Here is a 144,179-nt window from a genome sequence, read left to right on the forward strand (position 1 = left end):
AAGATAGAGTGGTATGTTGGGAAATCATTTAGCTGGAATCAACTGTCTCATTAGGGGGGGCCCAGTATTATCGGTTACTATGAAATGAAGTGGAGTAAATGTTTGTGTGACCTCGTTGAAATACTAACAAAACACGACTAATGCGAGGAAATAAACAGAGGAGAGAAAATAAGCGGCAGAAAAAACCTGAAGGACAAGGATGAAGATGAAGAGTAGGAAAGAGAAGGAGGGAAAGGGTTTCAGGAGGAGAGAAAAAGGAGGGAGAGCTGTGGAGAGAAAGGGCTGTGGGAGAGGCTAGTGTCACGGCAAGAGTACAAGCTCCCCCTGTTGGTGGAGTCGACACTGACAACACAGCTGTACATCAGAGAACGGAAGCTTCCCCTTCATTGTTCCATCAATGCTGACAGACCTTTAAAAATTGTTTTACCACACACACTTTCAAACAAAGACATTTTCTAATCTCACGATGTCACTACAATCTAGCTATAGGTAAATTACACATCTTTCTTATTGGTTCCCAGAAATTAAGAGATTAACACCAAATTAAGAGATAAGAATGACGGAATAGGATTTTATAACACATGTATAAACTCTGCAGTTTTCAGTGTGGTCAATGAATAAGTACGAGTGAACCAAGTATTGATTAGGACAACAAAAAAAAGGATAACTGCTGGGTGACTGACTGCATGGTTGAACTAATCTGAGGCGCGGGAGCCATTTCAGTCTCTGAGCAGGGTGACGAATCTAAAGAGTGCTCATTTATTGCGTCGTTTGCTGATTAGCTATTCATAGTGCAGGCTTGTTAAAGCATATCAGTTCAGTCGACTGTTTAGCCATTGATTGTGCTGCCATAGAGAGAACCAAACCAGAGAGCAGCGTCTACACAGAGTGTAGGAGCAGCAGGGAGACTAACATGTTCACGCATACCACAGTGTTCACGCATACCACAAAGACCTCTTTCAAACAGGTAGAATTTTTAAAAACATTATTCAATGTGTCACCCTTTTGCCCCAGCTAACACACCTGACTCCAATAATCAACTAATCAGTTTAGAATACAATTAGTTTCATCAGCTGTGTTTGCTAGGGATGGGGAAAAAGTGTGACACACCACTCTGGCCCCAGAGGAGTTGCCCATTCCTGTTCTACAAGGACATGTGATTGTGTTCTGAGGTGGGAATCTTTGTAAATACTAGTCAAAAGGTTAATTAAAACACTTAAGGTGGAGTTGAATTAACCCTCTCTCTTCCACCCTATTCCATCCTCCTTTTCCTGCACCCCCTCCCTTCTTTCCCTCTAGCTCTCTCTCTGTTGTGACTCAATTTTTCTGGCCCTGAGTGCTGTGTGCAGAAATGCTACGCTTTGTTAGAAATTCCAAGGCTGTTGTGAGCAGGTGCACGGCCATTGTGACAAGCGCAATTTATGGGCTGCTCCCAAGCAGGAGAACGCATTCAATAATGTGCCGGGAAGATTAATCCGTCCCCCACACAGGGCTGGGCAGGCGGTGCGGGGTGGGGAACAGGGACAGAGGTAATTTACACAAGCAGGTAGCCTTCAGGGCAGTAAAATGCCTCTGTATTAGTAGTTCATTTAATTACAGTTTAAACTTTCCAGTCTGACACTGTCATAAATTAAAGCAAGGGGTTGGCAATTTTAAGGCTGGGAGTAGGATGCTGGCTGGCTGGCTGGCTGGCTGTTAGTTTGCTCTGGGACTTTCTACAGATCACAAACAGTGACTTTTGGGAGTGAAACACACACCCATGTCACTTTCTATCTCTGTCTGCTGCACTGTTCATGGTTCAGTGATGGAGTTCTTAGTGACGCACAAAAGTGCACGGTCAATGACACATAACATGCAGGGTCAGTAACACAGAGTCCCCGTTCCCAGCACACCTGAGTACATCCAGATGATATCACCCAAACAAAATGATGTACTCAACCCCATAGGTGTTTATATGTTTTCAAGATACATTCCCCTTCAATGTCCATGCCTGCACTGAGAAAAAAAGGTGCTGTCTAGACTCTAAAAGGGTTCTTCGGCTGTCGCAATAGGAGAACCCTTGAATAACCCTTTTTGGTTCCAGGTAGAACCCTTTTGGTTCCAGGTAAAAACCATTTTGGGTTCCCCTTTTCACAGAGGGTTCTAAATGGAACCAAAAAGGGTTCTACCTGAACCCAAAAAGGGTTATCCTATGGGCACAGCCAAATAACCCTTTTGGAACCCTTTTTTCTAAGAGGGTACTAGGCTACCAACCATAACAACCACATAGTACACAGTAAATAACTTTTAAAAGCTTTACCCTAAAATCCACTCCGCATTCTAAACCCAGTCCTCTCACTGAGCACGGGCCTATGGGCAGACCCAGGCAGACCCAAACACTGATCCCCTGTGTGTCCCAGCCTCTGTGTCAGCTCAAATCAGTGCTACATGGGCACCCTGGTCTCTGGATCTACTACAGAGGGCCCTGCTAGATTTATGAGGTTTGGGCCTGTGTTGACAGATGAGACACTAATACAAGCTTCAAACAGCACTGAAACCAAAACAAAGCCCTGGCTGACAGAAGAGAGCAGCCAGTCAGCTTCTCCCCAGTCAGACAACAATGCTGGTGTCTCTGTAAGAGACACAGTGTATGTCTCTATAGCACAGTATTCTGAACTATGGAGGAGGGAAGCAGGAGGAGACATTTGACAAACGAGGCCGTAGTGTTTGATCTGTTTTCACACCTTTACATTCCCCAATTCCTGAGGGGCCTCCACCTTTTGCTTAACCAAATGTCCTTTCATAGACAGGTTGTCTGACAACGTCACGAAAATGATGCCCTGAATCGCAGGGGCAGAAGGCCGTGTATTATGATTCTGAACGGTCATAGCTCGCAACAATGACAAGAAGCTGCCATGTGGGGAATCATAGGTGGCTTATTTCTTTTTGCTATTTGTATCTTGTTCTTGATAACATGTATTGTTTTAAGGTGATTTGACTTATACCACGTCTATGATAATTAGACTAGAATTCACTAGCTAGCTAAATAACAACTGTAACAATGTATTTGAGACAACAAGTGCTTATTGTGCAAATGTATGTTTTCAATAAACATTTGGAGACAAAATACAGTTGAAGTCGGAAGTTTACATACACCTTAGCCAAATACATTTAAACTCAGTTTTTCACAATTCCTGACATTTAATCCTAGTAAGAATTCCCTGTCTTAGGTCAGTTAGGATCCCCACTTTATTTTAAGAATGTAAAATGTCAGAATAATAGTAGAGAGAATGATTTATTTCAGCTTTTATTTCTTTCATCACATTCCCAGTGGGTCAGAAGTTTACATACACTCAATTAGTATTTGGTAGCATTGCCTTTAAATTGTTTAACTTGGATCAAATGTTTCGGGTAGCCTTCCACAAGCATCCCACAATAAGTTGGGTGAATTTTGGCCCATTCCTCCTGACACAGCTGGTGTAACTGAGTCAGGTTTGTAGGCCTCCTTGCTTGCACACGCTTTTTCAGTTCTGCCAACAAATTTTCTAAAGGATTGAGGTCAGGGCTTTGTGATGGCCACTCCAATACCTTGACTTTGTTGTCCTTAAGCCATTTTGCCACAACTTTGGAAGTATTCTTGGGGTCATTGTCCATTTGGAAGACCCATTTGCGACCAAGCTTCAATATATCCACATAATTTTCCTTCCTCATGATGCCATCTATTTTGTGAAGTGCACCAGTCCCTCCTGCAGCAAAGCACCCCCACAGCATGATGCAGCCACCCCCGTGCTTAACGGTTGGGATGGTGTTCTTCAGCTTGCAAGCCTTACCCTTTTTCCTCCAAACATAATGATGGTCATTATGGTCAAACAGTTCTATTTTTGTTTAATCAGACCAGAGGACATTTCTCCAAAAACTACGATCTTTGTCCCCATGTGCAGTTGCAAACCGTAGTCTGGCTTTTTTAATGGCGGTTTTGGAGCTGTGGCTTCTTCCTTGCTGAGCGGCCTTTCAGGTTATGTCGATATAGGACTTGTTTTACTGTGTATATAGATACATTTGTACCTGTTTCCTCCAGCATCTTCACAAGGTCCTTTGCTGTTGTTCTGGGATTGATTTGCACTTTTCGCACCAAAGTACGTTCATCTCTAGGAGACAGAACGCGTCTCCTTCCTGAGCGGTATGACGGCTGCGTGGTCCCATGGTGTTTATACTTGCATACTATTGTTTGTACAGATGAACGTGGTACTTTCAGGCGTTTGGAAATTGCTCCCAAGGATGAACCAGACTTGTGGAGGTCTACAATTTTTTTCTGAGGTCTTGGCTGATTTCTTTTGATTTTCCCATGATGTCAAGCAAGAGGCACCGAGTTTGAAGGTAGGCTTGAAATACATCCACAGGTACACATCCAATTGACTCAAATGATGTCAATTAGCCTATCAGAAGCTTCTAAAGCAATGACATCATTTTCTGGAATTTTCCAAGCTGTTTAAAGGCACAGTCAACTAGTGTATGTAAACTTCTGACCCACTGGAATTGTGATACAGTGAATTATAAGTGAAATAATCTGTCTGTAAACAATTGTTGGAAAAATTACTTGTGTCATGCACAAAGTAGATGTCCTAACCAACTTGCCAAAACTATAGTTTGTTAACAAGAAATGTGTGTAGTGGTTGAAAAACGAGTTTTAACGACTCCAACCTAAGCTTATGTAAACTTCCGACTTCAACTGTATATACGTCATTTTAAAGAATTTGGCAATACGTCTACACTGCAGACCAACTGTAACCACGCCAGCCCAGGACCTCCACATCTGGCTTCTTCACCTGCTGGATTGTCTGAGACCAGCCAGCTGGACAGCTGACGAAACTGAGGAGTATTTCTGTCTGTAATAAAGCCCTTTTGTGTGGAAAAACTCATGCTGATTGGCTGGGCCTTGCTCCCCAGTGGGTGGGCCTATGCCCTCCCAGGCCACCCATGGCTGCGCCCCTGCCAGGTCATGTGAAATCCATAGATTAGGGCCTAATGAATTTATTCCAATTGACTGATTTTAATATATGAACTGTAACTTTAAAAAAATATATATATATTGCATGGTATGTTAATATTTTTGTTATAGTTTACATGCTGTCAATAATCCTATGATTCTAATCCTGTCTGTTTTGCCCCGAAGATGCGCATGCATTGGTTTTGTTGCTAAATAACACACTTGTCTATAAAGGTGAGAAGTGAAGGGTGTAGGGGACAGTGCATTGACTCTTCTTGGTGAGTTATATGGTACAAAGGATCTGGGAGGGACGAGGTATGGGATGGGAGGCTGGGTGGAGTATTGACAGTAGACAGGCAGGAGGACCAGGGCATGGGATGGGAGGCTGGGTGGAGTATTGGTAGACAGGCAGGAGGACCAGGGAATGGGATGGGAGGCTGGGTGGAGTATTGGTAGACAGGCAGGAGGACCAGGGAATGGGATGGGAGGCTGGGTGGAGTATTGGTAGACAGGCAGGAGGACCAGGGAATGGGATGGGAGGCTGGGTGGAGTATTGGTAGACAGGCAGGAGGACCAGGGAATGGGATGGGAGGCTGGGTGGAGTATTGGTAGACAGGCAGGAGGACCAGGGTATGGGATGGGAGGCTGGGTGGAGTATTGGTAGACAGGCAGGAGGACCAGGGAATGGGATGGGAGGCTGGGTGGAGTATTGACAGTAGACAGGCAGGAGGACCAGGGAATGGGATGGGAGGCTGGGTGGAGTATTGGTAGACAGGCAGGAGGACCAGGGAATGGGATGGGAGGCTGGGTGGAGTATTGGTAGACAGGCAGGAGGACCAGGGAATGGGATGGGAGGCTGGGTGGAGTATTGGTAGACAGGCAGGAGGACCAGGGCATGGGATGGGAGGCTGGGTGGAGTATTGGCAGACAGCAGGCTGCCAGACAGACATGTCCAGCCCTGCATAACCAGCTGCCAGGCCCATTAATCTAAGGCCACACTGACTGTGATCTGGTGGAAAGTTACTCTGCTCAAATGTCACCCTGAAGAAGAACTCTCTCGCTGCCTTAACTGCAGGAGGAGGACACACCCATACAGATGACACCCTACCACCCGCCAATAGACACTCCCACTCAATACAGCCACAATAATGATGAGCCAGCAGCACAGACAGACTCCTCTGTCCACTCAACACCACTATCTGCTGGCCGGACAGATTCCTCTGCCCTCTCAACACCTCTATCTGCTGGCCGGACAGATTCCTCTGCCCTCTCAACACCACTATCTGCTGGGCGGACAGACTCCTTATGGTAGAGAAATGAAAATGAAATTTTCTGGCAACAGCTCTGGTGGACATTCCTGCAGTCAGCATGCCAATTGCACACTCCCTCAAAACTTGAAACGTCTGTGGTATTGTGTTGTGTGACAAAACTGCACATTTTACAGTGGCCTTTTATTGCCCCCAGTACCAGGTGCACCTGTGTAATGATCATGCTGTTTAATCAGCTTCTTGATATGCCACACCTGTCAGGTGGATGGATTATCTAGGCAAAGGAAAAAATTGTAAACAAATCTGTGCCCAAACTGAGAGAAATAACCTTTTTGTGCGTATGGAACATTTCGGGGATATTTTATTTCAGCTCATGAAACATGGGACCAACACTTACATGTTGTTTTTATATTTGTGTTCAGTGTACTTTGGATCTATAGCACCAAATACAGCCTTTAAGAAATGTGCCTTGAAAAATAATGAAAAATGGTTTATTGTGCCTTGATATCAAGTCAGGTTGGTTTAGTGCAAATGCAAAAATAACCAAGACAATCTGCTATTTCAACAATAAACAATTGGCAATATAATATTTACAATGGTCCCATCTATAAAAACAGTGGCATCTGCAATACATAATATTTCCCATTCATCTGGTCTCTCCAGTTCATCAGGAGAAACACATTGCAGAGGACACAACCTCATAATATTCACTTATGAGTCTCTCTATGCAGCATCTCGGGCCAGTTTCCTCATTTAAATGGAAATAAAGATCATCATCAATTCTATTAAAAAGAGGCGGTGGTAGAGCTGCAAGTGAGGAGCTACGGTGTTCGAGTTAATGGACCTCGCCTTGTGTTGGGAGTCAGTGTAGCGCTATGAGGCTGTATGGGGATGTGGATGTGGTCCACTGGGGCATCTCTCCCCCTGCCTCGTCCGTGCTAGGCCATGTAAGAGCCATGCTGTTTATGGCCCTCCATAATGTTTCATGAGCCCATCTATGGCCACACTAGCTGAAGCTAGAGAAGCTATAGTGGAACACCCCATAACACCACAACCACAAAAGTCTTACCAGAGAAGCATGCAATCACACACCGTCTCTTGGCTCAATGACACCAAGTTCATCTAAATAAAGCAACCAGGCAAACCAAATGAACTGTCTAAATAGTGGTTCTCATAAAATGCCTCTGAATTAATTAATGGCTGAGCGGCGCTGCATCCCGCTGTGTTGTGTCCTTATTGCTTTTGACTACAACAGCCCAGCCATGCACGGCCCAACAGCCCAGCCATGCACGGCCCAACAGCCCAGCCATGCACGGCCCAACAGCCCAGCCATGCACGGCCTTGATAGATCTTAGATGACTCTCTAGTAGCTTTTAGACTGGGAGAGGAAGGAGAGCACGGCCTCCTGCGGCCCCACAGGACTGACTGGAGTCACACAAACAACAGGCAAACAAGAGCTAAACAAACATGCCAATTTTCATCAAGATGTCTACAGTCCATTTCACAGAAATAGCAACGTATCATAACAAGAAATCATGACCCTATTATTTAGTATCATAACAGTCATGTCCACAAGGATCTTAAAACAGGGCTTTGTTCTTACTCTTGGCAATATGAGATGACGTCCAACACAAAGCAATAGCGCCATCTAGTGCAGGGTTTGTGTTACTCCCCCATGTGCATGTATTTATGCTCTTCCATGGGTTTCAGAACCCTCCCATTATCAAAAGAAAAAGGAACCATGCAGTCATTCTGATCCCAGTCTGTATCTTAACATGGACATCCTGGGGTTTAGAGCAAAGATCTCTAGGAAGTCTCAATGAGTTTCATCCGGCAATAAAATCCATGGGATTTCTTAATGACTAGTAAATCTACTGATCTGATACATATAATAGGCCAGATGTGATCTGTGGTCACACTCAGTTTAATCTCCTATGATGACTAGTGATGTATCCCATCACTATGTTGGGTTCGTAACACTGAGCACTCTAAAACCTGTCACTTATACTAGTCAATGATCAGAAGACTGAGTTGTTTTATCATCATGATCCCACAAGGGGGCCTCAGTCACAAGCATTTCTCCTGTCAAACTCACCTACCTGTAGGTCGGTAGATTTAACCTAAATTGATCTTCATCTCACTAAGGACTCATAATACAGACTTCTATATTGCTTCAGTGTGTAAGATACATTTTTTAATATTTATAACTACATGAGTGAAACCTTTGAAATACATTTAGAAGCTCCAGGTGATCACACTACAATATATGGTAAAGGAAAAGGAGATGTGTTGTGATGTATTTAGTCCACTGCCAATAATAATGACTCTCAATGTCAGAGCTAGTAGTCTGACGCCCTCCATTGAGTGAGTTTAAAAGACTGCCCCTAATAGAATCAGTTTGGCCGTCAAATTGCACTCTCCGACACAGGGCTTGAAAACATTAGAGTCTTCATTGCAATGCCACTCCGTTACTCATATTAAATATCCATTTATTTTTGGTAATAAAAATATATATTATGGTGGTTAGCAGGCTTCCACGGCATCTGATAAGGTGGACTTGGTCTTGGCACATCTTGAAGGGCTGGACGTGCCCTCACTGTAGGTCCTGGGGCTGTACTATGTGTAAAGGTTGTATGTGTCTTCAGGTTCAAGGGAACCAGAGATAAACAGTGTCCCTCTCACCTCTAATGGAGTGTACCCAGCACCAACCTGGAAAGTCCGTAAGGAAACCTCAACCCAGTGGGGATTGTGATGCCAAAGGCCTGAACCCAGTGGGGACTGTAACGCCAAAGGTCTGAACCCAGTGGGGATTGTGATGCCAAAGGTCTGAATCCAGTGGGGACTGTGATGCCAAAGGCCTGAACCCAGTGGGGACTGTGATGCCAAAGGCCTGAACCCAGTGGGGATTGTGATGCCAAAGGCCTGAACCCAGTGGAGACTGTGATGCCAAAGGTCTGAACCCAGTGGGGAGTGTGATGCCAAAGGCCTGAACCCAGTGGGGATTGTGATGCCAAAGTTCTGAACCCAGTGGGGACTGTGATGCCAAAGGCCTGAACCCAGTGGGGATTGTGATGCCAAAGACCTGAACCCAGTGGGGACTGTGATGCCAAAGGCCTGAAACCAGTGGGGATTGTGATGCCAAAGGCCTGAACCCAGTGGAGACTGTGATGCCAAAGGTCTGAACCCAGTGGGGATTGTGACGCCAAAGGCCTGAACCCAGTGGGGATTGTGATGCCAGAGTTCTGAACCCAGTGGGGACTGTGATGCCAAAGGCCTGAACCCAGTGGGGACTGTGATGCCAAAGGCCTGAACCCAGTGGGGATTGTGATGGTAAAGGCCTGAACCCAGTGGGGATTGTGATGGCAAAGGCCTGAACCCAGTGGGGACTGTGATGCAAAAGGTCTGAACCCAGTGGGGAATGTGATGCCAGAGACCTGAACCCTTTGGGGACTGTGATGCCAAAGGCCTGAACCCAGTGGGGATTGTGATGGCAAAGGCCTGAACCCAGTGGGGACTGTGATGCCAAAGACCTGAACTCAGTGGGGACTGTGATGCCAAAGCCCTGAGCCCAGTGGGGACTGTGATGTCAAAGGCCTGAACCCAGTTGGGACTGTGATGCCAAAGGCCTGAACCCAGTGGGGACTGTGATGCCAAAGACCTGAACCCAGTGGGGATTGTGATGCCAAAGGACTGAACCCAGTGGGGACTATGATGCCAAAGGCCTGAACCCAGTCGGGAATGTGATGCCAAAGGCCTGAACCCAGTGGAGACTGTGATGCCAAAGGCTCAATAATGTTTGGATGTATCCAGAGAATTCATCATCTTCTATTGAGTTAATATGACTCATGGCTCAAACAGAGGTCTGGGAGAGGGGTGGGTGTAATTTTGCCATTTGTCATGATAACTAGTCCTGACCCCTACCCCTTCTAAAGAGAAAAACATTTATGGTTAGCTGTATGAGTCTATGAAGCCACCCGGGACACAAACACCTTGAAGAATGTCTCTGTGACATTCATTTCTCAAAAGCACTACTCCTTACAAATTGACCCGTGCCGTCTATTAGATGTTGGTTCCTGTATTTTCACTCATTTTTTGTTCTGAAATGCCATCGCTCAGCAGTTTCTCTCTGTAATATCAATCAGTCGTCCATTTTGTTTTCACAGAGAGGAAAAAGAAAAAACACCTAATGGCCAATTCTGATGATGAATTCTGGAACTCATCTGGAGATGAGTTAGCGCAGGGAATGACAGACTGAGGCTCAGTCAGCCAACAATAGATACACAGCGGCCAGGGGAATAAAACACATCCACTCACAGAGGACGACTTCCCCTATAAAGACTCTCGGAGCCATTACGGAATCACAATCTCAATTGTTTTCAGGTTGGGAATAACTGTCGCTGAAGCCTGCAATTCTTGCTGTCAAAGATTAAAGCCATGTCTAAGAAAACATCCACAATAAATGTCAGCATCAATGCAATGACCACTATACACTGAGTGTGCAAAACATTAGGAACACCTTCCTTTGGGTGGTGGACCATTCTTGATACACACGGGAAATTGCTGAGCATGAAAAACCCAGCAGCGTTGCAGTTCTTGACACACTCAAACCGGTGCGCCTGGCACCTACAGTGAGGGAAAAAAGTATTTGATCCCCTGCTGATTTTGTACGTTTGCCCACTGACAAAGACATGATCAGTCACCTACTACCATACCCTGTTCAAAGGCACTTACATCTTTTGTCTTGCCCATTCACCCTCTGAATTGTCTCAAGGCAAAAAAATCCTTCTTGAACCTGTCTCCTCCCCTTCATCTACACTGATTGAAGTGGATTTAACAAGTGATATCAATAAGGGATCATTGCTTTCAGCTGGATTCACCTGGTCAATCTATGTCATGGAAAGAGTTTTGTACACTCAGTGTATGTGATGCTATTTACCTGTTAACTCACACTGTTAGTGTAATAACAACTCATGCCCTTCTACCAGTCATGTAACAGGTCATAACTCCAGAGCGCCTTGCTCCTCTGGCCTAGCATCACGTCAGTCTTCGTCTCCCTGCCCAACAGCAGCCAGTTCACCTTGACATTGTGCCATACCCCAGGCGGGCGGCTGGGCGGAAGGAAGGAAGGAAGGTGGACACAGTTGCTTAAGGGAAGCAGAGGAGCTAATAACCAGACGGAACTGCAGCCAGGAGCCACAGAGAATCCCCAGCGACTGTCTGTCTGCACAGGAATAACACCACTACGCAGTACAGGAATAACACCACTGCACAGTATAGGAATAACACCACTGCACAGTACAGGAATAACACCACTACACAGTACAGGAATAACACCACTACACAGTACAGGAATAACACCACCACACAGTACAGGAATAACACCACTACACAGTACAGGAATAACACCACTACACAGTACAGGAATAACACCACTACACAGTACAGGAATAACACCACTACACAGTACAGGAATAACACAACTACACAGCACAGGAATAACACCACTACACAGTACAGGAATAACACCACTACACAGTACAGGAATAACACCACCACACAGTACAGGAATAACACCACTACACAGTACAGGACTAACACCACTACATAGTACAGGACTAACACCACTACACAGTACAGGAATAACACCACTACACAGTACAGGCATAACACCACTACACAGCACAGGAATAACACCACTACACAGTACGGGAATAACAACACTACACAGCACAGGAATAACACCACTACACAGTACAGGAATAACACCACTATACAGTACAGGACTAACACCACTACACAGTACAGGAATAACACCACTACACAGTACAGGACTAACACCACTACACAGTACAGGAATAACACCACTACACAGTACAGGAATAACACCACTGCACAGTATATGACTAATACCACTACACAGTACAGGAATAACACCACTGCACTACACCGTACAGGAATAACACCACTACACAGTACGGGAATAACACCACTGCACAGTACAGGAATAACACCACTGCACTACACAGTACAGGAATAACACCACTACACAGTACAGGAATAACACCACTGCACAGTATATGACTAACACCACTACACAGTACAGGAATAACACCACTGCACTACACCGTACAGGAATAACACCACTACACAGTACGGGAATAACACCACTGCACAGTACAGGAATAACACCACTGCACTACACCGTACAGGAATAACACCACTACACAGTACAGGAATAACACCACTGCACAGTACAGGAATAACACCACTGCACTACACCATACAGGAATAACACCACTACACAGTACATGAATAACACCACTGCACAGTACAGGAATAACACCACTGCACTACACCATTACACAGTACAGGAATAACACCACTGCACAGTACAGGAATAACACCACTACACAGTACAGGACTAACACCACTACACAGTACAGGAATAACACCACTACACAGTACAGGAATAACACCACTACACAGTACAGGAATAACACCACTACACAGTACAGGAATAACACCACTGCACTACACCGTACAGGAATAACACCACTACACAGTACGGGAACAACACCACTGCACAGTACAGGAATAACACCACTGCACTACACCGTACAGGAATAACACCACTACACAGTACAGGAATAACACCACTGCACAGTACAGGAATAACACCACTGCACTACACCATACAGGAATAACACCACTACACAGTACATGAATAACACCACTGCACAGTACAGGAATAACACCACTGCACTACACCATTACACAGTACAGGAATAACACCACTGCACAGTACAGGAATAACACCACTACACAGTACAGGACTAACACCACTACACAGTACAGGAATAACACCACTACACAGTACAGGAATAACACCACTACACAGTACAGGAATAACACCACTACACAGTACAGGAATAACACCACTACACAGTACAGGACTAACACCACTACACAGTACAGGACTAACACCACTACACAGTACAGGACTAACACCACTACACAGTACAGGAATAACACCACTACACAGCACAGGAATAACACCACTACACAGTACAGGAATAACACCACTACACAGCACAGGAATAACACCACTGCACAGCACAGGAATAACACCACTACACAGCACAGGAATAACACCACTACACAGTACAGGAATAACACCACCACACAGTACAGGACTAACACCACTACACAGTACAGGAATAACACCACTACACAGTACAGGAATAACACCACTACACAGTACAGGAATAACACCACCACACAGTACAGGAATAACACCACTGCACAGTACAGGACTAACACCACTACACAGTACAGGAATAACACCACTGCACTACACCATACAGGAATAACACCACTACACAGTACATGAATAACACCACTGCACAGTACAGGAATAACACCACTGCACTACACCATTACACAGTACAGGAATAACACCACTGCACAGTACAGGAATAACACCACTAAACAGTACAGGACTAACACCACTACACAGTACAGGAATAACACCACTACACAGTACAGGAATAACACCACTACACAGTACAGGAATAACACCACTACACAGTACAGGAATAACACCACTACACAGTACAGGAATAACACCACTACACAGTACAGGAATAACACCACCACATAGTACAGGAATAACACCACTACACAGTACAGGACTAACACCACTACACAGTACAGGACTAACACCACTACACAGTACAGGACTAACACCACTACACAGTACAGGAATAACACCACTACACAGCACAGGAATAACACCACTACACAGTACAGGAATAACACCACTACACAGCACAGGAATAACACCACTGCACAGCACAGGAATAACACCACTACACAGCACAGGAATAACACCACTACACAGTACAGGAATAACACCACCACACAGTACAGGACTAACACCACTACACAGTACAGGAATAACACCACTACACAGTACAGGAATAACACCACTACACAGTACAGGAATAACACCACCACACAGTACAGGAATAACACCACTACACAGTACAGGACTAACACCACTACACAGTACAGGAATAACACCACTACACAGTACAGGACTAACACCACTACACAGTACAGTAATAACACCACTACACAGTACAGGAATAACACCACTACACAGCACAGGAATAACACCACTACACAGTACAGGAATAACACCACTATACAGTACAGGAATAACACCACTACACAGTACAGGAATAACACCACTGCACAGTATTTAACTAACACCACTACACAGTACATGAATAACACCACTGCACTACACCGTACAGGAATAACACCACTACACAGTACGGGAATAACACCACTGCACAGTACAGGAATAACACCACTGCACTACACCGTACAGGAATAACACCACTACACAGTACAGGAATAACACCACTGCACAGCACAGGAATAACACCACTGCACTACACCGTACAGGAATAACACCACTACACAGTACATGAATAACACCACTGCACAGTACAGGAATAACACCACTGCACTACACCGTACAGGAATAACACCACTACACAGTACATGAATAACACCACTGCACAGTACAGGAATAACACCACTGCACTACACAGTACAGGAATAACACCACTACACAGTACACAACTCAGAACACAGCACATCTCTCAAAAAAAGGAGATGATAAACACAAACAGGTAATACATATGCACTGCACGTCTTTATCAACTGTGAGTTGTTAACGAGTTGAAAGGAGTATCAACGAGTTGAAATAGGTGTTGAAGTAAGTAGGATTGAGAGGTTGAAAATATATAATTTAATGACCTCTAGTGGTTTTCTCAAGTCATATCTAGTCTGTCATCATGACAGACTTTAAAATCCTCATCAAAATCCATCTGTTTAAGCTAGAGATATCTCAATGTCTCAATCCACCGCATCAGTCGATATCGCCCTTCAGCATCTGCGGTGAAAGGTGGCAGAGCTATAGCGGTGTTTGTCAGACCATGAGACATCTCACGAAAACGTCTGTAGCGTCCGAACGGTTTGACGAGGGTGTTCTCCGTTCTACTCTATGACCCCCACAAACGTCACGGGACTCGTCTAAAGTCAGTACTTCTGACAACTTCTGTCTGCAGCGTCCGGACACTAATATGACCCCTCTGTGGAAAGGTGAGTCTCTCACGAACACATACATGTCAGTTGTTTTGCTCTAGGATGCCCATAAGCCTCAAAAGACTAATCTGAAGGTCCCCAGTACGACCTTAAAAAAATAATGGAAGTGCATATGGAGATAGTTTACTGCCTAAAAACAAATTTCTTGATCTTTCTTATATCCCTCAGATATAGGATAGACACTTCAGAACAAACTTCCTTTAGATTTTTTGGGGGGACTATCTGTTGTTCCATGTAGTGAATATGTTATACAATGTGTTTCTATGGGCTAATACCAGCAATGCCAAATTCAATGTTTCATTCCAAAATAAACCCGCTTAGACAGGGCTTAGACTCTAGAGGGTTTTAAGAGCCAACTTTTAACCAATCGCGTTTTGTCCTCTATACATGTTTTAAAGATGACCTCCAGACCACATTCACAGTAAATCCTGCATACAGTGGCTTGCGAAAGTATTCACCCCCCTTGGCATTTTTACTATTTTGTTGCCATACAACCTGCAATGGAGTTTTGGGGGGTTTGTATCATTTGATTTACACAATATGCCTACCACTTTGAAGATGCAAAATATTTTTTTATTGTGAAACAAACAAGTATTAAGACATAAAAAAACAGAAAACTTGAGCGTGCATAACTATTCACCCCCCCCCCCAAAGTCAATACTTTGTAGAGACACCTTTTGCAGCAATTACAGATGCAAGTCTCTTGGGGTATGTCTCTTTAAGCTTGGCACATCTAGCCACTGGGATTTTTGCCCATTCTTCAAGGCAAAACTGCTCCAGCTCCTTCAAGTTGGATGGGTTCCACTGGTGTACAGCAATCTTTAAGTCATACCACAGATTCTCAATTGGATTCCCATTCCAAGACATTTAAATGTTTCCCCTTAAACCACTCGAGTGTTGCTTTAGCAGTATGCTTAGGGTCAATGTCCTGCTGGAAGGTGAACCTCCATCCCAGTCTCAAATCGCTGGAAGACTGAAACAGGTTTCCCTCAAAAATGTCCCTGTATTTAGCGCCATCCATCATTCCTTCAATTCTGACCAGTTTCCCAGTCCCTGCCGATGAAAAACATCCCCACAGCATGATGCTGCCACCACCATGCTTCACTGTGGGGATGGTGTTCTCGGGGTGATGAGAGGTGTTGGGTTTGCGCCAGACATAGCGTTTTTCTTGATGGCCAAAAAGCTCAATTTTAGTCTCATCTGACCAGAGTACCTTCTTCCATATGTTTAGGGAGTCTCCCACATGCCTTTTGGCGAACACCAAACGTGTTTGCATATTTTTTTCTTTAAGCAATGGCTTTTTTCTGGCCACTCTTCATAAAAGCCCAGCTCTGTGGAGTGTACAGTTTAAAGTGGTCCTATGGACAGATACCCCAATCTCCGCTGTGGAGCTTTACAGCTCCTTCAGGGTTATCTTTGGTCTCTTTGTTGCCTCTCTGATTAATGCCCTCCTTGCCTGATCCGTGAGTTTTGGTGGGCGGCCCTCTCTTGGCAGGTTTGTTGTGGTGCCATATTCTTTCACATTTTTAATAATGGATTTAATGGTGCTCTGTGGGATGCTCAAAGTTTCAGATATTTTTTTATAACCCAACCCTGATCTGTACTTCTCCACAACTTTGTCCCTGACCTGTTTGGAGAGCTCCTTGGTCTTCATGGTGCCGCTTGCTTGGTGGTGCCCATTGCTTAGTGGTGTTGCAGACTCTGGCGACTTTCAGAACAGGTGTATATATACTGAGATCATGTGACAGATCATGTGACACTTAGATTGCACACAGGTGGACTTTATTTAACTAATTATGTGACTTCTGAAGGTAATTGGTTGCACCAGATCTTATTTAGGGGCTTCATAGCAAAGGGGGTGAATACATAGGCACGCACCACTTTTCCGTTATTTCGTATAATTTTCTCTTTTCATTTCACGTCACCAAATTGGACTATTTTGTGTATGTCCATTACATGAAATCCCAATAAAAATCAATTTAAAAAACAGGTTGTAATGCAACAAAATAGGAAAAACGCCAAGGGGGAGGAATACTTTTGCAAGGCACTGTATGTCAGCTCAATTACATTTCAATGGTGCTATAATGCGAATCTTCCGCAGTCCAGATTTAATCTAGGCCTAAGAAATATTACAGAATGCAGAGATGTAATGTTCTAATCTTTTTCAACTAAGACCTTTGCAAACAGGGCACTCTGAAACAGGAACAAAGATTCTGGGCAAGTACTGTTGCTGACATGGACCTTCCAACCTGTGTCCTGAATGTGATGAGTTCTGACTTAGTCATCAGCAGCCCCCTGTCTAGGGACCACCAGCTCACCCAGGCAGTAAAACCAGCCTGACAGCAGATGTAGATGTCATGGTGAAATACAGAAGGCAGCCCTGCCTTGGAAGGGGGCGTAAATAAGATTCAGATGTTGCCTGCTGCACATCTGAGATGTGTGTGTGTGTGTGTGTGTGTGTGTGTGTCAACATGTCAGCATGGCACAGGGGGGAGAGAGCACATCTGCCAGGGCAGCTGTCTGCAGGGCAGTGAGTTGCCTGATAGTGTGACAGAGAGATACATAACAGAACATACAGAGCAAGGAGACCCACATTTAAGACACTTACAAACTGTGCAACATCCTTATAATGAACACAGCATCCTTATAATGAACACAGCATCCTTATAATGAACACAACATCCTTATAATGAACACAGCATCCTTATAATGAACACAACATCCTTATCATGAACAGAACATCCTTATAATGAACACAACATCCTTATAATGAACACAACATCCTTATAATGAACACAACGCCCATCCTACCTGTTTTTACTGTACCTTATAGCTGGATCTTATTGGTTTATGTAAATGATATGATTACAGTTTTTTTTGATTGCTTACACACTAAAATTTAAAGTAGTACACTATTAGCAAAACCTTACACTCAAGAAGCAAAACATCAGCCCATATTTGCACAACTATAAGCACATTGTCAACCTTACACTTGTTGCAAAACTCTACACACAGTGATTTGCAAAACACTAAACACACTTAACATACATTACACACAAAAATCTATCATGAAGTCACGTCCTTGCAATACCAAAGCACTGACTGTCAAATTACCACACCGTCCAACCAATTGGTTCAACACAGTCATCAGGTGTGCAAACACTCGTTTGCTTAATTGTAGACACACCAATCAGGTGTATAAGCACTATAAAAAGCAGCAGGTGAGTTCATCGGTCTTCAAGCACAATGGAAAGAGTCAGAGAAAGAGTAAGACGAGGAGGAGGAGGAGGACGAGGAGGACGAGGAGAACGAGGAGGAGGACGAGGAGAACGAGGAGAACGAGGAGGACGAGGAGGACGAGGAGAACGAGGAGGAGGACGAGGAGAATGAGGAGAACGAGGAGGACGAGGAGGACGAGGAGAACGAGGAGGACGAGGAGGACGAGGAGGAGAACGAGGAGGAGGAGGAAGAGGAGGGGAGGAAGAGGAAGAGGAAGAGGAAGACAAGAAGGTGCTCAAAGAGGACCGAATCTGACAAATGAGATCCGCGCAACACTGGTTGACCACATTGTCAACCACGGCCTGACGCTGAGGAGGCTGGACTGCGAGTACAGCCAAATCTAAGCCGATATACAGTGGCAAGTGTGATGAGAACATTTCGACTGGAAAATAGGTATTGTAAAAATATCATCATATCAAAAACATCTGCACGGTTTCAGTAACTGCTTACAGTACTATATTCTATGCACTATCAGCACTTCTGTTACCTTTTCCTGTGAAATTACTGTACTATTGTATACTGTTTTTTTTTCTACATAGGATTGAGGGTCAGGGACGACAAGGGGAAGGCCTCCTATGTTCACAGAACAGCAAGAGAGGGAGATAGTAAACATGGTTTTGGCCAACAATGCTATAACACTCAAGCAGCTCCAAGCTAACATTGTCAATAACCACGCCATTTTCAACGATATCCATCAGGTCTCAACATCAACACTGTGCACGCATCCTAAAAAAAAACCATATTCAAATGAAGCAAATTTATCGAAGTGCCTTTCGAGCGCAATTCCGAAAGGGTGAAACGACTCGGCATGATTATGCAGAGGTATGTATTCACTTTAGCAGTGTGATCTTGCATACTGTCTCATAATCTTTTACTGTACTGTCAATATGTATACTAGATCTACACTGAACTACACAATTTTGCCTGACACTGTTTTTCAGAGAGTTTTACGAATGGATGGAGAGGAGATCCAGCATGAGTTCATTTACGTAGATGAGGCTGGGTTCAACCTGACGAGAACACGAAGGAGGGGAAGAAACATCATTGGCCACAGGGCTATAGTCAATGTCCCAGGGCAACGTGGGGTAATATAACACTCTGTGCAGCCATTACACAGAATGGGGTCCTCCACCGCCATGCCCATATGGGCCCTTACAACACAGCACTCATACTTACATTCTTGGACCAATTGCACAACATAACAGCAGCAAATCAAATCGATCATATGCAATACATTGTTGTCTGGGACAATGTGTCTTTCCACCGCTCTGCTCTGGTTCAGAACTGGTTTCAGCAACATCCACATTTCACCGTCCTATATCTTCCACCATACTCTCCATTCCTCAACCCTATAGAAGAGTTTTTCTCGGCATGGCAGTGGAAGGTATATGATCTCCGTCTCCAGGCTGAGGTACCCCTCATCCAAGCCATGGAGGAGGCCTGTGACCAGATGGAGGTAGCAGCAATGCAAGGATGGATTCGTCATTCAAGACGTTTCTTTCCAAGGTGTCTTGCTAATGACAACATTGCCTGTGATGTTGATGAAATTCTCTGGCCAGATCCAGCTAGGCGAAGAGACAATGTCTAGTTATTTATTTTTATTTTTTTGAACTTACAATACGTAAAGTGACGTTTGGTTACAGTATTATGAATCTCCATGTCAACATTTTGGGCGTGTTGAGAAATAAATGAGTTTCTTCAGTCTGCAACATTGGTCTTGTGTAGTGTTTGGTGAATTTACATTATATTTGTACTTTGTTGAGAGTAGCCTACTCTAATCATAGGGAAGTAGAAGTGCTAAAAGTGTTTTAGGTTTATCACAGCAGAGTGTAACTCGTGCAAACAGAGTATAGTAATGTGAAACGTGTGTGTTTCATATGGTAACAAAGTGTGGTTTTTAAAAAGAAGTGTATAGTTTTTACAAGAGTGTTTAATTTTGCAAAGGATCTGTAGTGTTTTGCTAATTGGGTGTGTGGTTGTGCTAATTGTGTGTAGTGTTTTGAAAACACGGGCCCTGTTTTGAAAATCGTGCTTAAGCAATCAAAAAAAACTGTAAGCACGATTTTCAAAACAGGGCCCGTTTTCTCTGAAAACTCTCTGAAAAACAGTGTCAGGCAAAATTGTGTAGTTCAGTGTAGATCTAGTATACATATTACAGTACAGTAAAAGATTATGAGACAGTATGCAAGATCACACTGCTAAAGTGAATACATACCTCTGCATAATCATGCCGCAGTCGTTTCACCCTTTCGGAATTGCGCTCGAAAGGCACTCGATAAATTTGCTTCATTTGAATATGGTTTTTTTTTAGGATGCGTGCCAGTGTTGATGTTGAGACCTGATGGATATCGTTGAAAATGGCGTGGTTATTGACAATGTTAGCTTGGAGCTGCTTGAGTGTTATAGCATTGTTGGCCAAAACCATGTTTACTATCTCCCTCTCTTGCTGTTCTGTGAACATAGGAGGCCTTCCCCCTTGTCGTCCCTGACCCTCAATCCTATGTAGAAAACAAAACAGTATACAATAGTACAGTAATTTCACAGGAAAAGGTAACAGAAGTGCTGATAGTGCATAGAATATAGTACTGTAAGCAGTTACTGAAACCGTGCAGATGTTTTTGATATGATGATATTTTTACAATACCTATTTTCCAGTCGAAATGTTCTCATCACACTTGCCACTGTATATCGGCTTAGATTTGGCTGTACTCGCAGTCCAGCCTCCCTCAGCGTCAGGCCGTGGTTGACAATGTGGTCAACCAGTGTTGCGCGGATCTCATTTGTCAGATTCGGTCCTCTTTGAGCACCTTCTTGTCTTCCTCTTCCTCTTCCTCTTCCTCCCCCTCCTCTTCCTCCTCCTCCTCGTTCTCCTCCTCGTCCTCCTCGTCCTCCTCGTCCTCCTCGTTCTCCTCGTCCTCCTCGTCCTCCTCGTTCTCCTCATTCTCCTCGTCCTCCTCCTCGTTCTCCTCGTCCTCCTCGTCCTCCTCGTTCTCCTCGTTCTCCTCGTCCTCCTCCTCGTTCTCCTCGTCGTCGTCCTCCTCCTCCTCCTCGTCTTACTCTTTCTCTGACTCTTTCCATTGTGCTTGAAGACCGATGAACTCACCTGCTGCTTTTTATAGTGCTTATACACCTGATTGGTGTGTCTACAATTAAGCAAGCGAGTGTTTGCACACCTGATGACTGTGTTGAACCAATTGGTTGGACGGTGTGGTAATTTGACAGTCAGTGCTTTGGTATTGCAAGGACGTGACTTCATGATAGATTTTTGTGTGTAATGTATGTTAAGTGTGTTTAGTGTTTTGCAAATCACTGTGTGTAGAGTTTTGCAACAAGTGTAAGGTTGACAATGTGCTTATAGTTGTGCAAATATGGGCTGATGTTTTGCTTCTTGAGTGTAAGGTTTTGCTAATAGTGTACTCCTTTTACTTTTAGTGTGTAAGCAATCCAAAAAAACTGTAAACGTCTCCAACACTGAGGGACATGAAGTTGTCTATGTCATTCTTAAAAGGCACAGCTTCAATTTCTACTTCAAAGACTGCTTGATTGGTAGCCCAAATTAGTTTATAATACTCTAGCAAATTAATCCCACCCCTGCAACTAAAACTTAGTCCATAGAGGTTGATCCTCAGTAATGTGTTCCATGTACTGTGCTCTCAGCTCCTCAGTGTAGTAGAGCAGAAGCAGAAAGTACCCACCAGCACAGTACTGTAGGTTACACTATGCTGAACTACTACATTGAATGTACCTACAACACATCTGTACATTTCTAGCAGTTGCTGGGCAAAATGCACAATTTGAGTGCATCGATAAGTAGACAGACTGGTCACCATGTCCCGACGGTCCCTCTAGGAACAATGTGATGAAGTGAAGCCGAGTGAGAAAGCAGCGTTTTTTTTAGTGGTAGTGGGACTGTAGTGTCTTTCCCAAGGCAAGAGGAAGAGCTTTTATCACTTATCAGATTAATGTACGTTTGAAAGGTTTTAATCCCTAAAAGCTTTGGAGGAGGATAGTTACCACTATGAAGGATAAAACTCATATTCTGAAGGGCTCTCTCTCCAAGAGGACTATACTTTAGCAATGACATAGGTTGATGTCCAAAATGGCCATTGAACCCATTGCCAAGGAGCAGGGGGTTGAACAGAGCCACAGGAACCAAACCAGATGAGGTAAGGAAGATGGATCTCAGTAATGTGGTTAGTCCACCAGGCAGCTGCTCCAGCCACTGCAGACGGTGGGATCCATGACACAATGGTCTCATGGGCACACTCAGACTTCCTCAAACATTCAAAGTGGGATAGATCCTCAGGTTTATGTCATACTGCGTCTTCAGATATGACAAACCATATTATTTCTGATTATTCATATATGACATCCACAAAGGTCAGAGGATTGAATGAGGGGGGTTTTGGCTAATGGAGCATAATATATTACAGGTCAGGACAATAAAGGCCTTTTACATTCTGTAGCTTTTGCCCTCCCTCCTGCTGCCTTTTTCAATACAATTTACTTCTCTTGTAGAAGACGAACTACATAGGAACTTGTCTAAGATTTGATGGTCTTGTCTCTGCCGCCCAGACTCAAGCCTTCACAGCAATCAATCATAGCTTTTGACGCAACAAGAGCCAAAAGAAAGACAGCAATTACCTCTCTGACAAAGTTTCATGTTTGAAGGTTATTGTGGGATCTTAATCTCATCCACCAGGGGAGTGTGGGGTAAATTGAGCCAAGGATTAGTTGGGCCTCCCCTTGTTTCTAGGTAACCATAAACAAAATAAATCACGTGACCATATATTTAGGAAGAGGTCATCATTTCATGGAGTCTGTGAAGGACTGTATGGCCAGGCACGACTCCAACACCATCATTAAGTTTGCCGACGACACAACAGCGGTAGGCCTGATCACCGACAACGATGAGACAGCCTATAGGGAGGAGGTCAGAAACCTGGCCGTGTGGTGCCAGGATAACAACTTCTCCCTCAACATGATCAGGACAAAGGAGATGATTGTGAACTACAGGGGGAAAAAAGAGGACTGAGCACGCCCCCATTCTCATCGACAGGGCTGTAGTGGAGCAGGTTGAGAGCTACAGAGGGTAGTGCGTATGGCCCAGTACATCACTGGGGCCAAGCTTCCTGCCATCCAGGACCTCTATACCAGGCGGTGTCAGAGGAAGGTCCTAAAAATTGTCAAAGACTTCAGCCACCCTAGTCATAGACTGTTCTCTCCAATACTGCACGGAAAGCGGTACCAGAGTGCCAAGTCTAGGTCCAAAAGGCTTCTTAACAGCTTCTCCCCCCAAGCCATAAGACTCCTGAACAGCTAATCATGGCTACCCGGACTATTTGCATTGTCCCCCCCCCACCCCACCCCACCCCCTCTTTTACACTGCTGCTACTCTCTGTTTATTATCTATGCATAGTCACTTTAACTCTACCCACATGTACATATTACCTCAATTACCTCGACTAACCTGTGCCCCCGCACATTGACTCTGTACCGGTACCCCCTGTATAAAGCCTCCCTACTGTTATTTTATTTTACTGCTGCTCTTTATTTATTTTATTTTTTTCCCTCTTCTATTTTTTACTTAACACTTATTTTTCTTAAAACTGCATTGTTGGTTAAGGGCTTGTAAGTAAGCATTTCACTGTGAGGTCTACACCTGTTGTATTCGCCGCATGTGGCAAATACAATTTGATTGGATTTTATTGGAAAAATTGGTAAGCAAGTTAGGTAAAAAAAAAATAGATTTTCACAAAGCCAAATGAATGTATGGTATTATCAGTTTCATGATGCTTGTATCTAAACCAAAGTAGATCATTTTCAGATTGTTTTATACATCAGTTGGGGTCTCTATAAGCTACAATATGGGGTCCTAAACCTAGCATGAAAGTGCATCCTTGTAGCTGTGTAGGCTAATAGTCCAAATGTTTGCCTTGGGGTACGTTGAGCCAATGGCCATGGGGTAAGTTGAGCCAATGGCCATGGGGTAAGTTGAGCCAATGGCCATGGGGTAAGTTGAGCCAATGGCCTTGTGGTAAGTTGAGCCAATGGCCTTGGGGTAAGTTGAGCCAATGGCCATGGGGTAAGTTGAGCCAATGGCCATGGGGTAAGTTGAGCCAATGGCCATGGGGTAAGTTGAGCCAATGGCCTTGTGGTAAGTTGAGCCAATGGCCTTGGGGTAAGTTGAGCCAATGGCCTTGGGGTAAGTTGAGCCAATGGCCATGGGGTACGTTGAGCCAATGGCCATGGGGTACGTTGAGCCAATGGCCATGGGATAAGTTGAGCCAATGGCCATGGGGTAAGTTGAGCCAATGGCCATGGGGTAAGTTGAGCCAATGGCCTTGGGGTACGTTGAGCCAATGGCCATGGGGTACGTTGAGCCAATGGCCATGGGGTAAGTTGAGCCAATGGCCATGGGGTAAGTTGAGCCAATGGCCATGGGGTAAGTTGAGCCAATGGCCATGGGGTAAGTTGAGCCAATGGTCATGGGGTAAGTTGAGCCAATGGCCTTGGGGTAAGTTGAGCCAATGGCCTTGGGGTAAGTTGAGCCAATGGCCATGGGGTAAGTTGAGCAATGGTCATGGGGTAAGTTGAGAGAATGGCTATGGGGTAAGTTGAGCCAATGGCCATGGGGTAAATTGAGCCAATGGCCATGGGGTAAGTTGAGCCAATGGTCATGGGGTAAGTTGAGCCAATGGTCATGGGGTAAGTTGAGCAATGGTCATGGGGTAAGTTGAGCCAATGGCCACCATACCTCATACAAATGATTATTACATTTAGTCAGTTTTATGTATAGTATGCATAGTATTTTTGCAATGTGTCATGCATATGAACTCAAGATAGTGCATTTTTATTGTTACAGAGCAGACATCATCATGCCCCGTTTATACAAACATAAAACAAGCAGGGGTCTAGCCCCCTTGAGGTTCTCGAGAGAGCAGCATAGGAAGTTAGAGAAGGGAAGAAATCCATTCGAGCATCAGTTAGGGATGAAAAAATAGACTGAATGACACTGAAAAGGTACACTGACAAAAAAGAAAATGAACATGTACCTGTGCTAAATAGAGGCTATGACAGAGTAGCAGAGGCACACAAGGTCTTGTCTGATGACATGGAATCTGAGTTTGCTAAACATATCAAGAATCTCACAGACCAGCTTCATGGGCTTAGTCCACTCTAGAAATTAGGGGTTCAACAAGGGTTCTTCTAAGATCCTCAAAGTTCTTCAAAGAACCTTAGGGTTCTTGGCACTGAAATTGCCCCCAAAGGTTCTTCCAAGAACCCCATAGGAGGTGGGATTCATCAAGGAACCTCCTTAATTGGTGGGGGTTCTTGCAGGAACATAACTGCCCAACTGAAACCTTTGGATTTGAATTTGAAAGGACAGCAGGTGCAGGCACTTAATTGAAAAATGTAAAGATCTCAAATTAAGGTAAGGTTTGTCCCTTGTATGATCTAAATTGATATTTTTTTATGATGATACCATCTACATTAGCTTTTCATATTTGTGCAAATCTTTCTAAAACAGAAAATGGACACAATTCAATGGATATCTATCAACAAAGAGGTAAGAATATGTACTGTAGGCTATAAGAATATGTTGAAGGCTAGCTGTATTGGATGCAGATGACTGAACTGCTCACTTTTGTGTCTGTGTCTGCAGGTACACAGATGAGGAGGCATACAATAGTATGTAAATTGGAATTGGTATGTTATGCAGATCACATGTACCATCCTCCTCCCTTAACTCTTCAATGAAAATCCCATAGGCCTCTACATTATGGACAAGGTATGTGTATGAAAACCATTATCAAAACAGTTTTTTTCGTTCACATTTACCTCAAAAACCAAGGTATTAATACTGTCATGTGCATGTTTTGTTAATCATCTATATAATTACAATTTTTTGGATTCGCAGACTTCACCCTCCCTACACCTCTGAATATAACAGGAAACCTGTTTGATCACCATGCAATGCAAAATAATTCTGGCTATGGATACGGAGAACATCAATACATTAACATCAACACGCCAGAGGATATACCCATTGGAGCCCTGCTGGGAGTGTACCTCATATTTAGATTTTTGTATTCTGCTTTGCCACTAAAATCATAATAAACAATGACAACTAAAATATTGTGTTATTGTTGTTATTGTTATGCGTATTATTATTAATAATAACAATAATAGGGGGGGGGGGGGGTAGTTCAAAAATGAACCCCAAAAGGTTATTCAAAAGGTTAATCGAGGATCCTTTAAAAGGCACTCTAAAAAGGAAAGGTTCCTGCAGTATCCTTTAGGGGTTCTTCAAATTGAAACTGTGGGGGAACCCCTTTTAATGGATCCTCAAAGAACCTTTTGAAGAACCTTTTGGGGTACATTTTTTAACTACCCCCCCATATATAAAAAAAAATCTAAATATGAGGTAAACTCCCAGCAGAGCCCAAAGTCTAATAGATACATCCTCTGGCATGTTGATGTTAATGTGTTGATGTTCTCCATATCCATAGTCAGAATGATTTTGCAGTGCATGGTGATCGAACAGGTTTCCTGTTATATTCATCAGAGGTGTAGGGAGGGTGAAGTCTGTGAATCCAAAAGATAACAGTTATACAGATGATTAACAAAACATGCACATGACAGTATTCATACCTTGGTTTTTGTGGTAAATGTGAATTTAAAAAAACGGTATTATGGACATACCTTCTCCATAATGTAGAGGCCTATGGGATATTCATTGAAGAGGAAAGGGAGGAGGATGGTAAATCTGGTCTGCATAACATACCAATACCAATTGACATACCATTGTATGCCTCCTCGTCTGTATACTGTATACCAGTCATCTGCACCCAATACAGCTAGCCTTCAACATCTTCTTATAGCCTACATATTCTTACCTCTTTGTTGATTGATATCCATTGAATTGTGTCCATTTTCTGTTTTAGAAAGATTTGAACAAATATGAAAAGATAGATGGTGTTCCCCGAAAACAATATCAATTTAGATCATACAAGGGACAAACCTTACCTTAAATTGAGGAGATCTTTACATTTTTCAGTTAAGTGCCTGTACCTGCTGTCCTTTCAAATTAAAATCCAAATGTTTCAGTTCTTTCAAATTCAAATCCAAATGTTTCAGTTGGGCAGTTAGATTCCTGCAAGAACACCCACCAACTAAGGAGGTTCCTCGATGAACCCCACCTCCTATGGCAGGGTTCTTCAATTCCGGTCCTGGAGGGCCGAAACACTTCTGTTTTGTATTTCACCTGGTAGTTAATTGCACTCACCTGGTGTCCCAGGTCTGAATTAGCCCCTGATTAGAAGGAGAGGATGAAAAACAGAGGTGTTTCGGCCCTCCAGGACCGGAATTGAAGAACCCTGTCCTATGGGGTTCTTGGGAGAACCTTTTGGGGGCAATTTTCAGTGCCAAGAACCCTAAGGTTCTTCGAAGAACTTTGAGGATCTTAGAAGAACCCTTGTTGAACCCCTCATCTTAGAGTGTATAGCCTCAAATGCAAAGAACTTGCCTACGAATTGGCACATCGAAACAACATCCCTGTCCCAGACAACTGGTCAAGAAATGGAAGGGTAAGTGATATTGAACAGAGAGATCTACAGTATATCTGAATGTAGGCATAGATTTAAGATATACAATATACCACACCCCCATTCCAAGAATTCAACTTTGACCTACCAGCACCATCACCCACTGTCACAGGACACCATCACCCACTTACCTCAAGCAGCTCAACTTACCCTGTCCCTTTGCTCAATTTGCCGCATACCCGGGATAAGTTGTGCCAAGAGACCACTTTTCGGGACAAAGCTATGTTTTCAAAACTGTTATGTTTACATAAGTTCTGATTATTTCTAGGGATACACAACATCCTGAAATATACGTAGATATTTTTGTTAGAAATAATACTATATTTCCCTTGATGTACTGATGCTGAATGTAAAAAATGGCTCAACTTACCCCTCTCTCCCTTAAAACTATCCCTATACTGAAATGTTCCTTCAATGTACATAAGCTTTCTACATCAGAAATTACTCAACAGAAATAAGATTAGACTGCATTAGGCTTTTTGACAGAATACCTGTGTTTCCTTTTAATATCATTTTCAATGCATCTTAGGTTTGTATTAGTCTGAAGGTCTGTGTTTCTCACCCTAGCTCCCTCCCTGGTCCTCGCCTGTCCTCCTCTACGGCTGGTATATTTTACTCTGGCATGTGCCACAGTTGAGTCCCATTAATCAGGCCTCATTGTATGAGGGCTGAATGTTAGAATTTGCACTCCTCTCCACTCCTCTCCACTCCTCTCCACTCCTCCACATTAACCTTGTAGCTGCTTCAATTCCATCTGCACACCCCCACCCCTCAACCCCCAAAACTTGGCAATTGTTTGGAGTGAGAGTGAACGTGGTGTGTGTGTGTGTGTGTGTGTGTGTGTGTGTGTGTGTGTTTGTGCCCTCACCAGTTAGTGTGGCAGTTCCCACCATGCTATTAATAAGATTGGCCACAGGGAGAGGTGAGAGCCAGTGGAGGGTTCTGACAGCAGAGGGCACAGTGGCCTTGTCTCCCTGGGAGATGCACATTCAATCTGGACCCAAAACCAGCACAGCCCACATGGCATCCAGGTAATAAGCCAAGCACCCAATTACTGTATGCAAAATATCACTATTACCCTGGAAGAGGTCTATGTGATGAATGAACAACGGTTCAAGACTGAAAAGCACAAACTGGTTTCCCAGATTAAACTAGATGTGCATAGGAAAGCAATACCACTGAAATTGGCAGCACAGCGCGCTGGGAATACACACTGTCCAACTGGATGGAACAAAATGCACATTGGATACATGGCTGGAAATTACCCTAGTCAAGCAATGTTGCTTGACTAGGGTGTTTTCCTATTGAACATCCAAACCCCACAGAGCCATGTGGAAGTAACAATGACAGTAATCAAGGTCTTACCTTGACCCTGGGCATGCAGCGTCTGGCCACAGAGGAGGAGGAGGAGTGGGAGGACGGGGAGAGGCACGCCTGCTGGAGGACCTATACGTCCCAACCTGCCCTGCATTGGGGCCATCGCACCATTGGATTCTGGGAACACAAAGGGCCAACTGAATTAAACCATAGAAGAAAACACATCACAATATCACAGTACATCATCACAGCATAATAGTTGATGTCTTGCACTTTCTATAGCTGTTTAAAATAAATATCATCCTTTTGTGGGAGGGGCATGCAGGACTAAGACAAACCATGAGGTTGCCTGGCTACAAGAAGCAATAAATCCCTCAATAGACGTTATGATGACAAAAGAGTTGACAGAGCCAGTTGGCCCTGAACTATGACAATGTAACAATGTAATATAGAATAAATATTTCCGATTTTTTTAGCAACATCCTGCTAGAGGTTTGTTAATAATGCTAAGTAGTTCCTGAGCAGACACTCTTTCATGTGAGAGGATACGTTATAAGAAACATTAATGTGTTGAAAATTCCTAATTGTTTGCATAGTCAACTTAGCCACAGCCCTGACACACACACTTACCCCCACCAGACATGCCACCAGGGGCATTTTCACAGTCCCCAAATCCAGAGCAAATTCAAGAAAGCGTACAGTATTTTTTAGAGCCATTATTGCATGGAACTCCCTTCCATCTCATATTGCTCAAATTAACATCAAACCTGGTTTAAAAAAAACAGATAAAGCAACACCTCACAGCACAACGTCTCTCCCTATTTGACCTAGATAGTTTGTGTGTATGTATTGATATATAGACTACGTATGCCATTTTAAAATTGATGTAGGTCTGTCCTTGAGCTGTTCGTGTCTATTAATGTTCTGTATTATGTCATGTTTAATGTTTTGTGTGGACCCCAGGAAGAGTAGCTGCTGCTTTCGCAACAGCTAATGGGGAACCTAATAAAATACCAAAAAGATACCCAACCAAGCCTGTTTTAATTCACTGAGAACATTAATAGACACGAACAGCTCAAGGACAGACCTACATCAATTTAAAAATGGCATACGTAGCCTATATATCAATACATGTGGTCCTCTGTAGCTCAGCTGGTAGAGCACGGCGCTTGTTACGCCAAGGTAGTGGGTTCGATCCCTGGGACCACCCATTCACAACAAAAAAAAATATGTATGCACGCATGACTGTAAGTCGCTTTGGATAAAAGCGTCTGCTAAATGGCATATTATTATAAGTATTTGGCCCAAATGAACAACTCATTAAACACAAAGCTTTTAAATTTATGGTGTTACCATTATACTTAATTAAGTGTTATTTCTTCATGATCCGAGTGAATAAAATATGCCAGCAGATAGACTGTTGTAAAAAGCTTGGCAGAATGGTCTGGCCAGAATACTTACAGTATACAAGAGATAAAAGTCAGATGATAGATGAGGTTGAGCTCATTTAGCAGCTGAACTTTCCCAGGCCTGTGTATCACCTACACTGTACCAGGTCTGGATACAGTCCCCAGTTAATGAGAAGTAATCTACCATCTGAAGAGAAATTGTCAGGGGACCGCCCCCAAAGACACAAAATCCATTCTCATTTCTAACCATGGCGTTGTTGGAAGTTGAAGCGGAGAAATTTTACCACCTGACATATATAAAAAGGACGGTGCCATTTTCTCCCAGATTTGGGAATAAAAGGAGTGGATCTGTGACTGTGACATCATAATGTACAGGTACGGTATGTTCTAAAAGTCTCCAGATATCTATTTAAAGACCACAGGCTTCCACATGATATAGATACTATTCTTTATCTCCATTGTATGCATATCAGAGGAGGCTGGTGGGAGGAGCTATAGGAGGACAGGCTAATTGTAATGGCTGGAATGGAATCAACGGAATGGTACCACACACATCAAACACATGGAAACAATTTGTTTGACTCCGTTCCATTGATTCCATTCCAGTCATTACAATGAGCACGTCCTCCTATAGCTCCTGCCACCAGCCTCCTCTGATCCATATGGATGACTTTGTGCACTGCAGTGTGAAAGAGATGTTACCATAGCCCTACTAACTCCTCTGTTTGTGCTGGCAGGCAGAGCTGGGGCTGGTCTCCATCTGGCCAATTAGCCTTAGCAAAGACCAAAGAAGGACACATTCCCAAAGTTAAGAGTCCAGCCATGTTCAGTCCTGCCCATATCCAACGTAGACCTACACCACATGACACAGTCCACCAAGTGCTATCAGTCACTCTGACATTTTACAACAAGCTTCCAACGGATAGAGGAAAATCAATAGGCGTACACTTACATCGCAGCCATTTATTTTCCCATCTAGACACCCCTGAGAGATTAATTATTGGTGAGGTGTAATAATTTGCATACACACCTCCATGATGCCAAACAACCACAAAGCTGTTCCAAGGACAGGAAGTAGGAGATGGTAAAGTCTGTCTAAGCAGAACAGATACACTTCACCTCAAATTCAAGTTTTTCAAAAGTGATAATTTACAAACAAGTAACTTCCGGTGAGTGACGGTGTAATTGCTGTGTGTTATTAAATACAATAATCTGTCTCTCAAGATAGGACAGAATTTGGTAAAATTTCACTTCTGAAAGTGGAACGACATTGAGAGTCTCCTCCAAGGTCATCAGCTTGACGCCAGCTCCTGTCCTATGCAAGAGGATGTAAGTAATATATTAGTGGACCACTGGGATAATAGCAATTTAGTAACTCACTTAGACATACTCATTATCTAGTAATGGAATTCTGAAAAGCAGCCAAGTTGTAGAATCATGATCCTCCTAATGGAATTGAACAAACAATAATCACTGAGATCCCTATTTAGTGTTCCCACTTCATTGTACAGTGCTATTTACCACTATATAAACCTACTGTTATTCAATCTTCCATGAAAAGTCGGAGTCATATCTAATTCAGAGAGGGGAGTGTGTGGTCAGAGGGCTAGGGCTGGACAGAGAGGGGAGTGGGTGGTCAGAGGCCCAGGACTGGACAGAGAGGGGAGTGTGTGGTCAGAGGGCTAGGGCTGGACAGAGAGGGGAGTGGGTGAGCCTGAGGGCTAGGGCTGGACAGAGAGGGAGGTGGGTGGTCAGAGGGCTAGGGCTGGACAGAGAGGGAGGTGGGTGGTCAGAGGCCCAGGACTGGACAGAGAGGGGAGTGGGTGGTCAGAGGGCTAGGGCTGGACAGAGAGGGGAGTGGGTGAGCCTGAGGGCTAGGGCTGGACAGAGAGGGGAGTGGGTGAGCCTGAGGCCCAGGACTGGACAGAGAGGGGAGTGGGTGGTCAGAGGCCCAGGACTGGACAGAGAGGGGAGTGGGTGGTCAGAGGCCCAGGGCTGGACAGAGAAGCCCTGAGCTGGACACAGTCCCAGGGGGAAACAGATTGAAAAGGAACGTAGCACCAGCCAGGTGGCTCCATTAGTCAGTGGCCGTGTCCGAAATATGTCTTGCAGACTACTCACTAAAACTACATACTGTGTACTAATCATACTATATAACATTTAGTAAAAATGTATGCAGTAAACAACAAACATCAACATACTGCTCAGCCGTACTGAGAATGCGTCATCTGAGGCCCAGCTGTGTTGTTTCCCGCCATTCGTTCATTTTGATACTTGGCCTCATTATCAGCTGATTATCAGCTGTTGTCAGACACAGGTGGGTCTAAAAAGACAATTCTCTTCCTCAATAGAATGCAGCGAATTCTACTAGATGAAAAACCAAAATGAGTATGACATCCCAGCATTGATAGCATACTCAATTTTCAAAATGTCACATACCAAAAAAATGTTTTTTCCGCAATCTCAAAAAGCCTATTATTTAGAACGCAAGTGTGGGTATTCAGACACGGCAGTGTGTTAGTCCTCTGCCTGCCTGTCTCCTGGAAGAGCAACATACCACAACGTGGTAATGCAGCAATCTGTTAGAGATGACTCTCCCCCACCCCACTCATATGGACCAGCAGTGCTGAAATCTGTTCTAGTAGAAATGGAGTACTGTTAAAGGGGAACTGTCCAAGGTTCTGAATCCACAGTACCAATGTGAGGGTCCTACTCTGGCCATGGGTAAGACCCACCACTACTCTGGCCATGGGTAAGGCCCACCACTACTCTGGCCATGGGTAAGACCCACCACTACTCTGGCCATGGGTAAGACCCACCACTACTCTGGCCATGGGTAAGACCCACCACTACTCTGGCCATGGGTAAGACCCACCACTACTCTGGCCATGGGTAAGGCCCACCACTACTCTGGCCATGGGTAAGACCCACCACTACTCTGGCCATGGGTAAGACCCACCACTACTCTGGCCATGGGTAAGACCCACCACTACTCTGGCCATGGGTAAGACCCACCACTACTCTGGCCATGGGTAAGACCCACCACTACTCTGGCCATGGGTAAGACCCACCACTACTCTGGCCATGGGTAAGGCCCACCACTACTCTGGCCATGGGTAAGACCCACCACTACTCTGGCCATGGGTAAGACCCACCACTACTCTGGCCGTGCTGTCAGACACGCTGTCAAAATGCAATTATGCAGGAGCCTTCCTGTGCCACTGAGGACAAAATAAGTCTGTGAAAAGCATACTGCTGTCACTGTGAAAAAAATTCAGCAAGCTGTCTCACACATCCAATATCGCTATCTTGTGCTGAAGCACAGAATGCCATTATCAAACTAAACAGCAGGGGGCCTGAGATAAAAAAGCTTTTACAGGGCAACATTGTCACAAACCAATTATGGATTTCTCAGTGGTGCTGAGGTGATTGAAAAGTGTTCCATGCCGTGACTAGAAACATTCTACCTCCCATTCCCTCACTGGTCGCTCAGTATCGGCATGCCATTAAACATAGTGGGAGGCTTTGCTTCAGCGCCAAATTCAAGTTCGCTTTTACAAAAACCATACATTGGCATTGATTATGTAATTGACCTAATAAAAGGTAAAGACAAATAAATCACTGCTAACTGTAGAGAGGAACATGGTGGTGTGGTAGGTGTAGCTCTATTGGTATCAGATTGGACAACAAAGGACAGTCAAAATAAACTTGACTGAAATAAAGCAGAGGTTATGTTTAAATTGTACAATCACAAACATAAGACAGTAACACTGACAGTCCTGACCCAAAACACTGCCGACTGATTTTGATGCCATAAACAGGTATTAATCAACCTAAATTCATCTAGCATAATATCACAAACAAAGTACTTATCTCCAACTGAACCGTTCTTCAATAAATCAATATCTAATTTGAGAGCAAAGCAGTGGCATTTGAGGACTGAAAAAGATCCTCTTTCTCCCTAATGCTTCCAACGTTCCTACTAATACAGACCTGTCCAGAGGGGGTAACCATGAGCCTACCGTACTGTCTCCACAGGGAACCAAATATATAGTACGTCCTTACAAACACACACACACACACATTTGTCTTACCTGGATCTGTGGGCTCTGTGGCACCACAGGACTGTGTCACTGCTGTATATCCCACAAGCCTGAGAGAGAATCAGGACTCTCGTTCTACCTAACAGAGCTTGGAGTTCCTTCTCTCTGCCTCTCCTGCACACACACAACTGGTAAAGCGCTCTCCCCCTGCTCAAGTATAGCCCATCTTCAAAGAGAGAGGGAGGGAGGGAGGCAGACGGGGAGAGAGAGAGGGGAGAGAGGGAAGAAAGAGAGAGAGAGGGAGAGAGATTGCCTTGATAATGCAGATTGTCATAGGAGGGTTGCGTTCCTGGTAATCCAATCCAAGTGGAGTAAAAGCCTCTGTCATCTCACCAGACTTAATTCAACTGATTTGATTCTAGTCTCCCTCCATGAAACTGCTTGGCTCCTTTGCCATTCATTTATTCACATTTTGGCTCCCCAGCTCCTGATCACAAATTAACCTGCCCTGCTCTGAAGTTAATGGGAGTTAAAGTCCAATTATTTCTCTCAAATATGTTCAGGTACAGTACTGTATACATATAGCATGTGCTCTGATGCAGCTAGAGTGTGCAGCACATATTGAACTAACTTCAGTATGTCTGCCTTGACGACCAACGCTACCTACCTATGTCTGTCTGGTGGTCATTTGTGGCAATTATGATACACACAGACTGTGGGACGTTCCCAGGACAAAGGTTCACTGACTGCCAAATAGCACTGAATACTGTACGTACTGTAGTAGTATTGCTGTACTATTGCTGAACCTGTTGCCGTTATCTGTGCAGTAAATCTGCTTCCATGGCACGGCAAATGTATCCTGCTGGAGCTGTAAATTACAAGCAGAGGACACAAGCAGTGTGATTGCTACGAGCACGTCTTTTTTATATTATTGTATATTATCAGCAGATTTATACAGTGAATGGAAAGTATACCTGTCATTTGAATTGTAAAGGTAGTGCAGCTTAGCCCAGCCGGCGCTCCAGCTTCCTCCAGGCACTCTGGAAAGTCCACTGGAGTCCATCAGCGTAATTAATATACCACGCTCCGGAAGACACGCGGTGTGCTTCTCAAAATTAGGCTGAAAAAATGTCTCAGAAGGTCACGGTCAATTGATTAATATGGCAGCTGAAGGTAAGAAAGCTTTGCCTCCTGTTTTAACAGCCAGGCTGCCTACTTCTCATTGTGTCCTAAACGGTGGCTCACTGGGCCCAGCCTCCCATGGAAACTTTTTCTCCCAATCTATAGGGGTTTCATTTGAGTATGCACTTTAAATCCAAATGAATACATGTGGAAATTGCTTTTGTGACAGAGCAGTACTAACTGTAAATCGCTCTGGATAAGAGCGTCTGTTAAATGACTAAAATGTAAAATGTAAATGTAAAATGCAGGGTGCTGTTTCCTCAAATATCAATGAGGCCTGCAACATTCCTCCAATGGAATCACATTAGCAGATCTCATGGAAAAAAATACTGGCTCATTTTGGGCACTGGGCTGTATCTCTCTCAGCACAAACCTGTCCTGCTTATCGGATTGTGTTATGGACAGTCAAGTCACAATAATAGGCTATATCATTTGTTCTCAGTCAAAAGGCAGTCACCCCACTTGTTGGTCTAAAGCTGGAGATGGGGCTGAACACACTTATAACTCAACGCAAAGATGGATATTAGGATGTAAGGACTGACAGTTAATGAGATCAAATTAACGTGTTGTAGCGAACAGCGGGGAAGGACAGGGACCCGGGTCGCTGGCATGAAAGGCAAACACCCTATGCATCAAGCCAATAGGGTTAACCCACTTGGTGGGAATTGTAACTTGGCTCAACTTGAGAGGATCGCAACAGTATTAAAAAGCTACATTGTTTTTACACAACATGGTTAAAACAATCCTATGTTTCGGATCATGATGGGGTAAGACAGGTGTAAAGTACTCAGTTCATGAGTAGGCCAGGCCTATACGTTTCCAATCCACTAAGCATTGAGATTTTACCAAAAGTAGCCTGATTCAAATAAACTAAGGGAATTTAGAATTTGACCTTCGAGGAGTTGATTTACAACATCTGCACGAGCTTGACAAATGGGAGGCCCACTGCAAGGACTCAACTAAGCTTTTGTTCTTTAAAAGCCATCTCTGTTGGAACAATTTCTTCATCTGAAATAAGTGTATCACGTCGGCTGTAGTTGCTAAAGGCCAAATTGGAAATATTGCGACATAAGTTTGCTGTTACAAAAGTTTAAACAGGTATTTCTACAGTCCAAACGAAAGATAGCCAGCCATATGTAGCTACAGTTGAAGTCGGAAGTTTACATACACCTCAGCCAAATACATTTAAACTCAATTTTTCACAATTCCTGACATTTAATCCTAGTACAAATTCCCTGTCTTAGGTCAGTTAGGATCACCACTTTATTTTAAGAATGTGAAATGTCAGAATAATAGTGGAGAGAATGATTTATTTCAGCTTTTATTTCTTTCATCACATTCCCAGTGGGTCAGACGTTTACATACACTCAATTAGTATTTGGCAGCATTGCCTTTAAATTGTTTAACTTGGGTCAAACATTTTGGGTAGCCTTCCACAAGCTTCCCACAATAAGTTGGGTGAATTTTGGCCTATTCCTCCTGACAGAGCTGGTGTAACTGAGTCAGGTTTGTAGGCCTCCTTGCTCGCACACAAAATTGGCCTACACTGTGCAAGTCCTAAAATCACGATGAGTCACTGTGTGATAATTGGTACACACCTCTTTGGAGGCGTCTGTTATTGGTTCTTCTGTTGTGTTAACGTGCTCTGGTGGAAAATCCCCAGTGCTGGTATATGCAGGAACAGAGGTAAAAGCAGTGGCAGGCAGCACAGCGACAACAGGTCTCTGCACTGCCTGTCTGGAGCATTATATCTCAGTCTGCCCTCCACAAGTACAATTTAGTGACCATTATACGTTCCGGAACTTACATTATGCATAACAGATGAGAGAACTTACAAGGAGGATTTAATTTGTAGTTTCCCCTGCTAACCAAAGTGGAAACTATTACGGTAAGACTTCCTATGCTCTAATATTGCTGTACTGTTTAATGTAAAGGAAACTTTTGGGCTCAAACTTTTGAATGTTTGTATAATTGATTACTCTGATATAGCTAGCCTACTATAACATGAAAAGGACAGCTATTGAAGTCAATATATAATAAAGATGGCAAAAGTATTACTGAGTAAAATTGTGCATTCATAGCAAGCATTCTGGCTAATTTTATTAAATTACTGTACATTAAAATATGTAATATTAAATCCCCTCTCAGCTGGACCAATGGCAGGCGATTGTGAACAAAAGGCTCAACTTCCCCCTGGAGCTGATAGCAGCCATTCAGAAGGACAACTCAATTCTGGTGGGAAGCCTGCTGTCCACAGGGGACGGTATCATTCGCCAGCTGGATGAGTCTGAGGACCGTCTGTGGAGAGAAGCCCTGGACCTGTCCATCCGCTTGGGCAACGAGGACACTTTCTTTGCTCTGATGCTGGGCGTCAAGTTTGACTTCAGGCAGATCAACCTTTCTCCACCACTATAATAATATGCCATTTAGCAGACGCTTTTATCCAAAGCGACTTACAGTCATGTGTGCATAAATTTTTTGTGTATGGGTGGTCCCGGGGATCGAACCCACAACTCTGGCGTTACAAGCACCGTGCTCTACCAGCTGAGCTACAGAGGACCACTGTGAACTTGCTCCACCTCCTATGTGAGTGCTCCGGTCAAGTGCATGGCTTTTATGCACAGGTTACGCGCCTCTCATTCATTGGTTTCTCCTGTTTTCATTGTGTATCAGAAACATTAATGTTTATGCAAATTATGTCTTTATATGTCTCCATGGCCATATTTGGCCACTCCTTTGATGACTCCCAGTTTGCCCCTGGCATGACCCCGCTGACCCAGGCCGGTCAGAAGGACCTGTATGAGATAGTCACCATGTTGACCAAGAAGGGCCATGCATCCCTCTGCCTCACTCTATCTCCTGTACCTGTCTGGAGTGGAGGAACGGCCGTCAGTATGACCTGCTGAAGTTCTCTCTGTCTCGTATCAACACCTACCGGGGCATGGCCAGCCGGGCATACCTCTCCATCACCACAGAGGATGCCATGCTCAGTGCCTTGAGACTCAGTCGGGAGCTACGCAAGCTCTCCAAGAAAGAGCCTGAATTTAAGGTATAAGTTGTTTGTTGTTGTGCGTAAATGACAACGTTACTATATTTCTTTACTGTATTTTACCAGGTAAGTTGACTGAGAACACATTCTCATTTACAGCAACGACCTGGGGAATAGTTACGGGGAGAGGAGGGGAGTTGAATGAGCCAATTGGATGGTAACTTTTTAACATCAAAGTAAAGTACATAAAAGTAGAATGTTAGCTCACATGAAGTCAAGAAAAGAGAATGTTAGCTCACATGAGGTCAAGAAAAGAGAATGTTAGCTCACATGAAGTCAATAAAAGAGAATGTTAGCTCACATGAAGTCAATAAAAGAGAATGTTAGCTCACATGAAGTCAATAAAAGAGAAATGTTAGCTCACATGAAGTCAATAAAAGAGAATGTTAGCTCACATGAAGTCAATAAAAGAGAATGTTAGCTCACATGAGGTCAATAAAAGAGAATGTTAGCTCACATGAAGTCAATAAAAGAGAATGTTAGCTCACATGAAGTCAATAAAAGAGAATGTTAGCTCACATGAAGTCAATAAAAGAGAATGTTAGCTCACATGAAGTCAATCAAAGGAAGAGTGAAGGCTCAAATATCTAAAGGTCTGATGATGTATCTAGTTGCTTCAATCTCTGTATGTCTCTGTTTGTGTTCCTCAGCCCCAGTATCTGAGTCTGGAAGAGCTGTGTCAGGAATTTGCAGTGGAGATGCTGGCTATGTGTCGCAACCAGTGAGGTCACAACGATCCTGAACGATGATGAGCTGGACGAGCAGACCTTCGAGGAGGGGAATCCAACCCTGTCACGCCTATGTCTTGCAGTCAATTACGATCAGAAACTGGTAACAGTCTACTTTACCTACCCTGTACCAACTTAATTATGCTCAAACTAAATTATCTTCAAACTAATAAATATTTTCACTTTTAGAACTTGTGAGCATGTGTTCTTTTCACCTCTTTCTTCTCCTCTTGTAGTTTGTGAGTCATCCCATCAGCCAGCAAGTGCTGTCGTCCATTTGGTGTGGAAACATCCTGGGGTGGAGGGGCAGCAAGACGGTCTGAAAACTCACAGTGTCTCTTGGGATCTTCTTCACTATGCCTTTCCTCTGTATGATCTACTGGGTCCCTCTCATGTCCAAGGTGAGCTAAGAGTAGAGGCTGGATTCAATCCATATCGCAGAAGTATTGCGGAAGATCTGCGTTTATAGCTCAATTTAAATTTAAAGGCAATGTTCCCGTGTTCGGTGAGACTGCATTCACAGTAAATGCTACATATGTCGGCTCAATCGGAAATTGACTTTACATTTTAACGTGGATCTTCCGCAATACTTCCTGCGCTACAGATTGAATCCAGCCCTAGGTGAAAATACATTGCCTGACTGTTGCTTTTCAGATATGTTGTAAGGATTGTGTTTCAATTTCACACTGGAAAGACTTTGAAGATACCTGTGATCAAATTCCTGCTGCACTCTGCCTCCTACCTGTGGTTCATCATCGCCCTTCTAGTTTAATCTATTTTCATGGAGCTGTACCGCGATGAGTTTGCATCCCACCAGTAAAACATCCTCTACAACTCTCTCCATATGATCTGGGTGGTTGGTAGGTCTATGTTATGTTGTAATTGTTTACTATCAATTTATAAACCTTTCATACCACAAACCATTTACAAATTGTTTGTAAAGTATAGGCTACCTTTATACACTGAGCATACAAAACATTCCATGGCACAGACTGCTCTTTCCATGACACAGACTGACCAGGTGAATCCAGGTGAAAGCTATGTTCCCTTATTGATGGCACTTGTTAAATCCACTTCAATCAGTGTAGATGAAGGGGAGGAGACGGGTTAAAGAAGGATATTTAAGCCTTGAGACAATTGAGACATGGGTTGTGTATGTGTGCCATTCAGAAGGTGAATGGGCAAGACAAAATATTTAAGTGCCTTTGAATGGGGTATGGTAGTAGGTACCAGGTGTACCGGTTTGAATGTGTCAAGAGCTGCAATGCTGCTGGGTTTTTCATGCTCAACAGTTTCCCATGTGTACCAGGAATGGTCCACCACCCAAAGGACATCCAGCCAACTTGATACAACTGTGGGAAGCATTGGAGTCAACATGGGCCAGCATCCCTGTGGAATCCTTTCAACACCTTGTAGAGTCCATGCCTCAACGAATTGAGGCTGTTCTGAGGGCAAAAAGAAGTGCAACTCAATATTAGGAAGGGGTTCCTAATGTTTTGAACACTCAGTGTATAGCCTGCTGTAAATATTCAAAACAGCTATGCTTGCTTATTATGTAAGTTGCCAAATTCAGAGTGAAACCTACCACACCTGGGATTATTATAAACTTTTTTTTGTCTGATTATGCATGCCATAAAAATTTTGCAATTAGCAAAACCATGTTTATGAGTAGAACAAGTAATCAAATAATTGCATGAATTCCCTGATCATCAGTATCATTTAGTATTTACATTTACTGTACCTTAACATACAGAGAACTCTGGTATGGGAAAACATGTGGTACATAGACAGAGTAATGTACTGCCTGCTTATGAGTGTATGGGGAGATCTTACTGTGACGTTACCACAGACCACAGTCTAAAACAGACTAAACTGTTAATCTCCAGCTCATGACTCAGTAATTTCAGGTTGTTTCAATTAGAAGGGTAACTGTGTGCTTTCCAGACTCCAGTGTGTCTGTGTACAGGTGACAACTTGCTGTTCACCTGCTGTTTGTGCCAGGCCTGATGAACCCCTGGGGCATCACCAGCCATTCATTACCAGGAGCCCTGGAGCCCAGATGCCCACAGCATGGTCCTCCATGGGCCTGGGAAATGACTCTGTTCAAGGACACCACAGTGTTAGTCACTCCCCACCCCCTGGATGATCTGTTCTAAACTGGAGCCCCAGTTAACAGAAAATAATGATTTGTCAAATCAGATGCTTTTTTAATATTGCTCAATCAAAAGACAGTTTTTTAAACCATGATCATACAGTACATAGAAATGACTTCATACATTACATTTAGGAAATGGTGCTATCTTCATTCCAGATAAAACAAAGATAAAAACACACATAATATTTACTTTTAGCTATAAAAACAAAATCAGTCAAATGAGAATAAAATAAGGGGAAAAAGTGCTTCCTGGGAGTTGCTCCTGATACAGTCAAGTTATCTTCCTCATTGTGTTGTAGACTGATGGGCTTCCTGGTCCTAGTGATGATAAGACATGATAGGCTGATGGACTTCCTGGTCCTAGTGATGATAAGACATGATAGGCTGATGGACTTCCTGGTCCTAGTGATGATAAGTCATGATAGGCTGATGGACTTCCTGGTCCTAGTGATGATAAGACATGATGCCACGCTCCCTCAGAACACGGAGGATGATGTAGAGGATTGGTGGAACTGCAACTGCCACGACCACAGTACCAGAGACCTGAGGGAGAGAAGACAGCCCAATATCAATGTTCATATAATACTGTACATCTATGTTGAATACTACGAGTTCAATGTTCAAACATCATACATACCTTGATAGTAGCACTGTAGTCCTTTTGGAAAGACTGCAGATAAGCATGGAGTAGGGCAAGAGTGCAGGGCAAGTAAGACTCAGCTGTGCCGTTGGAGTCTCTGCACCTATGGAAAAGTATAGGAATTGTACAGTGAGAACAGCCTAACCAGTTGGCAATAATATACCACAGTGGAGGCTCCTCAGAGGAGGAAGGGGAAGACCATCCTCCTCAGTGAATTTCATAAAAATAAAAATAGTGAAACATTAAAAAACGGTATCCTTTTTAGATAAAACTATACTAAATATATTAATGTCACCAAATAATTGATTAAAACACACTGTTTTGCAATGCATGTCTACAGTAGCCTCAACAGCACTCTGTAGGGTAGTTGTGTAGCCGGTGGACAGCTAGTTTCCGTCCTCCTCTGGGTACATTGACTTCAATACAAAACCTAGGAGGCTAATGGTTCTCACCCCCTTCCATTGACTTACACAGTAATTATGACAACTTACGGAGGACGTCCTCAAACCTATCAGAGCTCTTGCAGCATGAACTGACATGTTGTCCACCTAATCAAAGGATCAGAGAATGAATCTAGTACTGAAAGCATAAGCTACAGCTAGCTAGCACTGCAGTGCATACAAACAACCTCTCCCTCAACGTGACCAAGACAAAGGAGATGATTGTGGACTACAGGAAAAAAAAAAGGACTGAGCACGCCCCCATTCTCATCAACGTGGCTGTAGTGGAACAGGTTGAGAGCTTCAAGTTCCTTGGTGTCCACATCACCAACGAACTATCATGGTCCAAACACACCAAGACAGTCGTGAAGAGGGCACGACAAAGCCTTTCCTCAGGAGACTGAAAAGATTTGGCATGGGTCCTCAGATCCTCAAAAAATTTCTACAGCTGCACCATCGAGAGCATCCTGACTGGTTGCATCACCGCCTGGTATGGCAACTGCTTGGCCTCCGACCGCAAGGCACTACAGAGGGTAGTGCGTACGGCCCAGTACATCACTGGGGCCAAGCTTCCTGCCATCCAGGACCTCTATACTCAGGCGGTGTCAGAGGAAGGCCCTCAAAATTGTCAAAGACTCCAGCCACCCTAGTCATAGACTGTTCTCTCTGCTACCGCACGGCAAGCGGTACCGGAGTGCCAAGTCTAGGTCCAAAAGACTTCTCAACAGCTTCTACCCCCAAGCCATAAGACTCCTGAACAGCTAATCATGGCTACCCGGACTATTTGCACTGCCCCCCACCCCATCCTTTTTACGCTGCTGCTACTCTTTCTCACCCACATGTACATATTACTTCAACTACCTCAACTAGCCGGTGCCCCGCTTACATTGACTCTGCACGGGTACCCCCCTGTATATATAGCCTCCCTACTGTTATTTTATTTTACTTCTGCTCTTTTTTTCTCAACACTTTTTTTGTTGTTGTTTTATTTTTACTTTATTTTTTGTTAAAAATAAATGCACTGTTGGTTAAGGGCTTTAAGTAAGCATTTCACTGTAATGTCTGCACCTGTTGTATTCGGCGCATGTGACCAATACAATTTGATTTGATTTGATTTGAATGTGGTGAGTAGTTGACTCAAAGAGAGAGAAAGACAATAGTTGAACAGTTTTGAACAAATTAATTTCTTAAACAATGAAGGAGAAGCATGAGAGAGAGACAGCTATATTTGTATTTTTTTCACTTTCACTTACTTATCTAGCAAATGCAGCTAGCTAGCTAGTTTAGCCTACTCAAACACCCGGCTCAAACAGAGAGGGATGCTATGTTACCTAGCTGGCTATGGCTATCCAACACTGGAACTCTTCCAAGTCAAGGTAAGCTTTTGGTTTGATTAATTTATTGCCACCGGGGCCCACCGGTGTAACTGCTAAACTGCTTGCTAACTGTACACTGTACTGCATGATTGTAGCGGATTTACTAATGCGTTAGTTCTAGTAGCTACGTTGTTTTCTTGACGTTAGCTAGTATGGGGACAACAATGTAGGCTGTGTGTAGCGGTTAGCAGTTATGATTTGGCTTGGAAAGTTTTTTTTGCCTGGTCACAGACAGCTGATGTGTTGTGCACTGAAGTCCACAAGCGAAGGGAAAAGGTGAGAGAAGGAGAGCACGTAGATGCGAGAAGGAATTGTACAATGATCTGGCTGCTATGAAAGTGAACTGTGTTTGCATGTGATCAAGGGTCTATTCATTCCGCCGATTCTGTTGAAAAAAGCTTCTTAAACGGAAGCAAATGGAACGGAATGGAACGGGATTAAACATACCTGAATTTGTCCAATAGAAACTCTCATTTGCAACTGTTGGACTAATGATTACACCCTAGATCAGCTAGATGCAGGCAAGATTGTGCAAGGCGGTATTGAATGTGTCAATGTCTGTCACCTTGATTACAAAAATCTATCTCAACCTGTGTGCACCTACGTTGTAAACTTTCATTCATAGGCTAGGTTGTAGCAACATCATGATGGGTATAGGGAAAATTATAGTATGATGTAGTAAGTAACCTAAACTTATCCATGTTACATTGAGTTGGGTAAATGGAATATGAATGACAGTCATCCAATATGCTGTAATAGAAATAACGCCATGCTCATAAAACAAATAATCGTCGTCCCTCATCTTAAACGGCACCGACCGCCACTGATATTCCATCATACCCTCAGGTAGTGTACATGGCATTCGCATGTTGTGAATAGTGTACAGTACCACAGTACATACCTGCGGTAAAGTGTAGTTGCCAGCTCAGTGTTATCTGCCATGTAATGCTGTGTCAGACCCAGTTCAGACAGGATGGACAACGGTAACCCCTGTTCCTCTTGAACAAGCACACCAAGACTGTACCAGCCCTGTGAGAAAAAGCATGCAGACACACACACTCAAGGGTGGCAGATGAGTGGGACGGCATTCCTTTAATGAGATGGTAATGGTATCACATGGATGTAACCTGGCTGGCATACCTGTGGGTCACTCCTTAGTGCTGCCTGTTTGTACATCTCTGCTGCTGCTGCAACATCTTTTGGTCTCCGCTCATGTCCTTCATACAGCAGGTCACCCATCCTGATCAGGGCTGGAGAGGATGGATGGAGAAAATATTAATACAATCTCCCTGAGAAAAGTGCAATGACAGAGTCAGTGCAGACTGTTTATGTCAAAGACAATTCACCGTAGGGATCAGGATCTTGTGTCTGGATGGTCAGGTTGTAGTGTCTCCTCATACACTGCACTGCAAAAGTGGGATCCAGGAAACCTCCCTATTGGAAAGGTCAGTTATAACTACATGTGTGTCATACTACATGTGTGTCATATACTGAACAAAAATATAAACGCAACATGAAAAGTGTGGTCCCATGTTTCATGAGTAAAAATAAAAGATCCCCGAAATTTTCCACAAAAAAGCTTATTTAGCTCACATTTTTGTACTAATTTGTTTACATCCCTGTTAATGAGCATTTCTCCTTTGCCAAGATAATCCATCCACCTGATAGGTGTGGCATATCAAGAATCTGATTAAACAGTATGACCATTACACAAGTGCACCTTGTGCTGGGGACAATAAAAGGCCACTCTGAAATGTGCAGTTGCCACAACACAATGCCACAAATGTCTCAAGTTTTGAGGGAGCATGCAACTAGCATGCTGACTGCAGCCATGTCCACCAGAGCTGTTGCCAGATCATTTAATGTTAATTTCTCTACTATAAACCACATCCAACGTCATTTTAGAGAATTTGGCAGTACGTCCAACCAGCCTCACAACCGCAGACCACGTGTAACCACGCCAGCCCAGGACCTCCATATCCGGCTTCTTCACCTGCGTTATCGTCTGTGACCAGCCACCCGGACAGCTGATGAAACTGTGGGTTTGCACAACCGAAGTATTTCTGCACAAACTGTCAGAAACCGTCTCAGGGAAGCTCATCTGCGTGCTTGTCGTCCTCACCAGGGTCTTGACCTGACTGCCGTTCGACGTCGTAAACCGCCTGCAGCAGGCAAATACTCACCTTTGATGGCCACTGACACGCTGGAGAAGTGTGCTCTTCACGGATGAATCCCGGTTTCAACTGTACCGGGCTTATGGCAGACAAGGGTGTATGGCGTCCTGTTGGCGAGCGGTTTTCTGATGTCAACATTGTGAACAGAGTGCCCCATGGTGACGGTGGGGTTATGGTATGGGCAGGCATAAGCTACAGACAACGAACACAATTGCATTTTATTGATGGCAATTTGAAAGCACAGAGATACTGTGACGAGATCCTGAGGCCCATTGCCGTGCCATTCATCCGCCGCCATCACCTCATGTTGGAGCATGATAATGCACGGCCCCATGTTGCAAGGATCTGTACACAATTACATGTCCTGCATAGTCACCAGACATGTCACCCATTGAGCATGTTTGGGATGCTCTGGATTGACGTGTAAGACAGTGTGTTCCAGTTCCAGTTCCAGCCAATATCCAGCAACTTCGCACAGCCATTGAAGAGGAGTGGGACAACATTCCACAGGCCACAATCAACTTCCTGATCAACTCGATGCGAAGGAGATGTGTCGCGCTGCATGACGCAAATGGTGGTCACACCAAATACTGGCTGGTTTTCTGATCCACGCACCTACATTTTAAAAAAAGGTATCTGTGGCCAACAGATGTATATCTGTATTCCCAGTCATGAGAAATCCATAGACTAGGGCCTAATAAATGTATTTCAACTGTCTGATTTCCTTATATTAACTCAGTAAAATCTTTGAAATTCTTGGATGTTGCGTTAATATTTTTGTTCAGTATAGTTATACACTCTATCATCACTGTGGAAACAAGTTCCACCAATCCAACTCACAGGGTTTTGTTCACATAAGTACGCCACATTGAACTGGGCGGCTGCAAATCCTGACTCAGCTGCCATCATGTAATACAACAAGGCCATTAAGCTGTAAAACAGTAAAAACATTAGGTTCATACAATAACAAACATTCAAATTAGGGTTATCATGTAATGTTCTAAGAAGAGAGACGGTCACCTATCCCCTTTAAAATAGGAATCCAAGGCCTTCCTGAGGACCATTCCAAGGTGTCCATTGTGTTCAGCTGCCCACTTAACCCATCTGTGGTCAAAACAGAGTGGTTGGCAAGCAATGCAAAGCAATGTTGTAATCAGATTCTGAAAAAAAAAACTAATAATTTAGTGACTAACAATACAGCATCTGCTGGACGCCTCTTGACTCGGCCAGGGATCCCTGTGGTCCACACATCAGCCAGCTGAATGGAGCCATCTATGTTTCCTCTCTGGGCAGACTTCAGGTAGTAGGTATAGGCCATGAACTGGGAGAGACAAAACACTGTTGGTTCATTATCTCAGTCCAATAGCTACGTAGGTGACCACAGGGTATACTGACAGTTGACCTGACCTTGTCTGCAGCTTTCCCAGGATACAGGCCTTGGGAGTACATGACACCCAGATTCATAGCAGCATCTGAGCTGCCTTGTTTATCAGCCTGTTCCCACAGCTGCACTGCCCGCTGGTAGTCCTTCTCAAACTGCTCATAGTACCAGCCAAGGGCGTTGATCGCTGGCATGAAACCCTGTGGGATCGAATGGTATGATGAGAAATTTTGAAGGTGTCATTGTAGTCCTACTGGCCATGCATAATGATAAAGTTCTGAACATCATTTTGACCAACCTGCTCTACTGATTTCTTCAGGAAAGTGACTGCCCTTGGAATGTCTTTCTCGACTCCTTGGCCCTTCAAAGTAATGATGGTATTGTCAAGATAGGCTAGACATTACTATCATTGAACTTAGAATGACTATAGAGACTGACTGTGTCATCAAACTGAGTGATTGACCTCTGACCTGCATGAGGACTATTGCGTAGTCATACATGGACACTGGGTCCCCCAGACGGACAGCTCCTCTCTCATAGTGTCTCACAGCAGTCTGGATGTCTGGAGACACACCCTGCTGGCCCCAGAACAGCATACGAGCCACAGCTTGCTATAGAAGAGCAGTTCAACCATTATCAACCATTATCACAAAAGATTTCTTGAGATTATGTTTAATACTGAATACAATCAGACATATGTGTAGTACCTCTGCATCTGCGGCTCCATTGCGGGCCTGGAGTTTTAACCAGTGAAAGATATCATGGTTTTCATTGGTTTGTAACCCAAGCACTTCCTTGTTGTTCAGGTAAATAGATTCTACAAACATCTACAAAACAGACATAGCAGATGAGGAGCAGTTTCATTAAATGACATGTTTTAGGATTGTATAATACATGCACAGACTGAGATGATCTTGCTTCAAGCACGAAGGTCTACCTGCTGAGGTGAGGGGTTGTGCTGGTCGGAGGACGTCTGCTTGGCGATGTTAGAGTAGTAGGCATAGGCCAGGTCAGGGTCTGAGGGGATGCCATGCTCACCCAGCCGGTGCAGGTGCCCGAGGCGCAGCAGGGCCAGTCTCCAGTCCTTCTGGGCTGACAGCAGGGACAGTAGCCATGCCTGGAGGATGAGGGGAGTAAGAGACATGCAAAGTATAAATAGGGGGCCTGAGTTTCTCCTGACCATGAAAAACTCCTGAATGCACACTCATTCACCCACTTTATTGGGCTTCCTCTCCACTCCTAAACCACTGCTGTAGAGCACTGATGACAGGTGTAGAGCTCTGTTGTTCCCCAGACAGCCAGCTTGTAGCAGAGGGGCCATTATCCTGTTAACTACTCCAGTGGATCCAGTGCTCTCTTGGCGCAGCTTACGCAGAGACAAGGAGTACAGAGCCCTTCCCATTGACGCCAGATCAACCTTTCTGCCACCTGGGTATACAGTATAAACAATAACATTAGAGAGATTGCAACATCCTCATTGAATGGTGTCAACTGGTGGGACACATTCGGAGATTAAAATAGTTGTAGAAGAGTATATTTATCATTTTGACCAGCTCTTACCATGCTTGGAGGCCAGTATCTTTGCCAGTCGTACTGCATAGCGTCTTTGAGGGGCACTGGGTGCCTCCCAGGGTTCACAGTGTGGTGTCACAGCTAGATTATATTTTAATGTCCGCTCATGATAAGCATCCATACAGTTCTCTGGAAAACAGAGGTAGTGTCAGTTTGGATGGAGAGTGACACTAACTTTGTGAGCCACTGAATATTCGATACACCATCATGCCATCTAGTGGATGTTACACGTCATTACCAGACTCTTGTTTCTCTCTGGCTCTCAGTAAATATCCGGTCAATTTGATATGAAGCTCCAACTGAAATCCCTGACAAGACTGTAGCCATCCAGTCAAATTCAGACTCATAATATGGTCTGGAACAATGACTTCAGACTGCGGGAGACAAGTGAATACATGTGTAACATGTTTTGTTAAATTACAGATGGATTTGGATGTGTCTGACTGATTCTTACCGTCCTGACATTAGGTATTCTGTTACGATAGTACACCAACGGTCCATAATAACCTTCAATTCCTCTCATAAATCGACCTCCACTGACCACAAAGTAGCCGTCCGTATCATCCAGGTGTATAGGATCTCTGAACCTGTAACAAACCAGTTCCATATTCAAAATGATTCTGACATGTATTATAGGTTTCTCTCGACTGTCATCATGTTCATCCTTACGTGTGTTCTGCAGTATGAACCAAACGTTGCTGACCATCTATGCACACCATGGTGACATCCACCTAAAAATAATCCAGAAAAAGAGTGAAGATATTGTTGCAATAGAATACTGGTTAGTCTCCTGAAGTAGGGAGTGGGTTGACACTGATTTCCTGTCTGTCTACTGTGGGTAGGGGTTAATACTGACCGTTCTGCCACGCAGCTCCATGTTGACGTGGCACCACTGGGCCAGGGGCACCTGGAACGGACAGAGGAACGCTGAGGACCTCCCAGACTCCCCATGCATCTGGACCTGCAGCTGGCCTGCAGAACACATGCTATAACTAAGGACTAGGCAATATAATGGTCTAATAATGCATCTGACCATAAGTGAGAATAGAAGAGCATTTCTGTCTTATGTTACCTGAACTTTTAAGGAACAAATTGGGAGTGGCATAGTTATTTTGATAGTCTATGTGGTGAAATACACCACACAACTTTTCCTGGCAGGATTGGGTCAGAAATACCCAGATGGAGAACACACACCTGGCAACAGGGGAGAAAAAAATTATCAAATATCATCCTATGTTAATATCCGCAACGTGAAGCCCATGTCTTTTAGCATGCACATACAGACTATGTAGCTAGTGGTCTTACCATGGAAAATAAATATCTTGGAGCCGCAAGTACTCCAGGACCTCGTTGCTATAGGTATTTAACGTCTTGGTGATGCCAAAGTTCTCTCCAGTTGAGGCATACATGGACGACAACAAATGGACCGTCTCTGAATGGGAGATTATTTTTTGATAAAATGAGAAATGCTAGGATATAAAGGTTTGCATGAAGTTTGTTATAGTTTATAGCCTAAATATGTTGAAAATGAATTACTGACTGAGATGTCCTACACTACTATACCTTGTTTGACTATGACTGCTTTTAGTGTCTCAAAGCTCTATTTGAGTGGTCCACAATGTGGTTTTTAAAATCTGTATTTTGTATTGTCAACTATTGTATCGTTGTGGACTGACATTTTTTTAAACTAACCAACTAACTCTACACAACAGTAATTACCTTGTTCCACAGGGCATTGTGAGGTGGTGGTCCTGCGGGTTAGCCACAGCATCTGTGTAGCCCAGCCAGGGCAGAGTTGATGTTGCTTCATGGGGCGACTGAGAGGGGGCGTGGGCTGCAAGCTGACCACCGCAGTGGCCTGGCCTGACCTGTAACTGTCCTCAGATCCCTCCTCACTGACAGAGGCACGCAGCATGCCACTGAGCACCCACTGAGTGTCAGGCACAACCCAGTCAGGCTGGTACACCAGCCAGTCAGGGAGGCTCAGTAGCAGAGTCCTAATCCGGTCCGGGCCCGGCTCACAGCTCCAGTGTCTCTGGAATACCGTGGACTTTACTCCAGTGTCATAAGAGACCAGACACTCCACCAGCACCACAGCTGGATTAGAACAGGAGTACAACACTTTCAGCGAGTAGCCAGACACTGGTTCAGCTGGGGGATTCAGGAACACAACACGATCTGAACACCAAACAATCTGTGTCGAGGGAGAGGAAAGCCAGCAAAATAGTATGTACATGAAAAATTGATCAATTTCTTTAAAATGAAGCGCCAAAATTGAAACGGCTATTTTGAGAATAGATATATTACAACATAGCCTACCTGTAAACTGAGCTGAAACAGTAATAACCACTTTTCCAAGTTATGTTGGTTCATGGTCCGAGTGTGGGGGTGTTTAATTCGTTTAAAATGATGGCTGCTCAATAAAAATGTGGTTTAAATGTTTTAATGCAAAGAAGCACACGAAAGACAAACACTAAATTCAGTCAAATTAAAAGGTTACCAGTAAAAACGCAAATAAAGGACCATATAGTCAAATCTAGTTTAAAAAAGGTGCGTTTGCTGTCCTTTTGACTGGAAGAAACCTAAGAGAAAGTTTCAATGACGAGAACCCGGACTAATATCCTGCTTTGTCCATAAATTAAACAAGTGCTTATGTAAATATTGGAATAAATGCACACAGCTCCACCTGTTAGCGCTGCGCAATCAGACGCGTCACGTGACCAATAGATCGACGGATTATTTGAGAGACGGGAGCAGTCAACTCGCCTAAATTCACTCTCATTTGTTACGGCATTCGAAAATGTTTACACATTTAATACATATTGCGCTTGTTTATTACTGTTAACTAGAGGGATAAGAATGTTTAAAACATGTAAATATGATTAATACATAAACATCCCCTTGTCTGTTCATTATGCAGTGCCAGTTACTCTAGAAAACCTGTGATACGATAACATCTCACACCTTGCAACTGTTTTATGTGTTACTGTTATCATCCCCCAAACAAAGAGCTCTTCGTATCTGATAAACAAAGTCCATGTCTTTCATTCAAAATAGTTTATTGCTATCATGCATGAGTGCCATAAAAGTATAGAGAACGTCACAGAAGATACCAAAACATTTTTTTATCTGTACAAATATATGTATTCATAAATAGAAGCTCAAAGGGAGAAGTCGGGAGTTAAAGTAGGGCTGGACAGAGAGTCATGATGCTCGAGTTGATCTCAAGTCCATTACAGATGTTAATACAGCAGTTGACATGCATCAATACAACTCAGTGCAGTATAATGGCAACTGTCAGTCACTGATAGACGGCATAATCCATATTACAGGTTCATCGTGCAGAAGAGGTACAAATTACACTTTAAAAAGTACCAATAGGAAGTTCATGTTTTCAACTGATCAATAAAATAATTACATTTATTTTTCATCCATTCCATCAATTGCACTGTGTGAGGCCTCCCGTCGGGGGCGATGGTGTAGTTTGGAACACTGTTTTGGTTATTACACAGATTCAGGAGCAGTCGAGCAGGTTAATTGCTTAGGAAGTTATAGGAGAGTCCCTTCTACCAGAAAGTATCGTGACATACTTTTCTAAACCACGTGTGCCCTCAAAACCATTAATGGCAAGTGAGTTTATAATTATGATGGGTAGATACAGTACCATTACTGTTATTGTGTGCTTGACTTTGGATCTGTATAATGTGAATCTAGGTGATCAGGGTATTCTACAGTACAAGCTAAAGTAGCAAACACCTCTCCAGAATGTTCTACATACAACTTGGAGTCTTAGAAATACAAACGCAGCCTGAAACTCCCTGCTTGAAATTATGTGGGTGACATTGTCAAATTGCTCACCTTATTTTTGTTTGGAGTCCCCAGATAAAAACGGAAGGCAGTGCTACTCATTCTAACGCTGCCTCTAACGTACAACAGACAGCACATATATAGTTGATGACAAGAATAAAGGCCACTGGACCAGAGTCTTTGTTTTGGCACTTAAAAAGAGTAGCATCTCCAACAATAGCCTACAGAACATAATGACTCACATGGTATCTCTTACAATTGCAAAGTTGATTGCTATGATTGCCAATTTGCAAATGTAGAGGTTTACTTCAAAAAACATTTTACATTGATATTACATTCATATAGTTCAAGTAGTCCTTTTAATAACTTTCCCCTCTATTAGGGAACTTAAATCAGGGACAATTACTTCTTGCGCTGTTATACAGGCTACTTATTTTGTTGCAGCTTTGTATGTGCTGGGGTCTTCTAGGGGTTTAAATCAAGTTAGCACTTCTACTTCACTTCCAAAGGTGCACCATCATGTATGTATGTATGTACAGTGGGGAGAACAAGTATTTGATACACTGTCGATTTTGCAGGTTTTCCTACTTACAAAGCATGTAGAGGTCTGTAATTTGTATCATAGGTACACTTCAACTGTGAGAGACAGAATCTAAAACAAAAATCCAGAAAATCACATTGAATGATTTTTGTATGTATTTGTGTGTGTGTGTGTACTGTATGCGTATGTGTGTGTGTGTGTGTCGCTGTGTGTGTGTGTGTGTCGCTGTGACTGCAGTTGTACTGGAAGAGTTCTGCCAACATTGATTGCTAGATTTCGTGTTAGCACAATTGACTCAGGAGGTTTTTGCAAGTATTGTTCAGCCCCCTCCCCCTATTGACCAACAATGACACCCATTAGGTGCTCAAGGTCCCATCTGACACAATCCTTTATCAAAACACATAACAAGGAGGTGGTTGGGTATTAACCAAAAGAAACAGCAGATTTTAAGTGTTGTCTAAGCAGTATGGGGACAAGAACCAAGCAAACACCTAGGAGCATTCAGATAATATCAGTCAAACAAAACGTGAAGACATGCAAACTGACACAGGTTGAAGTAAAACCAAAAGACGTCCACCCCGGAGACTTGTTGCTCTTTGAGAGACTGGCACCCTTTCCTGCTAAATAAATAGTGCTTTACATTCCACTATACAATACCACCCATTCCCAACATTATCTGGATAAAAATCATATAAATCGGATAGCTGGTTGCGCCCACAGCTCCTCAGAGAAAGTACCAACAAAACCATAAAGGCAAAGATTTGCGCCATCGCTTGTGACTAGTGAACCACCCAAAACAACTTCTCCAAAACAGAAATAATAATAAAGTGAAACACCTTTGACCTCTTTAATAGTCTTTAACCCTCCTCATTATTTCTTCTGTTTTTTGAAGATCTTGAAGGTGTGTTTCTTGCGGCTGGCGACGGAGTCTGTGTCTTCTCCCGTGGAGCCGCTGTCTTCCTCCAGAGGGCTCTTCTTGGAGGAGACTTGAGGGATGCGGCTGCTGCCCTTGGCCCCTGCGGCCCCAGGCTGGCCCCCCGTGGGGGAGGGGGTGTCGGCGTCGGTGGAGTTGGGGCTGAGGGAGCGGGAGGACTCTGACATGGACATACCAACGAGGCCAACATCCATCTCTCCCAGGCTGGCTGACTTCTCGATGCTGTATACCTTCTTCATCAGGATGGGGCTCTCTGGGACTGGCTCGGCCAGGGCTCCTCCCTCGTGGACACGGTTCCCTCCATTAGGGGTGTGTGCATGCAGGGAGGGCTCGTCGGAGGCGGAGCGGATGGGGGGGCCATACAGGAAGGAGGTGGGTTTCACCAGGTGGCCCTTGGAGCTGTAGGCAGACAGACGATCACCGATTTGGCAGAGGGACAGGGAGGAGTCTGAGTCTGAGCGGTTCAGTTCCCTGTGGGTGGAAGAACAGAAGAGAGTCGGTGGAGGAAGAGTGAAAGAGAGGGACTGTGAGGCCCGGTCCAGAGACATTCTATAGCCTCTACCACCTAGGCACTTCAAGTAGATCTGAAAGAACTGGACAGATATAAGCAATGGTAGTAGCTCCATTTCCCCCTCTGATAGGCTAGGTGGATTTTTTACCACCAGATGGAATGCTTACATCTTTCTAATCCTTTCAGAACTATGGGGTACATGCCTATGGGGTAGAGGGATTGTTTCTGGAATGGGCCTGACTGAAAAGTGGATCCAAGCTAAAGCACTGCATGCTGGAGGTAATCTAACCAATGCCTATAAAGCCAAGGACACAGTGGACACTACTGGGAAACTCCACTCCTGTTAGTAGTGCAGCCAGGGGGAAAGACAAGGGTTGGGAGAGGATGGCAAAAACTCAAAATATGAAATAATGAATAAGGCATCAAAATTGATTTTCAACAAAAAAGTAATAACGCAATGTAATGTAAGTAATGTACGCAAAAGTCACAGGCTGCAAAATGGATGAGTTATAGTCAGATGAAACAATCGTTAATGAAAATGAGAAAACACTGCAGCCCAGATCTAAAAAATAACATTAAAACTATGGGTTGAAAAGCCCACACGCATGCAGTGCGTGTGGAGAGAAGAGAGCAGATGGGTACCCGAAGCTGCTGCTACGCTGGAAGTCTGGGATGGTGTCCATGGGCTGAAAATAAGATGAGTGATAGACATGGGAGGAATGAGGAGAGGTGGAGTGTAAGGAGGAGGAGGAGTGGAAGTGGGAGGAGAGGGGCTGACGGTAGGAAAGAGGTGGGGAGGAGGAGCAGATGATCGAGGGGTGCGAGACAGCCGAGGACAAGGGAGGCAGGGGGAGAGCCTCAAACTGTTGGAAGGACTGGTTGTGTGACTGTTGAAGGGGGGCCCTAGACCTGGATAGGTAGGAGGTACTGTCTCCCTGCTGCCCCGCCAACAGGCAGGTCTCTACCAACCTCTGGGAGCCCATGGCCAGCTGGGAGTCCATGTGGCGCTGACGTAGGGACATCATACTGGGAGCTGTAGCGACAACACAGAACACCACCATTATCAACAACCACTCTCTGATTATACACACACACAACACAACACAGGGTGAGGGACAAGAGTAGGCTGGAATTAGACTGGGAGGGCACTAGCAGTAGACATGGGTGTTTGAGACATTTCAGTACTGAATTAGTGTTGTTGACCTCGGTGTTGAGCAGTTCAGTAATGTTTGGTTGAGAGAAATGCATGTGATGGATGCAAAATATCTGATGTTCAAACACCTGGGCCTTAGCTATGCTTAGCTGGTGAGAAGTTTGGCTGGTGTCTGGTGAGAAGTTTGGCTGGTGTCTGGTGAGGAGTTTTTGCAGGGGGGTCAAAAGTGAAATCTTTCATCATAACCAACCCTTCCCCCTTCATTGTAGATCATTATTTGTAAAAGCAGACAGTGCCAGTATGTTGTGAGGGTGTCTAAGAACAGTCACTGGTGAGTGGAAGAGTGCTCTGGGTGATGCGGAAGAAGAGGAGGATCAGGCTGAGGAAGAAGAGCAAGTCATTGGACAGCTGGAGACAGTACGGCCAGGGGTACGTGGACGCAGCGTGGAGAGTTTGCCTTTTCAATCTACAGGCCCTGCCCCAGACCAGAGTGTTACAGCTATATCCATCTATAGGCCCCAGACCAGAGTGTTACAGCTATATCCATCTATAGGCCCCAGACCAGAGTGTTACAGCTATATCCATATACAGGCCCCAGACCAGAGTGTTACAGCTATATCCATCTATAGGCCCCAGACCAGTGTTACAGCTATATCCATATACAGGCCCCAGACCAGAGTGTTACAGCTATATCCATCTATAGGCCCCAGACCAGAGTGTTACAGCTATATCCATCTACAGGCCCCAGGCCAGAGTGTTACAGCTATATCCATATACAGGCCCCAGGCCAGAGTGTTACAGCTATATCCATCTACAGGCCCCAGACCAGAGTGTTACAGCTATATCCATCTATAGGCCCCAGACCAGTGTTACAGCTATATCCATATACAGGCCCCAGACCAGAGTGTTACAGCTATATCCATCTATAGGCCCCAGACCAGAGTGTTACAGCTATATCCATATACAGGCCCCAGACCAGAGTGTTACAGCTATATCCATCTATAGGCCCCAGACCAGAGTGTTACAGCTATATCCATCTATAGGCCCCAGACCAGAGTGTTACAGCTATATCCATCTACAGGCCCCAGGCCAGAGTGTTACAGCTATATCCATCTACAGGCCCCAGGCCCAGTGTTACAGCTATATCCATCTACAGGCCCCAGGCCCAGAGTGTTACAGCTATATCCATCTACAGGCCCCAGGCAAGAGTGTTACAGTATGTGCTCTGAGGTTTTGACAGGGGTGGGTGACTTAAGGAGAAAGAGAGATAGAGGGAGGGAGGGAGGGAGTGTTGAGGTCAGGACGAGGGGGCATGAGTAGCTAACAGGCCAACCAGAGTATTTCCTGAAGGACTGGCTGTCCGAACCCACGGACCACAGATCACTCGATCGCCGGTCCTTGAGCCAGTTGGTGTCTGGGGGTCGACCAGAGACACGAACGGCCGCCGCAGCCAAAGAGAAAGTGTTGGTGGGGGGAGAAGGGAAGTGAGGGAGGAGGGGACATGTTATTCATGTGGATTAGAAGACTTACTAGAGGACTGCAGTGACAGAGACCTAGAAGGAGACAACAGAACTAGAGCTCAGCTTACCCCTGCAGTTAGTATCAGCCCTTCTCTCTATTGGTCTGCTATAATCATAACCCAGACAGTATCAGTACTTCTCTCTGTGTTTGCTATAATCATAACCCAGACATTATCATCCCTTCTCTCTGGGTCTGCTATAATCATAACCCAGACATTATCATCCCTTCTCTCTGGGTCTGCTATAATCATAACCCAGACATTATCATCCCTTCTCTCTGGGTCTGCTATAATCATAACCCAGACATTATCATCCCTTCTCTCTGTGTTTGCTATAATCATAACCCAGACATTATCATCCCTTCTCTCTGGGTCTGCTATAATCATAACCCAGACATTATCATCCCTTCTCTCTGTGTTTGCTATAATCATAACCCAGACATTATCATCCCTTCTCTCTGGGTCTGCTATAATCATAACCCAGACAGTATCAGTACTTCTCTCTGTGTTTGCTATAATCATAACCCAGACAGTATCAGTACTTCTCTCTGTGTTTGCTATAATCATAACCCAGACAGTATCAGCTCTCTCTGGGTCTGCTATAATCATAACCCAGATACTGCCCTGTAGAGCTTATCAGAGCTGGTTACCAGGATACCAAAGAACACGTTGATTGACTTAATATGTCAACATTATGTTACAATAAATAGAATACATTTAGGTTACCAAGACTAGCAATATAAATAAGAACTAAAGTATGTTGTTCACATCACAACTCCCTTTGAGATCCTAACTGGTTAATAAAAGCTGTAATTCTCCATTTCAAAAGAAGAAACCCTGAGTATTTCATTCCTTAGCGGCTGAAACAAGGTGATAAATGTGTACTCACTGGGGAAGGACTTGACTTAAAACACAATAGAAAGCAAAGCTCTATGTGAGGAGATAAAACTAATGGTCTTCCGGGCAGCACTACAAGGAAGACAATTGTTTTACCATTGTGCCTTCCTCTTTCCCAAAGCTAAAGCCTTATCAAGCTTATAGGAGTACTGGAGGACAATGGCCTTTGATATTGCATACTGTTGCTTCATGTTCAGTCCTATATTTCAGTCGTGTCCTAACAGCACATTCCATTGGTCATACTAGGAGACAACTGCTAAAAATAGATCAGCACAAAGATTTGGTGTCATGAAGTATGTATTTCTTCAGAGGTTCAATTTCCACAGCATGTGATATCAACATTGTTCTCGTCTCACACTCCATCCCAGAAGTGAAATTCCCATATCGAGGCAAAACTAATTTCCAAAATGGAACAAAATAAACACCCCAACCAACTGAAAACATGTATAAAAAAAGACAGGTGAAATTACAATTCATACATTACAGATTTGCAAACACACAACACTTTTTGGGGTATTTTATTAGGATCCCCATTAGCTGTTGCGAAAGCAGCAGCTACTCTTCCTGGGGTCCATTGTTGGACTCTCAATCACAGACAAACACCCCAAATCCCTACACCAACCGGGCTGCTCATTTTAATAAATTGAGAGAATAGTTGATCAATTGTTAATGATAATATTTTGTGTCTGTATGCTAATTTTCATATGAGAGTTGACTTTTGGATTTCCCCAGGAGGCCCTTGGTGTATTTAGGGGGTCTTTTGCTACTGAGTCCCACAGCGGGGCCGAAGGAGTCGGGCGAGCCCTTACATTGCAGAGTTCCGGGCGATATGATGTCCTCGTCCATGTCGTCCATGTCATCAGACATAATGAAGTGCTGGGGCGTGGCCCGGCCGCCCATGATGCTGGGGTCAAGGTTCAGGGTGGAGGCCAGGGAGGACAGCCCAGGGTTGTTGACGATGGTGAACCCCGTCAGAATCTCAATCTGCTGCCAGCGGTGCAGCCTCTCCCTCAGAGCAGCAGTCACCTCACCCAGGGCTTGTCTGGACCGGAGGAGAGGAGAGTGAGATGGGGGGGGGACAGAGGAATACAAGTACAGATCACAATGTGAACAGATATAGGAGATATTGGCTTTAGACAAATCCCAATATACTGTATATGTAATTAAACTGACTTGGCTGTCAGAATTTGGTGATCCACATTGTCCAGACAGGAGCTGTGTGCCACATGGAAGGTCCCAAAGATGGTGTTCCGCTTCTTCTTGATCTTCTCTGCCTGCAGTCGCACACACGATAAAACATTACTCCCAGGTTCCGTCACCTCTGTCACACTAAGAGTCCATAGTTTCTCCTGCTCACATTGTCAGAGAAATCCCCTGGCCCTACTCATTCGGTATATCTAGTCCTCATATGGCATACAGTGCGCATTCGGAAAGTATTCAGGCCCATTCCCCTTTTCCACATTTTGTTACGTTACAGCCTTATTCTAAAATGGATTAAATAAAAATGTTTCCTCATCAATCTACACACAATACCCCATAATGACAAAGTGAAAACAGGTTTTAGAACTGTTTGCAAAGGTATTACAAATAAAAAACAGAAATACCTTATTTACATAAGTATTCAGACCATTTGCTATGACACTCGAAATTGAGCTCAGGTGCATCCTGTTTCCATTGATCATTCTTGAGATGCTTCTACAACTTGTTTGGAGTCCACCTGTTGTATATTAAATTGATTGGACATAATTTGGAAAGGCACACACCTGTCAATAAAAGGTCCCACAGTTGACAGTGCATGTCAGAGCAAAAATCAAGCCATGAGGTCGAAGGAATTGTCCGTAGAGCTCCGAGACAGGATTGTGTCGAGGCACAGATCTGGGGAAGGGTACCAAAACCTTTCTGCAGCATTGAAGGTCTCCAAGAACACAGTGGCCTGCATCATTCTTAAATGGAATTAGTGTGGAACCACCAAGACTCTTCCTAGAGCTGGCCGCCTGGCCAAACGGAGCAATCGGGGGAGAAGGGCCTTGGTCAGGGAGGTGACCAATAACATGATGGTCACTCTGACAGAGCTCCAGTTCCTCTGTGGAGATGGGACAACCTTCCAGAAGGACAACCATCTCTGCAGCACTCCACCAATCAGGCTTTTATGGTAGTGGCCAGACGGAAGACACTCCTCAGTAAAAAGGCACATGACAGCCCACTTGGAGTTTGCCAAAATGCACCTAAAGGACTCTCAGACCATGAGAAACAAGATTCTCTGGTCTGATGAAACCAAGATTGAACTCTTCGGCCTGAATGCAAAGCGTCAAGTCTGAAGGAAACCTGGCACCATCCCTACGGTGAAGCATGGTGGTGGCAGCATCATGCTGTGGGGATGTTTTTCAGCAGCAGGGACTGGGACACTAGTCAGGATCGAGGGAAAGATGAACGGAGCAAAGTACAGAGAGATCCTCGATGAAAACCTGCTCCAGAGCACTCAGGACCTCAGACTGGGGAGAAGGTTCACCTTCTAACAGGACCATGACCCTAAGCAAACAGCCAAGACAATGTAGGAGTGACATCGGGACAAGTTTCTGAATGTCCTTGAGATGCCCAGCCAGAGCCCGGACTTGAACCTGATCTAACATCTCTGGAGATACCTGAAAATAGCTTTGCAGCGACGCTCCCCATCCAACCTGACAGAGCTCGAGAGGATCTGCAGAGGAGAATGGAAGAAACTCCCCAAATACAGGTATGCCAAGCTTGTAGCGTCATACCCAAGAAGACTCGACGCTGTAATCGCTGCCAAAGGTGCTTCAACAAAGTACTGAGTAAAGGGTCTGAATACTTATGTAAATGGGATTTCAGTTTTTTATTTGTAATAAATGAGCACCAAAAAAATCTACAAAACTGTTTCTGCTTTGTCATTATTGGGTATTGTGTGTAGATTAATGAGGGGGAAAAAACAATGTAATCCATTTTAGAATAAGGCTGTAACGTAACAAAATCTGGAAAAAGTAAAGGGGTCTGAATACTTTCTGAATTCTAGTCCTCATACGGTATATCTAGTTCTGTGGCGTCTCACCCCTTCTTTAGCCACCAGCAGCTGCTTCTCAGCGTTCTGCTTCTTGATGTTATAGTACTGCACCTCCACCTCATGGGTGAGCTGCAGCCACTTCTGGAGGGACTCTGGTGGGGACCAGCTGCAGCGAGACTCCAGCTCCTTCTCTGCCTTCTTGAGGGCCATGCGCACCTGCAGCGCACACACACGAAGTCAACATACAGCACATAACTTCTTATGACTCAATACAGCAGCGAAAGGAACACACCAAAGTCTACACGTTAAGGTCAAAGTCCAACACACAAGTTGTGTATTTAGCACAAATGTGTCATTCCCACACTGTGACAAGTCTCTCTGGACCATGGTGTGAACATGGATGTGGAGGTGGGGGATGGGAGAGGGAAATGTGATCCCATTGGCTCATGAAAGCTAGCGCGGTCTGTCTCCAGACAACTCATTAAGAGCTGTGCAAATGAGCCCAGAGCCACCCAGCTGCCCTTTGACTCAATCAATGCCAAGCCTTAATGGAGCAGCACTGGGCCAGCCAGGGGAGCAGGGGGCCTGCAAGCCATATGCACAGGGAGAGTTAAGGCTGTATATGGGGCCATGTGACATCAGAGTGGTTCTCTTTTCTGATCAGGCAGGTATGAGGGCTGACCTGGTTTGACCTCCACTGGGACCCGACAACAAGAGAACAGGCCTCCAGAGAAACCCTCCAGATGAAATGAGCATTCCAAATCCTCTGAAGAACTAGGCCATGTTTTTGGGTGAGGTGTAATGGGCCCTGCCTGCAGTCAGGAGCTGTGAATCTAATTGTTATGTCATATGAAAGCATTCAGAGCTGGATTCAAAATATTCTCTAGCTGATTCTGTGTGAAAATGGAAGAAGAATATTAATGCACTTTTAGATTTTCCTGAAATTTAGCACAGTGGTTCCTATTGCAGGAACATTTTAAAATCATCCTCTTCCTAGGCATGCATGCTGAAAAGACTAAAAGGAGGGATATTGAGAACTGAAATCAGATAAAGGAGTGACTATTGCTTCCTCCAGCAGACTGCAGTGTGTTCTCAGGAGACCATAGTGATAGTAGTGGATTGATGAGAGAGTACACAACGTGAGCCCTCTGCTCACCTGCCCTGTGTGGGCCGACCGCTGCTTCTTTTCCTGCCATTTCCCTGATGGGCAAAGAGCTGAGTGGGAGTTAAGCCTACTGATCCCATTCGGCATCTAATCCATCTAAATCTAGAATATAGACTGGTTAACAGGGTTCAGTCAGTTGGAGTGTCTCTCCTCTCGGGCTTTACTCTACAGGTTCTTGTTACACGCCTTGTTTCTCAACAAGAATCCCACTAGACTAATTCTCCCTCTCTCATCCACATGCATTTGTTCTCCACCCCTGTCCCTCTCCAAAGTGGTACAGTCCAGTACCTGGTCCAGCTCCTCCTCGGCATATTTCTGCCTACTCAGCTCGTTCTCGGTGCCCTCACGGAGCCCCTTGAGCCGCTGGGCCTCCTGCTTGGCACAGTTGATCTCATCCCTCAGCTTCTGTTCCAGGTTCACCTTCTCCACCTCCACTGTACGGTGCTCCTCCTGGGCTATCTGCAGCCTGAGGGAGGGAGCGAGAGAGATTGTGAGCGAGAGAGAGACAGAGAGCGCGCGAGGGAGACAGAGAGCGTGCGAGGGAGACAGAGAGCGCGCGAGGGAGACAGAGAGCGCAAGGGAGACAGAGAGCGCGAGAGACCATGAGAGAGCGAGAGCGAAAGCATGATCGCGAGAGTGAGAGAGAGCGAGCAAGAGAGAGTCAGACAAGGAAAAGCATGAGATGTAATCTGTTATTTTCCTGATCACATGGCATGACCAGGAAGAATTATGGGGACATGTTACAGGTGCTAGTAATCAGTGACTCAGCAATGACAGGGGCAAACAATAGAAGTGCCTGTATCATTTTACTACTAGATGCCAGGGAGACTGGCATGTCCACATAGCATCCTCCAACCAGCTGTCCTTGGACCTTGGTGCTCCTGGCTATAAAGAATGACCACTATAGAGCCCAAGGAAGCCAGGGATCCATCACTGGAGAGCTACGAGTCTCTGTCGTCCTCTGATTTATGTGCTACATGTAGTTGAGATTCCCTGGGCAGACATAAAGACATGGTTTGTTTTACAGGCAGGGTCCAGTTTCAAGAGCTAGCTGGAAGTACACCGACTCCAGCAGCCTGTTGCCTTGTAACCATCTCTACATTAAAAACAGTTCAGCACTAGTTTGTAGTTCCGGACTGTAAGCCTATCACGGTAATTTCCACGCTTCCTTGACATTTTACGCACAACTGAACAGACATTCTTGAAAAACAACAAAATAACTTAAATGCGTTATTCTGTGAAACTAAAGCAACGAAGAGCACAGATTACGCAGTCAAGCGAGTGTCTACTCGCTCAGTAGACAATTCCATTAGACTTAACACCAGCCCTAGAATGAGGGGCTTGCATCTTTCAGTATGTGGCTGAAAACAATGACGAACGTGTAGAGGGCAGAGGGCAGCTGTCAGAGAGCTTGGCCAGGCCAGGAATGGGGCCCCAGTTGTGACAGAGCCCAGTACTCTATGGCCTTCCTGTGTTGGGATTATTGTGCTCTTCTTCTTCCACAGCAGAATGAGAATGTACTGCATTACCATCGTAGACATGTGGTCCTCAGTGCCTCAGACATGACTATATAAAAGACCAACAAGGAGTCCATTTGTGGGATGGCTGGCTTTGTCATGCTGGCCTAGTACCGCGTCATGTCACACTATCCTGTGAGGTCTGTCACAAGACCACAGTTCAAACACACAGAGGGCCCACAGGGAGAGATAGGACTGTAGATATTCATGTAATCCACCAGGAGAGATAGGACTGTAGATATTCATGTGATCCACCAGGAGAGATAGGACTGTAGATATTCATGTAATCCACCAGGAGAGATAGGACTGTAGATATTCATGTGATCCACCAGGAGAGATAGGACTGTAGATATTCATGTGATCCACCAGGAGAGATATGACTGTAGATATTCATGTAATCCACCAGGAGAGATAGGACTGTAGATATTCATGTGATCCACCAGGAGAGATAGGACTGTAGATATTCATGTAATCCACCAGGAGAGCTAGGACTGTAGATATTCATGTGATCCACCAGGAGAGATAGGACTGTAGATATTCATGTAATCCACCAGGAGAGATAGGACTGTAGATATTCATGTAATCCACCAGGAGAGATAGGACTGTAGATATTCATGTGATCCACCAGGAGAGATAGGACTGTAGATATTCATGTGATCCACCAGGAGAGATAGGACTGTAGATATTCATGTAATCCACCAGGAGAGCTAGGACTGTAGATATTCATGTGATCCACCAGGAGAGATAGGACTGTAGATATTCATGTGATCCACCAGGAGAGATAGGACTGTAGATATTTATGTAATCCACAGAGAGACTGCTTTATCTTGTATACAGCCTAGGCTGCTATGTTTTAAAGAGATCACATCATATGTTTGAGATGATCAATATCTGATCAGAATTGGTGCATTGAAATTATGAACAGCATTTCAATTGATATAAATTAACCTGAATCCATGGAGTATCCGCATGAGTTACAAAATCTATCAGTAAGTCTGAGAACAGGTTTTACAGGGCGTGAGTTGAGGTTGAGAGAATGCTGTTTTACACCACCAGAGAGCAGCCTCCTCCCACCCGAGGTAGAGGTGGCAGAGAGCTGCAGTCAAGAGTAGCCTGACCAATCACCCTGAATTTAATACCGCTGCTCTATTGATCGCTACATACATTCAGTCTGAATCTGCCATCCTACATGTTGTTTGTGTGACTTCATTTCAAAATGAGGGGAGCGTTATGAAAAACAAATTCATCAGCGATTCGATCGTCTAACAAATCTAACCAGAGAGTTGAAGTTGAAAACGTCATCATGTAAGGTTGGCTCTGGCCCAACCCATCGGTTTCTGGGACCAATCAGAATGGTCAGAATGTGTTGCACATTCTAGAAATTGTCAGGGAGGCAAATCCAGACCAATCATGGAGAAGATGTGGATGGGTAGCTAGGCAACAGTGAAAGGTGATCCAGGGATCTGAGGATGGAACGTGGGCAGTGGGCCTTCTCACTAACGCTCTGACCATTCACTAGCCACAGCTCCAGCAGCAACAACGGCAGGGCAGGCAGAACAATGCGGACTCTCAGCCCCACAGCACCGCACTGCAGGGTCCAACAAAGGACTTATGTACTGTACAAGCGAACATCATCAAAGCCTATTTGCAGCACCAGCTCAGCACCTCCAGGCTGACTGGGCTGGTATAGATTTTCATGAATAGCATTCCTATGAGTGAGACTAGTTTTAAATCAATGTCATTTATGAGCAACTGGAATATGAGCAGCAGCAGTAGAATGTGGATATATATACACACACACACACACGTTTATACAACGGGTGGGTCTAATCCTGAATGCTGATTGCTTAAAACCGCATTCCAGCCGGTGTCTTTTCCACAAGTTACCACCGGCTAAATCTAAGACGTTAAAATGCCCATTTACTCGGTTCCATCTGACTGCGCAATCCTCTGTCTCATCAGCCCAGCCAGGCAATTTATAAACTTTATCTTCACTATAAAAAATCATCTAGACATTATCTCACATTTATTTTAGACTAACATTTAGTTTAACAGCGGAGATTTGTATAAACCTTGCTGTCTGTCTCTCCGACATTTGCAACATTGTTCTTATATTTAAATTTGATCTCCAGCTGTCCCGTAGTAATGAACATGTTGGGAGTAGTGACGAGACAGACAGTCAGTGTTTCTCAGCCAGTCTAAATCATGGATCAACTGGCATAATTCGGAAAGTATTCAGACCCCTTCACTTTTTCCACATTTTTTTACGTCACAGCCTTATTCTAAAGTGGATTATGTTATTTTTTTGTTCATTAATCTACACACAATTCCCCATAATGACAAAGCAAAAACAGTTTTTTAGAAATTTTTGCAAATTAATAAAAAATAAAAAACTGAAATATCACATTTACATAAGTATTCAGACCCTTTACTCAGTACTTTGTTGAAGCACCTTTGGCAGCGATTACAGTCTCGAGTCTTCTTGGGTATGACGCTACAAGCTTGGCACACCTGTATTTGGGGAGTTTCTCCCTTTCTTCTCTCCATTTTAGGATAGGCTGTAACAACTTAGGGGACGGTTTGGCTGGGGGGGTTTTACATGGCTCATCGCGCTCTAGCGACTCCTTGTGGCGGGCCGGGTGCCTGCAGGCTGACCTCGGTCATCAGTTGAACGGTGTTTCCCCCGACACATTGGTGCAGCTGGCTTCTGGGTTAAGCGGGCTGGTGTTAAAAATCGCGGTTAGGCTTTTCATGTTTCGGAGGACGCATGACTCGACCTTCGCCTCCTGAGCCCGTTGGGGAATTGCAGCGATGAGACAAGATCGAAATTGGGGAGAAAAAGGGGTTTAAATAAAAACAATTGTAAATAAAATAAAAGATGTAACATAACAAAATATGGAAAAAGTGAAGGGGTCTGAATACAAAGAAATGTCAATTCAAAAAAGGTCAAACAAAACGAAGTGCAGCTAGTTTGCAGTCTTTCCAGCTTCAGTTTGAAGTGATTGATTGTGATTGTGCGGTTGGCTAGCTCCTCTGAACAACAGTGTCCTGACAAGTGAGCACATTTTCTATGCCAGGCGAAATCGCGCCTCATTAGCTCATTGTTATGGATGTATCCAAATAATTCTCATTGGAAAACAGCTTAAACAAATGCAAATGCAGCTACTTTGCTGTTATTCTGGCTACACTATTTGACGTGACTGTAAGTTAGCTGTAGTTGGCTAGCTAGCAAGCAAGGGTTAAGAATATTGCCAGCCAGTATGGTAATGGTACATTTAGAATAAACGACTGGATCTATAGATACAGAACAAAAAGACTGAATGACTGGGTCGCGTCTCTGGCAAAGGAACCGATAGAACGGACGACCAGCCGGCTTGGATAGCAACCCTAGATTTGTGTCGGGACTATATCTTGTGGAAGGATGAAATAGTATGAATAAATTAATCAAAATAACGTTTTTAATGAAAATATGTCAATCATTATTTGAATATGTTGGTAACCCATTGTATAAAAGTGATAATGCCCTCGAAGCCGGTGTTTGGAGGATACATTAGCACAGTTTACCTATCCAGAGTCATATATAGGAGGTGTATGAGCGTAATATCCATCAACCATGTCATTTATTGATCCTGTTTAGTAGAGACCTGTCCTTGTCCTGCATACAGCACACCCACTACACCACACCTCCGTCCACATGGGAGTGCGTAAGCGGTGGAGGTGACATGTAAAGCGTGTAAAGAGGTACCGCCTGGCACCAGCTGGTGTTGTTAAAAGGCACCCAGAGTAAACACAAGGTGAAATAGGCCTACAGCTCCTGGGAGAGCCCCCCCCCCCCCACCCTACCTCTGTCCACCCTCAGTTAAAACGGAAGTCTGAGGCTTGGGCCAGGCGATTTTGATCCGGCCACAGGATCTCCCTTGAAGGTCTGGCCAGACAGCAGCTGGCAGCAAGGATCAGGAAGCAGGCACGGCTAAAAGACACAGAGGACATGACCCCTCTCCCCAGCTCCCCGGGAGAGCACAAGAGACATGCCAGCCTGTCCACCCAGTCACACCAAGTCACACCGTCTTGCATGTTCTCTTCCCCTGCCTCCATTACAGGGCTCACATAGGAGACATGCTGACTTGTCCCACCACTCCCACACAGTCAGTCTGTATGCTCCCATTCACTGTTACAGTAACAAGTGTTTAACAGGAGGGTAGCAGGCATCTCAATGTCAATGGAACTGTCAATGCTCTGGTTTGCTCTGGAATAACAACTGTAGACGAAGGTCTATAACCCCATAGGTAAAACCACAAAACAGCAACAATACAAAACTGCACGCACATTACCTAGTATGCATGAGCTATCGCAATGCCTCTGAAAATATATATACAGTGGCTTGCGAAAGTATTCGCCCCCCTTGGCATTTTTCCTATTTTGTTGCCTTACAACCTGGAATTAAAATAGATTTTTGGGGGGTTTGTATCATTTGATTTACACAACATGCCTACCACTTTAAAGATCCAAAATATGTTTTTTGTGTGACACAAACAAGAAATAAGACAGGAAAACAGAAAACTTGAGTGTGCATAACTATTCACCCCCCCAATGTCAATACTTTGTAGAGCCACCTTTTGCAGCAATTACAGCTGCAAGTCCCTTGGGGTATGTCTCTATAAGCTTAGCACATCTAGCCACTGGGATTTGTGCCCATTCTTCAAGGCAAAACTGCTCCAGCTCCTTCAAGTTGGATGGGTTCTGCTGGTGTACAGCAATCTTTAAGTCATACCACAGATTCTCAATTGGATTGAGATCTGGGCTTTGACTAGGCCATTCCAAGACATTTAAATGTTTCCGCTAAAACCACTCAAGTGTTGCTTTAGCAGTATGCTTAGGTTCATTGTCCTGCTGGAAGGTGAACCTCCGTCCCAGTCTCAAATCTGTGGAAGACTGAAACAGGTTTCCCTCAACAATTTCCCTGTATTTAGCGCCATCCATCATTCCTTCAATTCTGACCAGTTTCCCAGTCCCTGCCAATGAAAAACATCCCCACAGCATGATGCTGCCACCACCATGCTTCACTGTGGGGATGGTGTTCTCGGGGTGATGAGAGGTGTTGGATTTGTGCCAGACATTGCGTTTTCCTTGATGGCCAAAAAGCTCAATTTTAGTCTCATCTGACCAGAGTAACTTCTTCCATATGTTTGGGGAGTCTCCCACATGGCTTTTGGCGAACACCAAACGTGTTAGCTTTTTTTTTCTGGCAACTCATCTGTAAAGCCCAGCTCTGTGGAGTGTACGGCTTAAAGTGGTCCTATGGACAGATACTCCAAATCTCCGCTGTGGAGCTTTGCAGCTCCTTCAGGGTAATCTTTGGTCTCTTTGTTGCCGCTCTGATTAATGCCCTCCTTGCCTGGTCCGTGAGTTTTGGTGGGCGGCCCTCTCTTGGCAGCTTTGTTGTGGTGCCATATTCTTCAATTTTTTATAATGGATTTAAAATGGTGCTCCGTGGGATGTTCAAAGTTTCTGATATTTTCTTATAACCCAACCCTGATCTGTACTTCTCCACAACTTTGTCCCTGACCTGTTTGGAGATCTCCTTGGTCTTCATGGTGCCGCTTGCTTGGTGGTGCCCCTTGCTTAGTGGTGTTGCAGACTCTGGGGCCTTTCAGAACAGGTGTATATATACACTGAGATCATGTGACAGATCATGTGACACTTAAATAAAGTCCACCTGTGTGCAATTCTAACTAATTATGTGACTTCTGAAGGTAATTGGTTGCACCAGATCTTATTTAGGGGCTTCATACATATGCACGCACCACTTTTCCGTTAGTTATGTTTTTCATTTCACTTCACCAATTTGAACTATTGTGTGTATGTCCATTACATGAAATCCAAATAAAAATCCATTTAAATTACAGGTTGTATTGCAACAAAATAGGAAAAATGCCAAGGGGGATGAATACTTTTGCAAGGCACTGTATATCTAATTGGCACTTCACATTATTGTGCTTTATAAGAAACAACTGTCACTACGTGTTTCAGAGAGTTGCAGCAGAGCGGTTGTATATCCCCAGCCTCATCTGAATGTCCCACAGCAGGAGATGAGATAGATTTAAACACAGACGACATTGTGGCGTGGCGTGAGGAATTGCAGAGATGTTTTACTATCACAGTGAATGAACGGGGCGGGCATTACTAACCCCTGTACCCAACTGGCAGGATATGATATACAAAGTTTCTGTCTGGGGAGCGAGGGACGTCAATAGAGGCATAACATGACTCTGTTCCAAGGCCGCTCTCCTCTCAGCACAGCAGAGGACACAGCCACGGTAATGCTCTCTGCTAGCAAGGCTATGGAACACACACAGGACACCCCATGCAGAATCAATGACCTGGTAGCAAGGACAGCAGATTGTGGCTAGGCTAGGTTGGTGGATTAGTAGGCCTACATTTCAGGAGGTTGGTGACACCTTAATTGGGGAGGACAAGCTTGGCTGGAGTGGAATAAGTAGAACGGTATCAAATACAAACACATGGTTTCCAGGTGTTTGACGCCATTCCATTTGCTCCATTCCGGACATTTTTATGAGCTGTCCTCCAGTCAGCATCCTCCTGTGGCCTACATCAAGGACACTCACTGTAGGAGTCAGCTAGTTGTAGTGGGAATGTGTGTCAAGGATAAGAGGCCTAGATACTCTGTGTGTACGAGTCAGCATGACTGAGCCATAAATGAGCAGGAGGATGTGAAAATGATCCACCTCCATAATGCCGTAAGAAAGCATGGATATAGTCAGTGCTAATGGCAGAAATGACAAGGCAAGAGACTACAGTAGGGTCGGGCTTAGCTAGAAAGCCATCCAAATGCATAGCTGGAGCCCTGAGCTGGATATAATTTATTTGACATATCTTAGATTTCTTATAGTTATACGTAACTTGTAGTTATAACCAGTGGCGTAGCACTTTTTAAAACAGTATTGAAAATCGTGCCGTCTGTATTTCTAAATACCCCGGTATACGGTATATCAACCAAACCTAGACTGCACCATTAAAAAGGGGAGGACAGCCAGGCAGTCTGTCTGCCAGGGGAAAGAGCTGGAGCCTACTGTCAGGGGAAAGAGTTGCACCCTCCTGCCAGGGGAAAAATAGTTGCACCCTCCTGCCAGGGGAAAAATAGTTGCACCCTCCTGCCAGGGGAAAAAGAGTTGCACCCTCCTTCCAGGGGAAAAAGAGTTGCACCCTCCTTCCAGGGGAAAAAAGAGTGTAACCCTCCTGCCAGGGGAAAAGAGTGTGACCCTCCTTCCAGGGGAAAAAAAGAGTGTGACCCTCCTGCCAGGGGAAAAGAGTGTGAACCTCCTGGCTTGTCCCCATGCCATGGAACGGGGAATGAGCCTGTTGGTCTGTATTCAACAGGCTCACTACACTGTACTGCGAGACATACTTCCTGCTCCCCTGTCACGACACACAAACACCCAACCAAAGCAGCTGTGCGGGGTACTATAATACTAGCGGGAGACAGTCGTGATACTCTAGTGACAGGACCAGGACAGAGGCCAGAGAGAGAGGGCCACAGAGGAGGAAGGGGAGTTGAGCTCTACTTCCACTAGACCCCAATGGGAGAATTCAAAGACTTCAGTTTCTCTCTCTGAGCCAAACCACAAACATATGCTAGCTCAGATTTCAAAAGGTGTTTGCAGAATAATCATTAAAAAAACAAAAATCCATGGACAGTTGACACAAAGTCCCTCTTGTGATCAGCTGTGAGACTTAGTTCAGATGAAATTCATTGCTGTTCCATAGAGATCACTGCTGTTCCATAGATTTTTTGTCCTCTCACGTAATGACTGCAGCAAAAGTTTGGACCCCAGGAAGAGTAGCCGCTGCAGCAGCTAATTGGGGATCCTAATAAACACAAAATCTCTAGAATGAGGAACTCAACTGATGGCCTCAGAACAGTGAAACCTCTGCCTCCTGTTTCTGTTGCATCATGGATTGGCCTCCCAACATGACAAACCTGAAAACGTGTTGAAGCTGCTAATTCCTGACAAAATGGACACTGACTGTCCCCAAATTTGTATCACGACATCAAACCAATATGATTCACCTGCTAATGAAGCAGGCCTAATAGAAAGTAGAAAGCCTAGATTAGTACCAAAAACAACAACAGCATGGAACTGGCTGATACTATGAAACACCAGCAGAAAAATGAGGCTCCATTAGAATTTTAGAAAGACATAACACAGTCAGTCACTCTAATTCTATGGGCTTACATGGGCCTGCTTCCTCCTGGTACAGTGGCTGAAGGGAAAGACAAACTCACTTCTTCTGTAGATCATGCAGACTCTGTTCAGCCCTCTGTAGGCCATCCAAGTCCGTCATCATCTTCTTCATGTGGTCCTTGGAGTAGCGGTTCTGGATGTAGGCGAACCAGCAGCCTCCAATGCCCATCACTATGGAAACCACCAGCATGAAGTCCTTCAGGTGGTTATGTCTGTTCACTGGGGAGAGACAAAAGTGTTAGGTTAAAGGGATACTTCAGGATTCTGGCAATGAAGCCCTTTATCTACTTCCCCTAGCATTAGCGCAATGACTAGAAGTCTATGGTAACTGCTAGCATGCAAGTAGATACCATAGACTTCCAGTTATTGCGCTGACGCTAGTTAGCATTGGCTCGCAAAACTACCTCCAACTTCCTTCATATTGGATGCAGACACAAAATGGTATCCATGAGTTCATCTGACTCTGAGGAAGTAGATAAAGGGCTTCATTGCCAAAATCCTGAAGTATCCCTTTAAAAGAATAGTACACATTGTACAACAGTAACGTTTTCCTGATTGTCCCTTCATCCAGAAAACTCATTGGTGGTGAACTAATGATGTGAAAGTGTGAAAGTGAATGAATTGATGTCATGGTACTGTACTGTGGCGAGGTCTCTCCAATAGAGATGTGTGGTAGTAGTGGGTTGAGTTGAGGAGGCACCAGGCCAAAAGACCAGGATAAAGGCAGATGAACACACTATGTACAGTCTGCTAACAGACGCTGATGAACAACACGTCGAGAACACGAGGGCATGGGAGTTTACATTTACATGAGGTGACGAATCAAACCCCCGGCCCGGACAGCCACTGTCTCACACTTCCTGTCCTCTGGGCGAGCGGCTCAGCCCGGGTAGTGAGGTGTGAACGTCCTCTGGGGGGGGGGCTCGGCCCGGGTAGAAGTGTGAATGTCCTCTGTCATAATGTAGCCATCCTAAGGGATTCAGAACAGTCCCATTCCTCAGTCACCACCAGCACGTCAGCCAGCCAGGCAGGCAGCAACTAACCCTCATGTAAAATGAGCCACAAGGCCATAAACATGATCCAGCATCCTTAAAGCACAGAGAGACAGAGGATTACAAAACCCGTTCTCTTAAAAGCTGTGAAGGCGAGCCGCCGTAGGGCCTGGAAAGGGATAAGATCTACGCAAACACATAGCATAACCTCTTAGCAAACACAGCACTTATGTCCTGGAGTGAAACAAGAGAGGAAGTGGAGCTAAGTGTCAGCTAAAGCCTGGGCCTGGCATGTCTCTTTACAGGCTCATAGAGGGCGTGCCAACTTACAGACAAGCCTTACACACTAAGCTCTCTCTGGCTGTTACTGACATGGAACAAAGACCTCCCTCCGCCTCATAGAAAAACAACCTCCCCCTGACACAAGACTCCCTTTCATGTCACCGACATTGAGTATTGATGTAGGGTGATGTGCTCATCATTAGGCCGGCAATGTTTGCTTGCCCTCTGTCATCAGTCAAGAGCTCTGTGTGGGCTCTTGCAGTCTTGCCTACAAAATCCTAGTACAAACACAGTTGGCCATTGACAGTGGAAATTGGCCGGATAGCGGTGTACATTTATGACTACACTGGAGTCAGACCAACGATACAGCAACCAGGAAAACAATACGAGGGGGAACTAGCTTGGCTATAAAGCTCTAGGGCAGGGGTCCCCAATTACACTCAGCCGTGGACATATTTTTCCATGTGCGGATGGTCGTGGGGCCGGAACATAGTTATAAATACACTGCAAATTGACCGCAAGAATCCCAAACAGATACGGTATTTGACAAAAACGGAATAATTTCAAATAAGGTCAGGGCTCTGTGCAGGCCAGTCAAGTTATTCCAAACCAATCTCGACAACCCATTTCTGTATGGACCTCGCTTTGTGACCGGGGGCATTTTCATGCTGAAACAAGAAAGAGCCTTCCCCAAACTGTTGCCACAAAGTTGGGAGCACAGAATCGTCTAGAATGTAATTGCATGCTGAAGAGTTAAGATTTCCTTTCACTGGAACTAAAGGGCCTAGACCGAACCATGAAAAACAGCACCAAACCATTATTCCTCCTCTACCAAACTTTACAGTTGGCACTATGCATTCAGGCAGGTAGCGTTCTCCTGGCATCCGCCAAAACCAGATTAATCCGTCGGACTGCCAGATGAAGAAGCGTGATTCATCATTCCAGAGAACGCGTTTCCACTGCTCCAGAGTCCAATGGCGGCAGGCTTTACACCACTCCAGAAATGTTTTTCTATAGAGATTGCATGGCTGTGTGCTCGATTTTATCAGCAACGTGTGTTGCTGAAATAGACAAACCCTCTAATTTGAAGGAGGTGTCCACATACTTTTGTAAATACAGTACCAGTCAAAAGTTTGGACACTCCTACTCATTCCAGGGTTTTTCCTTTATTTTTACTATTTTCTACATTGTAGAATAATAGTGAAGACATCAAAACTATTAAATTACACATGGAATCATATAGTAACCAAAAAAGTGTAAAACAAATCAAAATATTTTATATTTGAGATTCTTCAAAGTAGCCACCTTTGCCTTGATGGCAGCTTTGAACACTCTTGGCATTCTCTCAACTAGCTTCACCTGAAATGCATTTCCAACAGTCTTGAAGGAGTTCCCACATATGTTCAGCACTTGTTGGCTGCTTTTCCTTCACTCTGCGGTCCAACTCATCCCAAACCATCTCAATTGGGCTGAGGACGGGTGATTGTGGAGGCCAGGTCATCTGATGCAGCACTCCATCACTCTCCTTCTTGGTCAAGTAGCCCTTACACAGCCTGGAGGTGTGTTGGGTCATTGACCTGTTGAAAAAAAAATGAGAGTCCCACTAAGCGCAAACCAGAAGGGATGGCGTATCGCTGCAGAATGCTGTGGAAGCCATGCTGGTTAAGTGTGCCTTGAATTCTAAATAAATCACAGACAGTGTCACCAGCGAAGCACCCCCACACCATCACACCTCCTCCTCCATGCTTCACGGTGGGAACCACACATGCAGAGATCATCAGTTCACCTACTCTGCGTCTCACGAAGACACGGCGGTTGGAACCAAAAATCTCAAATTTGGACTCAACAGACCAAAGGACAGATTTCCACTGGTCTAATGTCCATTGTTTGTGTTTCTTGGCCCATGCAAGTCTCTTCTTCCTATATGTGTCCTTTAGCAGTGATTTCTTTGCAGCAATTCGACCATGAAAACCTGATTCACGCAGTCTCCTCTGAACAGTTGATGTTGAGATGTGTCTGTTACTTGAACTCTGTGAAGCATTTATTTGGGCTGCAATGTCTGAGGCTAGTAACTCTAATGAACTTATCCTTTGCAGCAGAGGTAACTCTGGGTCTTCCTTTCCTGTGGCAGTCCACATGAGAGCCAGTTTTATCATAGCGCTTGATGGTTTTTGCGACTGCACTTGAAGAAACTTTAAAAGTTCTTGAAATTTTTCGGATTGACTTACCTTCACGTCTTAAAGTAATGATGGACTGTTGTTTCTCTTTGCTTATTTGAGCTGTTCTTGCCATAATATGGACTTGGTCTTTTACCAAATATGGCTATGTTCTATATACCACCCCTACCTTGTCACAACACAACTGATTGGCTAAAACACATTAAGAAGGAAATATATTCCAGAAATTAACTTTTTACAAGGCACACCTGTTAATTGAAATGCATTCCAGGTGACTACCTCATGAAGCTGGTTGAGAGAATGCCAAGAGTGTGCAAAGCTGTCATCAAGGCAAAGGGTGGCTACTTTGAAGAATCTCAAATAAAATATTCTGATTTGTTTAACACTTTTTTGGTTACTACATGATTCCATGTGTTATTTCATAGTTTTGATGTCTTCACTATTATTCTACAGTGTAGAAAATAGTAAAAATAAAGAAAAACCCTGGAATGAGTAGGTGTGTCCAAACTTTTGACTGGTCTGTATAGTGTACATCAGGCCAATCATCCGTTCCCTCCCACAGGAAAACAACTCCCTCTCGCGTTGTCATGAAATTTAATTTCAGCCTCTTCACGCTCAATTTGCCGTGGGTCTGCAGCTTTAGAATACAACTCTTAATCTGTGGAAGACCAGACACTGCAGAGGAATATATTATCCTTAAGGTCATACTCCACAACTAAATCCTTTAAATCTCCTGTTGCTATAGTTTATTTACTGGTGGTCGAATACAACCATTTCAACACACACAAACATGTACCAGTAACTGCCAGCATAAAACAGGTAACTGCCAGAATAATGAAACACTTGAGTAAATGAGGGATACAATGTATATTGAAAGCAGATGATTCCACACAGGTGTGGTTCCTGACTTAATTAAGCAACTGAACATCCCATCATGCTTAGGGTCATGTGTAAAAATGCCCAGTTGCCCATTATTTCAGCTACAATGGCTAGAAGAAGAGATCTCAGTGACTTTGAAAGAGGGGTCTCAAAGGAGCATAGGGGGTTTAAAGGATGTGTGTGTGTGTCTCAGTCACCAGATCCAATTGAACACTTATGGGAGATTCTGGAGCGGCTCCTGAAACAGCTTTTTCCACCACCATCAACACCAAATGGTGGAATTTCTCATGGAAAAATGGCGTCACATCCCACCAATAGAGTTCAAGACACTTGTAGAATATATGCCAAGGCGCATTGAAGCTGTTCTGCTGGCTGTTCTGGCGACCCCTTGACATTTTCCACATTTTGTTAGGTTACAGCCGTATCCAAAAATGTATAGAAATTCCACACACAATACCCCATAATGACAAAGCAAAAACATTTTTGAAATACTTGCTAATTTATCAAAATACAAAAAACTGAAATATCACATTTACATAAGTATTCAGACCCTTTACTCAATACTTTGTTGAAGCACCTTTGGCAGCGATTACAGCCTCGAGTCTTCTTGGGTATGACGCTACGAGCTTGGCACACCTGTATTTGGGGAGTTTCTCCCATTCTTCTCTGCAGATCAACTCAAGCTCTGTCAGGTTGGATGGGGAGCGTTGCTGCACAGCTATTTTCAGGTCTCTCCAGAGATGTTCGATGCTGCAGAATGTTTTTGGTACCCTTCACCAGATCTGTGCTTCGACACAATCCTGTCTCGGAGCTCTACGGACAATTCCGTGGTTTTGGCTCTGACATGCACTGTCAACTGTGGGACCTTATAGACAGGTGTGTGCCTTTCCAAATCATTTCCAAGCAATTTAATTTGCCACAGGTGGACTCCAATCAAGTTGTAGAAACATCTCAAGGACGATCAATGGAAACAGGATGCACCTGAGCTCAATTTGGAGTCTCATAGCAAATGATCTGAATACTTATGTAAATAAGCTATTTCTGTTTTTTATTTGTAATAAGTTTGCAAAACTTTCAAAAAAACTTGTTTTTGCTTTGTCATTATGGGGTATTGTGTGTAGATTGCTGAGGATGTTTTTATTTATTTAATCAATTTTAGAATAAGGCTGTAACGTAACAAAATGTGGAAAAAGTCAAGTGGTCTGAATACTTTCCGAATGCACTGTACATGTAGGTCTTTTTCTCTAGCTAACACATTCCATTAGCTTTTTCTTTCTCTGAAAACACGTCGCTGATTAGCAGGAATGTTGGCTAGAAAGTCCAAAGTGACATGTTTAACTGACCATTAGACTGGGAATGACTTGGCTCAAATCTGTCTTTTTCTGTTATCCTTCAGGTGAACACTCCAGTTGCATGTAATAAGTTGTAAACAGCGCTATGGAATGGTTCCCCTTTGGTAAATGTGTCAGCCATTAAGACAAGATAAGGAGAAGTGTCCATTTCTGATGTGGCCCATTGTGAAAGGTGTCTTAAAATGCTGCTGCTGTGCACAGACAGTCTGTGTGACTATCAGCAGGACCTGTGGCTTTCTGCCCGGGGCTGTCATGTCCAGACGACCCCCTCTCTTCCTCCAGCTGAGACTCTTCACTAAACACACACAATGAAACATGCCAGACACAGACCCCTAACTCTCCCTTATCCTGCTGCTGCTGCTGCAACCTCTAGTATGGAGAGCAGAGCAGACAGAACTTCAAGGCCAGAGGAAGCCCAAGGCGACATTAATATTCTGGTTTCCTTACATAACTTAATCACGGATTCTTGTTCTACACCCAAAAATAGAAAACTGAAACCTGGAAAAACTTGGGAGAAAAAAAAAGTGGAGGGCCCAACACCACCCTCCACACACACAATCAGTCTGTGGTGCAGCCCCAGAATGTGAGCCATCAGGTTGTCCGTCCCTGGTACGATTCCCAGGAACCACCTTGTCTGATGGTGACATTACATCAGCAGGATCTCCCAAGTCCCAGCGCCAGTCTGACAGGGTATGACCAACAGAATGCCATACATTTACAGTAGGGAAACAATGGGGGAAACTGGTGTAACTACAGTACCAACCACTGATACAGCAGGAGCCTCTGGGGACTAGAGATTCATGCTGCAACAGGCTGAAATATGTCACTGTGAGATAGCTGGCAGGAACCTAGTGCTGTGTTTTTCCTGCTTAACCAGGCCCAGGGTTGCTGTAGGAAGGACTGATCATGCTCCACATAACTAGAACGGACATGTTCTGTTTCCTATCATGTCTAACGGCTTTCACACAGTGCAGGTCCTTTTAAACTCCATTACTGGTATGACTTAGCGCCAGGTTAGGACATGCACCTCGTTAATGCAAGTGTGCACCAGCAAGAGACCGTGGTTTGGTTAGCGATGTTCCTGTAGCGCTCATGTGATTGCAGAGTTTGCAAACCAAAATGGCCACTGGATTTATGAAAATAATCCAGGTAGGCATTGGCTACTTTATAGTTAACATTTAATTGAGAAGGTTTTTGGGAAAGTCTTTCCATCTCTACTAGAAAAAGGTTATCATAAGCATCATCGCTAGCAGCTACATAAATTGTAGACATACGTGCACACAGACAGGAGCATTCTTATGCCGTTTCAAAACGTTGCAGGAAAATACAAATCACTGATGCATTTTGTTAATGTCTTATGATGAACTTGGGAAAATTTATGAATTTTCTAATAAGTTCAATACATTTAGTTGATTTCCTACTACTTTCAGTAAAAAAAAAAAAAAAAAGAGTTGAATTCCATTTTAATGTCTGTATTCTGTGATTCCATCCGCAATGCAGATTTTATAGAGGTGTGGTGTGTTTGTCTCAGTGCGCAAGACAGGTGTGATTTTATAGGGCCCTAGAGGTGTGGAGTGTTTATCTGTTAGAATATAGAGTAGCTCAGCCTGAGCATCAACTCACTTCCTCTTTAATAGTCCTGCTCTCTCTCTGCTCATTCTGGAACAGGCTGGCTTTTGGTATGGCACACACAGAGCACCACAGAAAACCTTCCTAAAGAGGGTTTCACTTCCTTTAGAGGAAAGCATGGTGGTTTCAGATTTCTGGCCTTACAGTAACCCCGGTGAACCTCATAGTTCATGTTATTTATCAACGGACAGTGTAGCAGAATTTAAATGGATCATACTGATTCACTGTGTTTTGTGCTGAAGCAAGAAGTCTGACTGCAGGTAGTCCTAGATGATTACTAGCTAAACATATAGGGGGAGGGGCTTATTTTTATTTATTGTGTGTTTTTGTTCGACCTTATGTTATTTTGAGTATTACATTGTTATTGATTACTGCATTGTTGGGTTTAGAGCTTGCGAGAAAGGAATTTCACTGTACATGTGGTGCATGTGATATTAAAACTTGAAACTTGATAAGAACTAGCATTTTCCAGCACTGCCAAGATGCTGCTTGAGACTAATGAACACAGTTTGGAGTTTTTTTTTTTTTTACCAACTGTCTCCCTTTGGAGAGACAAACAGAGCAGACACCGTTCTTCCTCTCATAATTACATTCACAAACAGTCGCATCAGAATGCAACAGCAATTCTCCTTTATCAGTCTGAATAAAAGATAAACACACTACGAACACTAATACGTCATGTAATGGAATTGTAAAGAATAATAATCCACTTACTGAGCGGGGCTCCGAACAGCACAACGTCCAGGGCCTTGAGCTGCAGCTTCTGAACATGGCTGCGATCCAGCATTTTCAGAATGGTCACCGTCAGAGTGGTGTTCTTCACAGCCAGCCTGAGGGAACAGACAGACAGATTGAGACTCTGCAGTGCAGTCACAGGAACATTGAGGAAGAGAGCGAGAACAGGAGGGTTAGTATGAAGGACCCTATGGGTTAACTTACCTGGGCATGACAGTGCCGTTGAAGTGCATCTTGCGGAAGGCGTCCACATACTGTGGCAGCTCCAAGTAGGTGAGCCACTTCTCCACATCGTCCACTGTCCAGTTGTACACTGCAATACACAAACATAATATTACCACACTATCCTTGCTTCTCAAATCTCTCTCTAAAGACCGGTTCAGATGAGCATCAGTAATCCCCATCACTGGTTGTATGCCAACCTTGAGCCAACGCCGACCCACACACAGAGAGAGAACTGTGATTCTGCTTTATATCTTATGAGTGTCGCCGTGAGACGAGTGTATCCAGAATCCCTTAGAGTTATCCTCTATCATAACACACTGTTAAATGTAGCTACACACGTTGGCCATCTCTCAATAAAAGCCGGGGTAAGGGAGATGGGACTGGCAGGGAGTCAGCAGCAGTGTGGTGTGGGCTCAGGCTGCCTAGCTAGCCGGGTTAATGTGCTGCTGCCTAGCTAGTCGGGTTAATGTGCTGCTGCCTAGCTAGCCGGGTTAATGTGCTGCTGCCTAGCTAGTCGGGTTAATGTGCTGCTGCCCAGCTAGCCGGGTTAATGTGCTGCTGCCTAGCTAGCCGGGTTAATGTGCTGCTGCCTAGCTAGCCGGGTTAATGTGCTGCTGCCTAGCTAGTCGGGTTAATGTGCTGCTGCCTAGCTAGTCGGGTTAATGTGCTGCTGCCTAGCTAACTGGGTTAATGTGCTGCTGCCTAGCTAGCTGGGTTAATGTGCTCCTGCCTAGCTAGCTAGCTGGGTTAATGTGCTCCTGCCTAGCTAGCTAGCTGGGTTAATGTGCTCCTGCCTAGCTAGCTAGCTGGGTTAATGTGCTCCTGCCTAGCTAGTCGGGTTAATGTGCTCCTGCCTAGCTAGCTGGGTTAATGTGCTGCTGCCTAGCTAGCTGGGTTAATGTGCTCCTGCCTAGCTAGCTAGCTGGGTTAATGTGCTCCTGCCTAGCTAGCTAGCTGGGTTAATGTGCTGCTGCCTAGCTAGCTAGCTAGCTGGGGGGGATAGATGTGAAGAGAGGAAGGAGAGGTGAGGGACAAAGAGGGGAGATAGATTTGAAAAGCCATGAGTGGTATATGATAACGTGACAGAGTGAGTGTAATGCCAGCAGGACAAGGAGAGGGAGGCGTAGGTGGTACGTCAGTGTGGATGGTTGTTATCTGAGTGTGTGTATGTGGTGATGACAGGTCCACTGATCACCCTCTGCCAGGATGCTTGAGCTGCTAAGTGGTCTGCACTTCAATTGACAATGCTGGCATACCAGCTGATACATTTGACTGCTGTGGCTGGGATGGTTGGGCAGCCTAAGTGCAGAGAAGCTGAGCAGCAAAAACTCTCCCTTACCTATAAAGTCACTAGACAGAACATCTAAGCATTCAATCTAAATCTAATTACTGATGATACAAATGTAAATACAATGCAGTACTCTAAAACCGACAGAGCACAGGGACTCTAGCTAACACAGTGTCAGTCAGCGGTGAGACATCAAACGAGGTGGGCTGGACTGACAGAGCAGAGCTCTGAGAAGAGAACACAGTGTACTGAATGAGATTCATTGTCTGAGACTCTCTTATATGCAAACGGATGCACTGAGTGAGGCAGCGTGCCTGGAGGGCAGGCTTGTTTGTACTGCTAGCCTGTAGAGAGTAGAGACAGGGTGGGAGGCTCCAGTAACACTACAGTGTAGTTCCAGCACCTTCAGAACCCTTCCAGGTATTCCACAGGTCTTCCACACTGATGAACTGGTCGTCTCCGTGGAAACTGTTGTGCTTGGCTTTGGGATCGTGGTAGTTCAGGTCCTCCCTTAGGAACTGGAGGTCACCGGGGTCACATTGGGGGAGAGAGAGAGAGAAGGGGAGAGAGGTGTCAATCAAATCAGCCAGAAGGATTATGTGGCCTGTCAATTATAGATGTCAGAGCAGAGGAATCAAACAGTTTCATCAAGGCTGAGGTAGACTTAGGAAACTGCAAAGTGTTCGCTTAGTCAGGGAAGGATAAAAAAGATATGTGCGGCATGCACAGAGAATAACCAACAGAGAAGCATGCCCTGAGCCTCCCCCTGCCTGCAGTGTGCATCCAGCCTTGTAACAGTATCACAATGTTCATGACAAGCAGTAGAGAGGTGTGTATGGATCTAGCACTAAAGGAACCCTATGCTTTACTCACACCACACTCTGAGAAGGTGCTAGAAAACACATGGCCTTTTACGATTGAATGACAATTAAAGATCTAGACATTGTCTTAATAGGTAAATTTCAATAAAGATCTATAGGTTTGAGCATGTACATGTGTCATATTTTCCACTGAAGATTTATTGGCCTGAAAACCTGTGATGGAAAGTACAAACCTATAACGCCATTGTGAACAGGTGTGGAAACATAATTTGATGATGAGGAACACAAACAGGAAATCAAGTGTTCCTTTTTCTACTCGAAACACTAAACCAATCTTTCAATCTAATGAGCCTACTGTAAGTAATATCGAACACATTGAGTGTCTCCAGTTCTCTTGAGCAAAAGCATAGCAGCGCAGCGACAGTGCTTAGCTGACATTATGTTTCATCCATCTCTAGCCAGCCCCCATGCTGTTATCACTGGAAGGAAGAAGTTTGGCTGCTGTACGACACGCACGCCCCCACAAAGAACAGCTCAACGATCACGGGCTCAGGACAAGCCATGATGATGATTTTCCTTCTTCATAGCTTAGTGTGGGAGGTTTTCAATACAGGGCGGAAACTCAAAATCAATCAGGCAATAAATCATACCGTTTCTTTGACAATGTAGCCAAATAGCTGATGTTTTTAAATTCCTGGTCTGGTGTGTTCATCATTTGTTTTTTTAGTTGCGTCATGATGTTTCAATTATCTTAGCTTGTTTTAAATGTATGTAGTTCTGTCCTAGACCTGTTCTTGTCTATTAATGTTCTGTATTATGTCATGTTTCATGTGGACCCCAGGAAGCTTTCGCAACAGCTAATGGGGATCCTAATAAAATAAAGTACCGAAACATGATCATAAAAACCTATTATTTCTCTAAGAAGTACCCAGGCATCAGAGCTGCTTTGGTCCGAGCGCTCCACATGTTTTGTTCAGCCTTCCTCAGTGTTGGCTCTGAGCCAGGACTGACACCAGAGATATGTGCTTCATTCACCGGCTGGCTGCTTCAGGGATCATCATCCAGAGCCAGTGTCTCCATCTAACACTGCTCAGCCCCTGCAGAAGATGCTGCAGAGGAAGAGACCTCTAGCCCAGACCAGAGCCTCCTGAGGTGGGGCAGGAGGCTACAAGGCAGGCCTGTCCTCTCCCAGCCTGTTCGTGGCTGCCCTACAGGCCTCTCCTCTCCCAGCCTGGCCGTGGCTTCCCTCCTACTGGTTGCAGTGTGAGAAAGAAGCCTGCTACGGGGACGGTAGTGGAGTGCAGACCACATCGGTAACATTTTAGCAGCCCTGACCTCTCTCTGACTGCAGGAATGCCTGGCCAGGAAGTGCACAAATCCATCACTTACTTCAATAGCAAAATAAACGGCATTACCAGGAAGCCATTAACTAATCTCATTATCTATGGCCATCTTGGGAAGGAGTCCCTGCTGGTGGATGACAGGGGATTAGAGTACTGATACCTTCAGGCCACTTTTCTGTGACTCACATAGACAGGTCTGACTGGTGCCATGCAGTACAGTAGCTACATCCTCTTCAACACATCACACTATGAAAACTGAAAACACCTGTAATCTATCAAAATGCTATTGAAATGTAATGAAGTAGGGAACCTGGTGGTTCTACTCACCCCGTCAGTCTCTGACACGTCCACATTGTATAGGGAACCTGGTGGTTCTACTCACCCCGTCAGTCTCTGACACGTCCACATTGCCATTAGCATCGTCATCCATCTGCTTGTGGATACTGCGGATCGCCTCGAAGCTGAGGATGATATTCTCATCATGGCACAGAGGCTCGTCGATGCGACAGAGTTCTGAGGGAGAAAAGACAAGTCCAACCTGAGTCAGAGCTCGCACTGAAGTTTGATGTGATAGCAGTTGTACAGGGCTCTCAACAACACCTGAACAGCTGATATTTTCTCCATCATACTAGGCTTGGGCGGTAAACCATATATACCGTATAAAAGGGTATTTTGAAATACCGACGGTATGATAGTTTGGGGCGCCCTAATGCTACGCCACTGCTTATAACTAAAAGTTAACTATCCAAGATGTGCCAAATAAATTCTCTCCAACTCAGGGCTCCAGCTATGCATTTGGTTTGCTAACTTGCTAGCTAAGTGGCTAGCTTGCAAGATGAAGCTTCTTGCTTATAGCAGAGACAATCAACCCCTCCAGGATCAAGATCCCTGCTGCCTAAATTTGTTTTGTGCATTTTTGGGGGGAAATAAACAATGCCCCATGTGTACTGCCGGTAATACCGTTTCTCCGGTATGGTACAGGAACAGTTTGAAGGTATGGAAATCTGGATACCGCCCAACCCTACATCATACAGTAGGACTAGTGGCTATGGCCTGTAGCACACCCCAGCTTATGGACCACAGCCAAAACTCTGTCCACCTTGAAACCATCCCGAGCCATTTGTTCAAATCCCCATAGTAACCTAGGAGCTTTGCTGCTCAGCAGAAAACCATAGGGGTGCTACATTTAGCTGAGCATTAACTAAACCTAGCAAGAGTCTATTTATAACCAGGCTGTGTCCAGCTGTATGGTTACAGTGGAGAAGAGGAGAATGGTGGGGAGGGGAGGAGTTTGCTTTCTTTTCAACAGTGTAACCTGAGTGTTGCCTACACTCAGTATGACAAGGGTGCTGATGTTATGTCATCAATCCCAGTGCAACACGTGTGTAGGGAAGTAGAGTTCTAATGAGGGAGAAGTCAATGAACAGGGGGAACTATGAGGGCAAAACATCCAAATCAGTATTCATTACTAGCCTAACATTATTTTCCTTTACATAGCCTACTAACTGGCCTATTACATTAAATGAAGTGTCCTTTAATATAGACCACATGGAAAATTCTATAAAATTAGATTTTATACATGAATAAAGACTTGCGAAAGTGTAAAAAAAACCTGTCCCTCATGTTTTTTAGACTACTAGGAAGATTGTTACCCACTTAACCCCAACATTTCTTCAAGTTTTAACCCTCATTGTAAAGCCCAAGTTACGTTCTTGCTTTGATAGTCATTTCTGAAGATTATTTATGTCATGTGAATAGTGATTAAGTCCGTCCCTCATTAAGGTCAACCCTGTTATGTGAACTGAACTCTGGTTTTAATATGTAATTTAATATGTATGGAATTATTATTTTTTTACCAAGTTACACTATCCAAAATGTACTACATTCGTTGAACGACCCGCCTATCTTAGCCTACATTATTACGTCTGCACAATAGCACATACATAGAGGTCTAGACTTAGTAAGAAGTGTGTTCACCTTCACCTCAAGAATTCCAGCTATGCAGCCATTACAATTAAGTTGTTTGAAAGTTGTATAAATGGTGTCACATGCTGGGAGTATCTCTGGGTATAGTCATGGTTATGAAACCGTTGTGTTGTGTTGCATCTAACCCTTCCTGGTCTGCTGTCTTCCCCTCTCTCCTGGGGGATTAGAAACCCTCTGCAGCAGCAGATCACAGATAAGGCCTTGATTCAAGTCAGAAGAAAGCCTTGTTTGGCCTGAGCGGCAGTGGGAAGACATTCTGGGCTGTGTGAAGGAGCATGACCAAGGCCTCTCAGCCACAGAGATTTGCAGTGTAGCCAAGTGTCTTTGCAGAAAGCTTTAATGTTCTACGTTTCATGTTCACAATCTCAGGTCAAAAGAATGTACCTTCTATCTCTTTGCAATGTAGTCTACATGATGAAACAGCAGGGTAAAAATACAGGCAAAATGGCAAACAGTCCCTAAAAGGGAAAAAGCTGATCAGATAGATCAAAGCTAAGAGTATATTTTTGCTTGTATGACTGTGTGGGTTATCCTTCCCAGAAACCTGACCAAAACACAAATGAAATAGTGCATGGCCTAGATTAGTGTGATGTCTTCAGTTCTCACACTAAGAAATGTGATATCAGGTACCTTCCTGTGTGGTGCAAGAGCTTCCCCGATTGGCCCATGCAGAGTGCAACTTATAGGCATGAGTCAGCATAGCACAGCACATGACAGGCAGGAGCTTCTCTGGCATGGAATACTGCTGCAGATTTATTCATGACAAAGACTTAATTAAGGCAGCAAGGGCTGAACAGAAAATGGCAACAAAGCCAGAAAAGTGAAGCTATGGAATTTCATTCTATCAAGCAGCCTAGCTGTAGGCAACTACTGCAAAGGGGTAAATTGTTAAACTTGTTTGGATCCACAAAAGTCACCATACCCCAACCTGTGGAGAGCTAGAGCAAGCCAGCCACAGAGGCTATGACAGGTGGCCAATGTGGAAACAATTCTATAATATCCAGGCATATCAACAACAACCACAGTTGACACCCTGTGAGGATGATGGCACATCCTCACCTAAAGACTCATACATTCCCCATTGTGTGTGTGACTGTGTTCTTGTTTATTTGTTAAAGGTCCCAGTTTCAGTCATTTTTCATATCCTGCCAGTCAAACGTGTATTCTGCTACAGTTAAGCGTGTAATTATATATATATATATATACAGTGGCGGCTCCTGAAAAAATTCTCAGGAGGGGCAATTTTTCTGATGATTTAGGTGACCTACACACATTTAAAAAAAGATATGTCCAGCAACAACATGAAGACAGGGGCAGCATATAAGTCAATACCAGAAGCATTTATTGACTGATCTCAAAAGTGTTGGCTTACCAGGGTTGGTGGAGCCCTCAGTTTCATCTTTGCCTCGCAAAGCTAACTCAAACACTCCGCAAAACTTCACACACTGGATTAGCCGGCTGAGGATGTGGCGGTTCTTGCTAATGTCGTAGTAAATATATTTGTTATAGTGAATATGGAATATGATATGTTGAGTAAAATGTTGTGCTAAGATCTATTTAGGTCAGGAGCTGGTTATAAGTTCTGTTCCTATCCAATAACAATGGACAAAAGGGTCCTATCTTGTCAGCCTTGTCAGCAGGTGGCCAAGGACAACACCCACGCCATAGGCCTCTCAGTTCTTCCAACTCACGAGTTCTTGCTCTGAGGACACACACACACACAAACACACACACACACACACATCATCACTGTTAAACACACACACACACACACACACACACACACACACACACAAAAATCCCCTCTCTTAGGCTGAACATTTGAAGACAGAGAACCCGACTCAGAGCCAATGCAACAGTGACAGTAGCCTGCAGGGGACCTCGCCCAACTCATCAGGACCAATCAGAAGATCAGAACTACTAGATTGAACCTACTTCATTTATTGCATAAAATGTCTGCACACAATGTTTCGGGGCTCTCTTCAGATAATAATAATAATAATAATAATAATAATAATATGCCATTTAGCAGACGCTTTTATCCAAAGCGACTTACAGTCATGCGTGCATACATTTTTGTGTATGGGTGGTCTCGGGGATCGAACCCACTACCTTGGCGTTACAAGCACCATGCTCTACCAGCTGAGCTACAGAAAGTGGATACTCATGGATGCGCATTGCAATTGTAAAATGTCAACACAATTGGAGACACCACGTCATTTTTGGAGACATGTTATTGACAGTAAACTATTGTAGATGCGACTGCTAACTAAATAAAACATTTTAGCTGGCTAGCTAATCATCTTAGCTAAATGTGGGGCAAACAATTCAGTTATTTACCGTTAATTTGAGGGATTGGGGTGAAAGAAATCGAGTTACATAGTGATACTTTACGATATACTGTATTGACAATATCGCAATATTTTAGCGCTAGTTGGCTGTACCTGCACCAAAACACCATTATTGTTCCTTCATAGCTTGTTCTCAATCTTTTCACATTGGGAGCAAATTTGTTTTCAGCACTTTTATTTCCATGACTGATCAAAACTCGTTCTCATGGCTTTCTGATCCCTCTGCAACAGACATATGGTGCGCAATAAAATCACAGTATCGAATCGCAATACGTATAGAATCATGAGACTCGCAATGCTGATGCATATATCTTATCGTGAGGTTCCTGGCAATTCCCAGCCCAAGTTCATTTGCCACAACAAATCTCTTCGCTAGCAAACGCGATGTCTTCTCCAAAACGGCAATGTGTCTCCAGCAATGTTTACTTTTTTGACGTTCTATGGCATCTCCACTTTCCAAGCATATATGACCACATGTAATATTTTGGTAAGTGATGCAAATAGTGAACTATGTAGGGCCAGGATGTAAAATATATGTAGCTGCAGCAATTTCTCTTATCTGATATGGTAAGTAATGGGGCTTAATTTATAGCTCCCTAAGAGTTTGACGAACGGGTCCGTGAACGCGATTCCAGATATATTTACCTCTGAATAAACTGCCTTTATTACACCATATCCACATCCAGTAAACTTGTGATTATCAACACTAACCTCATCGTTGTGGCGGCGGACAGCTAGCCTGTATCCCTCGTCATCCAGTTGAGTGAGTGGCAATGTCTTTTTCGTTCCGTACCAATTTTTGGAAAATCCTCGGGTGTAGGACTTTCCGCCTTTAGTAGAAACCTGTTGAATTATTAAATTTGGTCTGGGAGGTCCTAATTGTTTCGTTGCCAATTTATCTTCATTTGTTCGCCGAATCGCCGACAAAAAGGAACTTCTTTCAAACAATCCACTCTTTTCTCAGTTACGTTCATGGTTACGTAACGTATGACGAAAGCGCGTAAGTGCAAGCCCACAGACACCCATTGAGATTGTATTGAAGGCTCTGAAATTTGAAAAAATAGATTTTACATGGGAGTCTATTACAGACTTCTGGGCGATTTTCAACCTGACTGAAATCGCCCCAAAAAGGGGGGAGCCATTTGAAGCACGACTTTAGCCTGATTCGACATTTAGTGGCAGTGTGGCACTGTGGCAGATCAGACGTATAGATTACAACACTGATAACTACTGTTGCCGTGATATAATTGATTAGAAAAAAAATCCCTTCCTTTTCCCGTTTGGCAGTGCGTCGCCCATATCGCCCTATTGAACAGGCCGCCTTAATTATATATATATAGTGAGAAATGTGTTGAGTCAGGATTGGCTAATAAGATAATTGTAGCCCTGCCCACCTATTTTAGTTGATTGAATACAAGTGTATATGTGTTTGTGGGAGAGAGGCAGTGTGGGTAGTCGATGTGGGAGAGAGGCAGTGTGGGTGGTCGATGTGGGAGAGAGGCAGTGTGGGTGGTCGATGTGGGAGAGAGGCAGTGTGAGTGGTCGATGTGGGAGAGAGGCAGTGTGGGTGGTCGATGTGGGAGAGAGGCAGTGTGGGTGGTCGATGTGGGAGAGAGGCAGTGTGGGTGGTCGATGTGGGAGAGAGGCAGTGTGGGTGGTCGATGTGGGAGAGAGGCAGTGTGGGTGGTCGATGTGGGAGAGAGGCAGTGTGGGTGGTCGATGTGGGAGAGAGGCAGTGTGGGTGGTCGATGTGGGAGAGAGGCAGTGTGGGTGGTCGATGTGGGAGAGAGGCAGTGTGGGTGGTCGATGTGGGAGAGAGGCAGTGTGGGTGGTCGATGTGGGAGAGAGGCAGTGTGGGTGGTCGATGTGGGAGAGAGGCAGTGTGGGTGGTCGATGTGGGAGAGAGGCAGTGTGGGTAGTCGATGTGGGAGAGAGGCAGTGTGGGTAGTCGATGTGGGAGAGAGGCAGTGTGGGTAGTCGATGTGGGAGAGAGGCAGTGTGGGTAGTCGATGTGGGAGAGAGGCAGTGTGGGTAGTCGATGTGGGAGAGGCAGTGTGGGTAGTCGATGTGGGAGAGAGGCAGTGTGGGTAGTCGATGTGGGAGAGAGGCAGTGTGGGTAGTCGATGTGGGAGAGAGGCAGTGTGGGTAGTCGATGTGGGAGAGAGGCAGTGTGGGTAGTTGATGTGGGAGAGGCAGTGTGGGTAGTCGATGTGAGAGAGGCAGTGTGGGTAGTCGATGTGGGAGAGAGGCAGTGTGGGTAGTCGATGTGGGAGAGAGGCAGTGTGGGTAGTCGATGTGGGAGAGAGGCAGTGTGGGTAGTCGATGTGGGAGAGAGGCAGTGTGGGTAGTCGATGTGGGAGAGAGGCAGTGTGGGTAGTCGATGTGGGAGAGGCAGTGTGGGTAGTCGATGTGGGAGAGGCAGTGTGGGTAGTTGATGTGGGAGAGAGGCAGTGTGGGTAGTTGATGTGGGAGAGAGGCAGTGTGGGTAGTTGATGTGGGAGAGGCAGTGTGGGTAGTTGATGTGGGAGAGGCAGTGTGGGTAGTTGAAAGGAAGGACAGAGAGAATGTTCTGCTCTCAACTTTTTATCCTTGTTTTAGCTCATATCCTGATTTTAACCGTTGTTGTACATGTCTATTTATTCAAATAATCTCAATTTTGGCGTAAAACTGTTCCTGACTTCAAGAAGCCTTTATGTGCACGAGTTAACGGCCAACTTCATTACACACTACTGGGAACTCGAACAAGAAAATAAAGGAATGAACAACAGTGTAGGTAGGCTATAACAAGCTGCTAATCCATCAACTGACATTCTGTCAGGTTGTCCATAACTGCTTGTTAAGACATGCTAACATTATTTGACTGTAAAGCCTTCTCTTCAACACACATACAGGCAGCAGCATATGCCACTGCACTGCAGCAGAAAGTGGGGTGGAGCATTTCTGATCAAAAACGGTATTTCCTCTGCCATAACTAGGCTATACAGCTGCAATGGAAGGCACCAAATGGCAAACTCCATCTATAGCAGCAGTTTGACTCTAAAGTCACACCCCTATCCGTCCCCATTTCAGGCGCAATGAGTAGCCTATCGGAGAAATCTTGTGCCAGTGTACAGCCTTTAGCAAACAGAGTAGCCTAAGCTAATAGGCCTACTACTTTTAGACAATAACAATGCATCTCAAAATGAAAGCCTCCTGGTTAATATGGCTCCAGATAACTGAATAACAAACCCATTCCAGGTCAACCTGTTCTTTAATTCCACAATCTAACAGCATAAATCTGCCTGGGGGCACCAAATCAACCGATGCAAGTGAGTGTGCTGAACATAGCTAGCCTCCTAGATAAAGGTTAAGTCTACAACCCAAGGGTGTGGTGGTGGTTAAAAAGTAACTTTTGGGACATTGTTTTTGTGCATTTGAAAATACCAGTGGGTCTACATTCTAGATCTGCAGCCCAGTACTTCTTCAGCAAACACAGCCATGATGAAAAAAGAATGACTTTTGGCACCTGCAGATCTCACACACACCCTGCCAACCCTCTCCTCATTTTCATTTGGTTTGCAAACTTACTGGATATTAAATATTTACATACTAGACTACCTTTTCAAAGAGCTTTAAGTTATCTAACCCTCTCGGTGTGTGTGTGTTTGCCTGTAGAAGACTGAACAGTTATCTAACCCTCTCGGTGTGTGTGTGTTTGCCTGTAGAAGACTGAACACGCACTTGCCCTCTGGACCACTTCACTGCCGGTGTAATTACTGTTTCCCATCCTGACTCCAGGATGCCCAACCAGGCTTACTGTAGCAGGCAGTAGTCTGTAGTAGTCAACCCTCTCCAGGCCCCAAGTCTCTTCATCACACAAACGCCATGAGCTAGTAAAACTGATGCTGAGCACAGACACTATACATTATGTATGTGGGTAGCTAGGCCACATTCACTGAATGTCTCACCACCAACAGGTCCTGCAAACCACTACAACCGTCTTTAATGTTTTACCACAAACACAATCTTTATTGGAGATGGGTCACTGTGACAGCCAACATGTTGTATCACTCCATGACTTGGCCCCTGTCCCATTCAGCAAAAGCCTTTACACAGTCTGGCCTCAATGCATGATGTCAAATCAAAAGACCTCAAGTAGTGGCACAATTACTGTAAGTGGTATAGAATAGGCTAACTTACAAAAGTCAGGGCCGAGAGTGGTCTTCAAAGCCATTGTTTATTCATTTCTAAACATCTCAATTTTTTAGGAATAGGCCTACATTAGTTAAGGGCCCCTTGGACAGGAAGCATAGCACTACCTGATAAATTACAAATGCCACAAGTTTAACATCAACACTGTTCATGTGAAATCATAGGAGCCCTGTATAAACAGTGATAATAAAATGATGGGCAGGCACCTAATTCACCCACAGCTGTATAAATATGATATGACGATGTATGATCCAAACCCACCCAAAAGGGAACACCAGAGGAGACTGGTCAGGTCTAAAACGAACAATGAATCGGCCAGTTCTAGCCCTACTACTGTGGCCGACATGAGGCTTAGACACCTATATGTGTCTAAGCTTAGACACTCATGTGGTCCTCTGTAGCTCAGCTGGTAGAGCACGGCGCTTGTAACGCCAAGGTAGTGGGTTCGATCCCCGGGACCACCCATACACACAAAAAATGTATGCACGCATGACTAAGTCGCTTTGGATAAAAGCGTCTGCTAAATGGCATATTATTTATTATTTATATGATGTTCATTACTAAAAGCTTCTCAGTGTCACGTTGTTTAGTTTAAACTAAACCTATGACAATAGTTTCACACATTCCGTTTTGTTGTTTTGGAATTACATTGAATGCTGTGGCAAAACTAGTGATGATGAGTAAAAGACGTTTTGACTGACTTGAAGAAGAAAAAAAACACTACCAAGATGCACGTCTCCCTGACTTGACTGTGTGCTATGATCACCATGGGACAGAGCTTAATAGAGAATGCATACCCTAACTATTCTCAGCATGGCTGCATTTAGAGCTGGCACAATTTCTAAATACAAAAATGGTACAGGAGATTCTAGTGCACTGATAATGCAACAAATGTCTACAAGTGACCAAATTTGATCACATTGTGTATGGAATTAATACACATGCTGCATATGGGCAGAATGATTGCAGGTGTGTCATAATGTTGGAACATTTCTGAATGATATTTACATACCTGACACACCATTATCAATTTCATGGTGGTCTGAGCTGGCTTGGACCGTCCAACTTTCGCTCAGGAGGCATAAGCATACAATCCACAAGGTCAACGATTTGCTGAAATCCATAATGGAGGTTTGCTAGGAAGAGGAAATGTTTTAGTGACATCTCGCATGAATGTATAACGTTAGCTACTGTACTAGCCTAGTGATTTAACAATGACTGAACTTCAGATTTAAAACCAATGACACCAATTTCAAACCAATGACACTGCATGATTACTACAATCTAAAAGGTCTAGCTAAAGTGTCAAATGAGATCACATCGGAACTTTACAAGCCAACTATCATCGGTCAAGGAACGTTGGTAGTCCATATCTGGGACCTCTAACGTGGCTATTTACTCAGTATAGAAGTCACATATGGGCTACAGGCAGATAGTACAGGCTCTCACAAATTCAGTGGTTGGCTCATGCTAAACATTATCATGATCATAATACTACTATCAAACAATTTCACCATGTTTAGCTATTTCAATAAAATCATTACATTACAAGACAATATTAGCTGGATATGGATAACAAGCAATCATAGCTAACGCGTTAGCAGTCAGTAGCTAACAGTAAAGAAATGGCTGGCTAACCAACGTTATTGAAACAAAAGTGACAGCTGGGAGCTTGACAGCCCGGCTTGAATAGCGATCTTAATCGAGTCAGTCGTTTCATGATTTTCTAGGTAGCCATTAAAATGTACTTAGTTACCTTTCAAGACTTTTGCATTGGATGGATGCTCTTCTTATTACAACTCTAGTGGTTACCGTAGAATCAAAGGCACGTCATCAATCGTAGGTCCAAACTCCAAAGAGAAGCCCCTATGTACTCCATGGATAAAGGTTTAGACAGCTAACGTTAGCTAGCCAGCAATGCGCAGGCAATCCCAGGGCCGAGGTGGTCGACTAACTAACTACCACACAGACACTAGGATAAAGCTAGCTAACTAAGTAACGTAATGGTTTGGGCCACTTCTTCAGCTAGCTCACCACCGCACTAGCACAGCAGGCTTCAGACCATTGTCAGCAGCTAGGAAGCTGGCTTCACTGATAATCATCGCACACGAGCTATCTACAATGACAGAACGCGAGCTACCTAGCTAGCAAACCCGTCCTCTTACGTGAACTTACTGGATAAAATACACTCGATTAAGAAAAAAAGTATTTATGATTGATTCAAACACAGAGCGGTTGTAATCCACTAGCTACATGTCCGCTCCAGTTGGTTGCCCCCCCCCCCACTCAAAAAAGCTTCAACTCCTGGCTCTGCAGCTGACTGGTTCAGTTCTTCAGACTGGGTTGCTTCACCTGTGAATCAAGCAATATTAACGAATCACTTCCTATCACGTGGTTTTAAATAATCCTTCAAAATAAGAGTGTCGCCCTGTAAACGGTGTAAACGAATTATGAAGGTAAAAAAATATTCATACTTGAGTAAAAGTAAAGATACCTTAGTAGAACATGACTAAAGTAAAAGTCACCCAGTAAACTTCTGCTTGAGTAAAAGTCTAAAAGTATTTGGTTTAAAATATACTTAACTATCAATAGTAAATGTAATTGCTAAAATATACTTAAGTATCAAAAGTAAGCGTAAAAGTATAAACCATTTCAAATTCCTTATATTAAGCAAACCAGACAGCACCATTTTCTTGTTTTTTATTTATTTATGGATAGCCAGAGGCACACCAACATTCAGACATAATTTACAAACGAAGCATGTGTGTTTAGTGAGTCCACCAGATCTGAGGCAGTAGGGATGACCAGGGATGTTCTGTTGATAAGTGTGTGAATTGGACAATTTTCAAGCATTCAAAATGTAACGAGTACTTTCGGGTGTCAAGGAAAATGTATGGAGTAAAACGTACAGTATGTTCTTAAGGAATGTAGTGAAGTAAAAGTAAAAGTTGTCAAAAATCTAAATACAGATACCCCAGAAAACTACTTAAGTAGTACTTTTAAGTATTTTTACTTAAGTACTTTACACCACTGTATATATATATATATATATATATATATATATATATAAGATAAATTAATTCCGACCATAGTATCCTACGTTTACCAATATCAACGCGTAACTTTTTTTTTTTTTTTAAGGAAACGCCTAGGCCTTATGTTGCAAGCTGTTGCTCATGCTGGCTTCAAACACATATCAGTTCGCATGTGTTTAAGGCATAGAGATAGATAGAGAACTCTAGTGCCCAAAACTTTGTTTTAGCATGGGCAGAACCAGGACTTTCAACACTTTGAAGTAGTCAACTGGGTGGAACTTTCGTATGAGTTAAGGAAGGATCACATTATTCCATCCAGGTCACCAGGAGGGATCAGCCAATGAATTATACTTGTGAGGAAACATTCCATAACTGCAGGTGGCAGTAAATCATCAACCTTGGCTTTATACCTGTTCAAACAACACACTCTAAATGGCAGTGTGCACCCTTTCAGTTTGTTTGTCAACTCATAGAAGTAGTAAAATAAGAAAATTGACTACTTCAAAATGGAGATGGCTTCAATGGCGCTGCCTGTGCTCGCTAAGACTCCATGATAGAACAGATACAATGATGCGATATCTATCAAAATCTATGGTTAGAGCAGTCATGATGAGCAGCGCATTAGATACAACGTCACCACTGCCGGAAGGTTGTTTTTACGATAGCTAGAAGACTGCTGCCTGTGCTGTCCACTACTTCAATCTGAGTAGAAAACTGCAATCAAATCGCTCGTGTTGATTCTGACATTATACTTCCACATAAAGGTGTGTGGATGTAGGCTATTACAACAAACGAACGGTGGAGCTCATCGGCTCATCAGTTCCACACAACTAAGCTCAAGTATGCCACCTTGAGGCTGTAGGCAACACAGCGCTAGAAATAAAAGAGGAGGGGAAGCATGATTTTATGGGGAGGCATTCCATCGGGGGGCATCTTCTGATGGACCTAATGCCCGCTGTCAGAACAAATCTGAGCCTAAATGGGATAGCCAGTAGGCCTTATCATGCTAAATCCCAACTTCTTATAATAAAAGTGTATGATACACCTTTATCTGATAATATATCATAAGCCAATGATAAATCCTGATTCTCAGTTTAAAGTCCCAATGCAGCCATATTTATATCCATATCAAATCATTTCTGGGTAACAATTAAGCACCTTACTGTAATAGTTTACAATTAAAATTGACAAAAAATGAATTTCAGCAAAAAACGATTTTTCACGCAATTATTTTGCTAGGACTGTCTGGGAGTGGTCTGAGCGGGGAGGGGAAAACTGAAAACTAGCTGTTATTGGCAGAGAGGTTTGGAACCAATTTACTGACTGGTGATATCACCAGGCAAGCAGAAACTCCCACCCATGCAAACCTGCTGATTAGAAGGGCCTTTTTGGATTTTATTTTCAACCAGCAACTAATTTATATCAGGAATAACACTGATAAAACAAATCACACTTTTGCAGTGTTAGTTTCATCAGCTGTTGTACAAGATGATACAAAACACAGGAAAAACAGAATTGTGACTGCAATGGGCCTCTAACGACTATGTGGTTATTCCTATTCTGTACATTTGAATGTCAAATAAGGTAATTCATTGGGTAACAATTTTATGTAAAATGCTGTTTAATATTCTACCAGCAACGTCTATTTAAAACAATAGCTCAGGCTGTCATAGTGGGGAGACAAACTTCCTCACAGTGCTATTATTGCTCGAGCGGCTTCCTCTTCAGCGAACACTCACACTTCCTCCACTACAGCAACACTTTGCTTGACTGCTTTGACGCTCTCGGACAGATTGTAGGCTGTTTGTTCATACAAACCCTGCCATTGAAGATAGTATGTTTGGTGAGTCTCACTTGTTTTTAACCTTTTCATGTTTTTTATGTACTACTACTGTATAATAAATATGTAGGCTGAGAACACAATCTTATGGAAGCACTTGAGTGACGCAACATAAAGTGAGGTAGCCTACTGCCGTTATAATTTCGGTAGACGCTATTCTATATCAAAACACTATAGGCCTACCATATGGCAAACAATGTTAAAATCCACAATTGTAATACTTATTTGTGACAGTTATTTTGTGTTTCATTTAGCCCGCTCGAAGTTATAACTGGCTCTACTGACTGTAGTTGGCTCTTTTTCTATAAAATGACCGATGATGGTGGTGAAAAACATTTACTGTTTATGTTGAAATATTTTCCAATTTCAGGGGTACTATTATATTTACACATAGCGCTTTTCTTAATTGTAGCCTAATAATCTAGGTGAATGAAATTAGAAAAGTACATGATCAGAATGCTATGGCCTTGTTGATGGCCTACAATGTGAAATTCACCTATTACAGATATTCAGTGGATAGGCCAAAGGTATGTGGCAATGGTGATATTCATACAAAGGTTTATTGGATTTGATTAACTATGCCAGGTCAGTTTGCAGAGCAGTACATTTCAGTGCTCCCAGTCTCGGTTCCCTGTAGACTGGGTTGAGCTATATTCACTTTTTCTCCAACATTCTCAGAGAGCAGCGGAAAGAGTCCAGCTGTCCTCTCTCACAATGAATTACAATTACTGCATGTATTTCATGCTCTCTAGTCTCCACCCATATTTTGTAGTTTCAGTGTTCTCACTTGAATTCACGGGGAACATAGGCCTTCTGTACTGCAACTATAAATTAAGTAGGCCTACAGATAAACATTATTTTAAAGTCGAAATGAAAGCCAATAGATAAACAAATACGGATATGAATAGAATGTGTCAAACTGTACTGTGATATCTAGGGTGTGAGAGTGATGTTCATATCTGATAAAGTGTGAGAGCAATTTAAACCACAAACCTTACTTTTCAACCGTTTCAATTTTTGTGGGCCCTACAAGTGTCTCTCTTTTGGTATAAAGTGCATCTGAATATTTTAGCATAAAGTGCATTTCTCCCTGTGTTTCTCATGTCCAGGTGTCTGAGACAGTGAATTGGTCAAAATGCAGAGCATCAAGTGTGTGGTGGTAGGAGACGGTGCAGTGGGGAAGACCTGCCTCCTCATCTCCTACACCACCAACGCCTTCCCCAAGGAGTACATCCCCACTGTGTTTGACAACTACAGCGCCCAAGTGACTGTGGACAGCAGGACTATTAGCCTCAACCTGTGGGACACAGCAGGCCAGGAGGAGTACGACCGTCTGCGCACCCTCTCCTACCCCCAGACCAACGTGTTTGTCATCTGCTTCTCCATCGCCAGCCCCCCCTCCTTTGAGAACGTCAAGCACAAGTGGCACCCAGAGGTCACCCACCACTGTCCCAATACGCCCATTCTGCTGGTGGGCACCAAGAAGGACCTGCGTAATGACCCAGAGGTGTTGAAGAAGCTTAAGGATCAGAACCAGACGACCATCACCCAACAGCAAGGCAGCGCCCTGGCCAGGCAGATCCATGCCATCAAGTACCTCGAATGCTCTGCCCTCAACCAAGATGGAATCAAAGAGGTGTTCGCTGAGGGTGTGCGAGCCTTTCTCAACCCACAACCTGTCGCCACCAGGAAACCTTGTGTGCTACTGTAAAGGCGGTAGAGATGCTACCACAGATGCAAATCAAATAGAACAATATTAATTAATTTAATGTGTGTAAACCATTGGAGTTGATTTCATTGTGAAATATGTTTTTGTTGTACTGCCAATAACAAACACTGCCATATCAAGACTCTCTTGAGAAAAGGGGATCTTTGAGGCATTGGCCCAAGATGCATGCTTCAAAACTGACCCAATGTTAGGTAGGCGAGAAGGGCTCCAACGTTGTCTGCGAGAATCCTTGCTTTTGCTCTCTTCCTTTAAAGCAATTATCAAACAAGACCTGAGACTTGATGGGAGATACATTCTCTCATTTATCTGTATTCGTATTATTGTCAAATTTGGACTTGTATGGCCTTTACAAAAATAATTAAATAATGCACGTGTAAAAATATAATATCAGGAATTTAATTTACTGCAGTGGGTGGAATCAGGATCACAGTGTTTCTTGGTAGTCTTAAACAAATCTACATTGAAACAAAAGTACACACCTCACACACATGGTTATGGACTTAACAAAATAAGACACCTGTACCATGTCAGATATTGAGTTGAAATGTATTCAATTTTGAGTTTGCATCCCAATATTACATTTTATATCATCACAGAAGACTGAAATATAACAAAACTGTTTGACATAGAAACACTGGATTTTCTGCTCCTTTCTTGAAATAATGGTGACTTTTTTTGAAATAAAGTTGATTAATTATGAAATTATGAAAAATATTAATATCATTCCACCCATGAGGCGCTATGTCATTTGACTGCAGGAAAGGGCTACATACCAATTACCCCATTATTATTTGTACAATGTACAGCATAGTGGGTTTAAAACATAATTTTTTATAAAGCTAACATAGAAGGAGGTTTTTCTACATCGTCGGTTTTTTGTGTGCTGTGCGTGATTATCAAGCCACCAAGTTAGTGCTAGTCTACTCTGTCTGAATGTATTGAATGCTGGACACAAAAGAGGAAATGCGGAGAGGTTTTTGATAAGAAATGCACAGGCTCATTTTCCTATCGCGGTCATTAGTCAGTGTGTGTTTGAGAGAGAGAGGGAGAGAGAGAGATCAAAAAAGGGAAGCTGGTTGTAACTTCCCTCTGAAAGTCCATAGTTTGCTATCTGTTTTAGTTAAGTTGGTGTTCTGGGTGTTTTAATGTTGTGTAACTATGTTGGGAAGGCCGTGACCCCACTCTCCGAGGGTGTCTCAGGGAGAGTTGGGATATGCAAAAAACACATTTCCAATTCACACATGCTTATTAATACAACATTTGAAATGTGTGAAATAGGACAAATATAAGCACCCACCAAATTATTATTATTACATTTACTGTACTGTTATAAATGAGAGATGGAAATTGTGTGCAAACTGTAGTGTAGATTAATGTGACATATCTTTATTCTTATCAAAAGAAACAGCAAATAAATGTGTCTCAAATTGAAAGAAACAAACCCATTGATCAATGCATTCAATTAAATTGATACTTCAAGAATCCCAAAACCTTTCCAATGGAGGCATGGGATGTGACAAACAATCAGCATGCTGAACAACGATGAAGTCCCTGATTTGCCTGAGAATGATTTGGAAGTGAAACGATCCAGCTTGCTGTATCAGAGTTGTGAAAGATACATTTTCATATGCTGCCCAAACATCACTGTCCTCTCCCACACCTCAGGCCACTGGACTCATTTGACAGTGAAATTAGGCCTCTGCTCTGCCTGCTGGATAACAGACACAGCTTTGTGTGAGAACAGTGGAGGGACACACAGATAGATCTCCATACTGTTTTAGTACAGTATATGTTGTTACTGTAAACAATACCCCAATCTAGTAGTATCTGGATCTACAGTGAGGGAAAAAAGTATTTGATCCCCTGCTGATTTTGTACGTTTGCCCACTGACAAAGACATGATCAGTCTATAATTTTAATGGTAGGTTTATTTGAACTGTGAGAGACAGAATAACAACAACAAAATCCAGAAAAACGCATGTCAAAAATGTTATAAATTGATTTGCATTTTAATGAGGGAAATAAGTATTTGACCCCTCTACAAAACATGACTTAGTACTTGGTGGCAAAACCCTTGTTGGCAATCACAGAGGTCAGACGTTACTTGTAGTTGGCCACCAGGTTTGCACACATCTCAGGAGGGATTTTGTCCCACTCCTCTTTGCAGATCTTCTCCAAGTCATTAAGGTTTCGAGCCTGACGTTTGGCAACTCGAACCTTCAGCTCCCTCCACAGATTTTCTATGGGATTAAGGTCTAGAGACTGGCTAGGCCACTCCAGGACCTTAATGTGCTTCTTCTTGAGCCACTCCTTTGTTGCCTTGGCCGTGTGTTTTGGGTCATTGTCATGCTGAAATACCCATCCATGACCCATTTTCAATGCCCTGGCTGAGGGAAGGAGGTTCTCACCCAAGATTTGACGGTACATGGCCCCGTCCATCGTCCCTTTGATGCAGTGAAGTTGTCCTGTCCCCTTAGCAGAAAAACACCCCCAAAGCATAATGTTTCCACCTCCATGTTTGACGGTGGGGATGGTGTTCTTGGGGTCATAGGCAGCATTCCTCCTTTCTCCAAACATGGCGAGTTGAATTGATGCCAAAGAGCTCGATTTTGGTCTCATCTGACCACAACACTTTCACCCAGTTCTCCTCTGAATAATTCAGATGTTCATTGGCAAACTTCAGACGGGCCTGTATATGTGCTTTCTTGAGCAGGGGGACCTTGCGGGCGCTGCAGGATATCAGTCCTTCACGGCGTAGTGTGTTACCAATTGTTTTCTTGGTGACTATGGTCCCAGCTGCCTTGAGATCATTGACAAGATCCTCCCGTGTAGTTCTGGGCTGATTCCTCACCGTTTACATGATCATTGCAACTCCACGAGGTGAGATCTTGCATGGAGCCCCAGGCCGAGGGAGATTGACAGTTCTTTTGTGTTTCATCCATTTGCGAATAATCGCACCAACTGTTGTCACCTTCTCACCAAGCTGCTTGGCGATGGTCTTGTAGCCCATTCCAGCCTTGTGTAGGTCTACAATATTGTCCCTGACATCCTTGGAGAGCTCTTTGGTCTTGCCCATGGTGGAGAGTTTGGAGTCTGATTGATTGATTGCTTCTGTGGACAGGTGTCTTTTATACAGGTAACAAACTGAGATTAGGAGCACTCCCTTTAAGAGTGTGTTCCTAATCTCAGCTCATTACCTGTATAAAAGACACCTGGGAGCCAGAAATCTTTCTGATTGAGAGGGGGTCAAATACTTATTTCCCTCATTAAAATGCAAATCAATGTATAACATTTTTGACATGCGTTTTTCTGGATTTTTGTTGTTGTTATTCTGTCTCTCACTGTTCAAATAAACCTACCATTAAAATTATAGACTGATCATTTCTTTGTCAGTGGGCAAACGTACAAAATCAGCAGGGGATCAAATACTTTTTTCCCTCACTGTACCTCTCTCTCTCTCTTTCTGTCTTTACAAATGAGGAAGAACATTTATTTGTAACTTCCTTAATTTAGGTTGTGGACCTCACTGACTGACTCACTCACTAAGCATAAGCATGTAATGGTGGAGAACTCAACATTTCTGAAATAATTGTTTAATAAAGCTCAATGTTTACGCCCCCAAAAAAAATCACTATTAGACTATTATTACCTTTAAGATGTCTCTCTCTGCCTGAGAATATATACTGAACAAAAATATAAACGCAACATGTAAAGTGTTGGTACCATGTTTCATGAGCTAAAATTAAAGTTCGCAGAAATGTTCCACATGCACAGAAAGCTTATTTCTCTCAAATCTTGTGCACACATTTGTTTACATCCCTGTTAGTGAGCATTTCTCCTTTGCCAAGATAATCCATCCACCTGACAGGTGTGGCATATCAAGAAGCTGATTATACAGCATGATCATTACCGAGTGGCGCAGTGGTCTAAGGCACTGCATCGCAGTGCTAGCTCTGCCACTAGAGATCCTGGTTCGAATCCAGGCTCTGTCGTAGCCGGCCGTGACCGGGAGACCCATGGTGCAGCGCACAATTGGCCCAGCATCGTCTAGGGTAGGGGAGGGAATGGCCGGCAGGTGATGTAGCTCAGTTGGTAGAGCATGGCGTTTGCAACACCAGGGTTGTGGGTTTGATTCCCACGGGGGGGGTATGAAAAAAATAAATAAATAAAAATAACAATAATGTATGCACTCTAACTGTACGTCGCTCTGGATAAGAGCATCTGCTAAATGACGTAAATGTAAAATAGGTGCTGGGGACAATAAAAGGCCACTCTAAAATGTTCAGTTTTGTCACATGCCACAGATGTCTCAAGTTTTGAGGGAGCGTGCAATTGGCATGCTGATTGCAGAAACATCCACCAGCGCCTCTGCCAGAGAATGTAATGTTAATTTCTCTACCATAAGCCGCCTCCAACGTCGTTTTATTGAATTTGGCAGTACTTCCAACTGGCCTCACAACCGCAGACCACATGTAACCACGCTAGCCCAGGACCTCCCCATCCTGCTTCTTCACCTGCGGGATTGTCTGAGACCAGCCACCCAGACAGCTGATGAAACGGAGGAGTATTTATGTCTGTAATAAAGCCCTTCTGTGGAGAAAAACTCATTCTGATTGGCTGGGCCAGGCTCCTTAGTTGATGGCCCTGGCTCCAAAGTGGGTGGGCATATAACAAACAATATACAAGGAAAATATACTTTTGTATCTAATGTTTAAAGGTCATGAACAGTCAAAATCATGTTTGTCATGAAATTTGATGATATTTGAAGGAAACCAGATCAAAGTATGATCACCAAAGTATGAAAAATGACTGTTGCTTCTACATTGATCAAGTTTGATCATAAGGTTACTGGTCCCCTCCCCCATGTCAAACACTTGGAATCATTATTAAGGGAACAAGGTGACATCACCTTAACTCTCATTTTAATACAGCAATGGAAACATGATATTCTGTTACCTAATTTAAATAAGTACCGGGAAGGGTAGTTCAAAATTCAGACGCAGTTGTTAAGTCAACACATCCATCAGTGCTGCTGTGAACCGCATCACAAGATACTAGCCAAATGGTAGATGTATATAAAAAAAGGATATCATTGATGCAATTTCAATTATGTTTGAGTTGCTTTGTGTATCACCAAATTTCCTTGAGATTATTTTATTGCAACACTGCCCACTGCATCCAAGTTGCTTGACATAGGCGTTTCAGCTCATGACTATAAACTCCCCTCCCACTCAGCCTGTCTTTTCAAACTTCCTGGTAGTTTTCAGAATGACTGTTTAGGACCTTTAATGTACTGATGCTACAATATAGTTACTCCCTGGTTCACAGTACATGTTGTGTTTCCAGTAAAAGTAAGCAGCCAAGCAGCAGAAAGCTATTTCGAGGATTAAGCAATGGATTTTCCAGTTCAAATATTTGACGTCCTGTGCGTGAACAAAGAAAGAGCGATTTGATAGAGCAAAGATTGCAATATGAAAAAAGTATCTTGTGAACTTAACTACTGTGTAATTGCGCTATGCGATTGTAATTTCCTACTTTATAACTTGAATAATTAAAACATTTAATTTAGCTAGCATGACTTGATGAGGAACACAATGAGCCGTCTTAATTAAGCCCTCTGAGAAACTCTCGAGATGAGACATCAGTAACACATTGCAGCTGCTGTAAAAACAGTTTCAGCCACATCCTTCCACAAATACTATTTATACTGCAGAATACTGGCAGTATGTGTCTCAAGCAACAGCATTCACTCTATTTACTGGTCCTATCCAAAATGCCCACAATAGGTTATCATGAAAAACATTTACATTTACATTACATTTTAGTCATTTAGCAGACGCTCTTATCCAGAGCGACTTACATCAGCAATTATGGTTAAGTGCCTTGCTTAAGGGCACATTGACAGATTTTTCACCTAGTCGGCTCGGGGATTAGAACCAGCGACCTTTCGGTTACTGGCACAACGCTCTTACCCACTAAGCTACCTGCCGATTACAAGCTCCATATCAAACTATTATCCAACCGCAATTGCCCATAAAAAGTGTATGACATAGTGGCAGCCTAATACTTCTGTATGTCGCGTGTCATCTCCAAACGATCTCCAGCAGCCCCTATGAGTACCAGTATTTTTAGCTAACATTCCACTGCTTCCCACTACATTTCATTGCCATAGAGTCAACTAGTTACCACAGTCACAAAGTCAAATTTGACTATATCGTAAAAATTCACGAAAACAAAAATGTGCTTTTTGGTCTTAATTCAAGGTTAGGGTTAGGCATAATGTTAGCAGTGTGGTTAAGATACTGGTTAAGGTTAGGTTTAAAATCATATTTTAAGAAGAGAATAGTAGAAATATGACTTTGTGGCTGTGGTAACTAGTGACGACCAAGAGTGGCCTTTCGGCAATGCAGCTGGATTATGGCAGAGTTGCTCATTGTTTGTTGGAAATAATAAAATATAATTAGAATTTTTAAAAACATTTAGCTGTTAGCTAGGTGAGTTTTTGTATTTTGAGGTTTAAAATCAAAGTAAATAGGTTTTGTGTTTGGAATTGCAGTATGTATTTAGTTTGAGAATTTAGACGTGAGCTAGCAACTTTTGAGACTGGACAAAGAGTTCTAATATTTGGTTAATTGTTGTGATTGGAGGATAGCTGTGAGGGTTATCAATCAGGATCAACTCCTCTGTTCTCATCGAGCTCATTAATGATAGAAGGTTCATATTTGAAGACGGCAGAAAGGAAAGTCTCTTTGGAAATGACAAGGAGTGGAATATTAGCTAAAGATACTGGTCCTCTGGCTGGGCAAAAATATGCTATATGCCATGAATATTTGCCAGTGTAAGTGTGCAAGCCAAGTGCGAGCAGGGTAAATGTGTTTGTGCTTGCTACAATGTGTGTGTGTGTGTGTGCACGTGTGGTGAACATGACAGCCTACACTCACAGTGAGTTATGTGTGGTGTGGAGGGGTGTGTTGGTCACAGCCCCAGACTTGGTCAGGAAACATCTGTTCCTCCAGGACAGAGGCCCAGGTCCTGAGAGTGTGAACACAGCCAGGAGCTTCTTTCAAGTCTGACTCAACTGGCCCTCAGTAACACCCTGTACCACTGATCTGGTTGGGATCAAAATGCTGGTATTTCTCCTAGAGTCCTAACACAGAATAACAGTGGTCCAAGTCCTTCAACAATATAGTAAGAAACTTAAAAAGAGAGATTATATAAATAAGATTGTAGTTGTTTTGTTTTAGCTAGAATGATTGACATGGGTAAATACAATAGATTGACAGTAGTCTGCATCAGTGTGAGTGAAAGGAAAGGACGCAGGGAGATTCTCAATTGGACAAAAGTCTGTCTTCTCTTCAACACCTCCGTCCTCCTTTCCTCCGTGACCCGGAAACCGATAAGCGGTTGCCATGTGTAGGAGAGTGTCAATCCGTTAATAGGTGAACGGAGGAGTTTGCTCTTCTCTTCAATTGCCTCCTATGGTCGAGGATACACATGTGCAGTGCGAAGTGTTTTTGAAATCTGCCACCCCCCCCCCCCCCACCCTTGAATCAGCTGTTGTTTTCTGAAAGGAGAAACAAACATTTAAAAATGATAGACTACTTACCCCTTTATCTATAAAATGTCTCACACAACTAGCTAAATAAATGTTTTCTATACATTTATTTTAGGATTCCATCCCTGTAAATGTAATTTGCAAATGACCTGCTAGTGGAGAAGGAGAGTTTCATTTCATTCAAGTGTATTTGTTTCCACGTTTCCTCCCCTACCTTTGACCTTTTTCAAAAGGAGGCGAGGAGAGGACGGAGGAGAGGACGCGAGGAGTCGAGCAAAAACCATTTGAGAATCTACCACAGCTTTGAACTGCACTTGACAATGCGGTTTCATTAGGCTGCAGTAGTTGGTTTTTCCTCTAGAGGGCTCTAGTGTCAACTTTGTCGACGTTGGAGACAATGAAATCACCAAAAGCCCCTCTCCTAATAGGAACTATACTATACTGCCTGCTTCACCAGGAAACTGCATCATACCACCAAATGAGCACAACCTGCAATTTTCATTCAGTTGAATGAACAACTAACTTCCCGTTACATGTCTGTCTTTCATGCACTTTCAACATCTCCTGATCAAGTACAGCGCTGAAGGGAAGGAACGATGCCTTGCCTCTTTATAACCAGCCACAGCCGACAGGTTAACACAATGTGGATAACAGAACTGGCAATGAACAGAACAAAACCTTCCTTATGGACAACTATGGGACAAAGAAGGGCATAAAAGCTAAAAGCATACAAGTACAACTGTATTAGTCATAACAGTCACTGATACAGGTTATATGGTTTATAACTAGGGTCCATAGTTTTTCCTGGTCGGGCCATGTATCCGGAAAAACTCAGGGTCCTATTTATTACAGCAAGAAACAGGAATTCTGTCATTTTCTCAAAATCATAATTGTATGTCATGCAGCATATTAATCTATGTAAATGAGCAGCATAGTACAATGGGGGAAAAAAGTATTTAGTCAGCCACCAATTGTGCAAGTTCTCCTACTTAAAAAGATGAGAGAGGCCTGTAATTTTCATCATAGGTACACGTCAACTATGACAGACAAAATGAGAAAATGAGAAAATCACATTGTAGGATTTTTTATGAATTTATTTGCAAATTACGGTGGAAAATAAGTATTTGGTCAATAACAAAAGTTTCTCAATACTTTGTTATATACCCTTTGTTGGAAATGACACAGGTCAAACGTTTTCTGTAAGTCTTCACAAGGTTGTCACACACTGTTGCTGGTATTTTGGCCCATTCCTCCATGCAGATCTCCTCTAGAGCAGTGATGTTTTGGGGCTGTCGCTGGGCAACACGGACTTTCAACTCCCCTCCAAAGATTTTCTATGGGGTTGAGATCTGGAGACTGGCTAGGCCACTCCAGGACCTTGAAATGCTTCTTACGAAGCCACTCCTTCGTTGCCCGGGTGGTGTGTTTGGGATCGTTGTCATGCTGAAAGACCCAGCCACGTTTCATCTTCAATGCCCTTGCTGATGGAAGGAGGCTTTCACTCAAAATCTCACGATACATGGCCCCATTCATTCTTTCCTTTACACGGATCAGTCGTCCTGGTCCCTTTGCAGAAAAACAGCCCCAAAGCATGATGTTTCCACCCCCATGCTTCACAGTAGGTATGGTGTTCTTTGGATGCAACTCAGCATTCTTTGTCCTCCAAACACGACTGAGTTGAGTTTTTACCAAAAAGTTCTATTTTGGTTTCATCTGACCATATGACATTCTCCCAATCCTCTTCTGGATCATCCAAATGCACTCTAGCAAACTTCAGACGGGCCTGGACATGTACTGGCTTAAGCAGGGGGACACGTCTGGCACTGCAGGATTTGAGTCCCTGGCGGCGTAGTGTGTTACTGATGGTAGGCTTTGTTACTTTGGTCCCAGCTCTCTGCAGGTCATTCACTAGGTCCCCCCCGTGTGGTTCTGGGATTTTTGCTCACCGTTCTTGTGATCATTTTGACCCCACGGGGTGAGATCTTGCGTGGAGCCCCAGATCGAGGGAGATTATCAGTGGTCTTGTATGTCTTCCATTTCCTAATAATTGCTCCCACAGTTGATTTCTTCAAACCAAGCTGCTTACCTATTGCAGATGCAGTCTTCCCAGCCTGGTGCAGGTCTACAATTTTGTTTCTGGTGTCTTTTGACAGCTCTTTGGTCTTGGCCATAGTGGGGTTTGGAGTGTGACTGTTTGAGGTTGTGGACAGGTGTCTTTTATACTGATAACAAGTTCAAACAGTTGCCATTAATACAGGTAACGAGTGGAGGACAGAGGAGCCTCTTAAAGAAGAAGTTACAGGTCTGTGAGAGCCAGAAATCTTGCTTGTTTGTAGGTGACCAAATACTTATTTTCCACCATAATTTGCAAATAAATTCATTAAAAATCCTACAATGTGATTTTCTGGAATTTCTTTTCTCAATTTGTCTGTCATAGTTGACGTGTACCTATGATGAAAATTACAGGCCTCTCTCATCTTTTTAAGTGGGAGAACTTGCACAATTGGTGGCTGACTAAATACTTTTTTCCCCCACTGTATGTCGCAGGGCAGTGGTTCCCAACCTTTATCGCTTAATGTACCACCAGCTGAATGTTGCTCTGTCCAGAGTACCCCTGAAGTACCTCCTCATGTGTATTTTACCACTAGGCCTATGGTCTCATGAATCTTCTCAAGTACCGCCTGTGAATAGGCCAAGTACCCCCAGGGATCCTAGTACCCCTTGTTGGGAACCACTGCTGTAGGGTAGGCCTTATGCCTATTTATTCTCAGCTGACTAATTGTCAAAAGGTTGCTCATGGTATGTCTCATTGGATGACACGTAGGTGAGCAGCAAGAGGCCAAAGTTCTCAGTGATGGCACAGATAAAATTGGGGCAGCTGAGCAGCCACTCTAGGAACCTTGTGGAGAAGCGGCCTTTATATATAGAAGTTAAAATAGGCCACTGCCATCAGGAACCTCGGAGCAGAGTGCAGGCCAATGCAGAAGCGCCAGATATGGCACTCTGGGCTCAGGCTTATAGAGGCACTAATGGAAGGTAGATCATTGGGAACCTAAAACAAAAACAAAAAGAGAGTCAGACCATGTTTTTGCATTACCTTGCGATGCGTCTCAGTGGAGTCCTGGAAATGGAACAAGGAGGAGATGAAGATGCAGGTAATTACGCCAAGCAGCGGCAGACTGACGGTGCCCACAACACAGGAGGTGAATGATAGCCTGATCAGAGGCTTGTCATGACCCAGGACCTGTGGACCCTGCAGCATACTAGACTGGGACATCAGGGTCATATTTATCACAAAATAAGCATTTTAACTGTGAGAATGTTTAGATATTAACATAATAATTTATAATAATTAAATAGTCTAATTCTGCATTTAATAAATAGGTTTGAGAGTTTGAAATGCTTCCTGCAAAGTCATGCTGCTGTTTTCAGTGACAACAAGGCAGGACTATATTTAGAAACATGGATCAAAATGATCTGAATATTATTCCATACCTCCTATTTGTAGGCTACAGCTAGATCAATAATTTACAGATATAGGTATTGCATTGTCAGAGAAAGAAATGGCTTTTGTTGGCTTGAATTGGACTGTAACTACATACAGTGGCTTGCGAAAGTATTCACCCCCCTTGGCATCTTTCCTATTTTGTTGCCTTACAACCTGGAATTAAAATATATTTTTTGGGGGGGTTTGTATCATTTGATTTACACAACATGCCTAACACTTAGAAGATGCAACATTTTTTGTGTGTGAAACAAACAACAAATAAGACCAAAAAAACAGAAAACCCACATCTAGCCACTGGGATTTGTGCCCATTCTTCAAGGCAGAACTGCTCCAGCTCCTTCAAGTTAGATGGGTTCCACTGGTGTACAGCAATCTTTAAGTCATACCACATATTCTCAATTGGATTGAGGTCTAGGCTTTGACTAGGCCATTCCAAGACATTTCGATATTTCCCCTTAAACCACTCGAGTGTTGATTTAGCAGTATGGTTAGGGTCATTGTCCTTCTTGAAGGTGAACCTCCGTCCCAGTCTCAAATCTCTGGAAGACTGAAACAGGTTTCCCTCAAGAATTTCCCTGTATTTAGCGCCATCCATCATTCCTTCAATTCTGACCAGTTTCCCAGTCCCTGCCGATGAAAAACATCCCCACAGCATGATGCTGCCACCACCATGCTTCACTGTGGGGATGGCGTTCGCGGGGTGATGAGAGGTGTTGGGTTTGCGCCAGACATTGCGTTTTCCTTGATGGCCAAAAAGCTCAATTTTTGTCTCATCTGACCAGAGTACCTTCTTCCATATGTTTGGGGAGTCTCCCACATGGCTTTTGGCGAACACCAAACATGTTTGCTTTTTTTTTCTGGCAACTCATCTGGAAAACCCAGCTCTGTGGAGTGTACGGCTTAAAGTGGTCCTATGGACAGATACTCCAATCTCCGCTGTGGAGCTTTGCAGCTCCTTCAAGGTTATCTTTGGTCTCTTTGTTGCCTCTCTGATTAATGCCCTCCTTGCCTGGTCCGTGAGTTTTGGTGGGCGGCCCTCTCTTGGCAGGTTTGTTGTGGTGCCATATTCTTTTCATTTTTTAATAATGGATTTAATGGTGCTCCGTGGGATGTTAAAAGTTTCTGATATTTTTTTATAACCCAACCCTGATCAGTACTTCTCCACAACTTTGTCCCTGACCTGTTTGGAGAGCTCCTTGGTCTTCATGGTGCCTCTTGCTTGATGGTGCCCCTTGCTTAGTTGTGTTGCAGACTCTGGGGCCTTTCAGAACAGGTGTATATATACTGAGATCATGTGACAGATCATGTGACACTTAGATTGCATACAGGTGGACTTTATTTAACTAATTATGTGACTTCTGAAGGTAATTGGTTGCACCAGATCTTATTTAGGGGCTTCATAGCAAAGGGGGTGAATACATATGCACGCACCACTTTTCCGTTATTTTTTTAAAATATTCTTTTTTAAACAAGTTATTTTTTTCGTTTCACTTCACCAATTTTGACTATTTATTGTATGTCCATTACTTGAAATCCAAATAAAAATCCATTTAAATTACAGGTTGTAATGCAACAAAATAAGAAAAACGCCAAAGGGGATGAATACTTTTGCAAGGCACTGTACTCCTGTGCATCGTTGCAGATAGGCTACTGACTATGCTCAGATTTATCTTGATAAGTTATTTTACAAGTTTGTAATGTAGTCTCTAATTCAGTAGCATCTGTTTATGCTCTCTTCAGCCCAACATGGACACTGAGCATCATCAACACGATGCAGAATACGCTTTTAACCTGAATCCTCCCCTAGCTGCCATATTATAAATATCTTCAATAATGTTTGAAAAGAAATGCAGTACCAATGGAATGCGAAAAATGTATTGAAGAAATCAGATAAAAATGTATTATGATACCCGGAAGTGAAAGCAAAGTACTGGCTCAGTAGTGAGGGGGTGGGAGTAGCCTATAAAAACAAATCTTGATCATATCAAGAACCAGTCATATTACACGATTTCTCTATACTGAAAAAGTGTCACGATGAAGTGTAAGAAACTGTTTGAATTAATTGATAAACCAACTTTATACCACGGGAGCTGTCTGTGGTGCTTATCTCTCCCATCGCCAAAGACAGCCTGGCAATGCAAGTTGCCTCATGAGACATACTTAATTGGGAAAGACTCAAGTCAATGTTTTTGTTGTTGAGGATTATGGTTTTGGACAACGGATAAGTCCCACGAGTCTCATTTACAATGTAAATTCGATGTAAATTCCAATACTGCTCTGTGCGTCAAGATGAGCTTCCGCCCCGCCTCTAACCCCAGTCATGGCACGCTAATTATCGTTTTGGTCATAGCACAAGAGCAGTCTACCGCTATCCATGCGGGCAACTTCGTCATTGAAATTATAATTTGGCATATTTTTGGATCGAGATAAATGTAACCTGTAACAGCAAGATGAAACTATGTGGAATTCGAGCTTCACTGAGTTTAATTCTCTGCTTGAATATTATTCCAGGTAGGCTATAGTTTCTCTCTTTCGCTGAACTATGCACAGTTGAAAATGGTAAATTCACAATGTACATATTTAGGAATGTTTATGGCAAGGTTCCCCAACTGGCAGCCGGTGGCCGAATTTGGCACTGGATCGTTTTATTTGGCCTCCCAAGTTTTCTGAGAGAAAGAAAAAGGAAAGTGTTTTTATTTCAGTTTTTAGTTTCATTGTTGGACATAAGAGACTGTAAAAACACCAGGAAATCAGCTCCAAGTGATTTTCATTTAAGAAATCTGTTCCCAAGTATTCCCACACATAATAAAGAGACACGTGATCGTATACAAACGTCAGCAAGGTTTGAAATTATTATGTTTTAGTCAAATATTATATATGTTTGGGCTTCTTGTGGTCAATTTGCAATCTACAAATGATTTGTAAGTACAGTATGTTCTGGCCACCTGACCATCCGCTCAAGAAAAAATCGACCCACGGTTGAATCTAGTTGATGATCCCTCGTTTATGGTATGTTAAGTGTTGTGTTATATCAACACACACTTACAGTCCAATTGCAATGAGTGTTCTCATTTTGTTTTTTCATTCAACATCATGCAAGTGGTGAGTTGAATGATTTCAGGACTGCTTTAGAGTAGTATATTGACAGATAGCTTGTTGGATTTGTATTACACATGAAAGAGAGCGACCCGGCTCTACTTATTTTACTGGTTTGGTTTGTGCCTCACTGGCACCGCTCCAGGTCAGACGGGAATAAAGCAGCCCAAGAGTTAACACACACAGGAAGTTTATATCACACACTGGAGAAGATTAACATGGGTATGAACATGGGTATGTACCACGGGAGGTTGGTGGCACCTTCATTGGGGAGGACGGGTTCGTGGTAATGACTGCAGCGGAATAGGTGGAATGGTTTCAAATACGTCAAACACATGGTTTCCAGGTGTTTGACGCCATTCTATTCGCTCCGTTACGGCCATTATTAAGTATGGTTCTGTAAAGGTACAGAAACTGGGAGATAATATACACATGGAATGCAATGACTAGAGCAGGATGAATGTATGCATATCAAATGGGCTACAACAGAGAATATAAATGGAACAGAACTGTAAAAGCACAATAGGTAAGGACTAAACCCAATAACCACGTATTACATAGGAGTACAATAATAACAACAGCAGATGTAATGTAAACATCTTACCAAATACCATACAATGAGTCTATACAAATGGGTAACATAAATAACAAGCATTACACTAAAGGTAATAGTAGCCAATACAAATAACAACTTCAGCATATAACATTATGATAGCTACATAGTGATATACAAAGCCAAGCTAAACAACAAGGACAACTTACTCTGTGTTGATGCATCCCATGCACATATGTCCACCCACACTCACAGACTGGAATAACACCATTCAGGTACGGCAATATTTACTCCCTTGGAGAGTGTGGGTCAGGCTGGCTAGCCAATCAGGACCTGGAGAGACTGCGTGGCTTGAGCGTGCACAGGGGTGAGACACATGACTATTGTCCGATTGGCTGAAGCCATGACCTGGAGGAGATATCGATCTCTCACCTGAGGGGGAGAAAGGGTGAGGATGGGTGAGAGTCAGACAGCGTGGCTCCAGCCAGACATAAACAACCCACACGCTGGAAATTAGTCCCATAGCGCCCTCTGCAGGGAGATTGTGAAACAACACATGTGTTACTGATGTAACTGATCTAAACTACATTATTACTGGCCTCTTAAACTTTAGAGTAGTGGTATTGAACTCTTACCCTACGAGGTCCGGAGCCTGCTGGTTTTCTCTTCTACCTGATAATTAATTGCACCACCTGGTGTGCCAGGTCTAAACCAGTCCCTGATTAGAGGGGAACAATGAAAAAAACTAAGTTGAACTGGCTTCGAGGTCCAGAGTTGAGTTTGAGGGCTCTAGAGTCTAAGCCCTGTCTAAGCCATTAAGATTTCCCTTCACTGGAACTAAGGGGCCTAGCCCGAACTATGAAAAGCAGCCCCAGACCATTATTCCTCCTCCACCAAACTTTACAGTTGGCACTATGCATTGGGGTAGGTATTGTTCTCCTGGCATCCTCCAAACCCAGATTCATCCATCGACCTGCCAGATGGTGAAGCATGATTCATCATTCCAGAGAACGCATTTCCACTGCTCCAGAGTCCAATGGCGGCGAGATTTACACCTCTCCAGCTGATGCTTGGCATTGCGCATGGTGATCTTAGGCTTGTGTGCAGCTGCTCGACCATGGAAACCCATTCAGCACTCGGCGGTCTCGTTCTGTGAGCTTGTGTGGCCTACCACTTCGCGGCTGAGCCGTTTTTGCTCCCAGATGTTTCCACTTTCAGTTGACCGGGACAGCTCTAGCAGGGCAGAAATTTGACGAACTGACTTGTTAGAAAGGTGGCATCCAATGACGGTGTCACGTTGAAAGTCACTGAGCTAGTCAGTAAGGCCATTCTACTGCCAATGTTTGTCTATGGAGATTGCATGGCGGAGTTCTCGATTTTATACACAGGTGTAGCTGAAATAGCGGAATCCACTAATTTGAAGGGGTGTCCTCATACCTTTGTGTATATAGTGTAAGAAAGACCAGGAAACTATATACACTACCGGTCAAAAGTTTAGAACACCTACTCATTCAAGGGTTTTTCTTTATTTTTACTATTTTCTACATTGTAGAATAATAGTGACGACATCAAATCAATGAAATAACACATATGGAATCATGTTTTAACCAAAAAAGTGTTAAAAAATTTAAATATATTTTATATTTGAGATTCTTCAAATAGCCACCCTTTGCTTTGATGACAGCTTTGCACACTCTTGGCATTTTCTCAACCAACTTCATGAGGTAGTCACCTGGAATGCATTTCAATTAACAGGAGTCCCTTCTTAAAAGTTAATTTGTGGAATTTATTTCCTTCTTAATGCGTTTGAGCCAATCAGTTGTGTTGTGACAAGGTAGGGGGGGTATACAGAAGATAGCCCTATTTGGTAAAAGAGCAAGTCCATATTATGGCAAGAACAGCTCAAACAAGCAAAGAGAAACAACAGTCCATCATTACTTTAAGACATGAAGGTCAGTCAATACAGAAAACTTTAAAAGTTTATTTAAGTGCAGTCGCAAAAACCATCAAGCGCTATGATGAAACTGGCTCTCATGTGGACCGCCACAGGAATGGAATCCCAAGAGTTAGCTCTGCTGCAGAGGATACATTCATTAGAGTTACCAGCCTCAGAAATTGCAGCCCAAATAAATGCTTCACAGAGTTCAAGTAACAGACACATCTCAACATCAACTGTTCAGAGGAGACTGTGTGAATCAGGCCTTCATGGTCGAATTGCTGCAAAGAAACTACCACTAAAGGATACCAATAATAAGAAGAGACTTGCTTGGGCCAAGAAACATGAGCAATGGAGATTAGACCGGTGGAAATTTGTCCGTTGGTCTGGAGTCCAAATTGGAGATTTTTGGTTCCAACCGCTGTGTCTTTGTGAGACGCGGTGTGGGTGAACGGATGATCTCTGCATGTGTATTTCCCACCATAAAGCATGGAGGAGGAGGTGATATGGTGTGGGGGTGCTTTGCTGGTAACACTGTCTGTGATTTATTTAAAATTCAAGGCACACTTAACCAGCATGGCTACCACAGCATTCTGCAGCGATACGCCATCCCATCTGGTTTGCGCTTAGTGGGACTATCATTTGTTTTTCAACAGGACAATGACCCAACACACCTCCAAGCTGTGTAAGGGCTATTTTACCAAGAAGGAGAGTGATGGAGTGCTGCATCAAATCAAATCAAATGTTATTTGTCACATACACGTGTTTAGCAGATGTTATTGCGGGTGTAGCGAAATGCTTTTGCTTCTAGCTCCGACAGTACAGTAATATCTAACAAGTAATATCTAACAATTTCACAACATATACCCAATACACACAAATCTAGTAAGGAATGGAATTTAAGAATATATACATATATGGATAAGCAATGACAGAGCGGCATGGACTAAGATACAGTAAAATATTATAGAATAGAATATAGTATATACATATGAGATGGGTAGTGCAAGATAAGTAAACATTATTAAAGTGACTAGTGTTCCATTTCTTAAAGTGGCCAGTGATTTCAATAGGCAGCAGTGTCACGTCTCCTCCTGTTGCTCCCCTCCGGCACTCTGATTCGCCGGTCAACTTAGCCACCGGTCTGAGCGCACCACCTCGGCAACACCAGAATGGAAACCCTACGCACCCTAATCACCTCCAGCGCACCTGCACCTCATCATCTCATCACCACCTCTATATAGCCCTGGACTGTTCAGTGTTGTGTTGTGTTTTATTGTTAGTGCCTTGTCGTGAATTCGCGCTTTGTTGTTCTCTTGCTCAGTGGTAAGCAAACCTTTACATTGTTGATTCCTGCGTCTGTGTCCTGCCTCTTCGTATCCTCAGTACTCGTCACAGAATCAAACACCAATCATGAAGATGGATGTAGCAGGTAATCCTCCTGGACCACAGATCTCCTGGCGGCTCCCTATCTAGGCGGTATGACTCCCGTCCCTGCTCCTTGAGTGTTCCGTCATCACCTGTCACCAAACCATTGTTTTTAGTTCCCCTAACGGTGAATGGTTCTTCCTTCGCTTCGCTTTCCACGGCAATGATAGATTCCGGATCAGCGAGGAACCTTATAGATAGGGAGCTGGTCTCTGAATGGGGGTTGCCCATCGTGCAACTGCCTCCTCCACTACACGTCACCTCGCTGGACAATAAACCACTTGGATCAGGCACAATTACGCACGTCACTCTCCCCATCACCATCACCATTCCCACACTACCGGAGCACTACGAGGAGCTGTCCTTCCACATCGTCACGTCACCCCTTCACCGGAAAATCTTGGGATTGCCCTGGCTCAGACTACACAACCATCAATTGGATCACCAAGAGGATCACAGCCTGGTCCCCCTCATGCTGGAGGACCTGCCTGCCGGTGGTTTGTTGTTCCACGTCAGTGGAGAGTCCGGAGTCCACCCTTCAGCCCAACATTCCACGTGAGTATGCAGATCTCTCCGATGTCTTCTCTGCCTCCAAGGCTAAGTGTCTCCCTCCTCACAGGCCCTGGGACTGCACCATTGACCTGCTGGAGGGACAACACCCCCCGAAGAGTCGCATTTACTCCCTCTCCATAGCGGAGACTGAGGCAATGGAGAAGTATGTGGCGGAGACCCTGAAACAGGGGTTCATCAGACGCTCTACCTCTCCTGCCTCCGCCAGCTTCTTCTTCGTGGCCAAAGAAGACAGAGGACTGAGACCGTGCATTGATTACCAGGGGCTAAACGCAGTCACCACCAAGTACCGGTACCCCCTCCCTCTGGTTCCGTCGGCCATCGAGCAGCTGTGAGGGGCCTTGTACTTTACCAAGTTGGACCTGAGGAGTGCCTACAACCTGATCCGAATCCGGGAAGGAGACAAGTGGAAGATGGCATTCAGCACTACCTCAGGCCACTATGAATACTGCATCACTGACTACCGGAATTTGGAGCATACAGTGGGAAAAAAAGTATTTAGTCAGCCACCAATTGTGCAAGTTCTCCCACTTAAAAAGATGAGAGAGGCCTGTAATTTTCATCATAGGTACAAGTCAACTAGGACAGACAAAATGAGGAAAAAAAATCCAGAAAATCACATTGTAGGATTTTTTATGAATTTATTTGCAAATTATGGTGAAAAATAAGTATTTGGTCAATAACAAAAGTTTCTCAATAGTTTGTTATATACCCTTTGTTGGCAATGACACAGGTCAAACGTTTTCTGTAAGTCTTCACAAGGTTGTCACACACTGTTGCTGGTATTTTGGCCCATTCCTCCATGCAGATCTCCTCTAGAGCAGTGATGTTTTGGGGCTGTCGCTGGGCAACACAGACTTTCAACTCCCCTCCAAAGATTTTCTATGGGGTTGAGATCTGGAGACTGGCTAGGCCACTCCAGGACGTTGAAATGCTTCGTACGAAGCCACTCCTTCGTTGCCCGGGCGGTGTGTTTGGGATCATTGACATGCTGAAAGAACCAGCCACGTTTCATCTTCAATGCCCTTGCTGACGGAAGTAGGTTTTCACTCAAAATCTCACGATACATGGCCCCATTCATTCTTTCCTTTACACGGATCAGTCGTCCTGGTCCCTTTGCAGAAAAAACAGCCCCAAAGCATGATGTTTCCACCCCCATGCTTCACAGTAGGTATGGTGTTCTTTGGATGCAACTCAGCATTCTTTGTCCTCCAAACACGACGAGTTGAGTTTTTACCAAAAAAGTTCTATTTTGGTTTCATATGACATTCTCCCAATCCTCTTCTGGATCATCCAAATGCACTCTAGCAAACTTGAGACGGGCCTGGACATGTACTGGCTTAAGCAGGGGGACACGTCTTGCACTGCAGGATTTGAGGCCCTGGCGGCGTAGTGTGTTACTGATGGTAGGCTTTGTTACTTTGGTCCCAGCTCTCTGCAGGTCATTCACTAGGTCCCCCGTGTGGTTCTGGGATTTTTGCTCACCGTTCTTGTGATCATTTTGACCCCACGGGGTGAGATCTTGCGTGGAGCCCCAGATCGAGGGAGATTATCAGTGGTCTTGTATGTCTTCCATTTCCTAATAATTGCTCCCACAGTTGATTTCTTCAAACCAAGCTGCTTACCTATTGCAGATTCAGTCTTCCCAGCCTGTTGCAGGTCTACAATTTTGTTTCTGGTGTCCTTTGACAGCTCTTTGGTCTTCGCCATAGTGGAGTTTGGAGTGTGACTGTTTGAGGTTGTGAACAGGTGTCTTTTATACTGATAACAAGTTCAAACAGGTGCCATTAATACAGGTAACAAGTGGAGGACAGAGGAGCCTCTTAAAGAAGAAGTTACAGGTCTGTGAGAGCCAGAAATCTTGCTTTTTGTAGGTGACCAAATACTTATTTTCCACCATAATTTGCAAATAAATTCATTAAAAATCCTACAATGTGATTTTCTGGATTTTTTTTTTTAATTTGTCTGTCATAGTTGACGTGTACCTATGATGAAAATTACAGGCCTCTCTCATCTTTTTTAAGTGGGATAACTTGCACAATTGGTGGCTGACTAAATACTTTTTATCCCCACTGTATATGGGCAGCGAAACAGATGAACTCTCGTCAAGCCAGGTGGGCCCAATTTCTTACTCGCTTTCAATGTATTCTGTCCTACCGCCCAGGATCCCAGAATGTGAAAGCCGACACACTCTCCAGGATGCACCATACCGGAGAAAGGAAGGATCTGGAGGGTCCTATCCTGCCTCCGTCTCTCATCGTGGCACCTGTTGTTTGGGATGTGGATGAAGACATCCGCCTGGTGGCTCAGGAGGACCCAGCGCCTGCCAATGCCCCTCCGGGGCGTGTATATGTACCCACCAGGGTCCGTGACCGCCTGCTGATCTGGGCGCACACCACCCTTACAGCAGGACACTCCGGTATGACGCGCACCCTACATTCTCTCTCACAAAAATACTGGTGGCCCACCTTGGTTACTGATGTCTCTCGCTATATCAACTCCTGTTCCGTATGTGCCCAAACGAAGAGACCTCAGAACGCCCCGGCAGGCAAATTAGTTCCTCTCCCAGCGCCTCAGCGACCTTGGTAACACCTGTCCATAGACTTTGTCACCGACCTCCCACGTTCTGACGGCTTCACCACAATCCTGGTGGTCGTAGATTGGTTCTCCAAATCATGCCTTTTTTTGCCACTAACTGGTCATCCTTCTGCACTTCAGGTCGCTGAGGTCCTGTTCCAACAGGTCTTCCAGCATTATGGACTTCCGGAGGACATTGTCTCGGACCGTGTCCCCCAATTCACCTCCCGAGTGTGGAAGGCTTTCCTGGAGAAGATCAGGGCCACGGCCAGCCTCACTTCCGGGTATAGGCTTCAGTCGAATGGGCAGGTGGAGTTTATGAACCAAAACTGGGGAGGTTTCTTCATTGCCACTGTCAGGACCGGCAGGGTGAGTGGGTGAGGTTTCTACCCTGGGCAGAATATGTCCAGAACTACCTCGTTCACTCCTCCACGGGGCTCACTCCCTTCCAGTGCGTCCTGGCGTACCAGCCGGCCCTGGCCCCTTGGACACCCAGCCAGACCGATGCGCCCGCTGTCGACGAGTGGTTCCACAGGGCTGGACAGGTCTGGGACGCCGCCCATGTCCATCTCCAGAGGGCCATTCGTCGGCAGAAGGACCAAGCTGACCGCCACCGCAGTGAGGCCCCCGTATTCCAGCCTGGTGATTGTGTCTGGCTGTCTACAAAAAAACCTCCCTCTCCGCCTGCGCTGCAAGAAACTGAGCCCCCGGTTTGTGGGGCCGTTTAAGGTCCTCCGGCGGATGAATGAGGTATCGTACCGGCTTCTCCTTCCCCCTCACTGCCGTGTCCCACCCACTTTTCATGTGTCTCTCCTCAGGCCAGTGGTTCCTGGTCCTCTGGTGGATGCCATGCCCCGGTGTATGCCCCCTCCGCCCCTAGACATTGATGGGAGTCTGGCGTATGCGGTGAGGGACCTGCTGGACTCCAGGTTCTGTGGGGGACAGCTCCGTTACCTGATGGACTCGGAGGGGTATGGTCCTGAGGAGAGGAACTGGGTTCCGGCTGGGGACGTTCTGGACCCCAACCTAATTCGGGACTTCCACCGTCGCCGCCCTGACCGGCCCACTCCTTGTCCTCGGGGTCGTCCTCCCAGCCGGCAACGTCCTGTGTGTGATTGTTAGTATCTTGTCGTGTACGCGCTCTTTGTTGTTCTCTTGCTCAGTGTTAAATAAACCTTTACATTGTTGATTCCTGCGTCTGCGTCCTGCCTCTTCGTATCCTCAGTACTCGCCACAAGCAGCAGCCTCTAATGTGCTAGTGATGGCTATTTAACAGTCTGATGGCCTTGAGATAGAAGCTGTTTTTCATTCTCTCGGTCCCAGCTTTGATGCACCTGTACTGACCTCACCTTATGGATGATAGCGGGGTGAACAGGCAGTGGCTCGGGTGGTTGATGTCCTTGATTATCTTTTTGGCCTTCCTGTGACATCGGTCGCTGTAGGTGTCTTGGAGGGTGGGTAGTTTGCCCTCAGTAATGTGTTCGGCAGACCACACCACCCTCTGTAGAGCCTTACAGCCCGACAGGATGCTCTCAATTGTGCATCTATAAATGTTTGTGAGGGTTTTAGGTGCCAAGACAAAATTCTTCAGGCTCCTGAGGTTGAAGAGGCTCTGTTGCGCCTTCTTCACCACACTGTTTGCGTGGGTGGACCATTTCAGTTTGTCAGTGATGTGTACGCCAAGGAACTTGACACTTTCCACCTTTTCCACCCTGGTCCCGTCGATGTGGATAGGGGGGTGCACCCTCTGCTGTTTCCTGAAGTCCACAATCATCTCCTTTGTTTTGTTGACGTGAGTGAGTGAGAGGTTATTTTCCTGGCACCACACTCCCAGAGCCCTCACATCCTCCCTCTAGGCAGTCTCGTCATTGTTGGTAATCAAGCCTACTACTATTGTGTCATCTGCAAACTTGATGATTGAGTTGGAGGCATGCTTGGCCACGCAGTCATGGGTGAACAGGGAGTACAGGAGAGAGGTGAGCACGCACCCTTGTGGGGTCCCAGTGTTGAGGATCTGCGAAGTGGAGATGTTGTTTCCTACCTTCACCACCTGGGGGCAGCCCGTCAGGAAGTCCAGGACCCAGTTGCACAGGGCAGGGTTCAGACCTAGGGCCTCATGCTTAATGATGAGCTTGGAGGGTACTATGGTGTTGAATGCTGAGCTATAGTCAATGAACAGCATTCTTACATAGGTATTCCTCTTGTTCAGATGGGATAGGGCAGTGTGATGGAGATTGCATCGTCTGTGGATCTATTGGGGCGGTAAGCAAATTGAAGGTATCGTAGAGGTTATATCATCCTTGACACGTCTCTCAAAGCACTTCATGGTGACAGAGGTTAGTGCCATGGTACGATCGTCATTTAGTTCAGTTACCTTTGCTTTCTTGGGTACAGGAACAATGGTGGCCATCTTGAAGCATGTGGGAACAGCAGACTTGGAAAGTGAGAGATTGACTATGTCCGTAAACACACCAACCAGCTGGTCTGCGCATGCTCTGAGGACGCGGCTAGGGATGCCATCTAGTCCAGCAGCCTTGCGGGGGTGAACATGTTTAAATGTCTTACTCACGTCGGCCACGGAGAAGGAGAGGCCACAGTCCTTGGTAGTGGGCCTCGTCGGTGGCACTGTGTTATCCTCAAAGCGGGCGAAGAAGGTGTTTAGCTTGTCTGGAAGCGAGACGTCTGGAAGCGAAAACTCATGCAAATGTTATTAGATCTTTCTATACAAATGGGGGGTGGCAGGTAGCCTAGCGGTTAGAGCGTTGGCCCAGTAACTAAAAGGTCGCTAGTTCGAATACCTGAGCCGACAAGGTGAAACATTGGTTGATTGTACCCTTGAGCAAGGAACTTAGCACTAGTTTGCTCCAGGGGCACCATACCACTATGGCTGACCCTGTAAAACAACACATTTCACTGCACCTATCTGGTGTGTGTGAAAATTAAGACATGTTTTTCCCCCTTTTTGTATGCATTTGACCTACAAGAACAGTGTACAGTATGTCTATTAGAGGGCATTATAGCCATCTGCATGTTTACTAGGGCATGTATCAACATATCCCTCCTTGGGGTCAACAGATGCCTCAGTTGCATCTGCTGGTTGGCTCATAATGTCAGCTTTACTGGATCTCTTGCTATAGCATCAGAAGGGTAATCTACTCCCAAAATGTCGCAGTGTTCTGCATCATCTGCCATGTGTTCACATGTGCTCTGACACATTAAGACGTTTACCCATGTACAGGAAACACTTGATTAAATGAGGGATACAAAATACTGTATATTGAAAGTAGGTGCTTCCACACAGATGTTGCTCCTGAGTTAATTAAGCAATTAAAACATCCCATCATGCTTAGGGTCATGTATATACAATCCCAGTTACCCATTATTTTGGCTATCATGGCTAGAAGAAAAGATCTCAGTGACTTTGAAAGATGGGTCTCAAAAGAGCATAGGGTGTTTAAAGTGTGTGTGTGTTTGTTTGTTTGTTTGTTTGTGTCTCAGTCACCAGACCCAATTGAACACTTATGGGAGATTCTGGAGCGGCGCCTGAAATAGTGTTTTTAACCACCATCAATAAAACACCAAATTATGGCATTTCTTGTGGAAGAATGGTGTCGAACTTGTTCCAGACACTTGTAGAACCTATGCCAAGGCGCATTGAAGCTGTTCTGGTGCCTTGGGGCCCAAAGCCCTATTAAGAAACTTTATGTTGGTGTTTCCTTTATTTAGGCAGTTATCTGTATATCCCAGAGACTTTGCTCTGGCTGACATCAGGTTGTCACAGATTGTCATTTTGAATAAATGTATAAAAATGATCTAGTGTTCACTAAATTACAAATGAAGGAAATTAAATTACATTCATTGTGTTTTGGTGTTTATGTGACAACGATGTTGAAAATGTTTAACATTGCTCTCCATGTTCTTTCTTCTAAATTTTAAATGACTAATTTGTCATGTTAGTCATTTAGCAGACACTCTTCTCTCTGCCCTGTCCTAGCCTGTTGGAGTGCTCATGGGAAGTATGCCCAGAAATTTGTCTGAAACTGTAAAACAACACACTTCACTGCACCTGTCTGGTGTATGTGACAATAAAATGCAGAAACAAAGTGGAGGCAACCGAAGAAGAGAAAACTCTTCTCCTGAGGAGTTCCCTCTTCTTCCATTGCTTTTCTTGTGCCTTTGGCTAATCCTGCCATTTGAGTAATTGTTCAGCAGTCTTATGGCCTGGGGGAAGAAGCTGTTAAGGAGCCTTTTGGACCTAGACTTGGCACTCCGGTACCTCTTGCCGTGAGGTAGCAGGGAGAACAGTCTACGACTTGGGTGACTGGAGTCTTTGACAATTTTTTGGGCCTTCTTCTGACACCACTTAGTATATAGGTCCTGGATGGCAGGAGGCTTGGCCCCAGTGATGTACTGGGCCGTACGCACTACCCTCTGTAGCGCCTTACGGTCTGATAATGAGCAGTTGCCATAGCAGGCGGTAATGCAACCAGTCAGGATGCTCTCGATGGTGCAGCTGTATAACTTTTTGAGGTTCTGGGGACCCATGCCAAATATTTTCAGTCTCCTGAGGGGCAAAAGGCGTTGTCGTACCATCTTCATGACTTTCTTGGTGTGTTTGGACCATGACTTGAAACTCTCGACCCGCTCCACTACAGCCCCGTCAATGTGAATGGGGGCGTGTTTGGCCCTCCTTTTCCTGTAGTCCACGATCATCTCCTTTGTCTTCTCGCGTTGAGGGAGAGGTTGTTGTCCTGGCACCACACTCCCTATAGGCTGTCTCATCGTTGTCAGTGATCAAGCCTTAAAGTGACATCAGGATAGTGTTTGTAATACATGAATGTTCCCCTGTCAACGTACCACCGGAAAGTACTACACAGCCACCATGACCATGATAACAGCCTCCACGGCCCTGACCATCTTTATCATGAACATCCACCACTGTGGCCCAGATGCCAAGCCTGTGCCCAAGTTGGCCAAGATCTTCATCTTGCAGTACCTTGCCTGGGTGTGCTTTCTGTATGAAATAGGGGAGAACTGCATGTCTTTCCAGCCTGAGAAAACAGGACCCGCCACCTCAACCTACACCTCAGAGGAGCAACAACTACACCATGAATGGACAAGTAGTGCGAGAGGACTTGATTCTGGTGGAAAGAGGTCAAGATGGCATTACCCCCAAAATAATTGAGGAGACAGAGTATTAGTTGACCAGCCCCACTGGCTCCATGGGGAGGAAACCCACCAACCACTACAGCGCCTGGAGAAACAGCATGTTCATGAGCATGGACTGTGGGGACTCACCAGGGCCGGCCACGGCCAGGAGGAGCCGGAAGGGGGGAGTGAGCGATGAAGTAGGAGGGAGTAGAGGGAGAGAGGAGGTGTGTAAGACCCAGTGCACCTGTCAGCAGCAGCAGCTCCTCAGAAATATTGAGTACATTGCTAACTGTTACAGAGATACGAGGGCCACAGTGAAAAGGACTGGGGAGTGGACGAAGGTGGCGAAGGTGTTGGACCAATTCTTCATGTGGATCTTTTTCATCATGGTGTTTTCCATGAGCCTTCTCATCATGTGGAAAGCCATCTAACTTCAGACCTGGGCTGTGTTCATTAGGTACGAAACAGGAGAAAACATGTTGAAATGAAGGAGGTATTACCTGAAATGGTATATCAAAATGTTCTGTTTTACACCTATTGAACATAACCAAAAATACAGATGTACGATCCTAACTTGAGCAAGTTTGCTACAGCAGGAAAATAATCCTGCTGCAGCAACAGGAAATGTGAATTTTTATGTGGATTATAATTAATGGGCATTTTTGTAGGGGTTGATACATTTTTCGTAAGGGAAAACCAAGTCTGAAATGTCATAGTGGAGATTACAAACTTCAGAAGCCTCTTTAAACCTCACGTACACTACAAGTTTTAAATGTCCTACAGTTCTCCTGCAAAGGGTAGATCAAATTAAGATCCTACATCTCTACAGGTCGTGTGTGTTAGATAATTATTTGTAGTTTCTACATTCATTTCAAAGTGAACATGGGAATTGCAATACCTTTAAATTACCATACAGGGATGATAAAACAGAAATTAATAGTTGGTTTAAGCTTTTTGAGTTAATTTATTAACATTAAAATCCATTCTGACTGTTTGTGACATTTCAAAAATTATTAAATAATCAATTGCAGCATCACAAAATCTCATAGTACATGATCCAGTGTATGTCTGACATACTGAAAGGGACAATTCAACTTGATATTGTTAAGAGAAACAAAGATTATCACTTTAATTATTAGCTGTTACGTATCCAGGGTTTATTCTCTGTTTTCTCTGTTCACAGTGGATTGAACTGTATGTCCTGATCCTGAACTGTATGTCCTGATCCTGAACTGTATGTCCTGATTCTGAACTGTATGTCCTGATTCTGAACTGTATGTCCTGATTCTGAACTGTATGTCCTGATTCTGAACTGTATGTCCTGATCCTTGCTTTGTTGTGCCAACTTGTATTCCCTACTGATTTCACCTCTCTCCACAGAGAAATATTTAATTCGATCTGCTCAGACACTCTGCTAGTCTCCTGACAAATGACTGCATTTTGTATAGCTACATATTCTAATTGAGTGTTTAACCCCACAACAGTTCAACAGTGTCCCTGTTATTCACCATAAGAGCTGACGTTACCAGAACAGAGCTTTCTCAGTGCAGCCTTTATCTCTTTGTTTCTGAAACTATAGATGACAGGATTCATAACAGGGACACTGTCAGACAGCAGTTAACAATAGATATCAAGATTAGAACATTACAGTGAACGTTTTTTTTTTTGATTTGGCACTGATGTAGATGCAGGAGTGAGTGAGGTGGAAGGTGAGGACTACAGTAAGATGTGCGGAGCAGGTGGAGAAGGCTTTTATACGGCCCTCTGAAGACGCAATCTTGCAGACGGTTAAAATTATTCTGAAGTAGGACCAAATAATGACAGTGAACGGGAGGAAAGTCACAGAACCAAAAAATGTATTTTGTTGCTACAGAAGGGCATTTGTGATGCGAAAAGGACACAGAAAGCAGGTAAATAGAGTCCCGATGCCCATGCTGCTATAGCCAATAGGCCGCATTCTCTTAGTGATAATGCAGCTGTGGCGTAAGGGATTACAGATGGTGACATAGCGGTTATAGTCCATGACACACAGCAGCTCGCTCTCGACGGTTTCAAATGACAAAAACACATACAACTGGATAAAACATGCTGAGAGATGGTTATGTCATTCCAGAAACACACTTCCTCATCTTAGAGAGAACACTGGTTGATATCACAGTGTCTATGAGGGCCAGGTTGCTGAGGAAAATGTACATGGCAGACTGCAGCTTGGGGTCTGTCGCCACCAGGGTAAGTATGGTGAGCTTTCCAATCAGGATCATCAGGTAGACCACCAATAGGAAGACCAGCTCTAGGTAGAACCCTCTCTCACCCCCACCGAAGAGGAAGTCAGTCACAACAGTCACATTGGCTTGAATGCAAGAGACAACTGGCGGTCAAGGAAGATAATTTTACAAAGGTGCACAATATCAGCATTTGCTTAAGAACGACAGAAATAGTTGACGATCTTATTTGGTATGAGACACTTACTTTCTACATTGTGAAAGCTGTATTCAGGGCATTTATGTTGTTGACAGATTTGGATATTATTTGGACTATTTCTGTGAAAAGACACACACAAAAAGACATAGAAACATGAATCATTCATCTCTATAGTATACACTACATGTAATATAAACCATTTTGAATAGCCATTGATGCAAATGATGAATTGATGAATCTGGTATTGAATTAGCACAATAACACCAATGATTTGCCTCCCCACTATACAGTAACACTTACCGTCTGTATAGTGTGCACAAAACAATGCTACTTAATACAGTTTGCAAAAATAATTCACTTAACAAGACTTAATTCACAGAAGAAAATGGAAAAGATCAAACTCCTGATAGTGGCTTGACAATATGACTAGTTTATCTCAATGTACAGGTCATCATGTGGACTTGATCTAGAAACCAAGTGTTGTGTTTCTGTTGTCCTGTCTATTTTATAGCGCTCCTGCACTTCCCGGGGGCTTCCACACACCTCCTCTAACTGCAAACTCTCTCATAGTTCAGAACATAGTTGGTTTCCTGGGATTATTCCAGCCAATCAGCGCTTCACACAACAGTAGGCCTAATAACTCCCACGCATGCGTTGATCGGTAATACATGCATGGCATTCATGGCAAACGAGAGCAGAGCTAAAATGGATAATAATAACTACTACTCTATTCTGTCCTTCCCTTCCCTTGTTGCATCATTATGTATGCTTATGACTGGGGCACATAGTTTCTGATTCATTATGTCCAACACTTAATTTCGATCCTCTAAAATGTTTATATGCATGGATAGATGCTCAACAAACTCTTCATGAACTCCATCGGCTAGCTAGATGTTAACTGCGAATGCTGATATGCAACAAACAATCTTTTGTTGCCAGCAGGGAGTTGTACATGTCCTTATACAATGGTGCTTGAATGTGTGTGATAGTTTTAAAATCTGAAAGCTCCAGACAATATCAACCCGGAATGTATAGACAATGGTTTTTCCTTGCCGTGTAACCTTTTACCATTTCAAAGTAACATAATCATATTTTATTATAAGGATATATCAAACGTGCTAATTCATTGTTAAAGACTCAGTGCAGTCAAAAATGTGATTTTCCTGAGTTTTATATATATTTACACACTATGAGGTTGGAATAATACTTTGAAATTGCGAAATTGATAATGCCCTTTTAGTGTAAGAATTGTTTCTGGTGATATGGAGTTTTGGCCTGCCAGGCGGTATATTAGTTAATAGACCAATAAGAAAGAGAGTTCCAAACCTTTCTGCCAATAACAGATAGTTTTCAATTTTTCCCTCCCCACTCAGACCACTCCCAGACAGTCCTAGCAAAATTCTTGATTGAGAAATTGCTCTTTGCTAAGAAGCTATTGTTTCTTTTTGACCATTTTCATTGAAAACAATCACAGTAAGGTACTTAATTGTTACCCAGAAATGATTTGATAAATAAATCCAAATAAAAAACGGCTGCATTTGACCTTTAAATAATAAAATCCAAACATGGTGCGTTATGGAATAACTTTATTGGAAAACAGGAGTTTCAGTAGAGAATCCTTTATCTGTTTGTTTCTGAAACTGTAAACAAGTGGGTTCACAAGAGGAGTTAAAATACAGTTGACAATAGATATTAAGATGAGAACATTGGGATGAATATTATTTGATTTAGCACTGATGTAGACGCATGAATGAGCAATGTAGAAGGTAAGGACAACAATGAGATGTGAGGAGCAGGTAGAGAAAGCTTTTTTCCGCCCTTCAGATGTGGCAATTTTGCAAACGGATTTGATGATTCTACAATATGACCAACATATGACAGTGAATGGAACATACATCACAAATAAAGCACATGCGAGGGCTAGATCTATCAATAAAGTTGTGTCCAAACAAGACAATGTAACAATCGGAGGATAATCACAAAACCAATACATTATCTCATTCCTGCAGAAAGGTAGTTTTGATGCAAGAATGACATTCAATGCTGGAAGAATCATCCCCAAAGCCCATGCTGTTGAGGCCAGTAACACACACATTTTGATTGTTATGATGCTGTTGTAGCGTAAAGGATTGCAAATAGCAACATAGCGGTCGTAGGCCATGACACACAGGAGAAATCCCTCTGCAATTTGGAATGTCAAATAAGTATACATCTGCAAGAAGCAACCTGCAAATGAAATGGACACATCATTCCACAAACACACTGATATTATTTTAGGTAGAACGCTGGTGGTAATCACTATATCTATGAAAGACAGGTTACAGAGCAAAATATACATTGGTGTGTGAAGTTTGGAGTCCAGCAAGACCAGAGTGATGATCATGGTGTTGCCAATGAGGACCATGATGTATACCACTAGAAGAAAGATGGCCAGCTCTGTGTAGATCTCCTTGAGACCCAGCTCCCCTCCATGTATCAGGAAATCTGCAAACAGGCTCACATTGAACTCCAGTGGTTGAGAAACATCTGAAAAACATCATGAGAATAATTCGATTTTCATCTAAAAGCATGCATCCACGAAGCACTGTCTAAAACACATACTGGTATATAAATACATAGTAAGTATATAGTCGGACACAGTGTAACTACAAGGAATACATTGTTTAGTAGTATAGTTGTTGTGACCTTATTATGAACAGGTATTACGTCTGTATGCATTATTTTCACACACACACACACACACACACACACACACCATACACACACACACACACACACGCACACCATACACATATATAGTAGGACCTTTTTGAAATCAAAGAGATACAGAAGGAACATCATAATAGAAGGAAACAAAGGCCTTTAAAGGCTGAGGATGATATAAGAGTTAGTTTGATAGTTTTTCACTGTTCAGGTAAAGACATTTCACCAATAGACAACACTGCAAACTCTAAAGCAAAGAATTGTATGGAATCAGCTGACAGTGAAAGGGGGGGGGGGGGCATGGCAGGCAATGTGTCTTCCGCATTTAACCCAACCTCGCTGAATCGGAGAGGTGCATGGGGCTGCCTTAATCGACATCTCTGGTGCCCCAGGAACAGTTTTTGGTTAACTGTCTTGCCGACTTGGGGATTTGAACCAGCGACCTTTCAATTACTGGCCCAACGCTCTTAACCGCGAGGCTACACTACTGATTTTCAATTAAGTCAAGATTCACTATTAGAAACCAAACCAAATATCAAACAACAGTGTGTTGAGCATTGAGCACATTTACATGGGAGGTTTACAGTGAGGTTGATCCGGACAAGGGCATGGTTGTCCAAAGTTGCCACAGGTAATCACAGAGCCACAGTAGATGCTAAGAGGGATCCTTGGGACGACCCTACCATATACCCTGACCCCTAACCCTGACCATTACACTTACCCTTATCCAAACCCTTACCAAACCCTAACCTTAACCCTTACCTTAACCATTTTACATTTCAATGGGGGGATGTCAGAGTTGGGTCATCCAAAGCATCCCACTTAGCAAAAACCATTGATTCACACAACAAATAAATAAATATACATTTAACAAACAAAAACAAATGGACATGGGAAAAAAAATAATCTGCTAAGGTTGAATGGATTGTGTTAGGGTTAATACATTGACTCAAATAGGGTAATACTTGTAGCTATGCATTTTGTTGTCATTGCATTTTCAAAACATTTAACAGGACGTACTAAAGAAACCAGAAAATTGTTAGCATCCTCCAATTCACCAACCACTGTTGACAATATGTTTTACATTAATCAGACGGTGAGAACTTCCTATTTAAATATCGGAAACGTAATTTTGTTTACCTGAAAGAGAAAAATAAGATGTTTATTATGGCTGCCGTTCTTCTTGTTCCTTAAACAGCTCTTGTATCATTATATTTTTCCAATTGGAAAATTAGAAAACACAAACAATTGTCATATCATAGAAAGCACTGGATTTCTCACTTACTTGCCATTGCGTTGGTCATCTCACCAGACAATCCTGCTCTGAGACCAGCATCTCTGGGATTGAGGAAGAGCTGCATAATGTGACAACTTTTATAAGAACTCCTCACCCGCTCTTCCTCTGTTATCCTTTTCAGGAAGCTTTTTAATTAGACAGCAAACAGAGGAGTCACTTTGGGACCTATTGATCATGTTGTCTGAAACAAGCTCATTATTGGGACCTACAACACCAGCTCTAATTGGTTTGATCAGAACACAGAGACCCTTCAAACGTTTTATGTCTCTAAGGTATCATATCACATGAAAACAATGCAGGCCTGTCCAATACACTGTGGTCCAATTTAAGTTGGTAAGGCCATGCCATGTCTGTGATTTAATATACAATTATATAGCATCCATGCAGTGATTAAATGTACTAAGTAGAAGAACATAATCTACACCAGTGGTGATAAAAGTACCCCTATTGTCATACTTGAGTAAAAGTAAAGATACCTTAATAAAAAATGACTCAAATAAAAGTGAAAGTCTCCCAGTAAAATACTACTTGAGAAAAAGCCTAAAAGTACTTGGTTTTAAATATACTTTTGTATCAAAATTAAATGTAATTGCTAAAAATATACTTTACTTTACGTGTCAAAAATGAAACTATAAATCATTTCAAATTCCTTATATTAAGCAAACCAGATGGCACCATTTTCTCTATATATTTTTTATTTATGGCTAACCAGGGGCACACTCCAACACTCAGACATCATTTACAAATGAAGCATTTATGTTTAGTGAAACCGCCAGATCAGAGGCAGTAGGGATGACAGGCATGTTCTCTTGATAAGTGCATGGATTGGACCATTTTCCTGTCCTGCTAAGCACTCAAAATGTAATGAGTACTTTTGGTTGTCAGGGAAAATGTATGGAGTGAAAAGTACATCCTTTTCTTTAGGAATGTAGTGAAGTAAAAGTAAAAGTAGTCAAAAACATAAATAGTAAAGTCAAGTACAGATACCCAAGACATACTAACTTCTCACCATTTCAATAACAGGGGAGGTTAGCATTTCTTGGGGGGAATGGTATTTGTGCATCTGTAACTTTCTCATTATTCACGATTCATTCAGGATGATCCATAATCATGGTAGCATCCACATTAATGTAGAAGTGTTTAGAAACATATTCATATTTACAATAAAAGTGACCCCAAAAGTATTTATAATTCATTTCAATTGGGCACAAAATGATCTGAAACACAACCAAAACAAACAGCAAATGCATCCAACAAATGTGTAGAGTCACAAGCTTGATGTAGTCATTGCGTGCTATGAATATGGGACCAAATACTAAACTTTTTACTACTTTAATACACATTTAAGTGAATTTGTCCCAATACCTTTGGTCCCCTAAAATGGGGGGACTATGTACAAAAAGTGCTGTAATATCTCAACGGTTCACCCGATATGGATGAAAATACCCTTAAATTAAAGCTGACGGTCTGCACTTTAACCTGATAGTCATTCTATCATTTCAAAAACAACAAAACCTTTGTCACTGTCCCAATACTTTTGGAGCTCACTGTATGCCCCTCTTGTGATGTTTTTGGTAAACAGACAGACATGAATGTCAATTGCTTGGCTCTGCTCCTGTGAGAGGGAGCACCAGAAGGACTGTAGGAACTGTGTCAGAGTAAAAGGCCCTGGATTATTGGCAGTTTATGTATTTATATCACTATTATTTGACAGTGTAGCAGCCTGAACATGTTAAAGGCAATCTGGGATATTTCCTGCTGTTGAATGGTAATTTCAATTAGCCACAGCCAAAGTCACAATGATATTTATGAGAATTGTGAAATATTTTTTTTTACATTAAGGTTTTCTGGTAACATTTACAGTATCCTATCTTGTTGCATTGAATAAATACAATTAATGTAATAAAATACATTATATTTTGCCTATGATATATACTTTTGTAGAAATGTATATAGAGAATAACAATAATTTCATAACAAGTTGATGCTTATTGTTTATTATGATTCAATCAAATAATTAAAATGTACACTTTTTCAGAGAATGAGCAAATTAAAAGGATAGTAGATTGTAACTTCCATCCATGTAATTGTCTGCATCACTTCCAATCCCCCATGTTTTTTATATTTATACTCCCCTTTATTACTTTTCAACCCCGCCATCCTTTCCCTACTTGGGGTAAATTAGTGAACAACAATGCTTAGGCCCCTACTTCCAGCTTATTATTTTTTATGGACACAGTCAATTTTACAAAAATTATATTTTATTTGTTTTTGCTCCTGAACTTCTTCTACTCTCAACCTCTCCGATAATTTTCATGATGTTCATCAGGTTAGCTTCTATATGCCATATCTTTCTAACTGTGCTCTGTCCCAAAAGCTCCCAACATACAACCTATATACTTATTATGGACACAGTATACTTACATTATTAGTTATCTTGTTATTATTTGTTGTTATTTGTTATTAGTCCCATCCTTCAACTCCATTCAACACCTCCCATCTATCTCTTAACACCATCCATATTGGATTTATTTTTGCCATATATATTTCAACCGCACTGTGATGTTTTACAAAAAGCTCTGAACCTTTCTATTCTCATTGCTTCTACAGATTGTGAATTAAAAATGAACATTTTTGCTAAAAGTATTATTATATTATTGATCGATTGACTATGACTTTTCAGATCACCCAGTAGTGCTATCTGCAAGGTTAGCTCCAGGTAAATATTGCAATCCTTTAGCCATTCCTGGACCTGTGTCCAAAAACAAGCTACAAATGGACAGAACCAAAACAAATGAACTAATGATTCTGTCTCTTCACAGCAAAATCTGCAGAGCTGGGAAGATTGTATCCCCCATATAAATAACATTCTATTGGTAGCAATAATTTTATATAATAATTTAAATTGAAAGATTAAAATTTTTGAACACGGTGTCGTTTTGCGTGTCAGTTCATAAACACTATGCCATGGGATCGGTACGTCAAAAATCTCCTCCCAACTATTTTGCAATCTATATGGGACGGCTGTCAATCCTTTGGTCCTTAAGTGAAACTGATATACTTTTTTATTTATCACAGTTTTCCTTAACAAATTGTGTTCTTTAATGCAAGGCCAACAGACAAGTTCCTTACTTTCTCCCCCTTCCACTTTCCTCTTTAACTTTTGCGGTAAGGCTGCAATTATTTGGTTGTAATTTTGGGTAGAGCAACATTTCCATATGTTTTTGTTAGCTGCATGTGCGACAAGGGGATGCATGGGCGAATCTTCCCAGCTCTGCAGATTTTGCATGTGCGACATAACTCCACCAGTCCTACCGATGATATAATTTACGAAGATTATACCTTTTTTAAACATTCTGTCAAAAAAAAGGTTTTTTGTCAATTAGTATATTTGAATTTAACCACAATATTTGTTTCATTATTTGTTCTGTCGTTTCTGGAGGATAACATTGAAATTGCAACCAACTTTCTATGGCTTGTTTTAGAAATAGTGATATTTGGGAGATGATTTCCTTTTCAAATAACTGAAAATGAGTGGTTGTAATCTGAATAAAGGGAAAAAGGCCATTCTTGAACATTGGGTGAGACAGTTTTACTAATTTGCTTGAGAACCAGTTCGTATTTAAGTATAACTTTTGTATGACTGAAGCTTTTAGTGATAGGTCTAATGCTTTAATATTTAATAATTTCTGTCCTCCGAATTCATATTCATTATTTAAATAGGCCCTTTTAATTTTGTCTGGCTTGCCGTTCCAAATAAAATGGAATTTTTTTTATCATATAATTTAAAAAACTGTTCGCTAGGCGTAGGCAAGACCATAAGCAAATAGGTAAACTGGGATAATACTAAAGAGTTAATCAGGGTGATTTTTCCACAAATTGACAGGTATTTACCTTTCCATGGTAGCAAGATCTTATCTATTTTTGCTAACTTTCTATTAAAATTTATTGAAGTGAGATCATTTATTTCCTTTGGGATATGTATTCCGAGTATATCCACATCACCATCAGACCATTTTATTGGTAAACTACATGGTAATGTAAAAATTGTATTTTTTAGTGATCCAATACGGAATATAGTACATTTATCATAATTTGGTTGTAATCCAGAGCGGTTAGAAAATGTATCTAGATCCTCTATGAGGCTGTGGGGGGATTCTAGTTGTGGATTTAAAAGAAAACATGAATCATCAGCGTTTTTAAGCCCTGTATTTCTAATCCTCTGATATTATTATTGGATCTGATTTTAATAGCTAACATCTCGATGGCCACAATAAATAGATATGCCGATATTGGACAACCTTGTTTCACTCCTCTTGACAGTTTAAAACTTTCTGAGAAATAGCCATTATTTACTATTTTACACCTAGGGTTACTATACATGATTTTGACCCATTTTATAAGAGATTCTCCAAAATTGAAATGCTCCAGGCATTTATATATAAACTCCAGTCGTACTTTATCAAATACCTTTTCAAAGTCTGCTATGACTAGCAGGCCTGGTTTCCCATATTTTCCATAGTGTTCTATTGTTTCCAATACTTGCCTTATATTATCTCCAATGTGTCTTCCATGTAAAAAACCTGTCTGATTAGAATGAGTAATATCCGACATTACCTTTTTAATTCTATGCGCTATACATTTTGCTAGAATTTTTGCATCACAACACTGAAGTGTAAGGGGCCTCCAATTTTTTTAATGGACTGGATCTTTATATTTTCCACTTGTATCCTGTTTCAGTAATAATGAGATCTTCTTGAGTGTCAGATAATCTACCATTTACATAGGAGTGGTTAAAACATGCTAATAACGGTCCCCTTTTAATATATCAAAAAAGGTTTGGTATACCTCGACTGGTATGCCATCCAACCCTGGAGTTTTCCCGGACTTAAAGTATTTAATTGCATCAATGTTGGTAATCAAGCCTACTACTATTGTGTCATCTGCAAACTTGATGATTGAGTTGGAGGCATGCTTGGCCACGCAGTCATGGGTGAACAGGGAGTACAGGAGAGAGGTGAGCACGCACCCTTGTGGGGTCCCAGTGTTGAGGATCTGCGAAGTGGAGATGTTGTTTCCTACCTTCACCACCTGGGGGCAGCCCGTCAGGAAGTCCAGGACCCAGTTGCACAGGGCAGGGTTCAGACCCAGGGCCTCATGCTTAATGATGAGCTTGGAGGGTACTATGGTGTTGAATGCTGAGCTATAGTCAATGAACAGCATTCTTACATAGGTATTCCTCTTGTTCAGATGGGATAGGGCAGTGTGATGGAGATTGCATCGTCAGTGGATCTATTGGGGCGGTAAGCAAATTGAAGGTATCGTAGAGGTTATATCATCCTTGACACGTCTCTCAAAGCACTTCATGGTGACAGAGGTTAGTGCTATGGTACGATCGTCATTTAGTTCAGTTACCTTTGCTTTCTTGGGTACAGGAACAATGGTGGCCATCTTGAAGCATGTGGGAACAGCAGACTTGGAAAGTGAGAGATTGACTATGTCCGTAAACACACCAACCAGCTGGTCTGCGCATGCTCTGAGGACGCGGCTAGGGATGCCATCTAGTCCAGCAGCCTTGCGGGGGTGAACATGCTTAAATGTCTTACTCACGTCGGCCACGGAGAAGGAGAGGCCACAGTCCTTGGTAGTGGGGCTCGTCGGTGGCACTGTGTTATCCTCAAAGCGGGCGAAGAAGGTGTTTAGCTTGTCTGGAAGCGAGACGTCTGGAAGCGAAAACTCATGCAAATGTTATTAGATCTTTCTATACAAATGGGGGGGGGGCAGGTAGCCTAGCAGTTAGAGCGTTGGCCCAGTAACTAAAAGGTCGCTAGTTCGAATACCTGAGCCGACAAGGTGAAAAATTGGTTGATTGTACCCTTGAGCAAGGAACTTAGCACTAGTTTGCTCCAGGGGCACCATACCACTATGGCTGACCCTGTAAAACGACACATTTCACTGTACCTATCTGGTGTGTGTGAAAATGAAGACATGTTTTTCCCCCTTTTTGTATGCATTTGACCTACAAGAACAGTGTACAGTATGTCTATTAGAGGGCATTATAGCCATCTGCATGTTTACTAGGGCATTTATCAACATATCCCTCCTTGGGGTCAACAGATGCCTCAGTTGCATCTGCTGGTTGGCTCATAATGTCAGCTTTGCTTGATCTCTTGCTATAGCATCAGAAGGGTAATCTACTCCCAAATTGTCGCAGTGTTCTGCATCATCTGCCATGTGTTCACATGTGCTCTGACACATTAAGACGTTTACCCATGTACAGGAAACACTTGATTAAATGAGGGATACAAAATACTATATATTGAAAGTAGGTGCTTCCACACAGATGTTGCTCCTGAGTTAATTAAGCAATTAAAACATCCCATCATGCTTAGGGTCATGTATATAAAATCCCAGTTACCCATTATTTTGGCTATCATGGCTAGAAGAAAAGATCTCAGTGACTTTGAAAGATGGGTCTCAAAAGAGCATAGGGTGTTTAAAGTGTGTGTGTGTGTTTGTTTGTTTGTTTTTGTCTCAGTCACCAGACCCAATTGAACACTTATGGGAGATTCTGGAGCGGCGCCTGAAATAGTGTTTTTAACCACCATCAACAAAACACCAAATTATGGAATTTCTTGTGGAAGAATGGTGTCGAACTTGTTCCAGACACTTGTAGAACCTATGCCAAGGCGCATTGAAGCTGTTCTGGTGCCTTGGGGCCCAAAGCCCTATTAATAAACTTTATGTTGGTGTTTCCTTTATTTAGGCAGTTATCTGTATATCCCAGAGACTTTGCTCTGGCTGACATCAGGTTGTCACAGATTGTCATTTTGAATAAATGTATAAAAATGATCTAGTGTTCACTAAATTACAAATGAAGGAAATTAAATTACATTCATTGTGTTTTGGTGTTTATGTGAGAACGATGTTGAAAATGTTTAACATTGCACTCCATGTTCTTTCTTCTAAATTTTAAATGACTAATTTGTCATGTTAGTCATTTAGCAGACACTCTTCTCTCTGCCCTGTCCTAGCCTGTTGGAGTGCTCATGGGAAGTATGCCCAGAAGCTGCTGAAAGATTTGTCTGAAACTGTAAAACAACACACTTCACTGCACCTGTCTGGTGTATGTGACAATAAAATGCAGAAACAAAGTGGAGGCAACCGAAGAAGAGAAAACTCTTCTCCTGAGGAGTTCCCTCTTCTTCCATTGCTTTTCTTGTGCCTTTGGCTAATCCTGCAATTTGAGTAATTGTTCAGCAGTCTTATGGCCTGGGGGAAGAAGCTGTTAAGGAGCCTTTTGGACCTAGAATTGGCACTCCGGTACCTCTTGCCGTGAGGTAACAGAGAGAACAGTCTACGACTTGGGTGACTGGAGTCTTTGACAATTTTTTGGGCCTTCTTCTGACACCACTTAGTATATAGGTCCTGGATGGCAGGAGGCTTGGCCCCAGTGATGTACGCACTACCCTCTGTAGCGCCTTACGGTCTGATGCCGAGCAGTTGCCATACCAGGCGGTGATGCAACCAGTCAGGATGCTCTCGATGGTGCAGCTGTATAACTTTTTGAGGTTCTGGGGACCCATGCCAAATATTTTCAGTCTCCTGAGGGGCAAAAGGCGTTGTCGTACCATCTTCATGACTTTCTTGGTGTGTTTGGACCATGACTTGAAACTCTCGACCCGCTCCACTACAGCCCCGTCGATAAGAATGGGGGCGTGTTTGGCCCTCCTTTTCCTGTAGTCCACGATCATCTCCTTTGTCTTGCTCGCGTTGAGGGAGAGGTTGTTGTCCTGGCACCACACTCCCTATAGGCTGTCTCATCGTTGTCAGTGATCAAGCCTTAAAGTGACATCAGGATAGTGTTTGTAATACATGAATGTTCCCCTGTCAACGTACCACCGGAAAGTACTACACAGCCACCATGACCATGATAACAGCCTCCACGGCCCTGACCATCTTTATCATGAACATCCACCACTGTGGCCCAGACGCCAAGCCTGTGCCCAAGTGGGCCAATATCTTCATCCTGCAGTACCTGGCCTGGGTGTGCTTTCTGTATGAAATAGGGGAGAACTGCATGTCTTTCCAGCCTGAGAAAACAGGACCCGCCACCTCAACCTACACCTCAGAGGAGCAACAACTACACCATGAATGGACAAGTAGTACGAGAGGACTTGATTCTGGTGGAAAGAGGTCAAGATGGCATTACCCCCAAAATAATTGAGGAGACAGAGTATTAGTTGACCAGCCCCACTGGCTCCATGGGGAGGAAACCCACCAACCACTACAACGCCTGGAGAAACAGCATGTTCATGAGCATGGACTGTGGGGAGCCGGAAGGGGGGAGTGAGCGATGAAGTAGGAGGGAGTAGAGGGAGAGAGGAGGTGTGTAAGACCCAGTGCACCTGTCAGCAGCAGCAGCTAATCAGAAATATTGAGTACATTGCTAACTGTTACAGAGATACGAGGGCCACAGTGAAAAGGACTGGGGAGTGGACGAAGGTGGCGAAGGTGTTGGACCAATTCTTCATGTGGATCTTTTTCATCATGGTGTTTTCCATGAGCCTTCTCATCATGTGGAAAGCCATCTAACTTCAGACCTGGGCTGTGTTCATTAGGTACGAAACAGGAGAAAACATGTTGAAATGAAGGAGGTATTACCTGAAATGGTATATCAAAATGTTCTGTTTTACACCTATTGAACATAACCAAAAATACAGATGTACGATCGTCTGCATTTGACCTTTAAATAATAAAATCCAAACATGGTGCGTTATGGAATAACTTTATTGGAGAACAGGAGTTTCAGTACAGAATCCTTTATCTGTTTGTTTCTGAAACTGTAAACAAGTGGGTTCACAAGAGGAGTTAAAATACAGTTGACAATAGATATTAAGATGAGAACATTGGGATGAATATTATTTGATTTAGCACTGATGTAGACGCATGAATGAGCAATGTAGAAGGTAAGGACAACAATGAGATGTGAGGAGCAGGTAGAGAAAGCTTTTTTCCGCCCTTCAGATGTGGCAATTTTGCAAACGGATTTGATGATTCTACAATATGACCAACATATGACAGTGAATGGAACATACATCACAAATAAAGCACATGCGAGGGCTAGATCTATCAATAAAGTTGTGTCCAAACAAGACAATGTAACAATCGGAGGATAATCACAAAACCAATACATTATCTCATTCCTGCAGAAAGGTAGTTTTGATGCAAGAATGACATTCAATGCTGGAAGAATCATCCCCAAAGCCCATGCTGTTGAGGCCAGTAACACACACATTTTGATTGTTATGATGCTGTTGTAGCGTAAAGGATTGCAGATAGCAACATAGCGGTCGTAGGCCGTGACACACAGGAGAAATCCCTCTGCAGTTTGGAATGTCAAATAGGTATACATCTGCAAGAAGCAACCTGTAAATGAAATGGACACATCATTCCACAAACACACTGATATTATTTTAGGTAGAACGCTGGTGGTAATCACTATATCTATGAAAGACAGGTTACAGAGCAAAATATACATTGGTGTGTGAAGTTTGGAATCCAGCAAGACCAGAGTGATGATCATGGTGTTGCCAATGAGGACCATGATGTATACCACTAGAAGAAAGATGGCCAGCTCTGTGTAGATCTCCTTGAGACCCAGCTCCCCTCCATGTATCAGGAAATCTGCAAACAGGCTCACATTGAACTCCAGTGGTTGAGAAACATCTGAAAAACATCATGAGAATAATTCGATTTTCATCTAAAAGCATGCATCCACGAAGCACTGTCTAAAACACATACTGGTATATAAATACATAGTAAGTAATAGTCGGACACAGTGTAACTACAAGGAATACATTGTTAAGTAGTATAGTTGTTATGACCTTATTATGAACAGGTATTACATTTACATTTTAGTCATTTAGCAGACGCTCTTATCCAGAGCGACTTACAGATAGTGAGTGCATACATGATTATTATTTTTATACTGGCCCCCCGTGGGAATCGAACCCACAACCCTGGCGTTGCAAACGCCATGCTCTACATACCTGCCGGCCATTCCCTCCCCTACCCTGGACGACGCTTGGCCAATTGTGCGCCGCCCCATGGGTCTCCCGTTCGCGGCCGGCTACGACAGAGCCTGGATTCGAACCAGGATCTCTAGTGGCACAGCTAGCACTGCGATGCAGTGCCTTAGACCACTGCGCCACTCGGGAGATCAACATCTGTATGCATTATTTTCACACACACACACACCATACACACACACACACACACACACACACACACACACACACACACACACCACACACACACACACCATACACACATATAGTAGGACCTTTTTGAAATCAAAGAGATACAGGAGGAACATCATAATAGAAGGAAACAAAGGCCTTTAAAGGCTGAGGATGATATAAGAGTTAGTTTGATAGTTTTTCACTGTTCAGGTAAAGACATTTCACCAATAGACAACACTGCAAACTCTAAAGCAAAGAATTGTATGGAATCAGCTGACAGTGAAAGGGGGGGGGGGCATGGCAGGCAATGTGTCTTCCGCATTTAACCCAACCTCGCTGAATGGGAGAGGTGCATGGGGCTGCCTTAATCGACATCTCTGGTGCCCAAGGAGCAGTTTTCGGTTAACTGTCTTGCCGACTTGGGGATTTGAACCAGAGACCTTTCAATTACTGGCCCAACGCTCTTAACCGCGAGGCTACACCACTGATGTTCAATTAAGTCAAGATTCACTATTAGAAACCAAACCAAATATCAAACAACAGCGTGTTGAGCATTGAGCACATTTACATGGGAGGTTTACAGTGAGGTTGATCCGGACAAGGGCATGGTTGTCCAAAGTTGCCACAGGTAATCACAGAGCCACAGTAGATGCTAAGAGGGATCCTTGGGATGACTCTACCCTATACCCTGACCCCTAACCCTGACCATTACACTTACCCTTATCCAAACCCTTACCAAACCCTAACCTTAACCCTTACCTTAACCATTTTACATTTCAATGGGGGGATGTCAGATTTGGGTCGTCCAAAGCATCCCACTTAGCAAAAACCATTGATTCACACAACAAATAAATAAATATACATTTAACAAACAAAAACAGATGGACATGGGAAAAAAAAATATCTGCAAAGGTTGAATGGATTGTGTTAGGGTTAATATATTGACTCAAATAGGGTAATACTTGTAGCTATGCATTTTGTTGTCATTGCATTTTCAAAACATTTAACAGGACGTACTAAAGAAACCAGAAAATTGTTACCATCCTCCAATTCACCAACCACTGTTGACAATATGTTTTACATTAATCAGACGGTGAGAACTTCCTATTTAAATATCGGAAACGTAATTTTGTTTACCTGAAAGAGAAAAATAAGATGTTTATTATGGCTGCCGTTCTTCTTGTTCCTTAAACA

At 43.5% G+C, this 144,179-nt stretch overlaps 5 protein-coding genes and 1 pseudogene across 9 annotated transcripts; 2 read left to right on the forward strand and 4 right to left on the reverse strand.

The window, feature by feature from the left end:
- Positions 1 to 7,109: 7,109 nt before the first annotated feature.
- LOC121567013 lies at positions 7,110 to 42,182 on the forward strand (annotated as a pseudogene).
- A 52-nt stretch (positions 42,183 to 42,234) lies between these two features.
- On the reverse strand, positions 42,235 to 54,165 carry LOC121566960 (protein sel-1 homolog 3). The gene is made up of 23 exons (XM_041876911.2): positions 52,084 to 54,165; positions 51,484 to 51,958; positions 51,070 to 51,196; positions 50,837 to 50,958; positions 50,621 to 50,736; positions 50,434 to 50,495; positions 50,219 to 50,351; positions 50,003 to 50,138; positions 49,753 to 49,893; positions 49,409 to 49,620; positions 49,130 to 49,309; positions 48,900 to 49,019; positions 48,663 to 48,803; positions 48,491 to 48,553; positions 48,219 to 48,392; positions 48,005 to 48,132; positions 47,832 to 47,915; positions 47,652 to 47,742; positions 45,984 to 46,071; positions 45,778 to 45,887; positions 45,539 to 45,666; positions 42,819 to 42,924; positions 42,235 to 42,724 (listed from the first exon to the last, which is right to left on the reverse strand). The coding sequence occupies exons 1-23, from the start codon at positions 52,135 to 52,137 to the stop codon at positions 42,626 to 42,628; spliced, it is 3,090 nt and encodes a 1,029-aa protein (XP_041732845.2). The 5' UTR covers positions 52,138 to 54,165; the 3' UTR covers positions 42,235 to 42,625.
- Positions 54,166 to 54,264: 99 nt separating this feature from the next.
- stim1a (stromal interaction molecule 1a) lies at positions 54,265 to 95,688 on the reverse strand. 5 transcript variants are annotated; one of them, XM_045214726.1, is made up of 14 exons: positions 95,099 to 95,688; positions 94,355 to 94,478; positions 85,197 to 85,327; positions 83,054 to 83,168; positions 81,342 to 81,450; positions 81,117 to 81,232; positions 73,133 to 73,310; positions 63,599 to 63,776; positions 62,194 to 62,361; positions 60,300 to 60,400; positions 59,936 to 60,168; positions 58,044 to 58,124; positions 56,527 to 56,590; positions 54,265 to 55,517 (listed from the first exon to the last, which is right to left on the reverse strand). In XM_045214726.1, exons 2-14 carry the CDS (start codon positions 94,464 to 94,466, stop codon positions 54,983 to 54,985), a joined length of 2,121 nt encoding a protein of 706 aa, XP_045070661.1. In that variant the 5' UTR covers positions 94,467 to 94,478; positions 95,099 to 95,688; the 3' UTR covers positions 54,265 to 54,982. The 5 variants fall into 5 exon arrangements, with proteins under 5 accessions (XP_045070661.1, XP_045070655.1, XP_041732846.2 ...); XM_045214720.1 differs by having other exon boundaries at positions 56,200 to 56,590; XM_041876912.2 differs by lacking the exon at positions 58,044 to 58,124.
- Positions 95,689 to 97,738: 2,050 nt separating this feature from the next.
- Positions 97,739 to 101,846, forward strand: LOC121566962 (rho-related GTP-binding protein RhoG). The gene is made up of 2 exons (XM_041876913.2): positions 97,739 to 98,220; positions 99,327 to 101,846. The coding sequence occupies exon 2, from the start codon at positions 99,353 to 99,355 to the stop codon at positions 99,926 to 99,928; it is 576 nt and encodes a 191-aa protein (XP_041732847.1). The 5' UTR covers positions 97,739 to 98,220; positions 99,327 to 99,352; the 3' UTR covers positions 99,929 to 101,846.
- A 25,974-nt stretch (positions 101,847 to 127,820) lies between these two features.
- LOC121567014 (olfactory receptor 8J2-like) lies at positions 127,821 to 129,695 on the reverse strand. The gene is made up of 4 exons (XM_045214908.1): positions 129,665 to 129,695; positions 128,477 to 128,688; positions 127,964 to 128,187; positions 127,821 to 127,923 (listed from the first exon to the last, which is right to left on the reverse strand). The coding sequence occupies exons 1-4, from the start codon at positions 129,693 to 129,695 to the stop codon at positions 127,821 to 127,823; spliced, it is 570 nt and encodes a 189-aa protein (XP_045070843.1).
- A 619-nt stretch (positions 129,696 to 130,314) lies between these two features.
- Positions 130,315 to 132,805, reverse strand: LOC123484496 (olfactory receptor 10J1-like). The gene is made up of 2 exons (XM_045214914.1): positions 132,730 to 132,805; positions 130,315 to 131,267 (listed from the first exon to the last, which is right to left on the reverse strand). The coding sequence occupies exons 1-2, from the start codon at positions 132,803 to 132,805 to the stop codon at positions 130,315 to 130,317; spliced, it is 1,029 nt and encodes a 342-aa protein (XP_045070849.1).
- Positions 132,806 to 144,179: the final 11,374 nt, after the last annotated feature.

Source organism: Coregonus clupeaformis, chromosome 5 (assembly GCF_020615455.1).
Source record: "Coregonus clupeaformis isolate EN_2021a chromosome 5, ASM2061545v1, whole genome shotgun sequence".
Taxonomy (NCBI): Eukaryota; Metazoa; Chordata; class Actinopteri; order Salmoniformes; family Salmonidae; genus Coregonus; species Coregonus clupeaformis.

Coding starts and splice junctions, on each gene's coding strand:
- LOC121566960 (XM_041876911.2), bottom strand. CDS start 52,137: ATGAACCAACATAACTTGGAAAAGTGGTTATTACTGTTTCAGCTCAGT. Junction 48,554..48,662: donor ACGCAATAGTCCTCATGCAG/GTCAGAGGTCAA, acceptor ATTACTTTGAAG/GGCCAAGGAGTCGAGAAAGA. Junction 46,072..47,651: donor ACTTATGTGAACAAAACCCT/GTGAGTTGGATT, acceptor CCTTTCCAATAG/GGAGGTTTCCTGGATCCCAC.
- stim1a (XM_045214720.1), bottom strand. CDS start 94,466: ATGGATTTCAGCAAATCGTTGACCTTGTGGATTGTATGCTTATGCCTC. Junction 85,328..94,354: donor AATTGATAATGGTGTGTCAG/GTATGTAAATAT, acceptor TTTCTCCCTCAG/AACTCTGTCGCATCGACGAG. Junction 83,169..85,196: donor ACGTGTCAGAGACTGACGGG/GTGAGTAGAACC, acceptor GGTGACCTCCAG/TTCCTAAGGGAGGACCTGAA.
- LOC121566962 (XM_041876913.2), top strand. CDS start 99,353: ATGCAGAGCATCAAGTGTGTGGTGGTAGGAGACGGTGCAGTGGGGAAG.
- LOC121567014 (XM_045214908.1), bottom strand. CDS start 129,695: ATGTACAACTCCCTGCTGGCAACAAAAGATT. Junction 128,188..128,476: donor ACCTGGCCCTCATAGACACT/GTGATATCAACC, acceptor GCCCTTCTGTAG/CAACAAAATACATTTTTTGG. Junction 127,924..127,963: donor AAAAAAACGTTCACTGTAAT/GTTCTAATCTTG, acceptor GCTGTCTGACAG/TGTCCCTGTTATGAATCCTG.
- LOC123484496 (XM_045214914.1), bottom strand. CDS start 132,805: ATGCAGCTCTTCCTCAATCCCAGAGATGCTGGTCTCAGAGCAGGATTG. Junction 131,268..132,729: donor GATGACCAACGCAATGGCAA/GTAAGTGAGAAA, acceptor GATGTTTTTCAG/ATGTTTCTCAACCACTGGAG.